At 34.5% G+C, this 144,179-nt stretch overlaps 8 protein-coding genes across 11 annotated transcripts in view; 3 read left to right on the top strand and 5 right to left on the bottom strand.

The window, feature by feature from the left end:
- Window positions 1-1,206: 1,206 nt before the first annotated feature.
- On the bottom strand, window positions 1,207-13,778 carry LOC113501836 (facilitated trehalose transporter Tret1-like). Its single transcript, XM_026883120.1, has 7 exons — window positions 13,647-13,778; window positions 6,828-6,983; window positions 5,935-6,140; window positions 4,704-4,890; window positions 3,605-3,993; window positions 2,423-2,531; window positions 1,207-1,969 (listed from the first exon to the last, which is right to left on the bottom strand). The coding sequence occupies exons 1-7, from the start codon at window positions 13,705-13,707 to the stop codon at window positions 1,668-1,670; spliced, it is 1,410 nt and encodes a 469-aa protein (XP_026738921.1). The 5' UTR covers window positions 13,708-13,778; the 3' UTR covers window positions 1,207-1,667.
- Window positions 13,779-19,254: 5,476 nt separating this feature from the next.
- Window positions 19,255-28,062, top strand: LOC113501684 (myrosinase 1-like). Its single transcript, XM_026882872.1, has 9 exons — window positions 19,255-20,014; window positions 24,146-24,264; window positions 24,536-24,728; window positions 25,053-25,224; window positions 25,456-25,663; window positions 25,798-25,892; window positions 26,015-26,317; window positions 26,651-26,892; window positions 27,704-28,062. The coding sequence occupies exons 1-9, from the start codon at window positions 19,962-19,964 to the stop codon at window positions 27,846-27,848; spliced, it is 1,530 nt and encodes a 509-aa protein (XP_026738673.1). The 5' UTR covers window positions 19,255-19,961; the 3' UTR covers window positions 27,849-28,062.
- A 254-nt stretch (window positions 28,063-28,316) lies between these two features.
- On the bottom strand, window positions 28,317-53,168 carry LOC113501686 (zinc transporter 2-like). Of its 2 annotated transcripts, none has more exons than XM_026882873.1 (10): window positions 52,815-53,168; window positions 36,561-36,727; window positions 35,198-35,302; window positions 34,091-34,211; window positions 33,379-33,558; window positions 32,853-32,946; window positions 32,068-32,220; window positions 31,382-31,513; window positions 30,805-30,913; window positions 28,317-30,454 (listed from the first exon to the last, which is right to left on the bottom strand). In XM_026882873.1, exons 1-10 carry the CDS (start codon window positions 53,075-53,077, stop codon window positions 30,309-30,311), a joined length of 1,470 nt encoding a protein of 489 aa, XP_026738674.1. In that variant the 5' UTR covers window positions 53,078-53,168; the 3' UTR covers window positions 28,317-30,308. The 2 variants fall into 2 exon arrangements, with proteins under 2 accessions (XP_026738674.1, XP_026738675.1); XM_026882874.1 differs by lacking the exon at window positions 52,815-53,168 and adding an exon at window positions 43,971-44,136.
- A 10,430-nt stretch (window positions 53,169-63,598) lies between these two features.
- On the bottom strand, window positions 63,599-65,497 carry LOC113501888. Its single transcript, XM_026883187.1, has one exon. The coding sequence runs from the start codon at window positions 65,359-65,361 to the stop codon at window positions 63,661-63,663; it is 1,701 nt and encodes a 566-aa protein (XP_026738988.1). The 5' UTR covers window positions 65,362-65,497; the 3' UTR covers window positions 63,599-63,660.
- Window positions 65,498-69,724: 4,227 nt separating this feature from the next.
- LOC113502092 lies at window positions 69,725-70,615 on the bottom strand. The gene has a single exon (XM_026883473.1). The coding sequence runs from the start codon at window positions 70,613-70,615 to the stop codon at window positions 69,725-69,727; it is 891 nt and encodes a 296-aa protein (XP_026739274.1).
- Window positions 70,616-106,320: 35,705 nt separating this feature from the next.
- LOC113502226 lies at window positions 106,321-137,257 on the top strand. The gene is made up of 5 exons (XM_026883716.1): window positions 106,321-106,778; window positions 128,290-128,459; window positions 132,183-132,346; window positions 134,663-134,785; window positions 135,686-137,257. Exons 1-5 carry the CDS (start codon window positions 106,336-106,338, stop codon window positions 135,845-135,847), a joined length of 1,062 nt encoding a protein of 353 aa, XP_026739517.1. The 5' UTR covers window positions 106,321-106,335; the 3' UTR covers window positions 135,848-137,257.
- A 977-nt stretch (window positions 137,258-138,234) lies between these two features.
- On the top strand, window positions 138,235-141,568 carry LOC113502225 (adenosine monophosphate-protein transferase Fic). Its single transcript, XM_026883715.1, has 3 exons — window positions 138,235-139,432; window positions 140,126-140,323; window positions 140,581-141,568. The coding sequence occupies exons 1-3, from the start codon at window positions 138,402-138,404 to the stop codon at window positions 140,711-140,713; spliced, it is 1,362 nt and encodes a 453-aa protein (XP_026739516.1). The 5' UTR covers window positions 138,235-138,401; the 3' UTR covers window positions 140,714-141,568.
- A 2,062-nt stretch (window positions 141,569-143,630) lies between these two features.
- The window catches only part of LOC113502178 (kinesin-like protein Klp10A), a 52,211-nt gene continuing 51,662 nt past the window's right edge, over window positions 143,631-144,179 (bottom strand). For all 3 annotated transcript variants that reach the window (XM_026883600.1, XM_026883599.1, XM_026883601.1), the window contains one exon: window positions 143,631-144,179. This exon is cut by the window's right edge and continues 4,117 nt beyond it. The gene's annotated coding sequence lies outside the window, so the exon portion shown is untranslated.

Below are 144,179 nucleotides of genomic sequence, written 5' to 3' on the forward strand. Positions count from 1 at the left end.
CGTCTTTCTTTAATATTTTTGTGTTCAAAAAAGTTATTTTCTATAAATATTTGTCTTCATTGATTCGTTTATGTGTGAAACAAGTGTTTTTCTTATAAATAAGTTAAAAGTATATCGCAATGTAAGTAGGTATTCTGTAATGTGATATTAGGTGTGTATGAACGAATAAAGTTATTTTTTTAATGAATTTCAAGCAGTTTTATTAAATTAAATAAATATTTTGGCAAATAATTGGTATTATCCTTACAAAACATTATCTTAAGGGCTTTTCAATGTTATTTAAAAGCATTTTTACCAATATTTTCTTCTAATTTCAATCGATTTTATTGATCCACATGCGTCTGCAGCTGTCGTTCACCCCTTGCTCTGACAGTACTGTAACCCTAGATAGCTAGAAAATATAGATACTATAAATTATGAATAAAAAAACGAAACAATCCATTAAAGAAAATAGCTCATACAGATCATGTTAATCTGGCACATTATGTCAAAGTGATTAAAACCACACATTAAAATTATTTTTATCCACGGATTTCAAAGATTGTTTTTTTTATTAGGTACCAAAAAATATTTATTCTTTTTTGTTCTTATTTAGGGTATATCTGGAGATAGAAAGTAAAGTGCATCTAATTAAAAAAAACTCATTATGGCATAGATGATACATCCAAGAATCGACCGTATCAAGTGAAGCTTAACCTGTGGGGTGTTGGGGGTGTATAAAACACAAAGAATAAGTAGGTCATTAAATAAAAACTTTATTTGTTCATACACACCTAATATCACATTTTACATAGGTTTTCATTATTAAACCTATCCTTAATAATAACACTTACATTTTGCATTTACTAAAGACAATTATATAAATATTATTATTGTAAAAAATATTACATACAAATATAAAAAAAACCTGGGTCAAATATTTATATAAAATACATTACATACAGAGTAAAATGTAAAAATACAAAAATTAAATATGGCGTGTGTTATATTTGTCTTCAAAATAGTTAATTAAAAATTTAAAAGGTATCTGTTCGTTATTACCATTTAAGTTTAATGGACCCGTATTTTCATTAATAAAAATAAGTTTCGCACATTATTTCTTCAAACATGTCAATAAATAGTAACTTAATTATTTATAAACTATAATAATTTTTAACGTCTATTACTCTCCGTAATAAATAATTCAATACATGCATTTTCAGTTTATGCCTAAATAAATATCAGAAAAATCAGAAGGACATTTGCACGAGTACTGTCGATTGATAACAAGAATAGCATTGCTTAAAAGTCGTAAGCGTCATTCCATCTTTGTTTTTCTCAAGTGGAATGTTGAGTCAAGTAGACATTTAAGAGACATTAGCAAATTATCGTGCTATGATATTACCATATCATACTTTACTATTGAGAGTTGTTATTCTAAGACGCCACTACCAAGTGTTTTAATAAAACATCGTGAGGAAACAAACCCGCAGTATGCATATTGATCAATGCTCAAATCCTAAAACTTCCCGAATGCCTTTGTCCAGCTGTGAGAGGTATATGGTGATATTTTTATTCTTATAATCCAAGAAACGCTTAGCTAGTCCCAATGGCATAAACACGGTTTTTTCTATATGGCGGTTAAAACTACGAGGGAAAACTTATCCTAAGTAAACATAAAACTTCATCTAAACCTTAACATTATCATTCGTACTATTTCTCTTCTTTCCTAGACTATCTTGAATCTCTGAGAAAGTCTTTCCCTTTGTTTCTGGTATACAGAAGTATATAAACAAGGTGTACAGGACGCAGTTCCCGCTGAAGATCCAGTAGGTATTCGCGGGTCCCAGGGCTGAGGTGACGCTGGCGAAGTACTTGGTGATGAGGAACATGCAGATGGATGTCACAGTGATGCCGATGGACATGCCGAAGCCTCGGGAGCGGTCGTCGAACAGCTCAGCGTTCAATACCCAGAGCAAAGAGCCGACACCTGTCAAATACATGGAAAAGTAAGTAGAGAATAATATTATATATGTTTAAGCAACGTTTGGTATGGTCGTAAAAGAGATGTTCTGGATAAGCTATTTTTCTATAAATATTTAAGATGCCGCTGCAGCTTTCTTTAATTTACTGTCTATGCCTGTAAGATTTAATGCTACTTGTTCCTGCTAGTAAACAATTTCTTCTTTTCTTGTTTGTATTTTTCTCCGTCTGCGGCAAACATTGTAGCCACATACGAGATACTTAAACTCAGGAAAAGCATTCGTGGATGACACGAAGGCATGTGGTATGGGGGGATCGAACCCATGACACGTTGCGCACAGTGGGTTTGGCGTGGTGGCCTCAACCACTCGGCTATCCGTGCAGTCATCATCAGAGTTATTGTCCCCTTAACAAACTGGCGTTCTTTGGCAAAGTGCCTGATAAGACAAAAGATGTTTACCTGCACTATAACAGAAGACAACCAAGATGAGCGATATTAATGGCACGTAGTTCATAAAACCAATCAAAACACCGTCGTCTTGAAGTCTGAAAAATGTCCCCAGACCGACCTGAAACATAGAAATAACAGAATTAGTATTTACACTGTGACTGTGTCATTGTAGTGTCTGAAAATTAATGAATTTACTTTTGAGTAACGGTAAAACAATCATAATGCTATCCTGCTCTTCTGAACTAGTTCAAAACGTTTTGATTTAAAATAAACAGTTTAGGAGAATCTAAACATTTGTCTCATACAAGGATCGAATTGACAACACTTCGTGTAAAGTGGCTTTGCAACATCGGATCACAAATAAATCAAATTATGTTTTAAAGACTTTGTCCTCATTAGAGATTCTCCGGAAAGGTATACTTCAAGGTTACCTGACTAACTGAATAAACTTGTCTAAATAATCTTAATCTAGAGATAATCACTATTTAAACACCGTTATAAACAATGTAGGTCAACGTTTCGACTAGTCTTCGTTTGCGTTGTCGCGATGCCCTTAATAAACTACACCCAAGGAACAAAGAAAAACTGTAAACATCAAAAAGCTGGACATGCAGGGTATCAACCAAATCCAGCTTAACATCTGAATAAACAAGTATATTAAAAAGCACAAGTAATAAATACTAACAAATACCTTCTAATGAATAACTCACTAATAGACATTTGTTCTAACCATAAAAGACTGGAGCTAACACGTGAGTCACTCAAAAACATGTTAAACCCTAAAATATGTATATTCTGCGAATTTCATACTTAGTTAATTACTCATAGACCAATAGGCTGTAAAGATACTTAAGGGCTTTAAAACCAATTTTTTGTGTGTACGGAGAACTAATCAACCAAATGGATTATGGACATTTACAAAGCAAATCTCGTTAGGTGACCTCGAAAAATAAACACGAATTAAATTATTCAAAGTTAACGGTTCGCCTAGTGTTACGTCATCACTCCGATGACTACTATTTCCGTCTTGCCACAGGTTCAATCTCCCCATGGATCGTATTTACTGCGACATGAATACATTCTTATTCTAAATCTAGATGCTTTTGAACATATGATTTAAATGTGTATAAAACTCCTTGCGAATCAAGGATGTCTCATTGCAAGAGTGACAAAAGAGTAACGTCTGCTTACCATTCCTATTGCCATTCCAAAAGCTGTTGATACCAGGATAATCTTCCTGCCAAATCGGTCAGTCACCAGCGTAGTACAGATGCTAGCGAACATTTGTATGGACCCAATTACCACTGAGGCAATCTCCGGTCTCACCGACGTCTGAGTGGACTCCAGTATCGTTTGCAAATAAGCGGAGACCGCGTTGAACCCAGAAAACTGAGCTCCAAAACCCAGTATGCAGACCAGAGCTAGGGATTTTCTGAACAATGGGTTCTTCAAAATCTCTATTTTGCTGATGCTACCGTTGTTCTTCTGTGCCGCTATTTCGTACTCTTTCATTTCTTCGTTGGCAACTGACTCTGTTCCTCGTAGGAATGTTAGGACCTTAAGTGCTTCTTCTTTTCGGCCTGGAATCGAAAAATAATTAAAGTGTTTTCAATTTGTTAAATCTTTGGATCCAATTTCGAATGGCATCGTATGGTATGTGCATCTAAATATATAAACACGAGTTTAGCTGCAATACTATTTCATTACATGCGACTGCGTCTATGGTCTTATATCATTTTTCAACCATGTCCCACAGCCACAGTGAATCAAAAATGTATTCCGCGGACAAGAGTGAATGTAAATCATTTATAAGGACTACCCAAGCTCACTCAGTCATTAATTTACAGTTCAACGGATGAATGTTGAGCAATGCTTGCACAATGTACTTTGTAGTACAACAATTGACATCTACCTACGATACGCTACACAGGATGTTGTTAACGCGTGTGATTCAGTAAATTGGTCTGTATTGTCTATAATTGTGATCTGTAAGCTTTATTGCAGTATGTACATCACGAACTAATCGATTTAGATCTCACAAATAAATATTTATAGCATAAAAAACAACAACATGTCTACTATCGGGTTCCTTTTTAAATTTGTCTCATTCATCATCATCATCAGCCTTTAGTAGTCCACTGCTGGACATAGGTCTTCCCCAATTTGTCTCATTGCTATAATAAAATCTATTTCTTTTAATGTATCTACGTGTAAAAGGGTCACAGTTTTATGTGTCGTTGGATCTTCTTTATATCAAACTGTTATAAAAACTCTTTAGTTCAAACCTCACCTCTAGAATACAAGAAGTATGGGCTGTCTGGCAATATAAACAGCGGGACGTAAGTTAATACAGTGATAGTTGTCAGTACTATGTTCAAGGTCGCGTAAGAGACGAAAGGCCCCATTGACAGCATGATGAGTATTCCTGCAGAGCACATGATCTGCAGCATGGTCCCCAAGCTGCCGCGAATATCTTTCTGCAATCAAACAAACATCCATTGCTTACGACTGCTGCAAAGACGGAATAAGCCAGCGCGGGGCCAATTGGGGCCTTAGCTTTGCTTTAGGTTCTCAAATTCTTTTTTTAATTTTGCTGTGCTACCAACTTGTCTGTAGTGCAGGTAGTTCATGAAATTGCACGGAGAGCGCTTAGTAAAAAAAATGTGGTACTACTTTTTATTACGGTACAGGACAGGCGTTGGATCTCGGGGCCCTCTTATTCTCGGTGCCCGTAGCATGTGCTACTATTGGAATTTATTATATATTGATGTTAAAAGGCTATATGCCAACCACTTACTTTAACATAAAATCAAAAGAGGGAAATACCATGTGGTTAATACGGTGCTGGACTGTTGTCTTCTCAGCAGACGGATCAAATCAAACTTACGCATCATCATCAGCAAGAAACAACACTGATTCACAGAACAGGAAAGAGTTAGGTGATTGAATCTATATCCATTTTGCGATAAGAAGCTTCCTTATATGTTTGGGAATGGCATAGCAATATTTTCTATAGAATATACAAATATTGATTGTAGCAACTGTATGTAAACTATATGACGTAAGGAAATGATGATTTGATATTATAACAGTAATTTATAAACAAACATTGCTGATGTCAATTTCTGAAAAACTTTCTTTTTTTGCGGTTCAGAAGCATTCAAGTCCCTCAAAGACTCTCAATCTAGATTCAGCAGTCGGTGATCACATAAACGCTTGTCCCACGCGGGGTTCGAACCCGCTTGCGAACTCACACAGTGGATTTAGCGCTGTAGCCACAACCACTCAGCTATGCGTCGAGTCAAAGTTAAAAGTCTTTGATTTTGTTTTTATATTTGCTTAAGCTCAGCCTAAAAGTTTCGTGTTGCCATCATGTCGCTTACATAACTATTACGCAATAGTGAAAGGTTGTTGAACTCCACCACTACAACGAGAGAGCCTTCTTAGACTTATGAGCCAGCTGATTTGGCAGTAGTTATCGCTAATAGATACGTTAGCTTTAAGGCATAAAGTCCACTTACGCTTGCAACTTCCGAGGAATACATCGGCAGTATGGTGAACGTCGCGACGTCTCCCATACCGAGCAGGGCTCTACCAAGCAGGAGCATCCAAACATCACTGGCATATATAAACATGGAGCAAGCCACTAGCTTTGGCAGAGTGATCAGGATCAGGCTGTACTTCCTCCCCAATCGATCGACTATTAATTGCACAATGCAGATATTGGCTGAAATTGTACAATATTTAATCGTTAAAAAATATATAAATGAGGCATTCAGAATTTAATATTACTTATGGTTTAACATCTGCGTCGATGTTTAAAATGTGTAGATTATGTAATTATGTTGCAATTTTATAAATTTCAACGAAACAAACCGGTTTTCCCGTTGTAACTATTATGCTTAAAATCTGATCTTTTATTATCAAAGATGGTCTTGATTTGGTAAATATTTCCGATATATTAAAGTCTCATTCTTCTAAGAAATGTGTTGACCTAGAAAATAATTTAAACTACCGCTTTATCTACAAAAGAAGACCGCAAAGACTCTCCTTTAATTGATTTCGTTCTGTGAACAAGTTGATGCTTCGTGGGTCGTAGTGTGCTGAATCACTTTTACAATAGGGTATTTGAAAAAAAAAACATGTTTAGTCCCTCAGACAGTTTTCCAAAAATATTGGATAGATATTTTTTATTTGAATTCGTATACAAAAATGAATGTGTGATATCACTCACCTAACGCTTTTTACGACAAAGTGGTTTTACTAGCCCCCACTACTATACATTTCATCATCCAAAGTCCATTTAATTTTTCTTACTTTTTGGAATAAAAAATTTGAGCAAACTGTCCATTTTTATTGGAATAGGCGGCAGTCCTATAGTAAAACTTATGGTAAAGATAAAACCGGTGCTTACTGGCCGTAGAAGTCAACAATCCAATGGAGACAACCCATGATCCCTGGTTCTGAGTGATGGGCTCCGGCAGGACTGTCTGATTGGTGTCGCTCAGCTTCACAAGGACCGGCGATGGCCACCCAAGACCGACACCAGTAGCAACAGCACTGAAGTTTACTGAAACAAAATTTATTTCGTGATGTTATGAATTAACTAGAAGAATAATGGGTAAAAGGGCCCTACATGACGCCTTAATAAGAGCTGGTGGAGTAGCTACAGTCATGGAAGCACGATGGCGTATTGCTTAGGGTACAGGGGAGACTAGACCGACGACCTGGTGAAAGGCGCTGGGTCTAGTTGGATGCAGGTGGCAATGAACCGGTTGCGCTGGAGAACAAATGGAGAGGCCTTTGTCCAGCAGTGGACAACTATAGGCTGAGAGGATGATGATGAGAGGTGACTTCCACTATTTAACTAATCTTTAATGACGATCTTTGATAGAATATTTCAGTTAGGATGAAGTAATCGTGTCACAAGGAACTCTGCTTCACGGATATGGCAAAAAAACGTTGTGGACCCGTTGTCTAAAATATCAGTTGCATATCTCCGTGTACGATCTTAGTAATCTATTTTTAGTAGAGACGGCGAAAAACCCTGTATTTACCGTACATTGGCAAATTACTACAATCATGCCAATTTACCAGTTGAACGTACTTAACTAACATTTGAAGAGACCAACATACCTGTTACTATGTAAGTACATATGTGTCTAAATGTGTTAAAAAAACAACAGAATCTCCTCTCTAAATTAAATGACCTTGACACTTGAAGTTCTTAGAAATTGACATAAAAACCAAGCTAAGTTTATTTATAAAAGTTATAAAATAGTTTTTTTCTTAATATTTAGGAACTAATTTAACATTGTACATGGTTTAGACTTGGGTTGGAATGGAATTTGAATTTTTGATCTTATACACATGAGTTTTACAATATTCGTAATTCCGTTGTTATAGTTCTGTTAACCATGACATTAATTGCAGATCGCTAAAAAACATATATGTTTAAGCATACAAAAACATAATTTATCAATTATTGTGTTATTAGCTGTAAGTCGTGGTTGTAGCATCGTTAGACGTATTTTTAAGATCTGCTGAATGATGGATTTATGGATAAGTACTCGTTTGGTACAACAATTAGCTCATGAGTATTTATAGGGATGGAAACAATTTGCCACCATCGTATCCGCTCATGATCAATGACTCCGGTTGGGTCCGAAACGAGTGCTGAATATACAGAAGTGAAAATCAAAATATTTATTCCTAGATGTTCGAAACCAGGCACTTAAGAAACGTAATATTACATAACTTATGACTAAAGTGCGCGGATCCAAAAAGTCGTTCCCATGGAGATGAACCGGCGAGAAACTCCATACGTTACTCTTAAATCCATTGTGAGATAAAAAAAAAATCGGTACTTATCGACCGATCAATCCACATATTTTATCAATCAAATTCTTTTGCTAGATTCATCCTAGAGTGAGTTATAATTTTTGATCTTACTGTCCTACTGATATCAGATTATATGTAAGTATGTACCTATGACTGGTTTTACTAAGATTTGATTCATCCGCTTATCTCGTTATATCTCTCCAAGACTTTAGTCATCTTTACTAATTTCGTTTATCAATTCAACTCGAGAGAGTAGTCAGGGTGTAAATTATGAATCACTAGAGTGAAATTCAAGTACAGCATTGATAAACAAATGATAAAATGTCAATATTGACGAATTTACCTACTTCGGAACAAAAAGAAGTTATGCGTGTGCGTTATATTTGTTTGTTTGTCATTTTTTTATGATTATTTGCAAAAGAATAAAATTCTTTAAGTAGCTCATACTCGTATGTGTATTTACCTATATGTTAATAAGATTACAAATATTATGAAAGGATTAATAATACTAATAGACACAACTTTTTCTTCCCAGAAGTCCTTAGACAAGGCAGAAGCTGGATTCTTAAGGTTTACCCATAATTTCCGACTTTGCAGTTGTGAGTTTAGAACGCAGTTCCTTTTGTACCTTATTTTATTTTTATTATATTATGGCTTGCGATCGTCTTACCTTTGATGGTACGTTTAACTACAAATTTATATTCTATTGTATTTTATAGTTTGCCGCGGTGGCCTTGCGGGTATATGTATGGATTTCTATGCATGAAGTATATAACCAGACAGGCGTAGCCAGGCCAGTGCAATGTTAATCCAAGGCATCCCTGATAAACGGCCGATAACCTTTTAACCAAAGATTCGAATCTGAAATCGCCAATCTGCAATGAGTTAGCTCATTGGTAGTACTATTCTATATTATGGAAGTGGTGATCAATGCTTTAAAGTTTTCCTTGTGCATCTAGCAGGACGTTTACATAATATGAGCTGGGCCCCAATTCTGCTATTTACAATGGCCAATGAATTAATGAAAATTGGCTTAAAATGACATTTTTTTCTGCAAAATAATTGGAAATTTAGTACGGGACGGTACACCCAAGGTCAATACTTCCAATTATTGTATGTGCAAAATGCTTAAGAGAGAATAGGAATAATTTCAAATTTAATCTATTTGCTATTCATTCATCGACCATTGTTAAATAGCAGAATCGGGGCCCTGGTCAGCCCTGGTGTACTTTTCACTTTTCATACTTGACATTGTAATAAGTACGTTACCGATATTCTTGATACGATGTTGCAAAACCAAACGGAAGGCCCAGGTTTGTTATCTGTGTAGGTATTTGCAGTAGTTTTTGTTCAATATGGATAAGACAAGTATATTGCTCTCTATATAAGTACTAAAAGCCACTTTATTGTTTGTACACATTTTAAATAATTAAACAAATAAACAGATTAGTATTTACTCATGTCTGCTCTTTCTAAGTTTGCCTCGAAGGTATTACTTATTAGGACAGGGTATTCAACCTATTTTATAAGCATTTTTATTACAAGTTTTTATTTCCTTCCACCTTCACCTGTTCATTTTGTTGTAGACAAAGAGAAAGGCATGAGATCTTTGAAATCAAAACTTAGAAGATATGTATTAAAAAACGAAAAATTATAAAAAAGCACCACAATTACACGACACAAGTCACACTCCCATCGAGTTTAGACTCGTTTGATTAATTATTTGTCATGACGGTTAATTCGATCTCAAAAACTAAAAACAAGCCAAAAATTTTACTTTTAAACTAATTATTGTTTCTTCCTCATCCACCTGTCTAAGTTCTATAGATAAATAAACATGCAAAGTATTTGACCAAACCTCAGTCATACTGTAAGTACCGCTTCTGTACGGTAAATGTATGTTTTTTGTGGCAGTTATGTCTCGTCAAAATAACTATAGCATGCGTTTCAATGAGTACTGTGGCTGTCTAAAATATATAACGTTAGTATAAAGTTACTTCTCTTGTGGACCCTCTTTATTAAACTACGCTTTATTAATATGATATAAAGACTTAATATCATTATAACAAAAATTAAATTTGAGAATTCTTGCTTAGTTTTTTAACATATTTTCACATGCCAACGTGAATAAGATATTAAAAAACTAGATATTAAATATTTTTATAAAATACTAGCTGTTGCCCGCGACTTCGTCTCCGTGGGTAGAAGATATAAGTTATGATTTATACCTGCGATGATTTTTTCACATTTTTGATTGTATCTTCGCTCCTATTAGTCGCCTATTAGTCGCAGCGTGATGGTTTATAGCCTTAAGCCTTCCTCAATGAATGGTCTATTCAACACAAAAATATTATTTCAATTTGGACCAGTAGTTCCTGCGATTAGCGCGTTCAAACAAACAAACAAACAAACAAACAAACAAACAAACAGGTACAAAGTTTTGCCACAATTCGTCAAATTTTTGCCTACTTACTGCCTGTCTCGCAAAAAGGAAGTCGCAATTGCTACTTCTCATGGAGTGTCATTATCATTAACTTCGGAGACGTCGACACGGACTAACACACGTGCTGTATCATGATTCAGGTATCACATGTTTTCCTTGTACTTAAAACTAACAGTACCACAAACTATAATATAAATGAAGGCTCAATTTGACCCGATACCTAAGTGCAACTAGTTAGAAATTAGTAAATTTTACAATAGGTATCGGCTTTTTGACATTCAAAGTTGCTTAAGAGTTATTTTAATAAACCCAAGTTTTTATAAACTCACTTTCTTGTTTGTTTGTCGTTCCGGTTGGATTTCTGCAACTAAATTTTGAGGCACTTCACGATACGCTAGCAGACGGAAATTTTCAGGAATCGAAGACCAATCAAAACTAGCTTCGGAAGAAAGCATGCCGAATGAAGATCTTACTAAACCAAAAATAACTTTATTGCCGTTATACTTTTTTACCTAAAAATAACAGTTTCCGATGTATTAAAGATGATATCACTTTTATTGATAACAGATTGTCCTTTTATTCATGTCTAGTCAGTTCATCTCTTCATTGATAAGTTTCTTAGTCAGATTCTTTCCTTATCCTATATCTCATTATGATACGGTTACATATACCTAGACAAAAAAATCATCAAGTTATTGTCAGAGCTCAAAAAAATGGTGACTAATAAGTAAATCAATCCTAGCTAGATTGTAAAAAATGCTACCGAAAGATAATACCCACTTGTTCCTTGTCAATAATTTATAGCTAGCACTTTTTTGGAAAAAAATCTTATTCCGCCTTTCAATAAGTAATGGGACTTACTACTTAGACTTTTGATATTCGCGTCTACTTTGCGATGTTGCCGGTGTAAAATTATCTATATGCAGTGGACTATTTAGGAGACCCGAAAATAAACTTTACATTTGCCGAAATAAAGTTCAAATTGTAAAAAAATGACAAGTAAAGTGATTATGTACTCGCTGCTAGTTTTAGTATTGGGTAAAATTGGAACCCTATTATTTCTGATACACTGCTGTCTGTCCGTCCATCTGTCATCATACTGAATATAATGATGTGACGGCTAGTCAGATGAAATGTTCACGAACATGAATTTATGTATAAACTGTTGGTAAGGTTATTAATTTTGATGGGTAAACATTATTTTTACAAATTATTTTCCTATCGTATTCGTATCACTATAAATTTGTTCCGCACTATATTTTATTATTTCGATAGTCATGTATAAGTTTATAATACACGAATCAAATTGATATGCCTAGTTTATTGTATAGGAGTGTGCAGAATTGTCAAATTAACCGCGAATATGCGTACTGCCGGCGCGCGGCGTGGGCTCAGGTATACCCACATGTGCGTTATTATTAGATTAGAGTTATAACTAAATAATTATTGTAATTAACTAATTGTCTTCAAACGATTTAAGAAATGTTTAAAGACATTGCCATAGACTTTAAAAGATTAGGATGAGATGAGATTAAAAAGCCCTGTTAGTCAAGTATTTTGGATGAAAATATTGGATGCGATTATTTTATTCTATGACGCTAATATGGAGACCCCGGCTAATAACGTCATTTGTCAGTAAAACTACTGATTAGTGACGTCACACGAGATTTTAATTTACTGTATCAAATTATTTTTTTGCTAAAGATATTTTTTGGAAACTGATCTTTAGGATTAATTAGATTTATTAAATTTAAATACCAAATTATATTTTCATAGCAAATACAACAATTAATGACCAATACTCCATTTTATTGGGTAAGTTGTTTAGGTTTGTATGGTCAAGCACAAGTTTAACACAAACACCCATTGAATAAAAGTAATTAAAACCTAAATTACCTACTGCCTAAACAAGTAGCTATTTAATTTCATTTTAGTTGCTTTATATTTTCAAACTGAGTATTAAAGAAAAGTATCGATATGAAGCATCGAGTAGGTACTTATTTACCATTTTAAATATGTAATTGACATCAAATACCAGCTGGTTAATTAACCAAAAATTCAATAGACTTATTGCAATCGAATATGCAAACAGACAAAAATAAGAATTTATAAATTATCAAAGCAGTTCAAAAGTGCCATCATATATCACCAATCAATTAATCATGCTACTATGTCAAAGAAATGAAATACTTCATAGTTTAAAATTATTAATAAAGTAACGAACAATTTTATTTTAACTCAAAAAAATTACATCGATCCTAGATAATCCCTAAGAATAAATTACATGTTTCTCCTCGGTATCGGTACCTTTAATTAATAAATAAATGGAAAAACGATTCACAAATCGATTGTTTGTAAAACCCACTGCCCAACCCACATATATTTTAACCTCCAGTGTACCATTATTGTTTAAACCTTTTTTTAATCCCTTGGGTACCCATTAAATCCAAAATTGTGTCACACTCTTTTGTTTAATAACGCATCTAAGTACTTACGTTCTTTGCCGGTATTTTTCATAGAAATATCTTACATAGTGACGTCCGGCATGTAATATAATTCATTATTATAAAACTGAACCCTCTAACTACCTTTTGTTTATAAGATACGAGTAACAACTTTTTGATATTATTATCGCTTATGAATATTAACAACACACCATAGGCTCCAAAGATGCGTCGTTAACCTTCGAATGAGCCTTGAATTACCATTCCTTTCAATTTTAAACCTTTTTCCTGGCGATTGGATTTTTTTTAGGCTAATAATTGATACAACGAGATTCACATATTAAAATTTCACCCAATCCGTTTCATAAAAAAAATATATTAATTTAGATGTGTTGTGTGTAAGTTTTTTTTTGTGTACTACTTGAGTACACTAACTTAACGATGTTTCCGGTATCGTAAAAAAAACGCTTTCTAATACAACTATTGCATGGCTTCACTCACATACCTATTATCACAACCGCATATTGCCTCAACAGCGGACTGTCGAAAATGTTCAACATGGTCATTGTCACTTCACTGGCAAGTTACTGGCACGTGTGATTGCCGTTCGCAATACGATTGAATGAACCAAACGAGGCTTACAACGTAACCGCGAGTGCCAAACACGTTTGACAAAAGTGGGGGGAAGAAAGATGTTGGCGTCAAACAAATGGATATCGTGACAGTTCAGTTCAGCGGTCATTTCCATAACGTGACAACGTAAAGATTTAATCAATCAATGAGTCTCAATTTTATTAATAGATTGCAGACAGCGATTAATTAGTGTAGGCGCACTAGTTGCGGATTTTCTCATACGAATGTTGTAGATGTGCGATTTCAGATTCGGATTCGGATAAATGAATATACTTACTGTACGGTAGATTTCGGATGATATCTGATAATCCGATTAAAATAGGATCTTTGAGCATGTAATTTGAATGTTTGTGAATCCCCGTGACACAAGGATTAAATTTCTAAGTGCGGGAGTTGTTGTAATAAAAACCTTTCGAATTGGATTACTTTTTTAATCAATTGGAAAATTCAATGTTTGCGCATCTGTCTTAATAACTTTTAAAAAGATTTTTTTAATGCTACCACCATCCGATGTTAATCGAAAAATATCGGCCGCGACAGTTTCGTATATTTTGCGATAGTTTTTGTAACGGAGCTTCATTAGCACACTATTTCGTTTGTCATTGTCCTATTTATCACTGTCTACGATCTGTATAGGTAATTTATTGATATAATCATGTTATTACTTAATCCTAATTGATTTACATCTGATGATAGCAAAACTACAGGTGCTTGATTGATCGAAATCTTTAGATAATTATATCTAAGTGTGTAGGCACTATAACTCGATAATAGTAGTTACATATTCAGTCTTAATAGGTTCTAATAAAGTACCTAATACGTGGAAATATATTTATTGTATGTATTTTGTAATATGTTTTCAGTCTATGCTATCTCCTATATATCTGTTTTAATTGTTTTTGTCACATTATTCTTTCAATACTTGTACACTGTTGCCTATTTTTGTCATTTATCTATCCTTTCGCAGTTCTGCTGGAAGAAAGCAGTACCTTTGAACACCTCTTTCGTATCATGTGTTATTTTAAGATTGTTTTGTGTACATAATCATCATTGGCCCAGCCTTTTCCCAATTATGTTGGGGTCGGCTACCAGTGTAACCGGTTTCAGCTAAGTACCAGTATTTTACAAGGAGCGACTGCCTATCTGACCTCCTCAACCCAGTTACCTGGGCAAGACGATACCCCTTGGTTAGACTGGTTGTCAGACTTTTCAAGCTTCTGACCACCTGTAACGACTGTTAAAGATGTAGGAATAACAGCCGGGACCCACAATGTAACGTGCCTTCCGAAACACGGAGGAACTCGTTATGACAAATATGAGCACCCATATACGGACCAACCGCGTCAAGCGTAGCTTAACCTGAGATCGAATCACTTATGCGATTATAGCTAAGCCACAAGCTCCTCCATTTTTTTGTGTACATAAATGGTAAATAAATAAATATAGGTACTATCTCAATTTGGCAAACTTTTGTTATCTGTCAGAATAAAATGCACTACTACCTACTTACCTAAGTAGTATGAGGTCACAGTAGTTGTGATGAGGGCGTTTTATTCTTAGGGGCTTCGTTTGAGACTCTTAGTTACCGTAGGCATGGACTTGCAGTCAGTGAGTGATGGGTAGCACATCGCCACTCGTCAGACCAGGACCAATCCTATGTTGGGAGGTGTGCTTGTGTTCGGACGCGGGCCTCAAAGAAATGATAGCAAGCTTTGTGGAGACCATTAGGGTCTCCACAAAGCCTGCAAACAACAGGATTTTCCGAAAGGATAACCGTGGCTCCAGTAAACAAAGGCAAAGAAAGGGACATGGGTGGGTTTTACGTTTTAGTTAGTTAAAGGCTAACCTACCTCTTTGGGTTGATCACAAGGAAATGTCCCTTCCACTCATCCAAAAGCGAGTTTCCTGTTTTCTAGGTGGTTCTTTGACATGTTTTGTCAGATTAGTTTTACTCATTTACGCAATTTAAAGTTACATGAAAGGCTCTAATTGCGCTGTCAACAAACTGGTACTAGGTAATATAAATTTGTCACGATTCGAACCATCGGTTGCAAACATAATAACAATCAATTAATTGATTTCTTTATGAAGATACTCCAGTTAAGTAGATAATAGATACCTACTTATTTATATCTTATCTTTCCATCAGATGGTAAATTTACAGAACATACGTATACGTTAATTATGCATTCGCTAGGTACAGGAAAAATATGTAAAAAATACTCATTTCCTTTTTAATGATTTCATTTAATTGACTTGAGTAGATAAAATGTTAGCATCCTTATCCAAGCTAGATCGAATCGAAATTACATTATTGAATTATCACATTTTTAAGTTCGACCGACAAAGTTTTCTTAACTGTTGTTGTGTATGTCAAGGTCCTGAACCTTGTTCAAACCGAGATTCTGAGGTTCAGGGTCAAACCAAGTTGGTTGCTAGCTCTCGAAATCTCTCGAGTGTCTCTGTCCCACTGGCAGTGTTATGAGCTGAGCAAACAATGGTTTAATTTCAACTTTCATCTTCTGCAGCTACTACTTCTCAAACTATGTAGCACATTTTGTTTTTACGATCTTAGTTTTACTTGGCTGGGTCTAAATCCAATACAACCGACATTATTAGCAAACTAATCCTGGATAAATTTGGGGAGACCCTTGCCCAGCAGTGTCCCGGGGTTTATACAAACATTGAAGTCACATCTCTCACGCTCTGTCGGTTTGGTGTGGTGATATTAACCAGTCGGCTATGCGAGTGCTCGATTGATAGTGCAGTACTTCTTGTTTACATTATTTAATAATGATGTGAACAAGAGGTAAATTAAAATACAACAAATGTATGAAGGTAGTCATAGCTTATAAACTACGTTGTAAAATATTGCTTGCATAACGTAAAAATTAACTACTTAGGTATATATCTAGCTGTTGCCCGCGACTTCGTCCGCGTGATTAGAAGATATAAGTTATGATTTAACCTGCCCTGTTTTTCCACATTTTCCATTGTATCTTCGTTCCTATAAGTCGCAGCGTGATGGCATATACTCTAAAACCTTCCTCGATGAATGGTCTATTCAAAACAAAAATATTTTTTAATCAGTAGTTCCTGAGATTAGCTCGTTCAAACAAACAAACAAACTCTTTAGTTTTATATATTAGTATAGATTAACAAGATGTGATTACCATTGTGACTTTGAATTTAAACAAAGTAAAAATAAGTTTGATAGTTGCAAGGCCTTGTATAGAGGCGTTTGGGATCAGGTCTCCTCGCCATAGATTCCGGAAATATCCGAATGCTTCGGAAAAGTAGTCCGATCTAATTTGATGGGAACGAACTCGGGCCACCGAGTTCTATCCGATTCGAAGTTCTATCCTGGCGCGTACGTCAAAAGACACTAACGAAATTTTCATCTTAATAATGTTATCAGTTGTCTACAAGCTTTGCTTAGTTTCAGACTAGATGGCGTTGTGTGAGAGTTGTGGAATATTCATTTATTTACTATGTATGGATTGCCGGGCTTGAATACATAAGTAAAAGCTGCAACAGGTTATGGTACTTTACAGCGTTTGTCCACCGCGGCGGATATAAGGTAACGACAATAAGTATGCGTTACATGCGTGGAATAGCTGCTTGTCGCTAATGTCGTCACTCGACTATTAGCGCCGTATCATCTTGAAGTCGTAGTCGACTGCGGTGGACAAACGCTTATCGACGCTAGAGAGATACCTAAAGGTAGAGAGAGAGCTAAAGTAATAAATATTCATATTACATTTAAATTAGGTTGTTCACTTAAGGAACCTATACTATCTAAATGCGACATAGGATTACACAAATAATCTAACCGAATCACCTACCTAATGCGGGTCGATATGATTTTGTAAGTTGATATATAATATTTATTTATTTTATACAAGTTTTTTTTTAGATTAAGAAAAGACAAGTTCCTAACCAAAAGAAGGCGTTGCGCAGAGTTCTCTTAATAGCATGTTCCCTAAAAGGCGACTCTGTCATACTATCTTGCAATATAAATGACCATTTACACTTTTAGTACCACCGGTCAAATAAGTACCGAAAAAACATTTGCTTTGTAATCGAGTACGCGGAGCGCGAGAGGTTGAGTCTTTGTCTAAAACGCTTTCGTTGATTTGTCGCTTCATTCACCACCTCTTCAAGCCTGCGATATCTACCAAGGGTACGCATCAAGGGCTTTAACACGCTATTGGGAGCTAACCGAAAAACCAGCTATGCTTCAACGGATCGATTAAAATACACACTATTGAATTGTAGGTCGATAAAATATGTAGTAGTTTAAGTTTCGTGCAGGTTTCGTGAGGACACTTTATAATCTATACCTATATTAAAAGGCTGAAGAGATTATTTGTTTTTTTACTTGAACGGGGTAATCTGTGGGGCTGCTGGTCTTAGAAAAACTCTTGTCGGGGTCAGTGTCAGATGATTGATTTATCGCGGATGACGTAGCACGGCGGTTCAGGTTTAGTCAGTAAGAGTCTGACACTATCCATTTCCTCCCCCGAGGGTGTCCATGAGGATTCCCCCGCCTTACCAAAAAAAGGGGCACAATTTCGTTAATACCAATAGACAAAAGTAGCAATGAGAAGTGCTACAAAGACGAGGAGAAATTATCACTTTTGCGCTTGTGCTGCGTCAACTGTTCAAGTATCAAAAAACCATGTATGACGGAATTCTTTTAAAGAGTTAGAATAATAATTTTACAACGATTTAGGCACTTACTCGTATATTACAGAGTAAGTTAAACAATAAAAAAAAACTAAATGATTTCAAAGTAATATTTTCAAGACTTACAGAAAAAAAACCTAGTTCAATCGGTAAACGCAATCATTTAACACAATTTGTATTAAATTGCATAAAATTGATCAAACCGCCATAAAATTAAACTAAATGTAAAACATTTAACAGTCGTTGACTTTATATTATGTACTACTGATACTACAGTTATTGTTTCATGTACAGGCTGTTTTGTTTTTTCGATTATTTAAAAAATACAGTTTGTTTTTTTTTTCATTCAAATTAGGCAAATATTAATTTTCTTTACACATCGAACCTAAAATCATCATTTTTAAATTAGGCTACTCAAACAAGCATTTTTTTTAATGTCAGCATAATGGAATACACAGCTTCGCCTATCTTTCTTTTCGACAGTTCAAATTAAACAGGACTATTTTTTAAGACTGGTTTACAAACTCTTTTTGAACTTGCAAACTACTTACTTACTTGTTATCTAATTAGTAATTACATTGGGTACGTTAGTTTGTATGTTTGTTACATAATATTGTTTAAATTGAGATAATCCTATATTTACCTACTTTAATGTGTTTTAGTGGGTGTGTGGTTCACAGTGTGTTTAAAATCAGGCGCCTGTCAAAAAATATAATTTAATGGACATGTACAATTGACAATTATATTTAAACCTAAGGCAAGCGACTTAATTTCGCAGTGCTCCGATTTCAGTTTCTACATTTCTATTGTTTATAGATTAAGAGCTAGAGTGAATAGGTGCATGAGAAAAGTGAGGGAGAGAGCGAATTCCATAAGTTATTAATTCAATTTCTTCCGTAAGTTATAAATCTAAAATGATGTAATGCAATAAAAAAGAAACACAAAAGTGTTTCGAATTTTATCGAAACAAATCCTCATTAAAAAGTCCGATAATTGTGCATACGGTAGGTATAATTAATTGTTATCGTAAATATAAAATTTTCTTGTAAGATTTAAGTTTGCCATTCGCCAGCTGTAGCTACGTACTTTAATAACAAAAACGGTTTTTACTTAACAGAGTAACTTAAATGGAGTTTTCTGTCGCTTCATATCAATATGAATATCAATTTTGGAGCCGCGCAACTGGAGATATTAATATTAACGTTACAAATGTGTCTAACAAAAGCCTAATTGAAATAGTTTTTGTTTCTTATCACACAAGCCATACATTCGTAATTTTACGATAGGAATTTTTGTCACAATTTGAACTTATTATATCATGGTCACCCCAACTCCGAATAAGGAAATACTAAGCTTAATAAAATATTAATAGGCTAATACGTGCATTTTTGTAACATCCTGTATAAGTTCTGTTTATTATTAGTGCAATGCCAACAGGCTATCTATTAGTGGTGCACATAGTTGCGGGACTCCGGCCGGGGTTCGTGATAACACTATAATGTATCATTATATATATTTCCACTGTTTAATTCACATCATTTTAATATTTCGGTAAGTGTTTATTGAATTTTAATTTGGCAACTTTAAGAATTGATCGGTTGCGCGGAAGTGAAGTGATAATGTTAATTTAAAGATGATTAATTAGATATAGCGGACAAGATGTTAATTTTATACTTATTGGGTAATCTGAGGCCGAAATATTTATTTTATTAATTTTTTATTTTATTAGTTGTAGTAGATGTATATTTAGGTGATCTTTAGTAATAAACAAAGGTGTTTTCTGTTAGACTTATCTCTTCTGTGGCCCTGTAACCTCTAATAGCTGGTAGGCCTCATACTAGATAATGTAGGTTACTAGGTACTACTGAACGTATTGTCCACTCTACTACTCTATACAAGCCCTGGCAGATAGCAAATTTTCGCAGCGATGCTGTCATACAATCGCACAGTGTGTTATGAGACCCATAATTTGGACATGATCGTTTTCGGGCAGAAACCGACAGTCAACATGATTACAAAGGCAAGAGTAGAACTCCTGGGTGATAGTTTTGTTTAGTTTAGGAGATATTTCCTTTTAAAGTTTACGCTTTTTTTTGGCCGAAATTTAGAAATATAATTTTAATAAAAAAAGTATCATAGATACAGAAGATTGTGAAAAGCCTTTTGATAGAGCTATTAAAGCCCATTCACCAAAGGCTTTGGTAATGCTGTACTACTTATGAACATGGAGATATTCATATTTAAAAAAAAAATACATTATTTTTTTTCTACGGAACCCTATTGTATAAGCATCTGATTTTTATATCATTTTGAAGCCCTTTGTATATACTTCTTACACAAAAATAATTACTTGCTTATCTCGTGGGATCTCAGAGATATTTAAGAATAAAAAATTTATTCAGGGTTGTCACAATTATAAGCCGAAAACAAAAGCCGAAAATTCGAACTATTCTAAAAATATTATTTTTTATTTCCTGTTTAACTACCTATCTATGCCCATAGGTATATTACTATATGGATTATATTAATTATTCTACACATTAAGCATAAGTCTCATAAGAGCAACAAATTTTCTCCAAAAAAAATCGAAAATACTATTTCGGTTAAAAAAAGTCTATTTCTTTAAATTATTTTTAGACTAGAATAGAATATCATTTTATTGGACGTAAAATTTTACATAACATATCATAATGTCATAATATTACTCTACCACCGTTTCACAAAGGCCCCGTGATTAAGGAGGAAAGAAATGGCGAAAGAAACTCCTCGAGCATCTTTTCAACTCTTTGCATATATCTAGTACAATTTTACTTATATCTACTACAATTTTTTCGAGCATATCCATTTCATTTTTCCAACAGCCTTAGCTGAGGTGGATAAGAGGTTGGAAAATTAAATTGCTGTCAAATCAAAAGAAAATTCTCAGTTGCAGCACAAAGTCTAGATTTGTGCCAGGTTAGTGGCAATAAACTTAATTACAAGGGACTGATACAGTTCGTTACTTTTTTTGGAAGCACAGGTATCTATGTACTAATTTATTCTTCAAAGATATTATCTTCAGTAGAAAGAACAAGCATACTATCACGCTGCTGTTCTTCACTTTCCTCTTCTGTTACATCATGCTCTGTCAGCGCGGTATTCACTTGGAGGTCATCCACTGACACTGGTTTTAATAAACTTATAACAGTTGGCGGCAATGGTAGCCATTTTGGTCTTTTTTGTTTTTTTGGCTATAAATAATTGGATCCGATGACTCCAAAGCGCGATGGAAAAGGTCGCTCCTGTATGATATTTTCTATGCTTTTTATTGCCTATATTTAATTTAACTTCTTAACGTATTTTGCGAAAAAAATACCTTGGTTTATTTACCAAGATTAATTACGATTTTGTGAGAATGCCACATTTATTTTGGATTTGATTGATAAGACAGATTAAGGGCCGAATTCATTTAATTTTTTTTGACAAAAAAGTTTTGTGATAGCCCTGAAGGCCGAAAATTTCAAATACAACATAAAGATACATAACAGAGAGATCCCACGAGATAAGCAAGTAATTATTTTTGTGTAAGTAGTATATACAAAGGGCTTCAAAATGATATAAAAATCAGATGCTTATACAATAGGGTTCCGTAGAAAAAAAATAATGTATTTTTTTTGAAAAATATGAATATCTCCATGTTCATAAGTAGTACAGCATTACCAAAGCCTTTGGTGAATGGGCTTTAATAGCTCTATCAAAAGGCTTTTCACAATCTTCTGTATCTATGATACTTTTTTTACTAAAATTATATTTCTAAATTTCAGCCAAAAAAAAGCGTAAACTTTAAAAAGAAATATCTCCTAAACTAAACAAAACTATCACCCAGGAGTTCTACTCTTGCCTTTGTAATCATGTTGACTGTCGGTTTCTGCCCGAAAACGATCATGTCCAAATTATGGGTCCCATAACACACTGTGAATCGCGCCGATTAATCTTTTTAAATTATAATGAAGCATTCATATACAAAATTAGGGTGATAATAAAAAAGTACCGAATAACCAAATGAAAAGCTAAATTCCGGACGCCTAGCAATCCTGGTAGCGCGTTGCAAGTAGCGATGGTACCGAAAGATTGCGAATGTATTATTTTTATTAACTGTGAAAATCAAATAAAAATAATATAAAATCAAAATCCATTTATCAAGACAGTCTACTTATTTTGAATGTCAAGTATTCTTTCACATATACAGCTCCCCTTATCGCCCACCCTTCAAGACAGAACACCCTCAAAGGAGTCAAATTGTCTATGAAAATATACCAATGACATTATGATGCCAAAGGTATTGCGAATACCTGTTCTGCACCATTGAGTATAACAATTTAATTTTGTTGTTCATGTTATTTATATATTTCTTCTCGTCAATTGACGCATGACTTTAAAGAATGCATGATATTGGTCAGTTAACTTTGCCTTATCAACATAATATATTTAATTGCGTAGATAGTATTGTGTTTGAAAATATTTACATCGAGAACTTCATGTCTAAATTTTAGTTACTTTATTTTTATTTTACTGTTAAAATGTCATGAGCTTTGCGCTAAAAAGAAGCATATTCGCTGATCGGGGTTCGAACCCGCTACACATCTGCACCATTTAATACTCAATACTCATTACTTTATTGCTTCCATAATGTAGTTACAGGTGGTACCTAATTTTAGGTACATTGATCAATTATGACATTGCGTAAATTCTTGAAATATTTCTCCAAGATACGTACCTTATGACGTTTTTTTTATCAAACAATCTTGATAACATAGTAGTATTTATCTAAATCGGATCCTTTTCATTAATAGCAATGATACAGTAAGATCAGATCTTTAACTACGACATAATGATTAGGTATATCCCAGACGTGATACGATAATGGACTTGGTCACGTGTCACGCGCATGACTGAAGCGTTACTAAAGGCTACTATTTGATTTCTGGATACCTAGAGAATATTGGGACTAAAGGTCAAGGTCAAAGCAAAACTGAAGGGTCACAACACACTGGCTACCGGCCACAAGCACAAAAAGTCGAAGAATGAAAAGTCGAAGTCACAACATCCGTCGAAAAGGATTTCCCACAACTGGTACTTGGAGGGTGATTGAATATTAAGTTCCCGGGAGGAATAACATAGTGAATCTAATCCAATAATATAGGGCGCTAAACAAACGATGAAAGAATCATTCAAATTCGATCCACCCATTTAGACGTCGGTGGCTTATATATTACAGTACTGGCCGTTTCCCGCGACTTTGTCCCCGTGGGTAGAAGATATAAGTTATGATTTAGGTATACCTGCCCGGTTTTTCACATTTTCCATTGTTTCTTAGCTCCTATTAATCGCAGCGTGATGGTTTATAGCCTAAAGCCTTCCTCGATGAATGGTCTATTCAACACAAAAATATTTTTTCAATTTGGACCAGTAGTTCCTGAGATTAACGCGTTCAAACAAACAATAGAAGTATAGATAAGTTCATCAAAAATGCGATATCATAGTTTTTTTTCACTCCCGCTCTAATGAATTTAATCCTTGGGTCGCGGTTGGTTTCGCAAAACTTCAAGTCACATACGCAAAGACACTCATATTTTCTAAGTCCTCTGATCTTTTCATACAATGTGTAGTCCACTCAGAAGCTGTCTTTGTTTTCTGTTCCAGTGTACAAGCAACAGTAAAAGAACGCAATGAATTGGATTCGAAGTTGTGTTTTCACAGTTCCTTCGCGTTCGGTGTAGCTACCGCCTCTTTCCAGATTGAAGGTGCCTGGAATGTATCAGGTTAGTTCAAAATGTTATTATTATTGTGGCTGAAAGAATGGTCGAAGCATGTCAATATCGAGTCGTGTCTGTCTTTCTTCTAGTCCCCGTTTATCGTGTTTTAGTGAGTATAACTTATTTTAGTCATTTTAGTTTTGAGTGCCTAATGTTTCAATCGAGTTTTTCTATATATATTTGTGGCAACAAATATTGGGTAGTAATAGATGATTAAGCTACATTCACATACATTTAAAATTTCTAGTTTCTACTACATGAGTTTCGATCTCAACAGGTAAAGGCGAGAGCATATGGGACAGGTATACTCACGAGCACCCAGAGCGCGTCTTCGACCACAAGAACGCTGACGTGGCTGATGGGTCCTACTACAAGGTGAAGGAAGATGTCCAGCTACTCTCGCAGTTGGGAGTCAACTTCTACCGGTTTTCAATCTCCTGGCCTCGGATACTGCCTGATGGGTTAAGCAAGTAGGTGTTATCTTACGCCCCAAACTGACAAAAAAAATAATGGAGAATTTTCTCGTCTACAAAAAAGTCAAGCAGAAATGAATTGATCAACAAAAGAAGAGTGGTCTTTCATCATAACGCCAAAATGTCTATGACCACAAAATTGGTTGCTTGATTGGAAGTTTCGATCTCCCATCCGTATAATCTTGACCTTGTAGATTCAAATGTGCAACTAAAGTTCTCTCTGCAATGTTAGGTTAACTGTAAGCAATTGTTTTATCATTCTGAATCATAAAATTGTGTAATATACAGTTACTTTTATGTTATACATTTCATAATTCACAGTAATGTAAACGAAGACGGCATACGGTACTACAAGGAGCTGATAGAGGAGTTACGTAAAAACAAGATCACTCCAGTGGCCACCATGTACCACTGGGACCTGCCTCAGAGCCTGCAAGAGCTTGGCGGTTGGACTAACCCTATTATAGCTGATTATTTTGTGGATTACGCACGTGTATGTACCTATTCAATTTATGTTCCTCGTTGTCATTAAATCCTAAATCGATTAACTGTCATACCTACTATAAATTAATGTGCATTTTATTTATGGGTATTGTGATGAATGTAATCCCATCGAAGACAATTAGAACTCTCATTTAGCAAAGAGCGATAAGTATTGTATCATGTGCTATAATAACATATTGCCGAAAACTATGTGTAAATACAATGAGTGATTTGTTCATAGGTACTTTTAGATAACTTCGGAGACACTGTAAAGGTCTGGTTGACGTTCAACGAGCCTCTAACGTTTTGCGAGAATGGCTATGGAGGTGACGACGCTCCAGGCGGCAGGTCCAGCGGGTTCGAGGACTACATGTGTGGGCATAATGTGCTCAGAGCACACGGCATGGTCTACCGCATGTTTGACCAGAAATATCGGAAAATTACCAAAGGTGCCTATGAATGTTTAGACTCAATATCAATCAGATTCACTAGATTAATGTACCATATTTTTATCAATTGCTATCTCAGCTAAGTAATTTAAGGAATTGTGTAAACACATTAATAATGTACCTATTTGTATTAGGTGTCATGGGCATAACAAATGTCTTTCCGTGGATAGAGCCAGCGACGACGTCACGAGAAGACCAAAAGGCCGCTGATGCTGCCAGACAGTTCATGGTGAGTACTAACGAACTGTTCAAGCAGTTTCGGAGCTTCTGCATTGCATTATAAGATTACATGTTTTCAACATTCAGTTCATAGAGGGAAAGACGCTTTGTAAGTACTTGTCTATTTTTCAGTTCGGTTGGTACGCAAATCCAATCTTCTCGCAACAGGGCGACTATCCCCAAGTGATGAGGAAAGCGGTGGACGCCAACTCCAAACGCCAGGGCTTCCCTCGCTCCCGTCTACCGTACTTCACAGCCGAAGAAGTGGAAATGATTCGGGGATCCTTCGACTTCATGGGTCTGAACCATTACACCACTTACTTAGCAGCACCGGGCTCAGGGAAAATCAGTACTAAACCGTCATATCAAGATGATATAAACGCGATAATTACACAAAAGGATGAGTGGCCCAAGTCTAATTCTACGTGGTTAAGGGTAAGAGCAACTATGATATATAAGCACAATGACCATATCTCTATTTTTACGACTCCCAAACTAAGATATTTGATCCTTATATCGCAGGGGTTTTTCAGGCATTCGATTTTCAGACAAATATTTGTCCCACGACTTAAACACGTAGCCACGAGCTCATTTAATGTAGATGCGTAAGATTAATGCTAAGATGACTGCGGATTAGTCCAGGAACGGTATTAAATGTATGATACGAAACGATACAACTCTCCCTCTTATGCAACAGATCTTTGATGATTTTTCGGAATAAACCGGAGCTGCAAAGCCCTCAGTACCTAACTTCTTTGTTCCTTTCAGGTAGTGCCATGGGGCTTCAGGAGATGTTTAAACTGGATTAAGAACGCCTACAACAACCCTAAGATCTTGATCACGGAGAATGGGGTGTCTTTTGAAGCCGGCCTTCACGATACCAAACGTGTGAACTACATCGATGCGTATCTTCGGGCATTACATGCGGCCATCTATAAAGATGGTTGTCATGTTCTGGGGTATACCTACTGGAGCCTGATGGACAACTTTGAATGGATGAGGGGCTACTCGTAAGTGGTATTTTCACTGTCTTTATTGGAAAATATGGATTTTGAAAGAAGAATTTAGTTGTGCTGCAGAGGGACGGAGTGAGGAAGTGAGTGAGGCTTCAGGATTTTATAGTTGAGAATTAATGAAGGCCCACATGGAGGTTCGCCTTGTATTCAAACATGAGTCATTTAATTAATAATGCTTATTCAGACCATGATAAATTCATATTAAATAAATACCATAACAACAGTTGTTGCCCTACGTCACAGACAGACTGCAGATATAGGAATTCTGATAACCATAAAAAGCGAGGATGTGCATCCGTTTACATCTAATAATAGTCAACGTGTGGCTAACCCTTGTGAATATACAGTGACGTAGTGTAAACCATGTGACTTTCATTTGTGTGTCACCAAATTAAATCTGTAACAATAATTAATCGATGTTAATCGCACGCACACATAGCGTCACGCGGACAGATGAGTTTCTTTTCAAATTAGGCTACTAAGTAGCATTTCTGAACGTCAAAGAATCATATGAACAGCACTCCCTATCGTCCATCCTTCACTTCTCCCTTGGTGTTCTGGTTGTGAAGAAGAAACGGCACTACCAACTCCATCCATAGCATAGTACGCTGTCACTTTTTACCATACAATTCAATACAAAATTATTACATATACACATATGTAGATAAATTGATTACCAAGGAAACGCAGAAGACAATATAGAAGGATGATTGTATATGACTAATATAACAAACTTAATAAACTTGAGACCAGGAACAGCAGTCAAAATATGAGTAAAAATTAAAAACATTTTTTTTTATTTCAGGGAACGGTTTGGCTTGTATCAGGTTGATTACGAGTCTCAGAACCTCACGAGAACGCCCCGTCTATCAGCTAAGTACTTCTCAAACGTGGCCAAGACCGGTTGCTTGCCTGACGACTATACTGACTACACTTATAATACTGACTAAAAAGTTTAAAGTCAACTATTCGTCATGATATTATTAGCTTTATCTTGCCCATATCATGTTGTCTCTATCACTTTAAAAGGTTGAATAGAGATAGATAGATTATGAATTTACAGTTGTGTTTCGTTTGTGTATACTGCGGAGTTTGTAATGTTAGTGCTCGATGTTAGTTACATATTAAAAGTATTAAATTGAGGTCATCAAACTCATCATTATAGGTTTGACTCATTATTTTGAAACATTCACTGCCTCGTGCTTAATTTAGACTGAAAGAAAGTATCTTGGTCCTAATAGACCCTCCGCAAAGTTCATGCCTTTTTCCGGCAATCTCTCACAAGTTGCTAGATATTATCAAAACCACGTTTTCTTTGTATTTCTTCTTTAATTTCTCATTCGTAAAATCTTTGCTTGGCGATGCCAAATAAATGTACTACAAACATAAAAAGGAATGGGATTAATACAACTTAAAAATTCATGTCTTCAAATTATTTATTGATCTTTATAATCTATAATGAAATAAGTTAAAACTAATCAACCGTTTACATGATTTCTCTATCATTAAGCTATATTCTACTTAGTTTCTAATAAATATCTCGCTATATACAAATACTATTGAAATTTGTATAATACTAAGAATACAAGGTTTTATAATAAATTCGGATTTTATTCCACGTGTCAGAGTTGAGACACGTTTCATTGACAACACGTTTAATTTTATTTGTATTTGTTTGGTTGACATTAAAATTTACACCGTTTGCAAGCAAAGGAGTACTTCAAAGTTCTTTTGTAATGTATTGGTATTTTTTAGAACGTCCATAATGGCTGATATATAATTCAATTAAAGTCTCACGTTCTTAAACTTAATTTTACAAAGCCTCTAATTGCATTCATTTTGGCCTCTAGATACTTTTTTGACACTAAATTGCATTACTGAACGCACAAATTGACATAGCCATAACATTTTTGAGGGTAAGCTAGAGCTCTAAGGTAAAACAACTATACCGGGATTCATTTTTACAAATTTAATTTAAGTTTTGGAGAACTACTTCACATAGTCTTCATTTTTACGGTATGAAAGCCCTAATATAGCTATCCTTATCTTACATCTTTTCAAAGGGCAGGATAGCAATATCTGCATTCTTATTAGGGCATCATGCGATTATTAGCTTTTTAAACAGTTACCCTGACTGTCCTTGGTCGTTTTGATTTTATAAATATAAGTTTATCATTTAAATAGGACCAGCGCTTCATAACAGCTTTATAGACTAAGTTTTGCATTTTAATTTTACATACTTCCGTTAAAAACTTTGCGTAAACTTATGTTTTACCTAAGGCACAAAAATACCTCTTTTTTAATATTGCATTCTAGTTCGCAAATAAGGCACGTGGAAAGTTAAGGCGACAAAATCGACTTTCAAATCATAAAAACTGACTGATGATAAAATCATTCAGACGCAGTCGGGTAAAGATATGGAGTGTATATGTTACTCATTTCGTATACATTTTCAAAAGACATTTTATTTTTCTGAAGCACAGATTAAATAACAAAATAGGTCTAATTTAGTCCCAAATTTTGTCGTATTTCTTTAAGCTTATATTCTCTACACAAACAAAGAGTAACGGAAACTTCTTGAATTATTTTTTTCGTTGTTTAAATAGTCTGTCTTTTCTTTTATTTAGTCTGTGGTGTTAGCAATCGCACGGTGGTTGTGTTCGAACATTTCTATCTTTAATAAATACTGTCGCACGCATAATGTGCGATGGTTCTTATAACTATAGCTGACTTGTTTAGGTATGGAATATGTGACTTCCCTATATATCCCTATATATTTAAAACATTACGGTTGGCTTAATTAAAGGCACTTTGTGGGAGATTACCTATGCTCGGGATTGTTACGGACAGAGAAGGGGGTATTTCAAAAAATAGCATTCTCCTCTTCGCACAGTTTTTAGCGGTATGCGGAATTAAATGCTAAATAATCAATATGCTATGCGACTGGAAAGTTGCAATAAAGAGGATAGTCACAAAATAGTCATTAAAATACCTAAGCAATGGCTATCAATGGAACATTTTTCAAATACATTTGTTGCGCGACCGGTCGGTATAAAGATATGAGATGGCTTCTAATATGTGTATTTTCACTGGTTGATTATTTAAGGTTTGATATGTCATTGTAATTCTTCACATAGGAAACATTTTGACTCTCTCAGATTTAAAAATTGATTTTAGTGTTTCGCCGGACTAAAAATTTATTCAGGCTACTGTTTTAAGTTACATAAAAATTGACTACAGTATAGTCATAAGGTTTCCACACTATTATATTGACGAGAAACGCAGAAATCACCTCATACTGTTTCAATACAAATTCTTAAAGGCTTTTAAACATAATACACAATACTTCTAAGCCGTTACATTTCCCCACCAGTCGCGCAGTTCGGCATACATTCACAGTTGTCTCCCGATCAGGACTGCGGCATCTTGCACTGGCTGCAGTCCTCCATGCCGTCGCTGAACTCCTCGATCTGAAGCGTCATCTCGAAAAAGTTGTACTTGTCGTGAACTAACCGTGTGGCTTCTTCTAGAACCTTCTGTGGGCTTACGCCGGTTCCTGTAATATTAGGATGAGTGAAAATGATTGATCATTTTGCTTTATTTAAATGGGGTATTTGACAACAAAAAAATTGTTTAGTTCGTTCGACAGATTTAAAAAATATTCGTTACGTATTTTGACTTTTATTTCGTTAACCTTAGTAACGTTTAAATAACCTCATAAAAAATACGTATTTAATATTCTTTGAAAATATGTTTGACGGGCTAAATAGATTTATAATATAGGATTTAGTACCCCATTCGACAAAATCTTTGCTTCAGAATATAGAAAGAAAATTATTATTGCGTAAGATATTGATTGTTACATGTTGTCTTTAGTAACGTGTAGTTAGTTGTATAAGTACTCACGGATAGCAAGATGCGCGGACAAGGCGGTCTTGTCGAGCGACAGCGCCCACATGCGCAGGTTGTGGACGCGGACCACGCCCGGCAGCGACAGGAACGTGTTGGCCACATCCTAATAGAAAATATCGATTAGGTTTATCGATCTAAATCGATTACAAGAGACTAATAGGATGACACTTGAAGAGCAAAAGGTAAGATAGCAACTTCTGAAAAATCTATCATATTGGAATATTTTTACTTTTAATCATCCTTTTTTTCTTTTGATTAATTGATTTTGAACACAAAGATCGAGAGACCGTGGTAGTCACCAGATCAATCTAAAATTCGCTACGTGTCGCAGGATAGAATACTTGCGTAGAACAACCTGTTTCTGGTTGATTAATGTTTAAAACCCCCCAAAATACAAGGATTAAATTACTTAGAGATGGCGGGCGGAAACCGTATTTAAAAAAGAAAGATAACCCAAACTCAGAACAGGCATAAGGTCACCCAAATATTTGTACTTAGTATCAACCCATCGGCCTTAATCAAAACAGCTAAATCTATATATCCATCTGCTTCTTATTTCTAATCAACTGACCTGGAAGTCGATCCCTCGTGGCGATCCCTCCATGAGCACAAGCAGCGTGTCCTTGATGATGTTGAAGGTGGTGATGAGCACCAGCACCGAGAACAGGAACGTGCAGATCGGGTCCACTAGGTTCCAGCTCGGCTGCGGGGTAAACGAATATAAGTCTTAGTTGGTTGACTTAAGGTTGAATAGATATCAACACGGTAAGAGAAGAATAAATCTATATAGTTTGAGAGATGGTGCTTCAAGTGTAGACTAAGAAATTATAAAGATAAGTTCTTTAAGTTTAGGATTGGGGCTCTCCTAATAATATACCACAACTTTCACACAACGCCACCTAGCCTCAAAATAAGTAAATCTTGTACATATTCTGGGTACTAGACAACTGTTAAACATACTTACATATGTCGAAATACATAAATAATATAGATGAATTACACCCAGACTTAGAACAAATGATCTTGCTCATCACACAAGCATTTGTCTTGGGTAGTGACAAATGTTTGTGTGCCCAGTGGTCTGGTGACGTAGTAGTGTAAATTGTAGCAAGGAGTCACGTCACACAAACTCACTTTTTTTTTTGCGCTACACACATTTGGTTATTGATTTTACATCTGCGGCATCCTATATAATTTTTCATTTTAATCTACCAAACGGTCTTGAAAGAAAAGTCTACTAGTCTTTAAAACCAATACCTTGAAGTAAATAACGATGGCGGCGATGAGAACCCCGAAGCTCTGCAGGAAGTCCCCCAACACGTGTATGAAGGCAGCCCTCACGTTAATGTTCTCCGCGTGGTGTTCGTGCGAGTGGGACGTCGAACTCTCTACGTCTGAATCCGAACGCTCCTGGTAATAAAAAAGTATATTTATTGCTTAAGAAATAAGGTACATATTAGTGTGCAAACTACGGTGTTTACGGCTTACAAAGGTAAAGGTAAGTTGATAACGATCGTCAGGCTGGACCGCGAATTAAATATTCTATCTCAAATTGGGAACTACGAAAATGAGTTCTATAACTCATGGTATAGGGTTGAAAACAAAAAAAAATGTACACAACAAACTACAGGCTATGACTGCGTTCATATCTAATTCTGAAAATGTATCTTATGACAAAAGACATAAAGCTAAAATTACTATTCTATTGGCTTTTCTTAGTTTAACGGTCTTCGAGAATAGTTTGGATGAGCGGGAAGTTGAGGTTGAAGTATTGGAATCCTTAGGTTTCTGTTGGGAAAATGTTAGTTTAATAACTCTGAAAATTTACTCTATTGGTTAATAGTTAAGGTTTAAATTAGTATACTTATAGGTTAGGATAACAATACTACTTTGTGAGCTTGAATTTTAATGGTCCTTCTAGGATAAGGCTGGGTTCGTTGTCCTAACTCTTTTTTGGGATAATTAATTCTTTTTTTTAGCTTACTCCTGTCTTGAAGAAAGTTGTTCAAGACATTGAAAGTGTATGAGTGTGTGTGTGTCACCTTGTTGTTGAGCGGCGGGTTGCTGGCGCCGTGCGAGTGCGCGTGGCTGGCGCCGCCGTGGCTGTGGCCGTGCTGGTGCAGCGTCAGGCCCATGCTGGACCATGCCAACAAACATCATCAATATACAACTATCACAAAGTATAGACTTAGTTCGTCTTAGACGAAACTAAGGACTAAATTCTTAGGCATCCGATCCACTTCCGCTTTCTTGAGTTGAAAATAGTAACTTGAAGAAAGCATTGAAGCCCATTAGCTTTTTAAAATAAATTGATCAAGTAAGACAAAAATGAAAGGAGGTCTAAATGGATTTAACTGTATTTGAACAAATCGAATAACATAAAGTTGTATAATCCGTCAGACAGATTTCCAAAAAATATTGAATTCGCATTACAATCAATCTGTCTAACGGACTAAACAGTTTTTTTACTGTCGAAGACCCTATTATACCCCTTAAATAACAATATTGCCATCAACATCAGTTGCAACGTATCCGTAGCAACTTAGACTACAAGTGAGGCATACTCACACGAGGTTAACAGCGACCCCGACGGCGGAGGTGATGAGCATGACGGTGGCGTCGATCTCGAACTGCTTGTAGACGACGCGCTGCACCGCCATGTACACCAGCACGCCCGTCACCACCCAGATCAGCAGCACCGACGACAGCGCGCCGATCACCTCCGCGCGGTACCAGCCGAACGACATGCTGGGGGCCAGAGCGGTGGAATGCTAAATGTGTGGCTAGGGTGGATGGAGGACCACAAGTTTCAGGCAACGCCATCTAGGCCCAAAGTAAGCTGAGCTTGTATTATGAGTAATATATACCATTTGCATGATTTGTTTGGGCATTTGTGTGATTGACGATTGCTTGTCCTGAATCGGGGTGACTTTGTGTCAATCACACAAACAGTTGTCCTCGGTGGGAATCAAACTCTCTGGCATATCACTTACCAGTCAGGGCCACTGACCACTAGACCAACAGGCTAACCAGGTCACCACGTAATTCCATTTAAATTTTTGGTCAGTTATCTCGGTACCTCTGCTGGTAAAGCGACTATCATCTATAGCCAGGAGTCGTAGGTTCAAGTCTTGTCTAAGCTTGGATAATTTGTACATTCTACATAATTATGAATACTGTCCGCTTAGCAACACTTTCGGCGTATTAAAAACATGAAAAATTTGTCAAATAATTCAAGACTTTATCTTGTACATCATAAAGTTGAGTATGCGTTACTTACCGTCTCGTCGCGGGCCTGCTCGCGACCCATAATGAGAACAATGATATCATGAAGCTGGCGAAGTCTGTGAGGAGGTGGGCAGCGTCTGTGGCTATCGCTAAACTGTTTGATAAGTAACCACCTGGAATGGAACAAACGAGTTTCGTTAGTTTTCACCTAGCTACGTAGAAGGAAACAGAACAAAGGGTTAAAAAAGTAAGAACCAGGGTTAAAAAAGTAAAAAAATAGGTAATAAGCAAATTATAGCAGGAGATTAAATTATTTTAAAAATAAAATCCGCTTGTGCGTATGGTGGGCATGTAAATCTGAGAACTTTAAATATTATGGGATTAGAAAGATCAGTAGAGAATGTTTGAAAGCTAGTGACACATAAGATCCACGTCGTAAGCTGACATTGTCTAAGCATTAAATCTTGTTCGATTTGAAATGATCACATGACGGTCATGTTAAGTTAATATTGAGAACAGATTAGAGAATTTATAAAACTACCATCAGACTCAGTTTCAAATCAAAGTTGTTTTTTTAATTGATGACTTGCAATATTTCGTATTACTATTCACGTCATATCATTACATAAAGCCCTTTGGTATTTTAATCAGGTTTTCTGCATGTCGGTAAACAATACAGATATTGGCCACGCGCCATTTTCCATAACCTACATAACGATTACACGCTAGCTTATTTGTAATTCTTATGACGAATAGCAATTACATAAACTATTCTTTTGGATAACGTGGATAGTTGCAATATAACGTTATGATAACAGTTACTACCCACTTGGTTTTTTAAGAAGCGATCTGAAACACAATCATTTGTAAAATGTATGCGATTCTAAATTATCTAGAATACCTATCTAAAGAAGTAACTGGCATTAATAAAAGAGAATTTATTCTATTTTTCAAATTATATCCTTTCAGAGCCTTTTGCCTCAATTTTAAGCCGAAAAAATTGCCTTAATCTGTCTACCGATTAACTTAAAAAGCAAATTAGTGTGTCAGAAATGTTAACATAAGCATTGTGCGACGTTAACATACGCATAACAATGCAATGTGATAACTTTCATATAATTTAAGATGTCAAAAAATTGTATCACAAAGTTCTACTCACCAACAATTTCACCAATCATAAATACGACACATAATATACTGGCTATAATCAACTTTCTACGCGCCCGTTTGTCTATTTCTTCATTTCTTGATCTGTGACAATGCCCTGAAAAAAAAAAGAATAAGAAATTAATTTCAAATTAACAATGGAGTTATTCTTAAATAAGGTTTGATGTGTCGTCAAGAAAAATGAGAATGTTCCGAAGGTGGATGTAGGGTAAGGTAATACCGAAGCTTTAAGGAACATTATAGGTGTGAAAACGAGATGCCATCCTGCGATGTGTACGCATATAAAAATAATCATTTAAATCGGTCCAGCTGTCACAGAGGAGTATATTTACATTATAGAATATCGAGTCCATCAATTTATTTCCAAGAATACTTATCCGAATCCGATCATTTTCGGGTATCATTTAGTCTAAAAATTAGCCCTCTCGGTTTGGGACCCAAACAACTATCTATCCCGATAAATACTTGCTACGGAAAAAATGCTGTAGAAATTGAAACTCATATCCAATGCCAGAGTACAATACGACAACACTTATAAACACAGTCAAACGACATAATGCGCTTGACGTCATACGACATGACCTTCACAGAAATTACTAAATAAAATTGTCGGATTCAGGAGTCTAATAGCGGACATCACGTACACTATAGAATAGGAAGTGATAGACTGAGAAATAGAACTTGTAAATCTGTAGTGTCCGTCAGACAATTTCTAAAAACTCTTGGATATTTACTTTTCCTTTTATATCGAATAAAAACGAAGGGGATACAGTGATTTCAAATCGCGTGTGACGTCACTTACCAATACGCTTTTTATTAGCCAGTGATGTTACTAGCCCGCCCCTAACGTAAATTTCTGCTTTTAATGTTCTTAAAAGCAGTTCTTTTTGTATTAATAAATACCCAATTGAACCTCTTACCCCTTAAGCAAAGATTACCATGTTACCCGAAGGTCACAGGAGCAGTCATTTAAAGTTATCCAAATTTTGTGGGACCCCCATGGGGAGTAAAACAATATCCCTCCACATGGTGCGAAAACTGATACGAATATGTGCCAGTCTGACCTCTAGAAATGCGCAAAGCCTAATGAAGTGAACGTAATAGGTAAGACGATAGGCTGAAATATCTTTAGGAAAAAAATCGGTTCTTGTGACCTTAAGAAATTATTTGTCTAAATTAGGGGTAATGAAGGTCACCTTTTTTATAATGCATTTTAAAGTTCTTATAAACCAGGCGAGCAGAAGATGCGTGCACCCTAGAGCTTTATAATCCGACTTTAGAGTATCTAACTTAAATATTCATTCTGAACCAAGCGACCCAAATCGCGCGCATAAGCTACTTAGTCTAGAACTTACTTTCAACTTCAGATATGCTTCCATTGCGCCTTTCTCCGTCGTCTCCATCGGTGTTAGTTTCTATGACGGCGCAACACCCTGTAGACGGGTTCCCATGCACGCAGAATATGACGCGCCGACCCCGCGCCGGACTGTCCGTGCCGTACGATACCTTGCCTTCCTTGTATCTGGAAATTGATGAAATACAGAAATTAACATGAAATATTATTGGACAAACCTTTTCCATTTTGTTCGGGTAAGGGAGTTAGCAAACATATGACAGAAGTACATGTAAAGAAGAACTATACCAAAACGTGACTGTCCAAAAAGGTTGGAGATAACGAGAAGTAAGCGTAAACACGTGTTTCTTCAATAAATACAATATGAGGATTTGTTCTAGTTAAACTTGCTTGGTCAAGATTGTCTATTAACGTTTAAAGTAGCATGTTTTAAATAATAAATAACTCTCAATTGAATTAGATGCAAGGACTAAGGGTCAATTGCTCAAAGGTTAGAAACTAACTTATTAAGGGGACAGAAACGAAATATAGCGTGCGTTGATTATATCTTCATATGGGTACTGAGTTACTGACGTCATTCAACATTCAAGTTATTAAGTTGCTGTTACCAACCATAGCTATACCTTACGTTTCTCGAGAATATAACATAAGTGTCATATGAACAAACGCACAAACTCAAAACAGTTTGATTTGCGGAACTAACTTCTGTCACCTGACATCTGACATATAGCCATTTAGATGCAATCGGCGACTAACGTGGACCAAGTGGAAGAGAAATTTTACAACAGATTATGGACCAGACATGAAATCATGCCTACATCTTCATGTATGTTTCAAAGACTACACCAACGCACTCGAGCTATTAAATTCAGACTCGTTTTATCATTTTCGAAGTGGATAATAGCACGTCGGCGTCGCCTGGTTAGTCAAGGACTAAGTTCAAATCGAAATCGTTATTCGTTACTTCCAAATAATGTAGTTGGTAAATAAAACAATGTTTGCGCGATACCGTTTCATGAATTCCGCGTAGGAGTTAACACGTGTAGGCGTGTCAATTTGCATCAAATACTGTTCTAGTCAAAGTCTATTGTTATAGCACTTCTACATCTACCCATCATTTCGGGGAATATTGCCCACACCTTCGCTTTAACTTTGATACTGTAATAGACCGTATGATGAGGTAAGAAGGTCTATTTCAGATACTCTGTCACTATTGTGATTCCACCATATTTACATAACCAATCATGTTTTCACAAACAAGCCAATCATCCTGTTTTGCTGCAGTAATCGGTGAGTTAAACTACATAATGTTATCACTATTAAATAGCTATCTTTTGTTCGAGACTCTGTTAACATGGTTTGGTAACATCCCGAATTGCGAAATGTTTTCCGGAAAATATTTATAGGGTATTGAGGGCTTGGCAACCGAATTCTCTACCTGTGCGATAGATTATTCTGTGTTACACTTCATAGTTAGTCACGTTGATATCTTACTTAATAAAGAGATTGACGCGTATAGCCAGGAGTCGCAGGTTCGAGTCCTCTCAGATGTTTGATATTTTTATCGTATTATTTGTATATAATTGCAAATACTATCCGATTCGCGCTTTTTGCTTATTAAAAGTAAAAAGATAGTATTGTTATTTATGATAAGAATTTTTTCTACGGTTAGCGGTAAACATTGTAGTTTATTTTTCAAGTAGAAACAGTAGTAATTTTATAATAAACGCTGGCTTTTCCACGGCTTTCAGAGTAGGTAGCAATCATAAGATCTGTGACAAACAAAATAAATATTCCATCACAGTAGGCTGCATGCCAATCAGCACCTTAGTATCACTCCCAGTTTCAACAATATCTAGCCCAAACAAGTCATCAGGTAACTTCTTTATTTGTAACAGAAACAACAGACACATCTATTGCTTGTAAAATATCTTCATACATAAAAATGGCGTCAAAGTTGCGACACTGAAGATTTAGTACAATTAGTAGGATAAGATACAGATAAGCTACGGTAAAACAAATCGGTTAGATGACAAATAATTTTGTGGGTACCATAAAATTTACTTGTCACTCGAAAAGAAATCATAACATGAAAGAATAGGCAACATAAATACATGAAAATTTAAAAACACGGTTCTTAGTAAACAACGGGCAGGCAGACAGACCTCAGAAATAGGGTTACGTTTTTACCATTTCTTCCTATTTTACAAACAGAGATATAGATACGAAATGACTCAAATGAAGTCAAAATGTTCCTCGTGTGAATGCAGCTACCGCAAAATATTTTACAAAATTGGTATCAGTAGTTTTAAAGCCACAACCATCAAACTGTGGTTCACGTTAAGCGGAAGCAATATATCGCGAAATGATTGCAAGTTTTATTTGATATTATTGCACAAATATTTATATAGTCGTTTTACGTTCGACAGAGGGCGTGTGGGGATCAAAAAGTACATCTTACCATCCTCATCCTAACATTTTCCTAACTATTTCGGGTCGCCTTCCAGACTAACCGTAAGCAGATAAACACCAGTCTACAATAAAAAACAACTGCCTATCTGACCTCCCCTCAACCTAGTTAGTTGGACAACACGACACTCCTTAGTGAGATTGGCTGTCAGACTTTTTAGCTTCTGGCTACCAGTAATATTTGTCAAAGACGTATGAATATCAGTCGGGACCCACTATCTAACGTGCCTTCCGAACACGCTATGACAAAGATGCTCCCCCATCCACGGACCGACCGTATCAAATGTAGCTTAACCTGTGATCGATCAATCAATGCAGTTATAGCTTAGCCACGGGTTACTTTTTTCCTGCTGTTTATCTTCTAGAAAACATCAAACCGAACACTGAAGATTCAAAATAAACTTTATTTGTAATCCTTATTACTGTTAGAAATATGAAACAGTTTCTGACAGTGTTAACGCTTATGGTACTAGTCCGATTTGTATAGGAACAAGATGGAACCATGTGGAGTCAACTTATTCAAAGGTTATTGACCCGTAACGCAGCGACACTTGTGACATACGACGTTAATTGGCGGTGCTTAGAGATTCCACCGCACATTCATAGGTGAGATGGCTATCTACATAGGCTTGGTTTAAGAGTGCTCTTGATCTAATCGAGGTTACACTTCAGAAAACAATTGATAATTGTTTGCAAGAACGGTTTAAACCTCGGTTTCAGTCCAATGACTTTGCGCGAAGAAAAATAATAAATTATACTGACTTATTTAATTACGGTAGAAATTAGCTGTAGGTTCATCAGATTTTGGATACCCATATGATAAATGGGTTTGCTCACGAGTATTCATCGGTATGGATTCAAGTGCCGACCCTGCGTTCGCGTCAGCTCATGATTTAGGACTCCGATTGGGTCAGAAAATAGTCGAGCTATCCCGAAAAATAAACGTGAAAAAACCGACATTAAATAAATAATTAACAATCCGTCTTATGTTATTGTAATAACTCACTAATACTACACTGATGTGTGTAAAGATAAATACATACTATATCAATGTAATACGATATATTTACATGCAAACATGTGTTATCGCAGGTAGGTAGCAATATATATTATGTACTAAATATATTATAAACAATAAACCTTATCGTTGGCTAATAACATTATCATGAGATTACACAAGCCTTTTGAAGTTCATTTGTGTTAGTTGCGACTTGTTAGGATTTTTGGATTTGTCTGTCAAAAGTTGAAGTTTATAGAGTTTTATTTACACTTCTATGCGTATACCAGATTCTCATGTAGGGATTAAGAATAAACTCCGAAGAAGGATAGATTTTTATTATATTTTAATTTATTCTTCGAATTTTACAGCGCAGTCATGTCATTCTAAAAGATTTGATTGTAAATGATTTAAATCAGGGTTAAAAAAAATGACGTTAATAATTTAAGTCGATAACTTTAATGTATATCTATTTACATCCCTACTAATACTATAAATGCGAAAGTAACTCTGTCTGTCTGTCTGTTACGCTTTCACGTCTGAACCACTGAACTGATTTTAATGAAATTTGGTACAGAGATAGAGTTGACTTTGAGAAAGAACCTACCTAGGATAGTTTTTATCCCGGACTTTTAAAGATTTCTCTTGCAAACGCGATATAACCGATATCGACGCGGGCGAAGCCGCGGGCGAAAAGCTAGTAACTTACAGGCCGTAATCAGCACAAAAAAGATCGATAGGAACTGGGTCTCCTAGAATTACAGCGAATTAAATTGCCTTCGATCATTGGAGCTACTTCTGACAACAGGTAACTACCCTATTAAGTATTTCTTTACTCTTTCATGAAACGTCCTATGGGACATTAACTTGTCTATGTGCCATACTCTTTCGACCCACGTCATCAGGGGACTTTGCCTTCTTACTCCTTCTTTTTTTTTATTCTAGTTACGCAATAAGACCTGTCGTCTAATATGACATCATTACAATAGTGTTATTCTTGTGACCCATTTCCTCGTATATTAACGACTTTGTATTCAATAGATAAGTTGATAATTCTGTTTTCTTTACTTTTCTGATGTTTTATTGCGCGCGTGTATTTACTTAGACGCATGAATGTCAGTGAATCTAATGATATGTCATATATAAATATAGTAAACGATGTGTGAATGAGTTTGTTATAGTTTTGATAATATCGTTACGAATTGTTTGTGCGTAATTGTAAATACCGGGTGAAGCGGAGTGAATATAATATGTAGAGACATTTTCGAGGTAGATTGAGACATAGTTTTCTACAGTTTTGGACGATTAACGAAAAAAAAAAAAATACAATAAAGAAAAAAAAATATTCAAGCAGTTTTTGTACAAAAAAAAATCTATTCACCTGTTTACGGTACTTAGGTATTTAGTTTGTATGCCGAAGGCGACATTATGTACTAGGGAGTGCCCTAGCTGTAAGGTTGCTTAGCTGGAGAAGGAACCAGATGATGATGCACGATTTGGGTAAAGGTTACATCCAGCAATGTATGGACAATGCTGTTGGAGAGGGTAAATTGATTGATTAAGACTGGTACCCTTTTAAGTGTAAAAAGTCGAGCAAAAAGAGGTTGAAATCGCGGCAATACATAAACCACTAAAAATAGCTAATCCATACATAAGATTCTCAGCGACATTTCTTATCAACCTGATTGGTTGTATTCCATATATTTATCAGCTTATCATAATCGCAGCTAATGTAAGTTATCATAAGTTACAAGTTAAGAGCTCGGGTTTAACGACCTATTTGGACCCACTTACGACCTTGTTGAGGGCAAAAGAGGGACACGGGGAAAACGTTTCCTTCACGTGATAAATTAGTAGTAGTATCTTGTAGTAAATGTGTATTGATTTATACTTAATACGATTTTGTTATTTTTGTTTGTACCTAATAAGAATGAGCTAATATGTATTACCTACATAATAATCGAACTCGATGGCTTTTCACATTCTTATTTGCTTTATTTGTCAATTTTTTGTAACGATATATATTTAGGATACATGAAACAAATAATTGTTGTTATATCTCTTCTCACATCCACTGACAAATGGAGAAGGCAACCATCGTAAGGAAATCTGGATTCCAACTGTTGAAATCAGAAAACTCGAACCCGCAAAGAGCTAGCGTGCTGAAACCTAAAATCTTTCCTATTCAGGAAAAGGCCGCTTCTTTGTACTGGGGCATATAATTATATTATGCTGCTTTTATTACTTGTTTTAATGTTATGTGAAGAAAAACCACACAGAAATAAGTTTTTTTCCTTAGCAAATAAATTAACACCTGACCTTAGTCTAAAGCATAAATATGTCAAAAACATGTTGATAACAAATTGTTTTATCTGGTTGGATTAGTCCGTCTATTAATATGAATTAACATTAGCATGGTCATCAATCAATTGACTAACACGCTTACGTACTAGTTTACCACGTAAACTATCGACATGTGTAGTATTTGCATTAATAATAATAATAATTTATAGTCATGTAAATAATACATGGCATGTGTAGAATTGCATATGAAAGTAGTTGTCCACTGTACAGTAAGACGAATCATAAATATGAATTACTAGCTGTTTCCCGCGACTTCGTCCCCGTGGGTAGAAGATATAAGTTGTGATTTATACCTGCCCTGTATTTTTCACATTTTCCATTGTATCTTCGCTCCTATTAGTCGCAGCGTGATGGTTTATAGCCTAAAGTCTTCCTCGATGAATGGTTTATTCAACACAAAAGATTTTTTCAATTTGGACCAGTAGTTCCTGAGATTAGCGCGTTCAAACAAACAAACAAACTCTTCAGCTTTATATATTAGTATAGAAGTATAGATTAAAATCCATTCAGGTCCTCCCAATACCTAACTCGTTTAAGAGATAGATGTGAGAAGCGACAGTTAAATCTACGCTACAGATTTACAGTTTTTACTCATAAAATTGAACTTAAGTAAAATATTGCTTACGTCCAATAAAGAGAAAATAAATCTTAACTAAACGTAACTTTCGTGAGAATGATTCATTCTGCGTATTTTTTGGGATCTCCCAACTAAGTTCAGACTCGACCGGAGTCGTTAATCATGAGCTGAAACGACGGTTGAGTAAATTCGGCTAACTTGTCACAAAAAGTTGTCAGAATAGGTTTTTTTTTCCACTAGGAGCATTTATTTACTTTATTGCAACATGTAAAATATGGTATACAACGATTTATAATCCAAAATCAGAAAATTAAGGAGCAAGAATTGTAAATACATATTACATACACCACGGAATGTAAACAATATTAGCGATACGGGGTTATTCGAGGTCAAAACTCATTGAATAACTACAAATATTGTATTAGTCGACCCAATTGTATTGTAGTACAAATATTTGTTTTGTCCTTAGATAATTGTGCCAAGTCCATTGTTTTAGCGAGAAATTTGTTTATAAGCCGATAACTTTCTATCAGTTACACATTTATCAAGTAACAAAGTCACAGTTTTATGGTACTCAATAAAACAATACCGGCTGAATCAAATTTAGTATTTTGTATAGGTGAAGTCGGTATGCAAAGCAGATCGAAAGAATATTGTAGATCCAATTACAATCGCACTGCACATTTCTTGAAATCATCATTCAAATGAATACGAAATAAAATGTCTTGTAAGACAAGGAAAACAATAGAATACATTATTTTAATATCCCTCAATAATATGTGTACTGAAGCAAACTTTGTAAGGTACATGAATTCTTAATCGTAATGAAATACAAGTCAATTAAAACTACAACCTTTTCAAATACTGAACATGTCATGGCCATACATAAAACGCGCGTGCAATATAGCTCTCGCATTACACATTTTGTGTATCGAATCATCGAATCATTACCAAGACAAACAGTTATAACGCAAACTATTAACAAAACATCAAAACGGACTTACAAAAGAGGTTTCGAGTCCATTTTCCAACAATTACACTAGAACCACTGGCACAAAACACACGAAAATAAAAAATAAAATACAAATTGAATCCGTGAACGTCAATCTGACATATTAGCACCGTAACTGAATGAGTACTAATTTGAATCTAATAGCTTCATTACTATCGCGTGTTATCTCGAGACATCGAATGAACTACCACTCCCTGCACAAATGTAGGTAGATAACTGCACCGACTACCCACTGATAGTGTTACCGAAGGAGTCTTATGTCAATATTGTCATAGATTTATTTATTTTTTTAATAGATAGGGCAAGGTTTTTTTTTGTAGATGAAGTGATACGTTAAACTTTTTAGTTTTGAACCTCTTGGTTGTTATTGGAGGTAAAATGGTTCGAATCGAAGATTGAGCGAAACGGGACAGAAAAGTCTACAGATCTACAGGAAACCTTCGGTCCATCAGCGGGCCACAACGTTTTATGTGTTTACCCGTTTACCAGAAATGACATTATTTTGAGATTTTGTTTTTTTATTATTTAAAACGTGGCAAGCTACAAACAGATTCCAGATAATTTTACACAGTCTTATGTCTGTAGGTTTAAGAATCAAGATATAGTTAATGATTGATTTGCACGCATCCATAGAATGCATTACAATTCCATAATAATGTATTTTTGAAGAACAACTCATAGCTAATAACCCTAATTTTATTATCCGTTTTTATTTTATAGCTTCAACATATTTTTCAACTTTAAGGAACAATTTGCAAACCTTACGCTAAAAGGACTAAAATTAATATGGGTTAAAGTGTTCCATTTCAGCAAAGCGGTCCTCATTTAGAAAGGCTTTTAAAAAACAATTAATGTCTAAGCGAAAATAATCTTCTAGAAATATAACCGAGAGGACATTCAAATATCAAAAGAGTAATTTACAAACACCAAGCTTCCCAAATGATAAAATTTCCGGTATGATATCGAAATCAAATAAAATCCAGACGCTGCCTATACTGTGTGCTTACAATGTTGCTATCTCGCTATCTAATCGGGTGGATGTTCAGCGGATTATACAAATAATTGACGATTATAATTATCTACCGGTTGTTAAATACCACTTCGTACAGGTTGTAAAGGGTATCAGTTATATTTGAGTATTAGTTATGGTAAATTTGCCGCCTGGACTACCGCCACGTAATAACGTAGTATTATGGTAGTCTCGGAAGTCTGGTACTTAAGTCCTAGAGCACTTCAAGGCGTAAAATTACTTTAAGGACTGGAGGAAGCCATCGGCTCTGGATCATAGAGCTAGGATTTCGTTTAAGTAATAACAGTCGCCATGATCGAATATAATCCACTTACTACCATGAAACTGAAAGCTATTATTTATTGTACAGAATTGTTATATGTATATAGTATTAATAATATTATTTAATTTATTTAATATAGAAATGTAAAAAGAAGAAAGATAGGCCTAAAAATCAGTACCTAAAAAGAAGAGATAGCGCCTTTTAATACTAGAATTAATGATTCGGATACTAAGACAAAGTGCTATTTTAATTGAATAGGCGTAATCAATGCCTTACTGCAAGGGGGCCAAAATAGTTAAAAATATTTGATCATCGTTAATCCATACATTACGTAGGGGCTCAGGTCAGTGCCATTTTTAGGCAAAAAACTAGTGACATAATAAAAGGAAACCTTAGCACATTTTTTTGAAACGACAAACGTTATCAACAGGACTTCAGATGATGATAGACCACTCTTTACTATAGCCCATACATAAAAAAAACACACTTTAGGTATATACATTGAAATATTACTAACAAAAGTAAAATTACAGCACAACATTGCAAACCTTCGAAAAATATTCGTCAAATTGGAACATTCTACAGACGAACTCTCCAAACATGTAAATTATACAAACACAGAAGATATGTTAATATATCGTGTTTACTATACAATATATCAAGTGGAAATATGTTCATTCAAGTACAGAGTTCTCATTGCGGCAGCTCAGGCACTTAATTACTGGGCTGTTGACATTACTACCGAGTGCTGCGAGTGATCATTTAAGTGTCTCTTGACGACCTCGTTTGATCTAGACTTCTAGACTAAATTGTAAATAGCAGAGGCCTTTATACGCTGGTTTTCATTGGAAAATTATGATAAGGTGCGCAAATAGGAACTGGTACTTCAAGGTTTACATTATAACCGCCATTAGTTTTGTTATTCGTAAATAAACGTCGCTCCCTAAATGTGTCGTTGAATTTAACAATTAAGGAAGCTAAGCGACACGTTACTTAAATATAATGAAAATGCGAGATGCCTAAATGTGCTGAGAATTGCAGACAGCACGAAATTACTACACAGCCTTATTGGTAACAATTAATTCTTACATACTAAACAGTCATCTAGTGTGTGCTGAAGTTGACTCAAGTGTTTGGAGAGAATATGACAAACACTAGAACAATACGGCGGGGATACACAAGAATTAAAAGAAAACAATAAAGTAGCATAAAAATTAAAACGTTCAACGAACAGTTTCGGCCTGAATCATTTACAATGGACATAATAGATACAGAACCAAATAATAAGCGTGGATAATGGGCCTCTAAAATTTCCGTACATGTTTATTGCAAACCGTTTGTGAAATTCCACGTTCGAAAACATACAATGGAGACGCGTAGTAGACTTTATAGAATCGATCTTGGGCATTGATGATAGAGATAGTTGCTTCATGAAAACCAATTCGTAAAACAAAATTAATTAGGGAACTTGATCTGACCTAGGTCCCAATTCCGCTATCATATCCCCTATTTATAACAAACATTTTGCCAAGACAAAATTTTAAAATTCAGATAGGGTCGAAACAGTCATTGTCAATACAATGAATATCCAAACTTTTAATTAAAAATGCTTAGAAAAACACGAAAAGTGTCGAAAAATAATGCAATTTCCATTAATTCATCCGCATCTGTAAATAGCGCGCTAATTATTAAAAAAAATCATACATATCTAAAGGCTCATTTCCTTCCACATTAAATTTCTCGATAACAATACCAAAATTGAAAACGAGAGAGGAATGTAAGTTACAGAATTACAGAAAATTATTGCAACTCATTGATCAACGTGCAATTTTACGACTTCCTTAACTTCTACTCAAAACCTAACTGAAAACCCATCACAAATTCGTAAAGCATTACAGAAATTACATTACTTTACTGGCTATTAAATAAACAAACGTGCAGCATAGTATCGATATTTACGACAATCGAGCATTGCGGTTTAAGAAAACCACGCGAGTTCTGATAACGGTATCATTCACGGCTCATACACAAGTAAAATGAACAGTGTAATGTACTTCCGACGTTAAACTTTCTAACTGGAAACACTATTACACTTTATATAGCTTCCTGTGGGTTTTTGATGGAGAGGAAGAATTTATCGATACGTAATATGTCATCAGGTAAGCGGAATCGAGTGGGTAAATGATGCGAAAATATGTAGGTAATAACCTTCACTACTACTTCAAGAACTTGATGATCCTATACTTCGGTATATTGTGAAAGAAAATTATTAACGCGACACAGATCTGTACCTGATTTATTGCATTCGTTTTATTAAAAAAAAAACTGAAATATTGTCGTTAAAAATTCGATTTTGGCCTCGAAAAGCTAAACATACAAGACTTCTTCAATAAGGCCAAATAATCGCATATTTAAAGGCAAAAATTGTACCAAAGCGCTTTTTTAAGGTCCAAGTCAAAATAAACATTCAAAACAATTATGATACTACAATAATTTTATTACATTTTCTTTTTGATTGATCGTGACCTCGTCAGACTTGCTTTGTTACCATTTTGTTTGCTGCGTGACAGCTGTATAGAGAATCAACAGATTCAAGTACAGACGCAACATTAGCATGAGAAATACACGTCAACGTCAATCTTAAGTAACACATGTTAGTATGTAAGGTTTGTTAATGACGCACGTTTTAATATGGGTCAAGACTACTTTAGTACCCCTATGAAGCAAATGGTTATACACTTTTAGGCAGTCAATACTCCACCTCTTGAAAGCCTGGTTTTCCGTAAGTCTACTTATTCATATTAAAGTATCTTGACCAAAAAATTAAGATCCATTTATCCAATGCAAGCGGTAATTTAAAAAAAAGAAATGTATCGACACCCCGTATCGTACACCCTACATTGTTTTGGCAGCAATTATCCTTATTAATACGGACACGAAATTATTCCAAAAAATTCAGGATTTCCTTACTAAGTACCTACACATAAAACTTGTTTTGAAGAACCTCTAAGAAAATGGAAATATGTATGTCACGAGGCTGTCTAGAGCCGCATGTGCGCGATGACAATTATTTCCGTCCACCGCAAGTCCGCAACGATGATAAATCAAATCTAATACGAGACGCTGCCTCTATAACTATGACATTGGCACAAGGTCTTCATGATAAAACTTATAGTAAAGAAAATCCGGCTTGGCTTTGCTACCCCAAAATAAAACCTATTGAAGAAGACCGCTATCTTCCAGCTCCGCTGTCAGATCTTGGCCCCAATTCCACTATTTACAATGGCCGATGAATCAATGGAAATTGAATTTAAATGACACTATTCGTCTTCTTTTAACCATTTGACCCTGCTCCAAGTCATAAATATTGCATTATCACGGGAAGCTCACTTTCCTGGTTTTAACTTGCAAGGTTTGGGGTTACAGGTTAAGAAATGGGTGAAAGTTTGTAATAGAATAGGTTTTACAATGTCACAGGTACCTTACAGGTATTCTTCTGAATTGGATAAGAATGGCATTCTTTATCATTATAGCACTGACCTTATCCCATAATTATCACAAGTGCCGTGAGTGCCGTGTAGATGATGCGGATACAATAAAGATCACTTGTATTGTACTCCGTGAGAATAACTAAAACCATGTTGCATACAAATTACACTTATAACTCCACTGAGCCACTTTAATATCTGTGGTCCTATCCTATTCTATGATCTTTTATAACAGGACTTATGGAAAACGGGACCACTTTTGTCAATAAAATCAGTTCTTATTTATGAACTTTATCCAGCTTTAAGGTCCAAGAAGATGTGAATACATATTCGGAAAAGGTACTTCCAGTAACGTTTATGATTCATCTACGAAATACTTCCTAAGGATACGATCAATTTCCATGTATTGAACATTGCCCAGTCGCCTGAAAGCAAATCAATAATCCATCCGTCGCGTATTGGATAATATCAATATTATTCTTCAATAACATAATATTAGGGACTAAATACGTCAATATTATGAATATTATTTGAGGTTAATTAACTAAAGATTTTATGACATATAATCTATAATCAAACAAAATATATAATCGCGAGTGAACCCATATGTAGGGGACAAATTTATGTCCGGGTCGAATGTATTGAAACCATGATGTCTCGGTTGTTTTAATTCAAAATGTGTAAATCCTAATAAAAAATTTAAACGATAGCAGTTTCAAATTCTGAACTTTATTCGTATAAGATTAAAATCCGGCAAAGAATCACTATTTAAAATGCGAATAAAAGATTCCAAGAATTAGGTATCTCACAAACTTCCTCAATATCAGCTTCTTATTTTTTTAAAGACGATTCCCGCAATATAGTATCCTTGTGACGCGGGGTTTTCAGTTTTATTCAAGTCACATGGACAAAGACACCCAGACTCATGAACGGCATTCGTAGATCACACAATTGCTTTTCCTACGAGGGGATCGAACCCGCACGCGAACGAGTACAGTCGGTTTGGCGTCGTGACCTCTACCACACAGCTAGCTATCCAGGGCAGTGTTAAATACGGGCTTGCAGAATTCAAATCAGACTCGTCAGATTCAAAACGTGCAGAGTAAAACGTGTCAAGTTTATTAGATAAGGTATTGACGCAGTGACGTCAAGGTGTGAATATTGTGAATGACGGCCGTATCAACGCTAGGACGATAGAATACAGGACGCATCTGCTACTGCATGGCAACGACTTCATTAAACGAATCAAAGACTAACTGAATGATTTTCTTACGTCCAACATTATTTAGGTGCTAGCAATTTTCAGCATGTTCTTATCTCGGTAAAAAGTATTCGGGCGATTCGAGTTAAATAATTATTTCTAATAACTAATTATTTCCGTTTTTAAACCAAATAAGAGACAAAAGTCTTCAAAACGAGATATCATAAAATGAGAAATAACAATCCTCAATCACGAAACTCATAATTACGTTTCTAACCTCATAATTACGTATTTATTGAAGCCGAAGTACCACAGGATAATACAATAATATTAAGTACGTAAACGAAAAAAGAAAGAACTCATCACGCCGCCTTGCCCTCGGCGTAGGTCAAACTAATCAAGAAGATAATTACAATTATAAAATCTTCCTTATGTTTCTCGATTCCATTTACCTGGGAAATGTAAGGCATCGAGCGTGTGCGTGTTTGTTTGTTAATAAAGTCCCTGCAAATGGCAATCACTATAGTAAACATTCTGAATCAAATTGTGTAGTACATTGTTTACAAGCATGCAATGTTTGACTTGCTGTTAGATGCAACAAGATGCTTTTGAATCAATATGATGTTAGTAAATAGATGTGGTATTGTTCTCATATTAAGGTACTTCTCTCATACATGATATGAGACAGTCTGATCACCTAAATACACAACAAAATTTATTAATTAGTAATGAATTTCCATAATAAAATAATTAAATTAATGTTCTGGGCAAACAGTCACATGAATAGTTTTACATTTCAAGAGTTATCACAAATACATAATGTGCACTTTATTATTATACCATTTGACCTAAATTGTTCTAACTACATTTCATTTGTAATTCGAAAAACTAGGTCAGATAAGCATAGAATCTATTATATTTCACTGAAAATAGAATTCACACCTTGTAAGATAATGAAGTAAATAAATAAGTTAAGGAAGGACATTTCCTTACAGAATTAATTGAAAATAGTAAATAAAAAAAACCTTCCTACTATACTTAATTCAATTAAAAATAGAGCAATGTCAAGAAGTATGTAAATTTTCAATTTGTGGTAAAATTGTTAATAAAGCACTCATTTTAACATTTTGTAAATGGAAATTGAAATAGAATAAAAATATTGAACAATCTAATATAAATTCATTTTTTCTACTAATACTCCATTATTAAATTAAATATTTCATAATAATATAGACTGTTTACTTTTTTTTTAATAGGTTGCATCAATATTATTACAAGTTCTTATCTAAGAATGCATTTTGACTGATATATACTACAAGTGAAGGCCTAAATAAAGGTCATACCGCTACAATAACACTTGTATGATAAGACAAGTTATTGTTTTTGTTTAATTATAATTAATTGATAATCAATTTAATTGTATTTGAATTGATTATATTCTAGTGATACAGTTGACAATATCAGGGAATTCTTTTTTAAGTGTTTTGGTCTAGAAAGTAAAGAACCCTAATGTTAGTTACAATTTTGATAATTCTGCTAATTATTATTTATTTATTTTCAGTATTTGCCACATTTAGTTGAATGAGTTTTTGGAACCCGCTTTCTGTATCTAATTTTATTCATTCAATTTTACATTTGTTGAACTGGAAAGTGTAACTTAAGATTTTAATTGCCCTACAAAAAAATACATAATTAAACACTTTTAGTATAATTACAGAAACAAACATTGCCTCAACCATTTATATGATACTTACTGTGCAAATTCTTGTTTGCCTACTGGATGCCTACCATAATAATAATAGAAGGAACAATACGGGGCAGAGCGGAAAACTCCAAGAAATACTTTTTTGCTAGGTGGCAGGACAGTTATGGCAAAAAAAAATATTCAAGCTAAGAAGCATAGTAAGAAAATATTATTGAACTTTAACTATGGACTATCTTGAAAACCTTTCTATTAATATAACATAACTGACTTTAACTGAGAGCATGACTGATACACAACTGATGAATTATGAAATTAGTTCAAATAATTCATCTACCTACATTTTAGAAGTTAAACTTCTGGAGCAGTTGTGTGCTTATTTTTTAGACTAAGCTTTATTAGATATTAGTACCTTTTTTATTTTCTTAATGATAATTGTTTTGTTAGACTGTTAAACCACTGCAAATACAGTGATAAGAAACCTAGATTTGTGATTAAATTACTCAGTTTTTTTCAAATTGTGATATTATGACAGATTACATATATCCATAGAGAATTAATAGATGTTTTTCACAAGTGTACTAGATGAAAATAAATTTAGTTTAATTGATCATTGTTTTCGACTATGTTCAATAAATGTTCATATAATAGTTTTTGCTAATGAAAAATAATTAAAAACTGAATCCTAATGAAAAGAACTCTCAACCTATAATTTATTTTTTCTTCAGTAGGTGCTTTGAAGTATTGAAATGATAAATATAATTTTTTTAATCGCTGGTTACGTCTTAATTACATTCATTGCACTTAACTCACTTTTATTATATATAACATTATTCATTATTCATATAACATTAAAAAATGTAATTTACTCTAATATATAGTTTTAAAAATGAAAATATTAGTTTAGTTTAATTTATTGCAATCAATTAATATTAAATCAAAGATTATCATAAACAGGCAAAGTATCTTAATTTTCAGTAACTATAATCGCTGAATAGATATATCAATACGTTGGCTCCTTTCTGTACCTACATTTAGTCAGCTAGAAAATACATAATAAATACGAACGTCAAATGAAAACTGAGGTCACGACTCACGGAGGTGATACGAAGCCCTATTTTACGCTACATTTATTTGTAAACATTAAACTTACCCGTTCATGGTGTGTGTGTCTTGCTCCGTTATTCTGTTGCCAACTAAACAGCCAGGGGTCTCAGACTTTTCTGAAACATGATGGTCTTCAACATCTTCCAGTATCGCCGCTCGATCCGCATTCGTTTTATTTAACTTATCACTAGACAAACTTTTCGATCTGTACCTCCCGTTTATTGGCGCCAAACTTTTATCAGTAAATGCACTTAAACTATTCAATTTCGTATCATTAGGATATTTATCGCTAATTATATTAGATGACATTTCGTATCTATTTAAACTATGCGCGCACGTCAACGGTAATAACGCTGGATGTCAATCTCAGCTGCGGCGCGACAAGACTGACGTTCCGCGAAGTAAACCTAACGTTTTGCCGGACAAAACAAACGAATGCGACCCACTTCGAGAGAGCGGCGCGGTGAATGGCATTCAAAACTGCGAGAGGAATATTTGATTTGGTCGAGTTATAGCAACAGATCCGCAATGTGAAAAAAACTTTTTGTTTCAATGTCGGAATCGGAACGTAAACCGGGGTGAAGGCGAATGTACTATTGTGCGACGCTCCAGTCACCGGAGCTCATCTTGAACAATATCAACAATAGATAAATACTAAGTAGATAGGAAGTTAAATCAATAAGAAAGAAAGAAGGAAGACTTTTTATTTTACAATAATAATAGACTATTTAAGTATTTTCCTTCCCGTTTTGATTGCCTTGACGGATTCTAAGAAACTAAACGTGGAATTATTTCTGTAAGTATATGATAGAATAGCTGACAATAGTTTACGATTGAGTTTTTTATTCTTATTACCTATATCAAGAGTTCTGAAATATAGTGAACATTTAATTCCAACAGAAAATTTATAATAATGTAGGTAGATCAACTACGTTCCTTTTAAAAGATTTTACTTGATTTAAGCAAGTAAAAAGAAAAGTAATAACGAAAGAAAGGTACCTGTTATCTTGTCCTTGACTAATTTTATGAAAACACCTAAATACATACATACGAATTGATTCTTCTAGAATTTAGAACTAAATTAATACTACGCTATTTAGAACGATTTTTTTCTATAAGCTTCAGACCATAGATATGTTTGCCTCCGTAAAGACTATTATTGCGATATTTATTTTTAAATGCCCGGCAGTGATATTGAAATTACGTCTCTCTGAATTGAAATGCTGTAACACGTTGTTCCGAGGCTGGACACTTGACCTCGCCAGTACCTACGTGTCCTGGTTTCAAACACTATTCGTCACCTAGTAACTTCCACTAGATTGTTTCTTTTAAGAAAATACATAGATTTACCAACTATTTCGATAGATTTATGAACAATTTGACAACTCTAAGTATATTCCATAGTTCTTTAATATAAAATATAACCGTTATAGACTCATATTAGTACATTAAATTTTGAGTCTAAAATTTGCTGACATCAGATAGATTTTGCTATACATCAAACAGTTTTTACCCGTCAGATTCAGGAGAGAGGCTTAACTGGTTTGACATTTTCCATAGGTTTTCTGGTTAGAGTGGTAATCAAAATTTTTCGGCCCTACGTTACCTGCTTCGATCAGTTTGTATTAAAATAAATACAGCTTACTCAAACTGCGAGAAGAGTTGAAGAAACCTTTGAAGGCTTCTAAGAAAAAAGGTTGAATATACTCATAGGTTGACTGACATATGAATTGTTCTGATGTAATTGTTATATTATTCTTGTGTTGACACTATGATTATTTTTATCTGTCAAGAATAGGCTTGAAGTGGTATTAAGGGGATGCACCCAGTTTAAATTTAAATTTATTACTTTTTTATCTGTATAAATACTTTATTTCAACTTGAAACTCATTCAGACATTCAGAGAAAGATCATTAATCAAAACGCATGCTCACTTGTTAGTTGGTGATTTTATATTCTTTGTTTAACTTGAAAGAGCCATATTGGTACCTAAGTGAACCATAAAACTTATTACGTAACTATGTATAAAAAATCAAATAAGATACAACTTCATGCTGTCATTGGAAGCAGTGAAATTTCATAGGAAGTTAACTGGTGGCACACTGGTCGAAACATCATCATCTCAGCCTATTGCCATCCACTGCTGAACGTAGGCCTCCCCCAAAAAGCGCCAACCATCCCGGTCCTGGGCAGCCGGCATCCATCCGCTGCCAGCCACCTTCTTCAAATGAACATAATAATTATTCCAAATTCCCAATCAATATGGCCTTACCTGCAATAGCCCAACATTGTTCTTCTTATTTCAAATAGTTTATACATGTGGAACCTTCCATCAGAGTTTTTTAGATTAATAGGTGTGCTGGTTTCCCCACGATTCTTTCCTTCACTTTTTTAAGCAATTTTTTTTGTTTTTTGCATATGACTTGGAGAAGGCACTAGTGTGTGCCGGGATTCGAAAATTATTATTGATTCTATTTTATTCTATAAACTATAGACACCTGACCAATTAAAAAAATGCGTCTTTCAGAAATATAAGGTGAGGCGTTCAAAATGTGTTTGCATTTCCATTCGTTTTCCTAGGGTTTGATCATCTCTCTTTATATCACCAACGAGTAATTATGTAGTCATTAAACATACTGGGATGGGTTGGCAACAGACATGACGATTGAATCATAATAGTTTTATCACAAACAAATGACAGTCATTGGTACTTTTGTAGTAATTGTACTAGCCTCTGTTATTAAAAGAAGATTACACTGTTCCCCATAAGCTGGTTCATTACTACGTATACAGTTATAGTTCGCAAGCATTTATTTCTAGAAAGAGAAAAACAACGAAATTCGCTTGGGTCAAGTCTGGCGATCCATCCGATCAATCGTAGTAGTAGAAGTAGTAGAAGAGAACCCAAATGAGCATTGGTTGGTGTGTTCCCTATTCTCTTATCGCTAAAATTATAGCCCAACCAGCAAACAATACCTATGTAAATAATTATTGATAGGCACGTTAATCATGACGCAGTAGAAACGTATTGCATATTAACTGCAAGTCATTAAAAGAAGCATAAGTATTCGAACAGATAACACTTTGAAATCAACTACTTAATCTCTATTAATTGAAAAATGGATTTAGACTTTTTCTGAGTCACGCAAGCACTTCATTGAAGATTGTACTACATCGTCATCCTGCTAGTACGACGTCTTTCGTAGATGAATTTATCACTATAACTTTTGTTCAGGAGCCAGTGTTAACATAAAACATTCAGTTTTAGAAAACACAGTCGTACCTAATAAAATTCATGAAAACATAATACAAAAACGTCGCGTGTTATCCTACAATAAAACGTTAAAATAATGTAATAAAATCTGTTATAACTATACGATTTCTATTTTGACACTTAATAATAACAATTGTGGAGTTTTGGAAGGCATATCGAATGTTTACATTTCCCACACAATTCCCTCGTATGCATTTGTTATGTTAGGAATTTATATCGGCTCGCATGGTGAGGTGACCTGTACTGTCTAAAGATATCAATATTATTTACATGAATGTGTTATATTCTCTGCCCGCATGTATGTCGGTTATCTATGGATAAAATAAGGCTAAGTTTCTACCAGACGTGTTCGAAGAATCATAGCGCGAGATGTGTTTGTAAAGAACTAATAGAATCGCTTTATATACCTCGCCTCGGTCAGAGCAGTTCTGGTGGAAACGGCTCTGCAGAGTTAGGTTTTTGCGCACACAATACAAGCGAAGGACTTCTTGTGGGGGATCTGGATTGCGAGGATGGCGACATAACCAGCCATTCCAAAGCTTCGCAATGCATCTTAGCATTTCATAGTAATGCCCATTTTCAGTTTCGGCACATATATCTTTGTACAACAGATTTTCCTCGCATACCCTTGGTAGAAGTTAAAATTAAGTGCTCCTTAGATGTACAGTTTAAAGAAACATCAATGGTCTATCCGTTGACACACTAGATACATTTACCATTATGCAGTAAAATAATAAACTTTTTTTGAAAAAGTAAGGCTTTGACAGATGTAACCCTCAGGGAATATTTAGAAATAAAATCAAACAGACCTTGACACTGTCGTGTTCATCTTATAGAGTGACTGGCTCTTCTAGGTATTTAAATGGGGCTGACAAGTGTTAATTTTTAATGTAAAAATTGTGGAGACATCTATTCACAGACTGTTTAAAAACAAACAATGTCTGTAATGGAGATGACATTAGGTAGATCTATTTTGGGATTTCAACATGTCAATATAGTTTTGTCTATAAGTTATGACGCAGAAACGTAGAAGTCTTAGTTTGGGTATCAATCAACATGTTTCTATATTTGTCATTTCATTATCACAGGCATTGTTTCTATTCAGTTTCTAAAGAATTTTCTATGAGCTCAAATATTTGTTACGAGACGTTAATTAAGTTGTTTTTCGGTGCGTACATTTTAATGGTCTTTGATGAGTTTAAGCTGTGGCTGACATAGATAAGACAAATAAAGATCGGCCTTTTATCTTAGTTTTAGTTGATTGGCGACCACAAATTGTTTCAGCAAAAACCACGGTCGGAACCAAGGTAACCTTTTTACTTGTTTTAAAACTGTTTTTGTAGTAATTGTGATACGTAAATGTTTATCTCTAAATTTAGTACGATGTCGAATTAATTGAAATCATTACGTTTGATGCTATCGTTGTGTATAGGTACAATACGTTTCAAATCTATTGAGATCAAGTTGATACTCTGGAATACGACAGTAGCGCCATTTGTGTAGTGGAACGACCTGGAACTACGTATGATCCACAATTGACTACGTTGATATCACTGGATTGCTCTTGGTTTGGTTCTATAATGCAATTTAAGGGCCGAATCGAGAACCTAATAAATTTCGAAGCAAAATGAAAAATAGAAGCAAATCGGTTTCGGTTCGGCCCACAGCTATCTGATTTCAATTCAGTAATGATCTCGTGAGATTCCGAATACTACTAACACCATACAGTATCTTAAATAATGAATTATCAACATGAAAATTACACTCGATTCTCTCACGGCAGTGAAGACCTTTTGTTGAACAGAACCTCATAATAATTATTATGTTAGTTTTGATAACGTTTGCATCAGTTCTTACATTCCGATTTTTTTTTTACATAAGAGGGCTTCTGGTCTGGCAATTACTTCGGAAAGCATATTTTGACAATTGTGAAACCCAGAAAATAAAGTTGCACTGTTGCATTTTGTATTTACTGAAAAAATCGTCCCGCTCACAATCGACATCTCTTTTGTAAATACTGAAATCTACTGCCAATAAAAACAGTTCCATTAAAACTCTACTTAGGTACTATCCAGAACCTTCCATTTTAGATTACTCCATAATAAAAATCTGTTTAGGACAAACGAGGTCTCTATCAATGACTTTAACCTTTTCCTCCTCAACCATGCTCTTTTCAGGGTGGTCCATGGTTTTCCTCATAGAATTAACACATGATTCAATATCGAAACGTGATTGAAAATGTTATTAGATGTCTTGAAATAATATTTTATGTATAATCATAATTTAGGCGGAGTTCTTTTGTCAAATATATCAAAACACAATTTGAATAGTAGTCCTTAATGTAAAAGGCGGATGTTATTAAGTTTTAGCTTTCATAATGATAAGATGATTAATTTTAATGTTGTTATAGGAACTTACTTCCTCCCTATGCTTTGGTCTATTGAAGAGGCTCTATTAACACGTGCGTGTTATTGGCTCAATGATGTAGACCGGTGAAGAGGTATCAGACTTCGCCCAGTAGACTTACAGTGGCATGATTAAACTGTTACTCTTCAACTCGATACGAGAGCTAATACGTGCAGTGACACGAGTTGGAACTACGCTCGATCAGCAGCTTACGAAGCTGATAACATTAGAACGCGTAGCGATCTTAATTTGGTTCGATAATATCACTTTTAAATAGAAAAGGATCAAATTCAAATAAAAAACCAAAACAGTTTCGAGGTTTCGATTATTATTGCATAGGAGTTGACAACTTTCTGAAAGAAGAAACAGAAAATTAGGTACTGCAAAAAAATATGCGAAATTGTCATCTGCCGGCTAAAGAATATGATTTTTTGGAAAGATGTATCTACATGAGTATATTTACAACATCACTGTAATCTATTAAAACATGTTCTATAAGCGTTGTAAATAGTATCGAAGTATCCTATGCAGCTCATCAGGCAGCTCGCACTCCGACCTTGTTAGGAAATCAGTGTAGTCACGTGCACGACACATCTCCGACCTTTATATGAGGCGCACGTCCTCAAAACAGTTCATACTTAAGTAGGCCCACTAACTAGATCACACAGAAGGGATACAAACTGTTAAAACGATAGTTTTTAGACATATAAGTCAAAACTAGGCGATGTTCATAGAAAAAAGGTCGTATGACTACTTGCACGTACTCAAACGCTACTTGTGATTCTGGGTTTCTTTTTTGATGTGACTTATCAATTCCTAACCAGAAAATCATTAAAAAATGTTGGACAAAATTCGGCTCATTTCCCAAAAAAAACTGTAAAACTTACAATATCTCAATTTACCACGAAATCAGCAAAAAAACGTTACACGTGAGCCTATGCTTAAAAAATATTGTCAAACAAAGAAGACAAACGTCTTAAATGTGGACATTCTCATCTCGTTGTGTGATGGTATTGGACACGCTCGAGCCGCACTCGTTAGCAATTATCAGAAACAATTGAATAATAGCCTCAAAACTCTATTATCACTGTCATTCTGGTGTCACTCACGTGGAGTTCAAGACGATATTCAATTTGTATGAGGATAAATGGACGAAGGAGAACGTTTTGCTAACTATTTGGTTCAATAGTAGCGAAAGCCTGAAAGTTACCTACTAATAATTCATCAGGCAATTCAGCACATATTCCATTGAACAACTTGCGTGTACCTTAATAGTTTATTTTGGACCAAATAATGATTCACTAGAAGTAAAATATTGGGAAACGAGGAAAATAGTTTGGATGGTGCATTATTGCGGCGTACTCTTCAACATCTGCAAAGCCTTATCCTCCACTGAGTATGACTACAACGATTGTTTTCACGTCCAAGCCTCCCATCTCCCTAATACATCACTTATTACGCAACGCTAAGTCAAAATGTTATCATTCCACGCAGTTGTTGACTGTTATACATACATCTGGTATTGTTGTCATCGGCGCCCACACATCGCAGTTTCCCTGAAGCGTAGCATGACACTAAGTCTTTCGACGAAGTTGCGTGTGGAATACACGTAAACAGAATTTTATTGAACGAAGAAACACAAGTCTTCTTATTTTCGTTGTTACTTATATGTCTACATATGTTTATATCAGAATTTTCTTATTGTCATCGCAGGTTGGGTCTTATCTTCTAATATATATAATACCCGTGTCACGATGTTAGTTACTGTACTCCTTCGAAATGGCTTTACCAAATTTTATGTTGTCCACCCTTAATACTTTGTCTCCACTTGGTCATCGACTGTAAGGCGGTACGTAGTTCGCTGGGACAGCTAGTCTAGTCTAAAAGTAAAAGAAAACCATTACTTTAACTTCCATGATACTCCCCTACATTTTCGAATGATTTCATGTATTTGCAGTGTAGAGCTGATTTTTATTCATAAACTTTCTATAGTCGTGTGCCTCAAGACCCAAAGGTCAAAAACTTAGATCAGTTTCTAGCCTTAAAATTAACATAAAAACGAAAAACATCTCTATTCAATTACTCACATATTACCTCATAGCCAATTAACTTACTATTCATTACCTATACAAGCAATAAACTCGCAAATAGAATACATACACGGTCAGTAGCTAGCTTCCGTAATGTTACAGGAAAGAACGGCTGGTCATAGTCATAGTCAGGTCGTGTGAAGCCCATGAACTCTTGAAGGTTCAAACCTTGATAACAGATGTAATAGATAAGGATGATGTCGACATCAATTAAACAATTGAATCTAGAATTAGTCACAGCAAAAGACTCTTGCCTTTGGACTGTTACGATACCATAACGGCCAGTTTTAGAATAAGTCCCAGTAAGAATGTCATTGAGACTTAAATTATAATAATGAAAAATCCTATCGATTTTACAAAAGGTATATTTTGAGTTATCATAAATTTGGAGTAAAGCGAGTTTGCAACTTTCAGGATTTCCGTGACGTTTTTCTATATTCACTTATGTGTCGATATAACACGAAAAATGAATACTACGGAAACTTCAAACAAAAAAATTTATATTGTTGGGGGCGGAGATAGATCCTACAAATCACTATCGTAACAAAAGTCAGGATTACTTAATAACGTGGTGTATTCTTAAAATTTCTAATTTTTCATGCAATTCTTCATTTTTTCTTTCATAAATATCTAGGTACCTTATCTTGACAATAACAATTTATACAACAAAAATAATTAGCGACATCGGTCCAGCCATTCAAGCGTCATACCGTGACCAAGGGAAATAGGGAATCACTTTTATATATATATAGATTCTTAAATTTGAACCTAAAAAAACCCATGCGTCAACTCCATCAAGTTCTCCACGCCCCACGCATTCGCACGCACGAGGTACAGGCACGCTGGATACGTCATAAATCGTTATACAATATATCTATTTGGTCGCAGCGACTGGAAAGTGCTTGCATAACCTAGGTCAGTATGTCTAATTATTATGCCAGCCTATTGTGACTTGCGTGACTTCGACCTACTGTTACAATTATACTTACATGATGGAATGTCGCTATATAATTAAGACTGCTTTGGGAAGAAATAGAGAGTTATGATTGGTTGTAAACAAGCTTAAAACGATGCCAAAGTTTTCTGAAATTGCATTTGTTTTGTTAAGTTGTAGTGTTTCTATGTAAGAAGAATAAAACTTTTCTTTTTTTCTTTCTATCAATAGATAAGTTATTTTGTTTTTATTATTTAAATCTTATCAAAATAGGTTCAGCGGTTTTCGTCATTATCCCCATTAGAAAGACAGCTTAATTTTACTTGTCAGTATTGATTACGTCACTGAGCACGCATTTACGGATACGCGTGTTGATTATTCGTGGAACGAGTCTGTTATGTTATGTTACGTCTGACAGTATCATGCAAGCGTTCGTACCTTGATCATTTTTGAACTAAGACAGTATAAAGGTCTTGGTTAAATAAATGATAATGTACTGGCAAGGTTTGCTGTGGTTTAATTTTCAGACAGTTCCTACATAAAATTAAAGTAATTCAAATCGTGTCAATTATTAAAGGAATCCTAAAGGTTTTTTTAAGATCAACTACATATTTTGATGTATAAACAGTTGTGATTCTGATTATGGCTGGGAAGAAGAAGAAGCGCAGAAAAACTTATAATAGTATGTGGTCTTAATACTGGTTTGACTCAATATCCATAACGTTTCATCTTATTGTAGGTATACGTCAGCTGTCCGGCAAAATAATTCAAAGAATAAATAAACATAGAAGATATAACAAAAAAAAACAGAACACAAGAAACATTTCTACGTAAGATAAAAACTGTTACAATTAGAAACCGCCAGAGCATGATAAATAAAAACAATAGTTCTCACTTCCTGTTCCGATACGCCATTTTGTGGTTTTTCTCGGAAGTGTTTCCGGTATTTAAAGGTTGACGACTAATTGAAAATGAATAGTAAATAAATACGTTTTAGTACCTACTTGTATAATAGTCATTTTTTTACTTAATATTTAGTGTCGAATAGTGATAGATACTTATTATTTTGATGAAATAGATAGTATGTATTTGTAAGATAATAAAAAAGACAACTATATTTAAAGTATACGAAACTACATAAACTATGCTATCAGTTGCAGCCGAAATGATAAGATTTATATTAGAAGGCGTTAGCGTTTCACTGCAGTTCAAAGGATTTCTTCCGCGTGTATTTGTCTTTGTATTCTGCATTTTAAATAATTTACTAAGATTTTCAAGTTTTTTCCAATATTTTTTACATAAATTGATATTGTATTACGTTCAAATAAATGTTTCTAATATCTTTTGGCTTTCAAATGAGCGACAACAACAATTTTATTGATTTACTTTACAAACGCCTTTAAAAATAAAGATAGCAAAACTCAACTCAACCACTTCTAAATCTTCTTCACCAAGGCGCAGTTTAATTAATGGTTTTTTTACTAAGTGACCTTTTTTACACATAGAAAAGATTCTAATGATTATGTTAAAAATGTGTGTTTATAAAAATAATAACAGGACAAATTATAACAAAACGCCTGTCATTTCAGTTATAGCAAAAGTATCAACTAGTGGATTGATAAGACTAAAAATACACTATTAAGTATTTTAATTAACAATAAAAGAATATTATCAAGCTTTACGTCATGACCTGGGAATCGAAGCAAAATTTTTAGTTAGCTGGCCTTTGAAATGTTACCTAATTCTTAATCTACCATCAATAAATTCCTCGTGCAACGTTAACGAATCTCACAAATACATGATAAGCGTACGTAAGAATTCAATGACACAAAAAATGGTTGTTAGTGAGTCATGGTACAATCTAATGTACTTGACCTGATTGTCTGGCCATGCCCTTGTTGCTACAGCGTGGAGGTCGCCCTACTCAGTCTCATACAGTCCACAGGTAAACGGGACGCGGCTGGCATACGTAAAATGTCCTTAAAGTACCTACTAATTAAGGTAGTAAGGTTTGTAGGTGTATTTTTGTTATTTTTATAACACCGTTCTATAAGTACTTCATAAACTATAAAAGTAAATCAATATAATATCACAAAGAAATTGTTGTAATTTAAAAGAAACAATGTAATCGAAAAAAACCTTTATTGAAATACAAATCTAAAACACTAAACACTACATAAAACATCCTTCATTTACGCATATAAGAGTGAATCAGCTTAATGCCAATTAATAGCGCAGCGGAGTACACTGTTAACTTGATGCCAGATATCACATTGAACTGAGACATCCATCTTTTGACCGGGCTGCCGCTGAGGAACGTTGGCCAGTCACTCACGATGATGTCTTCGTACGACTGAGCCTGAGGACGCAAGCAGCCTAGCAGATGCAAGTACGCAGTGTGGCCAGCCTCCAAAGCAGCGGCCACGTCCCCGTCAGCAAAAATATCAAGCGCTCCCCATTCTAAAAACTTTGGGCTCCCTTCATTAGTCAATTTCCGCAAAGCTACATAATCCCCACACCGCGGAATGTAAATATCCGCTATGGGGGTTTCTTTGTAACTCACGGGAGTAGCCGCCTCCTCTCCGAATAATTTGACCAGCTGCTCCAAGACTGCTTCCTTAGAATCTGTACCATCGTCCCTCACCATGAGGTACCCAATCAAACCTGCGTACTTTTCTAAGCTGCCTGTTGATGACATTCTCGGTTTCTCCATAGCCCAAATGATTGGTCCGCGCATGCTGAATATATCGCCACTATACCCTTGTTTGGTCCAAAAGTTTCTTGCATACTGCACATTAAACTTCTTCCCTCGTCCCGGTATCATACCTTTGGCTAAACCTGCCTTGTCATCAGATAACAACTGATCCTCAACTTGAATGTTGTGTAACTGATCTGGTTTTAAGGCCATCGCAAGCAAATTACAAATGTAAGTAGTCTCACCTTTTATCGTTTCTAAGATGACCTGTTCAGAATATGTGCGGATCTCTTTAATGGATATTGATTTCAATGTGATGTCAGCAACGCTTTGCTGAAGTTTGTTTGACAAACGTTTTCGGCAATGTCCAAGAAGCTTTTCTCGGAACCTTGTATTTAACCCTCCGAGGTGGTTCGTGGCACTACTTGTTCTGTAACACTGGTGCAGATAAAACAGAAGAGAAACACTATTAGCGGGGGCTCCACACACAAGTCTGACTGTGGTCCTCATAATTTCTCTAGAAGTTGAGAATAAAAGAGTTTCACAAATGTTTTTTTCCATGGTAGTCTGATCGTAGTACAACAGAATCTTTCGTTCACTCGCCCAATTTATCATATTAGTTTGAAACAATTCTCTCATACTTTTATCCAAGAATGTTTGGTATTGATTCAGTTCGAATTTTTCCAAAAAGTTTAGATACTCGAAATCATGAAAATCATTTTCGAATTCTACAGTATTACCATCACCATATTGAAAAACTTTTTGTAAGGGAAGTTTTTCTTCCAACTCTTGGTCTTCGTTAACCTCGTCAGCCACTATTGGCATCGTTAGATGTATTTGGGCAACTGATTGCCTTCCAGGGTTAATTATGGCATCAGGTAAAGGCACCCTTAACTCTTTCGCATACTGCACCAGATAAAACCGGGCTACGTTGTCTAAGATTTCTCTCGCTGTGTGGTCATATTTAGGCATTCTCCTAGGTGACATGTTAGGGTCATCCTTGTCTTGAAAGGCGACGTTACATTTAGTGTCAACTATTTTATTTCCACCGAGGTCTAGGACCATGATGTCCATGGTGTCTCCGAACTTCCTCTTCAGTTTGTGAGCCGCCACAATACCGGGGAGCGTACATCCTAGTACGATGACGTCTGCCTTGATACTATTTTTATCGGACTTACTAGGTTTCTTAACCATAGGTTTTTATTTTAATTTAATTTATAAAAAAATATTTGTTACTGACAGTGACAGTATGCGCTGACACATAAATTTATTTATGTGCGTAGAGTAAGTAGTATCTAGTAGCTATGGAAATGGAATTCAAATGAACTTTTGAGGTTGGGGCCTCTGTGGACAATTTCTTTAAAATAACACGAACAGAGTTGGTTAAAATAATTCTCTAAAATTATATTTTATACGAATATCAAATTCATTTCCATGGCATCCACGAGTCCAGGGTAAAAATTAAAATAAATTTTACATTTCTTATAGGTCTACCATCCGGCAGCATACTACTTAATTCTATTTAGCCGATATTTAATGAGGGATTATTCTTATTGAAACACCGGTGATGGCGAATCAATTAATTTAGTTCGAAATCCATGACTTTTTATGGGTCAATGACTATTTGTCTATCTGTACACAAAGCTGCGATCTCTCAGAATGGTACTGGATTAGATGAGGCGATTATAGGTTCAATAGGTTGCCCTTTTGAGGGTCCAGTAGGTGAAAGGTTAAAGGTACTCTGTTGCTGAGGGTCCACCGTCTGTCTATCCGTTCGTCACCAGGCTGTATCTTAGGTATGGTGATTAATAGAACGTTGATACGAATTGAAGTTATAACAACAAACAAAGATTGTTATAATAATAAAAAAATAAAAAATGTTTATTTTTCTCATTATCACATAATGTTACAGTACTTATTTTGTGTACTAAAATAGAGACTGGTGTCTGTGATAGGTAAGACCTGTGTTACAGATCACCAGGCTACCCTCCGAGGAGACAATGTCGTTTATTCCTACGTCTTATTAATTATTAAACAAAATGTGAAATAGCCTAATTTATAACTTATTATGAGATCAACAATTTAAACATAAACTTAAAATTAAACTCTATATAAAGTTATAGTAGAATTATAATAAAATTAAAGTATAAAAGTAATTTATATGGACGAATAACTGGAAGTTTCAATTGGTTTGTGTGTGTGTGTGTGTGTGTGTGTGTGTGTGTGTGTGTGTGTGTGTATATGACTGTGTGAATGCGTGAGTTTCCGCGTGATTGTGAGTGTAATGTTGTGGGTGTTGGTACAAGTTGTTCCTTATTTTTATTATTTTTTCTTACTCTTAGTTAATAGGTTTTAACAATTGCTCAGTGGTATTATAGTCTAATTCATGCAGCCAAGAACTTACTCTTTCTTTACATTTCGCCCTTGTAAGTGGATAAATTTGTAAATCTTTATTTATTTTATTGTATAAGTACGGACCCAGAAACATGTAGAAGTTTTGTGAGAGACTATTGTTGCAACGCATTCTTTCACAAACCGTAGAGTTTATTCTTTTAGTTGACATTTGTTTTTTATCAAATTGAATTTCAGAATGTTGCTTGAGAATTGTGGCCAAAATAAATATTTGACGCACTGTTAGAATTTTTAGGTTTTGGTATAAGTCATGAGTTGGGTACCGAATAGGTAAAAATTGGCTTACCTTGAGGATGGCTCTTTGAGCCCGCTCAAGGTTAATCATAAAAGATTTTGCAGCACCACCCCAAGAAGTTATGCAATACGCCAATAGTGACTGGCATAGCGCAAGATAGACTGATTTAATGATCATCTGATCAGCTACATGGCGTAGTGCCTTAAAAATATATATGAGTTTACGCGTTCTACCAATTAACGCTTCTAAATGTGGTTGGAAAGAAAGTTTCTCATCTATAATGATACCTAGATATTTTATTGAACTTGTCTTCGTTAATTTAGGGCAGCTACATGAGGTAGTGGTAGATAGTAAGCGGCAAGAGTGCGCTATGATATGGAGATCAGGATGATTAAGGTTTTTATTGCTGTAAGTAATAAATTTTGTTTTAAAGTTAAAATGTTTTCTTTTAGCCAATGTGTCACTTGGTTGAATCCTATTTGGGCCAACTGACTGACCTCTTCCCATGTATTAGCATGGAAGAGCAGGGCAGTGTCATCAGCGAAAGAGATAAGTTTACCATTTTTGATGTTTATTTGACATAGTTCGTTTATGTAAACTAGAAATAGGGTAGGGCCGAGGATACTGCCCTGCGGTACGCCATATTCAACCGGTAGCTCGTCACTCGTCCAATCACCCACCCTAACAACCTGTCTTCTTCCCTGAAGGTAGTCCTTAAAAAGTTTCAGTGGAAGGCCTCTGACGCCGAGACTTTCGAGTTTACATAATAAATTAGGTACCAATACGGTGTCGAAGGCTTTAGCTAAATTTAAAAATATTGTAATGACTTTTTGTTTATTGTCTAAGTTTGTAGCAATAAAATCAGTTAGTTGATGTACAGCCTCCGACGTCGACCGACCTACGCGGAATCCAAATTGTGTCGATGATAACAAATTGTTTTTTTCTAAGAAGTCTACAAGTCTGGAGTTCATAATTCGTTCTAATACCTTTGATAATGTTGGAAGAATAGCTATAGGACGATAGTTATTTACACATGACCTATCTCCGTTTTTAAATACCGGCGTAATTCTGGCTTTTTTAAAATCTTTCGGAAAGACTCCCGTAGAAAGAGACAGGTTGCAAATATAAGTTAGTGGTGGTGTGATTATCTCTATGTATTTTTTAAGAATGTAATCTGAAATGCTATCTAAACCTACAGCACATTTATTTTTTAAGTTTTGTATTAGTAGTTTAATTTCCTGTTCGGTTGCAGGCAGAAGTACTATTGATTTACTAAATGAGTTGATTGGTTTTGAGGTGTTAGGACGGCAATCGTGTTTCTCGGCCAATTTTTTTCCTATGCTTGCAAAGAACGTGTTTATATTGTTAACAGAGGTCTTGGGGTCATTTTTAGAAAGAAGCTGAGATGAGTTATCGTTTGATTTTTTAGTGTATGTTATTGTTTTGATAGCATCCCAAAGTTGTTTGTTATTTCGTCCTGCTGTCTTAATTAAATCGCGTTCATAATTTAATTTAACATTTTTAAGAACATTATTACAGAATAATTTGTAACGTCTATATGTAGTCTGCGCTACATCACAGTCCGGTGTTTTCTTAGCCTTAATATATAATTTATCTCGGTTTCGCATACATCTTAATAATCCGGGTGTAATCCATGGTTTTATTATTATTTTTCGTCTATTTGTAGTTATAGTTTTTGTGTTATGGGCTATGGCTTGGGAAATGGAATTTATAAATAAGTCTGTGGCTACGTTTACATCAGTAATATTAAATAATGGCTTAAAATCAATTTTCGATATACTGTCGTTTAGCCCGTCTATGTTGACTCGCTGTTGTGTCCTAATATTTTGAGTTTTTACTTTAGCTTCTAAGAACAATAGTACACAGTTATGATCTGTAATAGTTGTTTGAGCAACAAAACAATGAGCGGGTAATTTAGTCTTTAGCATTACGTGATCTAGGGAAGTCTTACTGTGAGTAGGGAGTATATGTGCTGGCAATAAACCGTGAGATGACATTAAATTAAGATATGAATGTGATCTCTGATCTTGTGTACCAAAAGCAATATCGATATTTATATCACCAGTTACAATTATATTTTTGACAGATGCGTTATTTTGAATGCATTCATCAAGCGTGTTTAAAAAATTGTCTATGTTTTTGTAACTGGGAGGACGATAAATAGCAATTATTAATGTATCTTGATTTAATTTAAGTAGCAGGCAATTTGCATCTAATACCTCTGGCTCTGATGTTATGAAGTTAAGATTATTTTTATAAAATATCACTACACCTTCATTTTGAGTCTTGTTTTTGGTCGTAGCAAAAGAATCATAACCTTGCATGGTAACCTTGTATGGAATGATAGAGTTATTGTTTAGCCAACATTCTGTAAGGATAATAATATCCCAGTGAGTTTTAGATCTCACTAATAATGTTTGAAAATTATCGAGATTACGGTTTATACTGCGTATGTTTTGTACGATAATCTTGAGGGGTTTTGACATTTTTCGGGCCAGTGAGGGGCAATCATCAATTTCACATATTCCGGAGCGCGCGACTGACACCGAGTCTAAGTCGTTATTCAAGTTAAGTGTAAAGTTATCCATATTTTTTTGCGATAATGACCAATATGCGCTTATTTTTGCAAATGTACCTTTTCAAATAGAGCTTCCTCACAATAAAATGTTTTGATGAGTAAGAAGTAGTGAATATTTGTGTTTTTATTATATATGTGTGTGTATATGTGTGTGTATATGTGTTTGTAAATGTGTTATAAAAGTGTTTAGTAGTAAGAATCAGTTGTGTATTAATTAAAAATAGATAGTCTAAAGTAATAATAAAAAATAATGCAAAATCAAAATTTAACGCAAGTAATATAAACATATTAAAAAGCAAACTTATGTATAGTCAAATTTGTGTTTTCAAACCATGAAAATCTTGTTCTTCACTAATACGGATAATTAAAGCTCCTTGTTTCTTGCGCATAAAAATCTTTCCGCTTGCTGTCCAACAATATTTATAGTCGTTAGTCTTCGCAAAGTCGCGTGCCAGGAAAAATAGTCTCCGACTTTTTGCAGTAAGGTTTTCTGACACATAAATATTCTTTGAAGGTCCAGCTATTCTTAAGTGCGAGGTGTTGAGCTTGTTATCTATGTGCTGATTGTTAAATTTTTTACAGTGTTCTAGAGTTTCCTCCTTCATAATAGTAGTAGTAAAATCAACAATAATGGGTTTGTTTTCGGGTGTCTTACTATTTATTCTAAATATGTCTTTTATGTCGTTTTTTTGTATAGGTAGGTTTATAGTATTCCCAATGTTTTGAATAAGTGTAATGAGGTCTTGTTTGGACTCCGAGGTTTTAGGCGGGATATTCTTTATTTCTATGCTGGTCTGTTTCTGACCCTTTTCTAAAGTGTCAATCTTTGTTTCCAGGGTTTTAATATACTCTATGCTATTTTTTCTATCATTCTCCAAACTCTCAAATTTCTTCTTGAGGTCAATGTACTCATTCGACAGGTGTTCTACGGTGTCAACAATTCCTTCATTTTGTCTCCGAATGTCATTTATAGAGTTTTGCAGGGCGTCGAGTTTATTATTTTGTTCAATTTTAAATTCAGTTACAATTTTTCTTAATTCTGCAAGTGAATTCATGAACTCCTCATCACTACCTCGCTTTCGCGATCGACTTCGGGTAGTTATCTTAGGTTCATTACCGGTTTCTGAATCATTCTTCATAGTAGAGGTCTTGTTGTTAGTTTTGGTGTTCGGGGAAGCAGGTGGCGTTCTATTAAGCGGCATGATATTATTATTCTCGAACAATAATTTCAATTTCAACAATTTTTTGGATTTTTTTGTGTATTTTTTGACTCAAAGTCCTTTAAATTCCAAATAACATTCAAAAAGAATTCGTGATCAATGCTGAATCCGAACTCGGGACCTTGAGGGAACATAAATTTAATGCAAGCGTTATTGCCACTTAGCTGCGAGCTATATGAAAAAATTTACGAAATAGTACTTCAGGTTAATATTTTCTTGTTATAGCTTTTGAAAGAGCCAATAGCAGAGTTGACCTTGAGTGACACTCAACGCGGCTCTCGCGACACTCGCGACTCACTGCACAATTTTTTACAAAATGGCGATTTAAAGTTTTTGTTTTGTATCACTTTTTTTATGAACTGGTTTGTATTTATATCACTGAGTTAAGTTATATATCACTAAAGTTGTTATCACTATGTATATTGTTATTTTACTATTTATTTATTTGTTTTATTTCATAAAACTATTTATTTTGTTTTTTTTTACGCGGAGAGTTAAAAAACGCGTGCACTCGCGACGGCGTCTCGACGGGGGGGGTTATGTCTTGATCATGTCTACGTTCTGACTGAGGCAAAATTTCTTCAACGTTTTGTGCATGCTTTACGATCTGTTTTATGTTTCCTTGGATTTAATGCTTATCAATGTTTTTCTACTTAATCTCTTGAGTATTCTTATTATGGCTTCAGTTGTTAGTCAGATCTATAAAACTTCCTAATGCAAGATACTTTACAATGACAATTTTCTACTTTACTTTCGCTTATTTGCGTGATTTCATCGGTAAAGCCAATATGTTTATCGTCCAAACTGAGTAACTGTTCAGAGATAAGATATTGATGACTGTGCATCGTGATGCGTTTTATTATAGAACACCAATTTGTGAATGGCGCTGTTTTGCTGACGCGTGGGTTTTCTCTAGCAAAGGCACTTAGCGAAAGTAGAACTTTGTGCGAATCTGAGTCTGGGCTTTTATCTGTATTTTTTTGACCTTAGAAATGTGTGACTTGCTGTAAATTACGAAGTTTTCCTATGACTGTTAAAATTAATATTCGTATTTATTTTATGACTTGTGTAGCACTTCATTGCTACCAACGTAATTGATTGAAATAAACTTATATTCGAGTCCAGCAAGTAAATAGCTTTGTTACCTTTAGTAATTCAGATTTTATAGTAACTAACCTTACATCTGAAAATGCAGTTGCTAGCTGGTGTAATGATAAATTTTATTGGGTAATAAACTTTGAAATTACTTTACTACGGCTTTATACGACACTCGCCTTGTATACACCAACCTGTATTTCTCAATATTTAATTAATATTAATACAGCCTATTTGAATGCGTAATTTAAATTTATTTTATAGTTTACGTTTATCTAGGTTTCACCCGTGTTTCAGACGAGGCGTGCTGTTACAAAGCATGCCTTTATTTTTGTGTTAACACAAAAATAATTTCATTGAAACTGGAACTGAATGTATTTAGCTTTATAGTATTCATATGAATACTATAGACTACAGACGTTCCACTGCTTTTTATAGGTCTCCTTCCGTGTATTAAACTTTCAAAAACCACATGTCCACGTGTGGCAGCCAAGGTGGCAGCTCACTGCGTGAGTGATTTCGTTACGTTTTTTATATACTTTTCGTCATGATGCATAGACGACTTTACCAGGGTCATTCTAAAACGTACTTTGGAAATTCAGAATGACTTGATGACATCATGACTGTTATAATTTTACCGACGTATTTATGACTAGAATAATGATGTTATATTTATTGCACACATTTTGTAATTCCAAATCAGAATAACATTATTATAAATCAAAATTACATTCAACAAATCATGATACAGTTTTGCCTTTCAAGTAGAAGAAGATATTCCAAAAAGAAAATAGAAATTGAGGTCACCAATGAAGCGTGATGAGTCGCAGGTTCGATCCCCGCGTAGCACAAGCATTGTAGGTCAGGAGTGATCTACGAATACTTGTCCTGGGCTATGATAGCTGAGATACAGCCTAGTGACAGACGGATGGACCCATAATCTTAATAATACGATTCGAATCTCCCTTTTGGGTACGGAAAAGCAAATAAATTGAAAAAGCGAAACTCTAGTATTAATCAGACGAGATTCAATTAATATTCAACACCTTATCTCGTACGCTAACACATAAAATATTTGCACTAAATACCAGTACCGATTCTGAAAACTCTGACGTCATTAGACCCTTCAATTGCATGTGACAGAACGGGCGCAAGGTTCCAAGAGGCCAAATAAATGACAGCTGATTGTGTGCACAATACTCAAATGAATTTATCTTGATAGGGTTGACTTGGCACTGCCCAGCAGCAGTTTATTAGAACACTGTATTTGCAAGAGTTGTATCGTCAAACGGCTTGGGGACATTTTAAAGGTTATTTTGTCCCTTAATTCCACTTTATAGGGAGAGAGCCAGACACTTATGATTGCCTTTTAACTGCAGTCAGTTAAGATGTAATCTCTCATGTTTGTGAATACGGAGGTCATTTTTCAGGAATACACAGGCAGGCATTCATTGAAAAAATCATCAAATTATCTTAAACTGCACCCATGTAATGTTTAAAATGCTAATGGGCATTTTCCTTATAATGCGTAAGCTACTATCTCGAGAATTTGCGAGGGTGACATTTTGCGAAAGAGATATTTTTCACCCGTTTGACACGCTACAACTCATTCGTTCTCATTTGTTACAAAGTATTTTGCTGCTATTTATTTAATAAAATAATATACTTACTCTATCCTTTTCAGGAGTTTCTTTTACCTTATGTATTTATATATGAGTGCAGTTTAAGATTGCTTAACTTGAATATAATCAACTATTATTGAAACTTCTCAATGGACTGCTTTTGCATCAATTATTCTTCTTGCTTTAAGATTCTCAACAGAAACAGCCCATTTCTTACATAAAATACCATCACTTTACAATGTAAATTAAATTAACCTTGTATTTATTTACTGCCGTGGAATAGTTACCTACTATTTGACGCGGTGGCACTAAAACAATTACGGCTTTATTAAAATATACGAGCTAACTAGAAACTAATTATCATATCCTCTACCATCTTAAATCGAGACTATTGTAGTTGTGCAAATAGATGTGATGCCGTGTGCCATGTGTTGCTGTGATGTTGTGATGCCACTCTACACCCTGTAGAGCGCAGTACCTTTTTATACCTGGAAAATCTTACTGTAAATGCTGACAGGTCCTCTGTTTATAAGTGAGTGAAAAGGCCAAGTGATCTCTGTTCATTCATGGTCTATGATAAGCTTACATTATCTAGCAGTGAAACAGTATTTTCCATCACCGCTCCTAGATACCTTAACCTGTATTGAATACGTTTTGTAAGTAGTAAAAATATAAGCTATATTCAGATAAATGCATAGATTATACGCTTCTAAAACTTTTCAATTATCTAGCTGACGTACTAAATAGGTTTGTGATAACCAGCTGTAATCCCCATTTAAACGAAACCGTTTCTATCTAGCGACAATTATAGAAAACCATTTCAACATTATCAGTGCCACAGAAATCTTTATAGTTTTTTCACAAGGATTCAAACTGATGATCTTTTGCGTTTAACGTGTTCTTCTACATAATTAACTAATCAAACCGATGCATTAATATATTCTACGATTAACCGTTAAAAGCTATGTATATTCTAACAGGCACATAGATCTATCACTACCATATGAATGAATATTATTGCGATTGTTAAAGAGAGACCACGCTATATCCTGTTTAGAGTGCTGTCTTGCCTCCACATCTGTAACAGTAGTACTTTGAAAGGTCGTGGTACGGCCTCCTCTTGTATTTATAAGACTATTTAAGACGTAAGTCTGTAATTAGTAACTTAGATAAATGCACTTTACTAAATGGAATAAATTAACATTTCATTCTGATATTTTAGAATCGGACATGTGGTAGTTAAATATTAACTAGTTTCTATCTGCAAATCTAATCTAAAATAATAATAATTTTACGTTTATAAAGCGAAGTCTTGTGACGAAATGGGAATAGAATGAAAACGTCACCGCTCTTAACAACAAAGATATAGAGAATTCAACTTTTAATTTTTAATTCGTTTATAGGCTACATTCAATTAGTCGGTCACTAACCCACAACGCGCGATGCAAGCGAGCCTCGCATTGGTCAGGATGACTGAAACTTAAGGTCCAAACACTTCGAGGCATTTCTGACTTTAAGTTTTCAATTGTTCTCTGATTTTGAAAAGAACTTCTACCCATTAGGTTAAGTAATTTAAAAAGGTAATCACTCTCACTCTTTAAACAAAAAGATGTTAAATAAATAAACTGATGAATTTCAGTCGTCTATTTATATTGGTAATCTTCATAGTTTGTTTAAATTGCTATTCAGACGCGTTTTTGAGCAGAGTTTGTTGACAAAAACACACACCAAAACTGTTTACTTATTACGACACTCTTATCTAAGGAAGTCTTGGTAAAAGGTATTAATTCATTTCCTAGTCCAAAGATACTAGTTCAATACTATCATGCAGTGACTCACTACTCCATACAAAGGTCCCCCCACTGACCCCGTGACCTTTGACATTATCACGCGCTCGTCACTTGTCAGGTGAGATAATAATAATCACTTCATTATATTATCTTTACGTATGAAGGGTAAACAGATATTATTTCTTTGTGTGGAAAAGAGATAGGTATATGGCTGGTTGTATATAAAAGAGATATATTTCAATCTTCATAATTATCTGGGAAATTGATCGGAGAATTCAGTTGGGCTGGGCAGCGTTTAGCAAACTTCGTCGAGTCTTTTCTTCGCCTATACCGCAATGCCTGAAGACGAAAGCATACAACCAGTGCGTCCTACCTGTTATGACTTACGGTGCCGAAACGTGGACATTAACGGTTGGACTAGTCCACAAATTTAAAGTTGCACAGCGGGCTATGGAGCGAGCTATGCTTGGAGTCTCTTTGAAGGATAAAATTCGAAATGAGGTCATCCGACAAAGAACCAAGGTAACCGACATAGCTCGTAGAATTAGCTTGCTGAAGTGGCAATGGGCTGGCCATGTCTGTCGAAGGACCGATAGCCGTTGGAGCAGACGAGTCCTAGAATGGAGACCGCGGATCGGCAACCGTAAGGTAGGACGCCCGCCCGCCAGGTGGACCGATGACCTGAGAAAGGTCGCTGGAGGGGACTGGATGCGGAAGGCGGAGGACCGGGTGTTGTGGCGTAAATTGGGAGAGGCCTATGTCCAGCAGTGGACTATGATTGGCTGATTGATTGATTGATTGATTGAATTATCTGATTGAGTGGCGTATTACGAAATGTGTTTTACAATGACATAATTTTTGCAAGTTGATAATCTTTAGAAAATGAATAAGAGATAAAACGTGACTAATACCTGTTCGTCTGTAATTCATTTCGACGCCAATTATTCTTAAAACAATTACAGTTCCAAATAAAATAAAATACGTAGACTGTGAGTAATTCGACTACAAAGAAACAACACACCCGTATTCCCACAAAACAATCGAACCTATTAAAGATACTAGCTGTTGCCCGCGACTTCGTCCGCGTGGTTAGAAGAAATTGCGACTATAACTTGAGATTTAAACTATCCTATCTCTCAAGTTGGATCAAACTGCACATGGTGTGCGAATTTTATTATAATCGGTTAAGTGGTTCAGGAGTCCATTGAGGACAAACATTATGACACGAGATTTATATATATTAAGATTTATGACTTAAACGACCCAATTTAATTATACATTCAAACAGACATCTGACATAGCAACAAAGTAATACCAAACCAAAAACGTTCAAATATCAAACAGTTAATAATTAGTTATTCTTATCTAATTAAGAGAAGTAATTAGCAGTTAAGTTAAGATAACTGTTGTGTTAGTGTGGTGTGATAGCGTAGCCTTAACTCCCGGTGGAATAGGAGCCGGCGCTAACCGAGCGACATGCGCTCGCGCACGTACGCCACCCTCGGTGCGCGTGCGCGCTATCAGACGATACGAGAACTTGGACGTTGGAAAGTTGCCTGTCTTATAGTCGTATCTTGTCAACCTCCATCAAATGCTGGTATTGTTTTTTTAAATGGAAATTGGAACTGAAGAATACAGATAGTTCTAAAGTCGCAAATTATAATTAAGTTATAAAAACCAAGGAGACAGAAAATGAAAACAAACATTATGGATAGAACAAACCCTTTTGCTATACGGTGATTGAAGTCTTGGCATGTAGGCACACCCTTGCAAAGTACAGTGCATTCTAGCCTTATAGATAATAAAATAGAAACCTGATTGATGTCCATAAGCATAAGATTGGTTACTAGGAACTATATAGTTTTATGTAAAAAAAAACAGAGTAGGAGCATATTTTAGTTTCAAAACATATTTACAGTTCAAATCTTATCATTTTGACTGGACTATTAGATTGTAGAAATATGCAATTCAGATTTCAGAGATATATTTGTCATGATGCAGATTCATGTGCTCGATAAAGTAAGCGTGCGAGCACGCCTGCCGATACCGATTAATGAATGAAAATTCTATTAAAATTACACTATACTCAGACTCCTATACATTTTGCTTTTTATTAATTGGAAATTCAGTTCGGGGTGGAATACTTACGGTCAATGCAATGGTGAGCTTTGTGCCCTAGAATAAAAAAATATACAGTTTATGCTTACTGTGAAAAACATTACCTTTTATGACTAAGTTTCAAATTAGGAAGATTCATTGAATTCATTAGTTGACCTTCGTCCGCTGACTATGCTTGGTGTGAACGCAGCCTAACAATATTTTTGTTGATTGTCAAAAATATTCATATCACCATGAAAAAACATTCGTTTTACAATCTTATCTTTCCAAAATGTGAATAAACAAACCTGACTAGATTGATACCTGGTAGATAATTTAAATAAATAAATCATAATGACCATACAATTTCAAAAACAGGTATCATATCTTTTGACTTAATCCAAAATAACAATATCTATGCGGCAATGTGTCCGTCAATCTAAACTGAACTACTATTGAATAAGGACTGAACATTTTCAACCCTAAATTCAATTTACAGCAATTGCTAATTCATATTAGTACCAAAAATTTAAACTTATTTGTAACTAATCTACCTATAATTCACAAAAATATACCTCGTTCACTTTCACAAATCAACCTTGCAAAATATCGTATCGTATCAAACAATGGAGACGTACTTTTATCTCGCATACAATGTGAAATGAGCGCGTTCCCATTCTAGTCTGGCCGGACGACTCGATTAGTCGGCAATTCGCAATAAAATTTGCGATTACAACGCTTGCGTATCGAATGAAGGCTTATATTCCTGTTGTATAAAAATGTACGTTAGCAACAAACTTTACGTGACTGCACGCTCTTTGAAAAGACTTCAACGCGTTTTGTATTAATGTTGAAATTACATGTAAATGATTCTTTTATGACTAGCCGTGTAATAGGAGTCTGTATTGCCGTCTTTGTCTGTTGCGTTGTATGAGAGAAGTACAGAACTAGTTTTTTCATGTATATTGATTTGAATTGAATGTTTAGTATAATTGAATTGTCTTAATGGCGTGTTTTCAATGTTTATTTATTGAATAAAAGTCACTTCAAGGAGTTATGAATGTAATGGAAATAAAATGTAAGTGTCAGTTTCTTCAGTTTCCAATACGTTATTACATTCAGATTGCTTATACGAGTATTTTAAAATTAAAATATGTAAGTACAATTAAGATATTCGTCTTAACAAATTCTTCGGTTGATGAAAATCAATTGACAGTATATGTTATTTTATGTCTTCTTAATATTATTAAAAATTCACCTTCGTAGCTCGTACGTAAATGGCAAAGCTTTTTACTTAATTAGATGAATCGTTAATGAAGTTTATTGAGGATTTGCATTCTGTCCAGGTACCTATTAAAATAGGATTGAGTACTAGTCAAGGCGAGTAAACATAGTTTATTATCAAAATGATATGATAGTCTACGCTACAAAAAACATATCGTTTTGATAATCCTTACACACGTTTGCTTATAAATAAAATAAATTCAGGTAATTTCTGAGATCTACTAGATGGGCAGTAATAGCTAAAAATCTGAAAAATAATATTAGAAACCAACAAATATTTATTATTGGTGGTCTATTTGTAAGATAGACTTTTAGTTATCATAGTCCGGTAATGCAGACAATGGCTCAGACTCCCTCCTATATTAAAACTCTTTTGTAATTATTGCATAGTCTACAGACCATCTTTGCCCTGATCTAGATGTTAGACACTATGTATTGAAAACAAATCCTTGTGCCATAACTTATATTGTCTGCAGTGATGTGCTCAAAATTTCAGGAGGATCTCAAATAAAAGAAATAAACAAGCAATATACTGCAAAAGAGCTCTAAATAATAAACCCACATAATTTTGTTAATTCCTCCCGTAGGTAATCAAAAACTTGAATGATAACAGTGACATTGACACACCGCCACACTGTTATGTTATGCTGTCATCGTCAAGGAAGAATTCAAAGACAGCATAAAATCATACTGCTGTTCTTGAATACGGGCGTATAGTAACTAGTGTTGTAATCCTGCTATCTATTGCATCATATCGTATCGCTTCTATTACCGCACGCGCCTAATACAGTATATAGGCCAGTGTGTCAGACAATTTACAATCTGGTTAATAATGTTGGATATTTAACTATCTTCATATCGTATATTATTATGGCTATTTTAATGTCTAATAATAATTTTATTAGTAGTAGGTAGATACATTTGTGAAACCTTTTATCGACAAGATTAAGTTTGAAGTGAGTGTGTAATCTCATAATTTAAGGTCAATGTGAATAGAAGACGCTGTTTCTTTTTGTAATGATTTTAATTTTTCATATACCTCAAAGAATATTTAAAGCAGCGAAAGTGCAGGAAAAAATATAAGATTTAAAAGCTTTGATTGTGATTTCGATCTTTTTTCTGCAATTTTTTTCCATATAACTTACACAATTTCTGTACACGGGATCGTAGGCAAATAAATCAAAAATTAAACCCGTCATTTCATATTCAATCTGGTTGCACTCTTTATTCAACGTGAAGTGACATGCAATCAGTCTTATCACCAGACATCTCCTATCTATCTGTGAAATCGATAAGAGTTCACAGAACACATTAATCTCAACTCAATCCATGCATACATTGATACATTCGACTATTAGTTTACTCCTTACAAGGTTGCAAACTCTACCACCACCCATTACAGCAAGACTATTTCAGTAATGTAAGAAAGAGATGCCGCTCTACGTGTAATGCACAGTCTTGCTTCCACATCAACGATACTACAACTTTAATAGTTAGTAGATTTCTTGTACTCATTTGTAAAACAAATGCCGAGTATTGCTTGCAAATAATACTGACAGATAGGACAGTTTAATTTCAAGATCCAGGAAAGCGATCGCTTGGATAGCCTTATAAACCGTTCTGTAATAAGACCTCCTTTTTAAATCATTTTCTTTAATAACAAGGTGACAATTTCACGCCTATTAATCGTTTAAATGGTTTAAGGTGAGAGTGTCTGTTGTCGCCTGGGAAAATGTAGAGTTCAGACAGGTTTTTTTTTGTTACTCTATGGCTGAGTATAGTGTTAGAGTATTAAAATCCTATATTCTTACTGTAACACGATTAAATGAAATAAAATTACCCACAACAAACTTTTAATCCATAAATGTAAGTTTTTAACCGACTTCAAAATGACGTAGTTTCTCAATCTGGCAGATTTTAACGACGCTAAGTCTAATCAGGAAAATACAGTTAGAGCTGACTTCAATCAGTACCTAGCGAATTTGACAATATCGTTTGTCATTCAGTTTATTTTCGCTTGTAAGAGAAGATTTTTTGAAGGCAGGTTTACATTTCTTCCTATAAAAGAATTTCATCACTCACACCAAGCGAGACATTTACATATATTCTACGAATGACACAAAAATAAATGCTGTATAATTTTAATTCTTATAAACATTACCTTTACCCTGAATTCGATCCGTTACCTTAGTGTAACCGCGATAGCTATCAACTGTATAATTTACATAAAACCATAGCATAGAATAGGCATGCAGTCAATAAAAAGTCATATATCTACAAGCAAAGAAATAATGCAATCATGGCATTACAGTAACGGATTTCAATCTGAGAAATCTCCCACCAGTCTGCTTCGTAACATAATTCCAAATTGCAATTACAACGGCACATTATATACATATAGGTACATAGATACGATATAATAATGATAGCTCAATTGATTCCATTGTAAAAACAATTGTCAAGTGCGATCGATCAAACGATATTCAGATGTCCATTTTTTAGACTTGACATTGACTATGCAAGATAGAGTGTGCACCAAGACTCATTGTTATTTTAAAAGTGTCTGATGAACAGTCTACTTGAAAATCATTATTTTCGATTTTGCGAAGACGTACACTTATACAAAGAGACCTACATTTACACTACAAATTACATTTGAATTAATATGGAACAAATACACAATTATTTAATTGGTACTGGTGCATGGTTCTCTCTTTTTGTCCCATAATTGAATAAAAATAAAACTGTATTAATGCTGTAAAAAGATATCCTAGTTATTGTTTGACAGAAATATAATCATATCAAAAACAAAACAAACAAAGATAGCATTACAGTCAAGAAACAGATCATTGCACAGCATCCGTGACGTCACAATCACGTCAAAGTCACATGCATACAGAGTGTAGAGATTAATCTGAATCTCCGATAGCATTGTGCATGAAATAACACTATTATTGTAAAGTACTGCGCGCTATCGTTTTGTTATAAAGGGCTGTTCCACGTGTAATGCCACATGATTTGATTATATGGTGATGGAAACATTCCTAGGGCATATGAAGCTTGTATGAAGGATTGTAACTCATTGCCAATTACCATACACCGATACAAAAACGCGGATGATGTAGCACGCCGGTTCAGGTTAATTCAGTAAGAGTCTGACACTACCCGTGTCCAAGAGGAACCCATTGCCTTTCCAAACCAAAAAATAAGTGTTAGAAAAAATTATTAATAAGATTTTCTCATGCAGGGTCTCATTTTATGTACGAACTTAGTCGAAAGCTTACGTTTTGGTCAAAAAATCTGCTCCTGATTGTGTACACCTTCAGCTTATATTGTAAATCTAAGGCCATCATATTTAAGCAGAAAAACACAACTTATCATGATGTTGTTTCATACAATAAAACTGGAAGAATCCTTTTTCTAATTCTTCTTTTTTTCTTAATTTATGAATAAAATTATTATTATTATTTTATTTTTTTTTAATTAAATTATTAATTAGCATAAATAAACAAAAATTAGTACCGTTTAAACCGGATATTGGATTTTTACAGTGAGCCGACAAAGTGGAGAAAATCAAGCCTTTTTTCCATGAATGTTATTTTGAGCACAATGCCTATAAAATGGACATCTGTCCAAAAAGTCACTTGTACTCTATTTGGATTTTGTCTTATTTGTGTAAGTTAATATCAAATTGACCATTACCAGTTATCAGTCCACTATTAAAACAAATGGTTGCCATGTTGATCAGTTCCCGTCCGTAAACAATACAACATTGTTTGGTCTTGTGTCGTAAGAATGGTCGAAAGAATTCCTTTTCAAGCGTAAATATAAACTCATTGGTGACTGAATGCGCTTGTGAAGTGGTGTACGTGATCGTATTCATGGCGGCACTTGCTCTTGAAGTGGATTAAGAAATGGAGATGTATGAAATCTAACACAGAATTTTTGAGAGATAGTGCGAAACGAGGAATAGGTTTTAAGGTGCAAGCAATGTAGAATAGCTGTGGATCAAAAGAGGATATACATTTGAGGAGTTATCACCAATTTTAGGACTAAACCTCAATGATATTATTTTAACGATAAAAACATACAATTGACTTTAAATAAAAAACTACTGAGCCAAGCTTATTTTATGGGACCAAGTAACACAAACTCGCGGTAAATTAAAAATAATGAAAAAAAATGGTTTATCCAGTCTGAAGTTCTGAGGTTCTTGATAAACAAAAAAAGGGGAGTTCTCAATTCTTTCTTTTCGAAGTCGGTTGAAAAGTTGTCATCAATAACCGTTTTCTTTCCATCTTACTTTTCTTGGTAACACAAATACATCCAAAACAATCTCACCATTTGACGCAAGGTGAAGTGAAACTAGAACAACAAATACAACAAACAATCGTGTGTTTATCAGATATCTTCTAGAACACCTAGATTGCTAACACCGACGTCAGATAAACACATGACGCAAAATTCAAGAGATTGTGAGAGCGATCTGGTGCAAACAGAGATTTATGACTGCAGTGCGCAACCACAATGGGAATATTTGTGGTTTCCGGGAAAAACATACTATTTATAAGAAAGTACGTCGACCATAATTATCCTTATATCCTTTTTTATTGGTGTTTGTTAATTTCTATTAAAGACCATCACAGCCACCAGCAAAAGCGCATGAGAAACTCAATTTAATTCATATTGAATTTCTCAGGCACCTTTGCTGGTGGCTCTATTATAAGATGCCGAGATTATTTTTCCTTATCTTTAACCTAATGTACTTTGAGTTTACAGGTCATGAAGGAAATTTAGGTCAGTTTCAGTCTGTGATCAAGGCCAGGCCAAACAGGAAGGGTAGTCAATCCATTATTCATCACAACCACATTGCTAAATTACTGAAATTTCCTGTAAACCTACACAGTTATTAGAATTTTGACGAATGATGTAATTTAAAACATATCGGTATCTGTCATTGCTTTCAGATTCATGATATATGAGTGATTTTGCTTGAAATGCAATGCATCAAACCTGTCATCAAATAAACAAAACATACATGATGACTGTGTTTGCAAAGCGAAAAACTATGTTGTCTGAAAATACAAAATATATTATCTCTACACTTTTTTTTTTGCTCTTCAAGTAAAATAGATGTAGGTACTTAATCGTGTTGTCAGTCTACGTCCTGAACCACTATATTGACGTTTATGTAAGATAAAAAAGCGACAAAAAGCGGTTTAATGACTTACTTAAAGATACGAGGAGAAGAACGTCAAGATACATCTCAAACCAACGCAGGTGCAGACGAAGTTAGTGACGTAAACAGGCGTAATAGCTTGCTTCACAACGAGCATTTGTGAGATCCACAAATTTTTGTTCTGTTGTCGTGCATATGACTTGAATGTCTGTAAAACATCCCGCTACGGAAGGATTAAATTATTTAGCGAGAATAATTTTTATTTCTTCATGTATTTTTGCTTTAAAAAGAAACATTTGATCGTTTCCATATAGAGAAATGGTATTTAATTTATAACAAGGCTTTTCTAATCAATATTGATCATAGTACCTTTGGATGATGCCTAGACATCATCACACATACCTACACTCTACAGCCGCTCAGACAGGATCTAAATGCTGCGTCTATCAGATCACTACGATTGTTTATTTTGAAGGTCTACAAACCATAATATTGCTAGGTCAGTTTCCAGCCGTGGGAATGATGTTAAATGATACAATGGCGTGTTTGATACTAATGTTGCTAAAATGATGATTGTATCTTCAAAACTATAGTCTAGTACATGAAGTATTTAGCTTAGGAAATAATACCTCTTTGATTGGTGGGCAATTGAGAATGCTAGATTCGAATTTATTATTTAATCTGCCTTTTTAAGGTTTAGGGTAGGTGTAAGGGGCTTGACAATATTGATACACAGATTTTTAAGCGCATACAATTTGACTTAATCCGATTTTTTTTCGCCGGTAGCAATTCAATATTTCAGAGTCGTTTCCTAAGCCGTAAGTCGGTATACAAGATCAATTTGTAACATATCAACGCAAGCTTATAATAAACATTAAAATATTACTTCGATCCAAAATCTCACCCAGTTTCCGCGTTCCAACTTAATTGCCAAGAAAAATAGCCGACAATTTTTCGTTGGAATAAATACGGTACTATTTTATTTGGGCTTGACATACATTATACATACATTTTCTGATATAAGTTATTGATGAGTGAGATTTAAAAAGAAATGGTGCCGTAATTAAGGGGTTTGTCGGCATAAATATTGATGTTATCAAGCAAGGAGTATTTAATGCGATCTTTTAATGTAATGCTCAAGAACACCTTGTACTGAGTTCTTTATAAGGTGCTTTTTCTTGGAACGGAGTGCATCAAGTGCTGCGTCAGTTGGTATTTCTGGGTGGGCGATGTAAATATTATGAATGCCCTTGACTCTGTGGAGTGCTAAATTTCTGGACATTCCTAATCTTTCTTTACATTAATTTTGATGCGGGTACTGAAAGAATATTGTCTCACTGGTTAACATCGAGCCTGTGCTAGATGTTTTCATTTGCTATAATGGTTGATCCAGGTTTGCAGGAGTTATAATGATATGCTTAAGTGTCACGAGAAATAAACAAAAATATGGCAACTTTCAGAATTTGTTTTTTTGTAAATATGTAGATTATAAACTCTTGGGCATTATGGATGTTTTTTTTTAATTTTCCTTTCAATTCTGAAACATATTTCTGATGGAAAGATTCAAGGGTTTTTCATGACCACACCAATTGACTTTGACTTTGACCATAATCCTATGACTAACATTAATCTCAATCCATCCGCTAGTCATAACAATCATACTCTCCCCAGTTCGGTTTACATCGCCAGTTAAGATCAAATGACATACTACGATCCGGGAAGACTCCCATTACTATGATGCAAAACGAATTTCATAGCAAAACATCTTAAATCCAAAACACGAGAACCGAAAACCAATCTTTAGGTCGTTAAAATAGAGTTGATTTTTCCTCGACGAGTTAGGTGATTTAGGATTATAGTGAGATTAAACAGTTTTGATATTTGCACTGGGTGCAGCGACCTCAGTTGATCACGTAGGCAGCGCGTTGACTCAGAAGCAAATAGTCGCATCTTTTTTGCGAATGGAGGTCGGATTGCGAGAAATATTTTAAGAACGCTTTGTAGGCCAATAGATGCTGATCACATGAGCATACATGAATAATAGCGTGTTACATGTATGGTTAGTACGTACTGAACAACAGAGGTGATTATGCTTGCCAAATATTAGTCGGGTTTGTTGGTTTAGTATTCGGTTCTGAGATAACAGTAGCATTTGTAACTGGATATTAGTTTTCCTGTTCGTTTCATTACCTAATTAAGACTTTAGCAAAAAAAATATTTATTATAAGGGTATCGGGTAAGCGACAATTTTTTTGTTTACTGTAGCTTTGAATTATCCGGTATCCGTAATTTAACTTAATATATGTATATTCGTACTGAAGCTGAAATTAATGTATCGTAAAATTAACATAGGTAGTAATTAATTTGGACAAAGTTCCCGATATAAATGACTACACTTTCATATGAATACTCTTTCGATAGTATTCGTGCTAGCCTCACACTTCAATTATTCGCCAACGCAACGATTTGTTTCCTGGTAAGGATTTCATGCAACCTTCGTAAATACATCGAATTTAGTACAAACCTAACCTCAAAATTAAAAAGCTTATTTGTTTAACTGTCAATTTGTTGAAGGCAATTCCAAGGTTCATTGCAATGGATTTACGGCAGTTTGATTTTTAAATTTACTCACGAATACCAACTTTATTTGTTTATGACACATTGGTGAATCAGTGTGTATTATTAAAGCTGTTTATTTTCAATTCAGTAACGCCTAGATTTACTGTAAAACGTTTTCTGGGAAGCTTGATTGCATTTGTGCATTATTGTTGAAATACGTGAACAGGAAAAATATTTGTCATTAGGTATGTTCTGTAACACGTAAAAACACTGTGTATGTTTTGGCAAAGGCAATCTCAAGACGGAAAGTGGAGCCCAGGCTCTATTTAGGAGCCCTTGATCTTAGCATCCTGGTAACCTAAGCTTACCTATCCTTCTTACTTTACGTTTCTTTAATAATGTACACTTTTTACGTAGAGTTACTAACTCTAGTTACAATATTTTCCAGCAGGATTTTCCGAAAGGGTTATTGCGGTCCCGATACACACAGGGAAGAAGAAGCCAATATGAATATAAAGTTGAAGCTATTGTTTTGTTTTGAATATTTTTATAAAATCTATTAAAAACGGCAATATAATCATGTTTGACATGGGAGTAATAAATATTTATTTTATTCTGTTGTTCGACAGACGGCGAAATCTTAGTAATAGTGTCCCTTTAAAAGCTTGTATCAAATGGAATCACTATATCGCCATGAACTTCAGACTCATTCCTCATTAACATAACTTTAGATTATCACTAAGATATCCATTTTTTCAGTAAATTTCTTATCAGTGCTTACTTCAATTAAGAAATCACAATTCTTTGATAAATGCATTGATAATGTCAGAAATCCAAGTCATTGTATACATATGTATGTCGTTCACTAAAATTACGCCACAGTTGTACATTAGACCCAAACCATGAACTTTGGACGCACACATAACGAGGAATGATTGACAATCATATCTTATCTGTACGTACTTACTTAAATATTCGTTATTTTTCTTATCATACGACATATGGGATAAACAATATTAATCATCAGTCTTCGAATTATCACAAGTATCACAACACAAACAAAAAATAACAGTGACTAAGAAACGAGCGAGTTGTAAATCTGTTAATCCGTTAAGGAAAAATACATGAAATTCAGTTTGGTGAGTAAATCGTCGAAACTAATTCTAATTCACTTGGCTACAATGGCTGGACTGGCGGGGTGAGACAAGGACCTTGCATTTTTTTTCACTAAAAGATTTCAGCTTTCATATGATTTATTGAACAGTCTTCATTTGTTAAAGATGTTTTAATTTCAAAACAAACATTTGTGACAAATTCGGAAGTAGTTATCTCTCTACCAACCCCGCCATCACTATTTAGCGAGGTTTACCAGTACACAGTGCGAATGCGCCCTATCATTTTACCTACCCATGTTTCTTTATAACCTTTCATATAAAACAATGGAATTGAGAAAATGCTTTATTGTCGATCGTAATTTGCAGACATTTTCCATTTAGTATCAATGTCGTGAGATGATATTAAGTCACCGAACTCGGCTGATAAAGTCTTATTGTTTTTTTTATTGAATTCGTTACCGTTGTCATGAGTGTGAGATTGAATATAACTTTTTATATGAAAAATCAAATTTATACTATAGTAATAGAAACATGCATACAATTTCAATCTCAATATGTTTTTTTTAACTTCATTTATAATCTTAAACTGAACAAAGGAAAATACATTTTTATTGTTGTATAGTCTTATAATGAACGCTAACAGAGGGTTTACTTATGTAGGTAATCATAACTTAATTAAGAAATTTGATTTCGCCCATGTAGAAATTAAGTCCACATCAAAATTAAATGATTACTAAAAACCTGAAGCAAACTGTTGTAAAAATTCCTGTATTTCCTGTTTGGTGGTGAAGGACAGCCAATAATCTGAGTATCCCAATTCCCTGTTATTTGGAATTCTTGGAAATGAAAAATCTATTCAATTTTGCGATCCTTTTTCTCTTCCTGCTACAAACCAGGAGGTGTTTTTGTTTTTTCACACCCAAAGGTTAAGACCAGTTCTTTTTTAAGATGATGTGTCATTGTTGCTATGGCAACGGTTGTTACAGTCATGCTTTTCATTCGTTTATTTGCACGAATCCCTTAGAATCAAGAGCCAGGCTCACATTTTACCGGTTTTTATAACTTCAGTAGTTTCAACACAACAAACTACTCTAGACATGGAGTTCAGTGTTGTTTTAAAACACAATGACAACTTAGTATAACTCTACATGAACAATACAGCCGCATATTTTTACACGAAATAAGTTAGAACGGTAACTGGTAAACGGGTAAATTTAACTTTCGTATCTATATCTATACTCTATACTAATATATAACGCTGAAGAGTTTGTTTGTTTGTTTGTTTGAACGCGCTAATCTCAGGAACTACTGGTCCAAATTGTAAAATTCTTTTTGTGTTGAATAGACCTTTCATCGAGGAAGGCTTTAGGCTATAAACTGTCACGCTGCGACTAATAGGAGCTAAGATATAATGGAAAGTGTGAAAAAGAAACCGGGCAGGTATACCTAAATCATAACTTATATCTTCTACCCACGGGGACGAAGTCGCGGGCAACAGCTAGTTATTATATAAGATGAGAGTTTTTAGCTTTAAGGTTTCTGATTACATATTTTCCAATTTGTCTTTCTAATAGCACGATCATTTATTTCTTTCTCCACAGTTTTCCTCATAACTTCACTTTTCTTTTACATAATAAACTATCTTAGAAACAAGGAAGTGTAAAAGATCATGTAAGATTTCCTCAAGTTATCTATAATTTCATTTTAAAAGCAGACATCTATTGTTGGCGCCTAGATAACTAATGATGTACATAGTAATACACTATCAGTAAAATAAAGTGTATTTATTATGATAACACACTATCAAATGTGTTTAATTCGTCAAACTAATTATAAACGCTTTTCGATAGCGGACATTATAGGTTGCTAGGCAATCATAATTAACAACCCAAAGCTGGGCATTCTTAAAAGCAACAATGTATTTTGGACTTTCCATTTTACGTCTTAAAGTTTAATTTCTAAAAAACACCTACAAACTAGCTTTATGCTAGGTGACTTACTCACTTGCTACGTCATCAATATGTAACTATATCTCTGTTATTACGTCAATACGAACTGAGATGAAAGCTGAGAAGACTCGGACATCACCAGAACCATATAGGTAATCGATTGTTTAAACAACTGCAAGAACTACATGCCTATATTTAAGATTCATGACGCAAATTGACTAAATAATGCAATGTAACTACTACATCATACTGCATTATGCAACTACTAATCAATTTCTAAAATATTACGGGAGAAACTCTCAAATAAAACTCCTCAACCATTAAACTTTAAGTGCAAACTAAAACAATAAAATATCGAAACACGCATAGGTGTGATGTGTTACCGTTTACCGTATGTACAATAAAGCGCAGAGTTTATTAAAACAGCCAGTTTATAGCCATTGTGAAGACTTGAATGCCACCTCGTGATCTGCTCACATGACTGGCAAGACGTGACCGACGGACAGAAATAATTGTTTATATATAGATACTTTTATAAATGGACCGGCCGGGTGAGTGATGACCTTTCCCTTTCCGTGCGTGATGCAAGGTGGGCTGTGTTTGGTTGTGGGCCACACGTACGCTAGGGAGCGGTGATTCCAAAAAGTCACCTTCAACTGAATCCTAAACATGGATCATCCATTAAGGAATAGCAATGTCAATCAAAATATTAATAGACCTAAGTTCTTCTTAAGAATATTTTTGAAAATTATACATAGATTTAATGTACTCGTCCAATCCTATCTCAATTGAAATTACAAAGTCCTCGGAACAAAGAAATAGTTAAAAGAAAAAAAAAACAAACTTCGACAATTAATCTTCGCTCTTTCGTCAGTAACCTCAGACAAATAAAACACCATTCACCTCAATGTCTTTGAGTCACATCAAGTAACTATTACAGCCATAAACGCAGATGCTCTAGACTCATTACTAAAACTAAAATATTAATACAAACATGAAACCGTCGCGGTGTGATTACAAGACATGCACATTAATAATCATATAAACTAGTCGTTTCTCAGGATGTACGAATAAGGAACATAGCGTGACACAACATCTGTCTGGAATCAAACCTGAGGATCTTACTACTATACCTTATAAGAGAAGGCAGGTGTCGCTGAGGAAGCGGGATAGCGTGCTATAGTTCACAGAGCGCTGTCCCCCTTCCACAATGAGAGACATAGATAGTTATGTGGTTTTGTTTTACATCGTAATTTTATTAGGTAATTAACAAGCGGAACTGCAGTTTGCAATAAAGATTGTTTATTAGACGTTCACTTATTATAAAACAAATTTACAAGTTATAAAAATAAATATACTTCAATATATAAGCCGTCGTTAAATCTCATTAGTATATTGTTTAATTTTATGTCTGAGTACAAAATGGAAAATAGAGTCGCACACACGCCGCTATTGGCGACTAACTCAAGGACGTTTCTTGAAAAACAATGGTGCAAAAAAACGGTCAACATTTCCGTAATTAAAGAAAAACATATTAAAAAAGAAGATCCCTTTGAATTTTTAATCGTACCAAGCTTTACTTTACTTCGATATAGATTTTTATTAATAGCTTAGTTGCTAAATTATTGTACAGTTGATGCCTGCTTTTTCTATTCAGTAAAGAAACAGACACAATGTATGAAATATCGAGTGTTAAAGATCTGCATCTAAAACGCCCTATACGTTCTATCTAACACGATATCCTGACATTGGCCTTAACCGACATTCATTAGAGAGGATGTAATTACTCGTAAGATATGTTTAACATAACTTTAGACGTGTAAGCGTAAATCGTTTAAATTGTACTGCTGCAGGAATTTAGGCCGCTGCCGTCTTTCGCATTGCGTCAACGCGTTGAGAACAGATTGCGGAGAATCCTATTCAATTATACTTGATATAAATGTAGTATTATATTGTAAGCTTTTTATTATGTAGTATAAATCGTACTTTATGCGAACGTCGTTATCTTTTGTCGTCAATTCGTCATAAACTGAAAGATTGCGTCACTAACTGTAAATTGATTTAGGAATCAAGTGTTCGTATCTTCTCACTGCCGTTAGATACCGTCTTCTAGGACATGATATATTTTTACTCGTCAACCATTTACTGGCCATTTTTTTTTAAAGTGGACCTAACTCGATATGTTAAATAAGAAACAGTCTTCAATTAATAAGTATGTAGTAGTAATGAGTGACATTGAAAAAATATCGACAAAACGCAACTTTTCAAGATGACTTCCTAAAAAGTTACAAAATAAAACCTTTTAAGATTTATCCTATTTGTCTCTACTCTCCTCTTGACAGCGACTGAGTCAATATGTCTCTTAAGAGGGACTTTAAACTAAGTGTGAATAATAAGTCCTAACTAATTAGGTATAGATAAAGATAACAATTACCTAGATAATGAACTTATTCGCGATATCTACCAATGCTATAATAAGGAGGTGTGTTTTTTCGAATACAAGTGCCTTATCAGTGATTACGTAATCTTTGCTGGTGGCATTTTAACAGTCATAATAAATAGGTATGTTAATAAATAACGTTATCAGCTGAGGTTATCACTAATTACATAATGGCCTAGATAACAAATTCTTGGTTGCTTAGCAACGAAACGAAGTCTTCAAATCAGAGTCTTCTCCAAAAAAAATGGAGACAGTTTTAGGCAAAACGAAAAAAAGACATTTGGGATTTATACTTAAAAAATGCAACTCCTGCAAGCCCGATACTTACGCGTGAGTAAGCCGTAGCCTTTTTTTAAGTAAATAGGAAAGAAAGTACCTATAATCGTAATAGTAAATGTTTTCACTTTTTTTATTTAAATAAAGCAACGCATGTATCCAATATTCGGCGCCCCCAGTCTTTTCTTTCCTTTACAGGCGAATATAGAAAGACAATATTGTAAGAGATATTATGTTGGTGCACTGCCAATCGGCTTCGTCACGCTTCTTAAACAGCAAGGAGTTCTAACTGTTTGGCACTGTTAAAAAAAATAGAAGGATTTGTTTTTGAAAAATCCACGTTTAAACCATTTGTTATCTCATAACTGAGACAGCAACAAGTGGCGCTTTACTGCCGCTTAGACACAACAACTTCCTTTAAAGATAATGATGGCCATGGGATGTCTGACTTAAACCAGGAAATGGCACAGTTTAAAGTGTTCCGGAATTAAATATAGAAAAAATCAAACTGGATTAGGATCGGTCAATTTGTTAAAACAAACTAATATAAAAAAGAATAAAAAATGAAAATAAATGGTGGTGGTGATTGATAATTCTGTTTTAAAGAAATTGTAATGACAGATTTGTGGCGGGAACCATTAAAAAAAACATTGTACCTAAGTACCGTAATTGCGATAGGCCAACAACCGTACATAATCTTTAAACATTTGACAAGTATATAAATATTTGTATTCAATGTAAAATCCTTCACAAGGTCATTGCCAAGACAATGAGGAAGCTATTAACTTCAAAATTATTTCCACTTTGTCAATTTATTAGCCTTTTAACTTCAAGAGTTATAACTACTCAAATAGTAATTATTAATTATCGTAACAAAGTAAACGATGATTAGTATTTCCGATTTTGTTTTGTTTTTGTCTTAGGAAATAATACAATATATAAACCGATTAAGTACCTACGAGTTTGTTTGTTTCGATTTTTTGCGTTTGTATGGATTAGCGAACTCTTAAAAGCTGTGTTCGTTAATTTTTCGATAGCTGTACATCAGAAGTCTTACGAGTCCGATGTCCTAAAAAGGCTTTATTTTTCTTAATTATCATTTGAAAACTAAAGAACCCTAACTAAAATAGTCTTAACTAAGTATAAGTGTAAAATAAGGAAGTAAGAAGTAAGTTTTTCGGCCGACGTTTTAACAGATATAGAGTGTCGGTATCTTTGCTTATAGACAGAAAGTTAAAATGGCTGAACAGATTTGAAGAAAATGTTCATATGCATTTTGGTGGCACCCTTTATTGTTTAGATACACAAATCAAAAAGCAAAAAAAAAATGATAGGCGATATCATCTGGGATGAGCATAAATTTGTTATTATAAGTGTAAACTTATAATACTTTGGCATGTAACAATATCATTATGATAGCTGTATTAATTCACCTCAAATATACACAACATTGTAAACATGTGACGGAAATATGCAAAGGCGTTCAAATGCTTGTGTTTGCGTACGACAGGCGCTTCGCATATATTTGCACTACACGTCAGAGATGCCGTGACGTAAGATGTGACGATCGTTTGAAGAATCTACTTTCTTTTGTTTGGGATCTACTTTGAACCAACATACTTGTGTATTGTAATGCACTAATGTATTTTAATATCATGAATTATGTTTCAGTCGAAGTTCTGCCTGGTTATATGGACCAATCGTATATATTATGTATCGCTTGAAGGCCTACAACTGCCTCTTAAAGTAAGCTTGCTGAAAATATACGTAAAGATGTGCATCTAAAAAATCATACCTACTTTAAAAGGTGGTCCCTCTAGATTGTTAACATAGAAAGTTTTCAACTCAGAGTTTTTAAGATTTTATCGTAGAAAGGGTCTTGAGAAGTGCAATCACATGCACAGACTTACAGCAGACAAGTGTTAAAAAGGGGGGGGGAATATTAACCAGCTTAGATGGACAGCTTGATCGTTTCCTAAGAGCACTTGTTTTTCTTTGTAGGATTCCCGCATTAAGGAATTTTTACAAAGATTTAAGTCACACGCACAAAGACAGGCAGACTCACAACAAGCATTCGTAGTTCACACAAACGTTTGTCCTACGTGGGGATCGAAACCGCGATACATTCCTCCAAGTGGGTTCTCTGCAGTACAGCACGCTGTTACCCATTAAAAATCAAATCAACTTATCTTTTAATCTTCAACATAACTTCAACCACGACTTTAAATACCTCACGTGAAAGCTATCTTAAAGACTCTCAGTACTTCCTTCCATAAAAATATTGTCGTACTTAAGGTCTACGTTAATAAAGATTACTTATTACTCACTTCTAATCTTACAGTAATTAACATCACTTAACTTTCTTTTACAATTGAAGCTGAGTGTTGATAAGACAGACTGAGATAACGTAAATATAAAATAAAATTACAACATATATTTTTAAAATATTGGTGGTTTATCGTTAACAGATAACGAGTAAAGCAGCGGCATAGTATTAGTGTTATTGAATAGTTTTATGCGTACGTGCGTTAGGACTGTCTGTCAAAATGTGTGGAAACATACTGCGGTATACTTGGTTGGGAGACGTCGACGTTAAAAGTTTTTTGGTACTCTAGAATTTTTAAACCTATTGATCGGCATGGATGACATTCCATCTAATAATTGACCTATAATTACTGATATTGTAAATGTGAAAGTAATTTTGTCTATCTCTTACGCTTTCACTAATAAAACACTCGAACGAGTTTCATAAAATGTAATATGAATATAGCTTAAAAGTAAGGATAGAGGATTAGATACTTTTCTTTTACAAAAATATTTAAGATGAATGTTTGAAATAACGTAATTTCCACGGGAACTCTATCATATTTATTTTAAAGTGGCAATTATTTTTGGACTTATTACGTCGTTGCCCTAGTTATTTTAATACACTGCTTCTTACAGCACAATGCGGAAAAGCTCAAAATAATGCACTATTTGTCTGCACAGATAGCCGAGTGGTAAAGGTTACGCAAATCACACTGAGCTCGACGTGTCACGGGTTCAATCCCCGCGTAGGACAAGCGTTTGTGCTTGTTTGGGTGTCTTTGTGCATCTTCCTCCCCAAGTTTTTGAACCTCACCGCGACACAAGGGTTAAAATCCTTACTAAGGGTAAATAGAGTTAATAGAGAGTCCTTTTTTTAATGAACCACAGTCAAGTACTTCAGAATCAGAACATGTTGACGATTAATACTTAATTAAATTATATTTTCCCGAAATTACGTAATTAATTTATGAAACAACAATTCCATTGAATTTAACTGATACGTCTGAACCACAAACACATGATTACCCAAATTAGTATTTCTGTTTATTTTCCTGCAGATGCACACCGAATTTACATAACAAGCATTACGTACACCAGACCTGGCTTTGACCTATAATTTAGTTTACACACGTTTGTGTATAACAAATCAAATTTTATAGTAAACACGTGTAAGGCTACGGACAATTTGAGGGTACAGGTTTGATTTATAATTTCATTCTGTTCAAGTTTGCAGGGCAAGTCGGTTCTCGCGGTTAATGTAGCTTCTTGAAATCCTTTCTTTCCAATATTATAAATTAATGTTTTTTCTTCATAACGATTTTCATCGGGAGGCAGTTAAGCTGTGAGGAATTTAATGTTTCTCTCTTGGGTTGGTTTCCACAAATATTCAAGCCACGGACTCAGAGCAAGCATTCGTGGATCACACAAATGCTGCGAGTATTGAACCCTCATATGAGCATATTGGGTGTTGCAAGATGATTACATGCTTGCTCGATATTTTTTTAAAGCTAAGCATAGGGATGTGTTGTAGATGACGTAATTTCTAAGTTATGCAAACAAAGAAAGCGCAAATAAAATCTCTAAAAGAAAAAGTGCACTATCTATAAATTCCTTTCTTTCAACTCTTAAAGCAATGGAACAATGCTTAAATATTTGTATTGTGTTCACAAACTAGTATTATTAGAACAACCCTTTTAAACATAAAAAGTATTTAAAACCAGAACTGTTTTATCGCTAAAAGCATTTTTGACGCACCTTCTATAAAAAAATAAACTGATTATACACCGTGATTTTTAGTTGTCTTACAAAAGCAGCCCAGTTCATGTATCCAATGACTAGAACACGTTCATGATAAAAAAATAGGTATTTATGAGATTTGAAAAAAAAAATGCAATTTTTATTCAATATTATGATGCAATTCGTAGTTTTTTAGAAACACAGCTCTGTTGCGAGCGCGGTCCGAGCCTTGTAACAATGGTGAAGGGCGCGAGCGGGGGCGTTGTCATCATTTTTAAGAGTATATTTCAGATTTCTCTTGTTTAATTTTCTTCGAATTTATTATCTTACAACTTATGTAAATAACTTTATATTCTATTTTACGAAAACTTAAAATGTATCTTAATTAAATATCCTTTATCGTAAACAAGCACAACAGGAAAACACTAATCATCACTTAACCACCGTGATTGGCGCCAACGAACATTTTTGACGATAAAATCATTATCACGAGGAGGCAAAGTTCAGGACCAAACAAATTTTTGACGGAACTTACAACAGACCTCATGACATCAAAATGCTATCTGACACATTTCCTGTAGTTCCTTATTAGTTATAATTATTTTTAACGAGACTCCACAGAAAGGGGTAAGGATTCATCTGGAAGAAACGTAAAAAATTGTACCTCTTTCCGATGTTTTGATAATATTATGACTATCAAAATCGAAATGCTTTTATGAGTAGTACCTACGCCTAAAATAGACAATAAATGCGCTTAAAGTAAGTTTCCAAATCAAATAAAAAATCATAGAAGTTTGTCCAGAATTCAATGCGCATAAACCCAGCAAATTTTTGTCAAATCCCAATAAAAATAACCACAAAAATTTAGAAAATATAAACACAAATCAACTCTTCATCTTCAGCATTCCCGCCTGCACAACTCTACCGTATATTTCTGAACGTTCCTCTGACCATATACAGCCTTCATTAGAAGTGCTCCACTGACCTCAATCTGTATCCTCGATAGGATTTTGTAAATCTGAGACCTGGGTATGTGCACGCAGCTCGCCGCACCCGTCAATGTTAAAGTATTATCATAGTACCATTAATTGGTATTTCATCAGTTAATAAGTCAGACATTTTGGTGAAAATGTTGTTTTGTGAAAGCATTTTACCGTACCAAGTAACATCGATTTTTGAAAAAGGTTGTCCTGACCACCTAGATAAGTGATTTTTGTAAAATCCGAAGTAAATAATACTCATTCACGTGATTTTTTGAAAATATTTTTTTCCAAACAATTGAGAAATTGCTAACAAAGTTCATTTAAGCGTGGCGTAACGATGCCCAAAATTTCACATGTATAAAGGATAGGAAAACCTTTGGTTTTTGGTGACTCATAATACGTTCTAGACAATATACTAACACATAATATTTAAAAAAAAAACAATACGACATTAAAACTTTATTTGCAATGCTTTCCTAGTAATCGTTTTTGACACAAGAAAAAAAGGCTTTAAAGAAAAATGAATCACGATTAACTTATTAGTAAATAGTCGACGAACAAATCTTTTTCGTCCCTCTCACGCTTATTTCATGCCAGCAGGCACGTCCACTGCACAAGATAATATCGATGCACAAACAACATTACTAAATAACTTCGTAGAAATTCTGTCATTTTTTTTATATTTCTTGCTATACTTGATGTAATCGGGGACGCACCTATATTTATTCACAGAAAAATAATAACGCATCGGTTAGGTGGATGAGTGCACGAGATAAATAATTACTATCTTTAAAACCCATTAAGAAATGATGAACTAATTTGAAACTAGTACAAAAATGATTATAGTAAAGTTGGCATTAATAGAATGATAGCAATGAAAGTTTACTACTCATTTTTTAAAAATAAATAATGGTATGTTCTCTATTCACAGTACTTGCATAAATAACAAGCATATTTTGTGAGCTGGCAATCTAAAATATGATTCACGCATCATGACTTAGGCTGAAATAAGTATCTTACACAAACATCTGAGTCTAGAAATTGTTAAATGAAATCAAACCACATGTCAGATCATCCTATAAACTTACTATACAAAATAATGCAAACCCTGAAGCACAAAAAAAACAAAAAGATACATTCCTCGAAAATCGTGCGGTAAGTCAAGAAAATAAGATCTATCAAAACAACAACTTTTAGCAGCCGATCAGCTGATCACATAACTCGTGATTCTTTTACAGTTTGCACAGTTACAATTTGTGTTGTTATTTTTGGCATCGGATATACGAAGCACAAGATATTAAAGGCCCATTAAGACGACGCGAGAAAAATCGTATGCTTTGTAATTCATAACGGGGCCACGCCGCTCTGGTAACAAAAATTATACATCATAGCCGGCAATGTATCACAATAAGCACGGTACGCACTATGTAGTAATAATCTGTTTGTCTGTCTGGCCGTTAGAGGTCAAGTACGTGATAACGGATTCTTGTCGTACGCAGACTTGTAATTTACTCATTGTTTTGTGACAAGTTTCAATCAAAAATAAATTGTGGAGCATTCAATAAAACAATGTAGCGATTTGACAGCATTTCAAGTAGGTTTAAACGAGCAGAAAGAAATTGAATCCTTGTGTCGCGAAGGCTCTCACACATATTTAAGACGAACAGACTCAGATTCGAACCCAGTCAAGTCAGTAAAATCAGTTTAACAGTATTTGCAAGCAAGAAGATAGACAGTTGTGAAAGAGAGACGTCACTCTACAGCCCTCAGGACTCCTCTGAGATCTTTTATTCGTTTATTTTAAGGAAAGTCAACTCAGAAATTTAACTAACCTCAAAAAATCTCTTAGTCGATAACCAAAATACCCACCTCGCACTAAACGCCTATCTTCGGTGTGGTGCTACGTGATGTCTACAGCAAAAAGTACAAAAGGAGATCCCATGCGGACGTTCATGACAAATGACGTCATTACTCGTGTCCCCATAAAACGTTTTAAACGAGTCCACGTTTAACTTTTATTGCTTTTAAACTTAACTTTTTACTACAAATACAATGTATTTACAAACAGATGATTTGGTTTCTGAATAAACAACTTTAAGATTTCTCCTAAAGTGCTTAAAGCGGTAGTTAGTTATTCTTCTAAAGTGATGTTTGTCTCTAATATGCTATAAAAAGGTTACTATGTAGAAGTCATTATTTCAACATTGCAGGCATTGGCTGTTGATATTCGTTTATTTCAACCTTCGAGCAGATACACGTGTATGCGGCATCGCCTCACAGACTAAGTTTTATAAAATCTGTATCTACTCATGATCGCAATAAATATTTGAAGTTTGACTATATCACCTTTGCTGTCCCTTTTGTCCATTGATATATTAAGGGTTTTTTAATATATCAATACCTTTGTCATAACAACTGCACTGTGTGATCTGATTTTAAACGCTACAGACGCTCTTGCCGACTACTCTTGACGCTTTATTTAAGACGCAAAATTTTCGTATATATTTATTTTGTTATCAACTCGATAAGCTTCTGGTTATCAAGTAAAAAAAGCAATAAAAATGGACGAGTTTTTTATAAAAATATAATGGCATTTAATATTTCAGAAAATGTGGTCCCTATAAAGCTTTGACAAGTCTTCAAAGTTAAAAGCTTGATATGAATCAAGACCAGGGGAAAGTACCTCATAATGGAATTCCCGACAACTAAGTTTATATGCATATAACTAACATAACAAAGAAATTATAAGGTTTTTTTTAATACTAGTCTAATTATTTTTAATTAATTTCCATACTGTTTTGTTCCTTCTTATCTTTTCATCTAATTACACTGGATTTAGACCAGTATTCCATGTTTTGTAAGGTTGATTATAAATACCAAACAAACTTTAGTAACAACTACCGAAAATCCTCAAATAAATTAAGAAAATAATAACAAGAACTGATTACGAGTATTACTGACAGTCAATTCATTTAATTTACGAAATAAGCCGATTAGCTGTTGATCTTAGTTCAAGAGAATATGCTGATAAATGGGTTTATAGTATTATTATGTTAATAACGTCTGGGGGCCTACCGCCACGGCTTAAATTAATATTTTTTCGGATACTTAAAAGAGATGCAGAACTATGCCATGTATAGCGCTGTCACTTCCACAACCATAATTTTATTACTTTGAGACTTGTTGGTAGATCCTTCGATCCTTCATATAAGGATATTTTTATCCTGCTGAGAGGATTAAGGCAGATACGTTATTAAAGTCTGTGGTTTTAACACAATCAAGACCAAATATCAGTAATTTTAGCGAGAATAAAACAGGTTGCAGAATTCCTACTACCATCTTTTGAAGTAGGTCGGTTCCCTATGTGAAAGAGGGACAGCGCATTACATGCCGTATAGCGGTATCCCGCTTCCACCCATTCCTTAGGCTTGCAAAGAGGTGATGGTAGGCACCTAGTGGTACTTTATTTTGTTTTGTATTCGATTTTATTGATCTCAATCGATCCTTCTCTGGTATTAATAGGAATAACGAAGATTTCAATTAACTGAAATGTCAAGCTTCGATTCGAAATAAAAGTAATTGTTCCGTAATTCCTTGGAATGCCGGATGCAATATGCATGTTGAGATGGTGGTTCAACAGCATTTTCTGCGCCCTAATGGAACGTGAACAGTACCTGCCTTTTAAGTGATAGCAGATCCTCATTTGAGTAAGCAGTTATCTGGGCAACGACACTAATGCCTGAATACGCAGTTACTAACTACGTACCCATTATTTGGTAAGGCGGCGAAATCCTCAGGGGGGAAGCGGGTTGTGCCAATGTATTCGTAACAGCACAGCAATTCCTTCCCATTTGGCAAAAATTAAATATTTAAAACCTTTTAAAACTTTTTACCTTTATTTTTTCCTTTGTCAGTCATACAAGAATCAATATTCTAAATTGATAGGAGGATTCCACAATCATTTACGTCATTGGCAAATACACACTAAATCTATGACCACAAGATTACCCTACATTCGACTAAGAAGTCATGACGTCATCATTTTATGAATTGTTTCGTAGAAAACCTATCGATAAATTACCGTGCATTACGATGATGCATTATCTGGAAAAAAGTTCGGACGGAGTACTTCCCAATAAAATTGAGTTAAAAATACTGGTATTTCCTATGATGAAATTCAAGAAATTCAATATTAAAAACTAAAACCGAAAACTAAAGTATTGTTACGGACATTACATTTTTCTGTTGGTTATTTTAAGTTAAGATATTTTTAAATTACTACAGTCTTTATTTACCAAGAAAGCATAAAATCAATAAACACAGTGTACCAGTTGCCTGAAATGAGGCTTTTCCAAACCGGACTCTTAATAAGGAATAGGCCACATGACATCCACAAATTCTTAAAGTAATATTATAGGCTCCCAGGTGGTGAAGTTTATTTGAGTACTGACGCTTTATATGATGTGAGGTCATAGCGCTGTACTTGACTATGTTTTTATACTTTGCACGTAATGTAAGCATTGTGGAAAGAATGACACAGCGTTAGCGAGAAACTAACAATTAAATGATAAATCAGTTTTGATTGCTACGTATTTATTGGAAACTACATGTAGCTTTCGTCAAGCTTTTAAACATTATCGTTCATTGTTTAAGAAATTTTTTATTTTAACTTCATTTTATACATCAGGAATTCGGAATGTTTTCTAACTATAATTGGTAATGAGACGGCGTTGAAAAATGTAAAGTTGCAGATAATCTCTAAGCCCAGATATTCTTTTCAGGAATGAGCGTAACGGAGTAAAATATTGTATATCGACTTTTTAAACGGTATCTGCATTTCGTCTAAATGCAGCCTTTCACTGCTTAACTGAACTTATTGGCGACTCTTTATAAGCTTACAGCCAGAGAGTATATTTACTTCATATTTTTGAATGATAATAATAAAATTAAAAAAATATTTCTGGATGATTAAAAGTGGGAACTGACAGTATATAGACTCTTAGGTATGTGGAGAAAATGCTAAGTTCCCGTGTTAGAATCATAGTTTACAAATTCATCTTGTTACTCAGATGCCAAAATGCCAATTGCCAATTGTATCTATAAGTATAGACGAAACCCGCCAACATGAACAGATTTATATATCTAGAATAGATTAGAAGCCTCTATCTGTGATTCATCTTCAAATTGATCAAAAACACTAATCCCAATTTTTATTTATCAACTGATGATAGTGATGTCTCATCACTATGACGAATTCGGGTTTGATTTTCTGATACTAATAAATTAAAAACGGCAATCGGCATCTTAAATTAAACGGCAATTTATTATTTTACACAATATATAAAAAATACCGCATAACTAGCACGAAGTTAGACGAAAATTGAATGCCAAACAATTATGGGACTTTATTTTCATACTATTAAAGTATCTATGTTTTTGAGTTTTGCACTTCATTCTACGTCGGCCTATGCGTCACTCATTAAATTTCGCCTTAAATAGTATCATGCAGTCTCTATCATCGTAAAGTGCTGTAAAGAGTCGAAAAGACAGCATGGATGTTCACCACAGATCTCACAACCGACCGTGTGTGTGAGCGAATTTGAAGTCAAGATGTGGAAAAGTTATAGGTACCAAAATTTCCTGGTGTTTCCTGCATCGGTTTTGGGGACATAGTCTCACACCAAAAAAAAACAAAATTCAAGTTCAGGAAACTAAGTAACACTTTTTGAATGTCAAATTACAATGGACGGCACCCAGATTCGCCCACCCTTAGGCCTTAGGCCATGCAAGCCCACAAGTATAGTATACCCACGGTTAGAAGATTTTTCAACATTAAAGTCAGAATCGAAGGTGGTCGATATTTGGATATTGAAATGGATATTGGTCATTGATCTCAGAGCAACTTACTCGCAAACCCACGTGATCTAATCTCGACTTTATCGCTTTTAGTAAAGTCAGGGTGATATCTAAAACCGGTAACAATAGATTTGTATCACAATTGATATACGATAATAATAGAGCAATAAGATACAAGAGAGATAGTATGAATTTATTTTTACAAATAACCGATGGTTACGCCCTGTTTCGGAATAAAAAATGAACTAAGTAATGATCCAATGGGAGTAAGAACCAGAGAAACAGTTATGTACAAACAAGTTGACATTTTAAGAGAAGAAGTTTACAAACTCTTATAGTCACATCCAGAAAACCTTAAGTTTCTGAAAAACATCTGCGCTCTATCTATTCTGCTGTTATTCCTACATCTTTGACAGTCGTTACAGGTAGTCAGAAGCTTGAAAAAGTCTGACAAAAGGTTGAGGAGGTCAGATAGGCAGTCGTTCCTAGTAAAACACTGGTACTTAGCTGAAACCGGTTAGACTGGAAGCCGAACCCAACATAGTTGGGAAAAGGCTAGGCCAATGATGATCTGCGCTCTACCTATCAAGAATTTAGACAAATGCGGTAATAACCACTTCACTATTCATATAGTACTTCAATAAATCAGTTGCTTTTGAGGAAACCATAGAACACGGCACCCGGCACAACTCATCTCTTAACTTAAAGCTGTCAATTTTGATATTTAACCTTGATTTCGTACTACGCGTAAAATTAACATGGTTGTCACTGCGGCAGTGACTCGTTCTTTTGAAACTAATCTTGATAAATAAAATAGAAATAGATAAAACCTCAACAATCAAAAACATGGGCGGGTACTTCAAGAGCATCGCCGATTTGACAGTAACACACAGCAACGAATTTTCCTTTCAATCAATAGATAGCTAGTTCGTCATACCCTAAGCGGGATACCTTTAGAGGCTTGAGAAAGTTTTCAAGATCTCATTTAAACCGATACTCATATGTATAACGATACTAACTACACAAATTGCAATAAAATACGTAAATCAGTCAACAAGACGTGATAGTCTTGTGAACGCAAAGAGGAAAATGGAAATTTTGATGAATTTGTTCACCATATACTGTCATATGAACAGTGGAAAATTAAGAATAATAGTAAAAGAAGGACAGTATAAAAGGGATTGGCTTGCTGGAAAGCGATAAAATATGGAGCTTGTGGGTTATCTTTATGAAAAGAATCGAGAAAAGGTATGTGGGTAACAAACGATGTGAAGATAACTTATTCCCACAAAAGTGGTCATAGTACTACGATCACATGAGCAGTACAAATCACAACTGTAGTTATCAGATCCAGAAGACATTATATAGTGTAGAATAGTATGACAGCTCCGCTACACTAAAATCTCTTTAACTGCCGACGCAAAAGGGTGTTATAAGTTTGACGTGTCTATCCGTCTGTCTATAGCATAGCTTCCGAACAGATTGAGCAATTCCAATTTAGTTTATTTTTTATCAAGTGTGAATTATGTGCGAGTGTTGTTTTTGATAAAAATCGGTCATTTAAAAGTTGTGGGAGAGTTTCAGAGTTTTTAAAATGTGTCTTCTTGATGATTCTTTCTTTCTTTACATACTTTCCTTTTCCTTTAGTTATAAATATAACAGTCATTCCTCGAAGTCATAAACAACAATATTATTCTGCTTTATGTTTATTTTTCCACTTCACAAACAATGAATCGATTGCATTATGAAATGTTTGAGAAATAAAGAGAAATGTCGTAACTGATTAAATAGTGGGTTATTTATTATAATTGATAGTGATCGGGGATTAACATTGATTATTGTAATACTTGTACATAATATGAAAGTTATTAACTCGAGACGATCAAACATACCTAATTGTCTAAATAGTGTTTGTTAAGAAGCCTTCGACCGAACTGTCAAACGAGTAAACCACTAGACCAAAGATAGACCACTACTAGAAAAAAAACATCAGTTGAACAAACGTCGAAATACGGTACACATTTCAATAATATTGTTTTAACAACAAAAACCAACAACCAAATTTAATTAAAAAGCTGCTTAGCTAAACTAGATGTTTTTTTTTACTTGACCAAATCTCAGCTATTTCACGGTAAATGAAAAATCATTCATCTATTAATTATAGTCCGAAGCTCTGAGGTAACAAATAAAAAAATACAGAAAAATAGGAATACGAAACTCCTTCTTTTCGAAGTCGGTTAAAAAAAATCGTATATCAAAAATGTTTTAATCAAACCAAAAACTGTGATGAAAAATATAAAAGTATCTTAAAACTTCAAACTCTACATTTATTTCTGTAAATGCATGTAAAAGACATATGACAGTCGCCAGTACATTACATTTTAATGGTGTTATTAAACCACAAACATTCCTGTTCAAAGTCCGTTCTATGTACGGGCACACCTACCGTACTATAATACGCTTGCTCTTAGCACAATTGCACCTATCCTTTGTCAGTGCCTAAGTGTTAACAACACGTGGGCAAGCAGTAACCAAATATATGTAAGCCTGTGTTAGCTGATAAATATGGGTTTCAAGGATGCTCTCAGACTTCTTGGGTGATTTTTAATCGCATTATTATAAAAAGGGAAAGCTATGGGAATGACAATCCTTTACGACATCTTGTCAGTTCAATTCCTTTTAGCAATTTGTCAGCTTTCGTCTTCGGAGTTGTAATCAGAACCTGGTTTTTGAGGACTATGATCGACTATAATTTGTAACGTTCACGTTCAACGACCGTCAGCCCCGCGTATTATAGTACAGGCCATAAGCTTCATGCAACTTAAAAAATTAATAACTAACAATATTCTTTTCCACCGATATAATATGTTTACACCATTCCTATTAGATCCTTAATCTATTTAAAAAACAAATGACTCGTGTTTTTACTCAGAATGTGGAGTTATCAGTGTGAAGAAAAACAGTGTTGTAATTTTCCCATAAACGTACTATTGTAATGTAACGAGTAAATTACAAAGTCCAATGTAAATTGTAGCTTAATATGTAGTAGATGCGACTTTTCCTCCCATTTTACAAATGAGTTATGAGAAAAGACTAGACTATTGTTACGTTATGTCATTGGTTATGGATAATTCCGAAGTATTAATCTTACCAACTATTTCTTTTATAACATTAAGCATCTTTGAGTGACTGTTATTCTGTATAAGTTTCAGTTAAAAGGTAGCTTCTTTTAGTGTCTAAATGATTTAAATGAAATGCAAATAAATAAAATTGAAAAGACATAAAATCAGTGACAACTAACATTTTTTATGCAATTTCATATCGACTCTTTTTATGACTTTCTTATCAGTAATTTGTATAAGCAATTATTCACAATATTTTATTGTTTATATTAACATAAATTAACACCGTAAATGGGTATAATCCGCTCGGCGATAGGTGTTCAATTAAATCAATTTCGCGTTATCAGGGGCGCCCGCGCTCGCGGTGCACACCTCCTCGCGTCACAGTGGTGGGGATACGATTTCGTCGACTTATACACTCGACGTGCGCTCGCGCCGGTCAAACGATCAGTGGACGTTGAGCGTGATATTTTGTTCAGAAAGATGTGTAATATGTGTACCCGTGATGTGATCGACGCGCCCCCGGTGGCGCCGGCGCCGATGCCGAAGACCTCTCGGGCCCTCGAGAGGATGAAGAAGAAGCACAACATCGTCACGGACCCCCACAGCATGGAGAAGCAGCGGGAGGTGGAGTACCAGCCCGACCTGCTGGCGGTCTCCACCAAGTACTCCAAGGTCGCCTACGACCTCTTCAAGCAGGGCCTGGTCCGCCTGCAGGAGACGAAGGCATACGTGTGAGTACGGACTTTCTTTTTCCGCGTTTGTACGAATTTCTAGTTTAAACAACTTTTTCGTAAGTAAAAGTGTAAATACTCCAGTTACCACGCTGTACGGAACTGCAGCTGCTAGAGATTCCTCTGGATATTGTTTGACGTCCGTCTGAAATATGGTTACGTGTGATTTTCGATTGTCGTGTCTTACGTGCGATAGCGAGTGTCGATACAATTTTCCGAGCGTGAAATATATTTTTTTCATTCTTCCGAATTGGTTTCAAATGTTTTGTCGAATAACTCGATGTATTTTGCAAATTGTCTTGGAACTTCAACGTGGAATAACAGTCTTTCGATGAAAAGTTTTTGTTTAACATTTAGTTCATAATAAGCACAAAAAAAACAATTGAAAGATGTATTCAATTATTCATACACAATACATTTTTCCACAATTCAAGACCACGATTGTTACATACATAGGTACGTGTTAGCAATAGATAAAACTGTCACTCATACGAAAGTCTCGACACTATCGTTGACACTTGATACAAAGGATTTCAGATCTGTCTCAGCATGATAGATAACTTCAGATCATTGGTACAGCCTTTGTCTTAATAATACAGCTTTAAACTCTACACTACTGGTTAGTAACAAAATAGTTACTCACCTTTTAAGAGGCATACTGCTTATTTCATTGAAATACAAATACTTCCATATAACCAGAAACTGTTGAAACTCTTCTTTTCTGAATTCTTAACTTGCTTGTAGTTTATTTTTTTATTTAAATATCTTCATTTTTTTATTTTTCATACTAAACATCACATAGTATGCATTTCAGCGAAAAACCTAGGACTTGGAAAAATATCACTAATATGGTTTGCCATCGTAGTTTCATAACGAATTGTAGCGATTAGTATCTAGCCATAAATTATCGTTATATTATCAATATTCACGTGTCGCCTATGAAAACAATAAAAAGTACCGCAACGCATTCTAATTAAGCTTAATGCGAAACAAGCTGGTATAAAGAAACAAAAAAGAAAATTCGATTTTATTTTTAAGTTTTTGTTTATTGCAACCTTTTTGGTGATTGCAAATTGTCATAAAGGTTTTAAAATAAAAGTTGAATCATAATATTAGACTGCTGTGATCAATACCCTATTTTTATGGAAAAAATGAATTCAATACTTGGATAATTCGAGAAAAAAGCATCTTAACTTTCGTAAATCCCTAGACATTATCTCAGTGCGTATTTGTCACGATACTGATCATTGTTTCAGATGACACGTACAATGATAAATTACTGATAAAACTAAACGAACGTCATCTGATGTTATCACAGTATTTTTGTCTCTACATCAATGTTCCAAGATTTCATCTTAAAGCCTTTAAGAACGGTAAAAGAAAATCTCTAATTGCAGTAGTTTTAACTTGTTAATGACGATCTCTATATTATACGTAAATCATCTGTGCTAATAAATGAATCACTTTTGGAATATATTATTTTACGAAACTTAATACTTATGTCCTATTTCTAATTAAGTCTTTCTTTTATCCAAATCACGTGTTAACCACTAACACGTTCGATTCCTATTTCGTCAAGTTTAACTTCATTTCTCAGTATATATCTCATATTCTGCTAAGCAAAAACCAACATTTCGACGTTCGTTTTTTATTTTTGCAACAGTATGGCTGCACAGATGTTAGTTTTTTAATATGGCGTTTAGTTTACAAATATACACACACATTTCCATTTTCATTAGTTATTTATAATCTCAAAACCTTAAATAATTGGTACTAGAACGGATCTAGATGTCTGTCCGAGGCCGTGTCTGTCTGTATGTCACGGATATTTAGTAGCCATTCTATTAGAAAGCTAACGAAATAGATAAATACAATGTTGCAAGTATTAAATTACATTGTTGCAACATTGTGATGACATGCTGTCATGTGCATTGCAGGGTGGAACGCAAGGGTCAAGTCATATAACAAGCGTCTTTTGTTTTTTTTTATATATACGTATAATATGTAAAATTGTCGAGTTTGTAGCGCCTTTTCTTCTTGCTAAAGGATTTAGGAAGCGGTATAGGATGGCCGATACGGTATTCTGTGCAATGTCACTGATGTTCAAAAAGTCTGTGGTCTTAATAGGTTTTGTTCTGATCACCACACTAAATTTTGCTTTAAGTTTTAAGGAAAGTTGTCTGTGCCAAAAAATAGGATATTGACAGATTGTTATTATGACGTACCTAATCTAATTAACGAAAATTTATTTTGAAGAATATAATTTAACATTAAAAAATAAATAGATATAAAAGATTTTAGAATAAAATAAATAAATACCTGCCTTGTATAAAATTGTACGAAGTTATATGAACGCAATTAGTATAACTTGTGACCTTCAACTTCATTAGCGATTTAAAAATAAAATGGCGACAAATTAGCCATTCATTTTATAAATAGCACAAAGATAAGCGGATATAGTGAAACAATACCCAGGAAATTGTGTCCACGTAATGGAAAATACTGGAGATGTAAAATATGTTAGAAGATCACCATCTATTATAAATTAATGTGATTTCAAAGCTTACTCACCTATTCAAGCCTATTTACTTTTCACTTATACCGTTTCATATACCTATAATTCTTTTTCTTCCCATTCAGAGATTAATTTTCATTATTTTGACATAATAATAAGATTTAACTTTTAATAAAATTTAAGATACTTATCTAATATTGCTTGCCCAGGAAATGGAGACAAGAAAACGTAGCGATCTAAGCAAAACTTATTTAATAAAATAAACTAAATTATTTTAATACATATTTTCTTACTTTACAGAATAGGTTTCTCTCGAACCTTGTACAATTTATGTAGGAATGTTAACTGATGCAATAGTTAAAAGGAGTTCTTCACTTTCAATGAGCTGTTAAATAATGTTATTGGTAGGTGTTATCGAGGGCATATGAATTCTAGTCAATTTATCAATGTTGGTCATCGTATTGGTGTTTTATGTGGGTCAGTAGTTAAAACTTATTGTAATTTGATCTTATTGTCTTCTTGACTTTGTTCTAGAAAGATTCTTATATTTGTGAAATGAAACGAAATTTTACAGAAATGTTTCAAAGATTAATAAAAAGAAAGTTAATATAGTATAGTTTTGATCACAGAGAATAGTATTTTTTTAAGATTTTCTTGTTTTTAAGTCCCGTTCTTAACTTATCTTATTTACAAAGTTTATTATTAAAACTCATGAAAAACAACTCTTGTTTGTCATAAAATAGACAGTTACATAGATTATTGGCGATACTATCTTGTCGTTGATAAGCATATAAACAGATGTTCTGGATGGAAAATATTTTTGAAATTACGGTTACATAGCGAAACTGAGCGCTTGTAACTAGGTGAGTAAATGTCGTGATGAAACAATATGCAGGAAAATAGCGACGTTCCGGTTTATTTATAAATACACGGAAGTTGCATTTGCTTTGCTACTGGTTAACAAGGATTAAGGAAGCATTCTTCTTAAAAATAAATTAGTACCCGACGGCGACGGCTTTTGCAGACAAATTTTAATATATATATTTTTGTACCAAAGACTTCCGTTTGACAGCGTCTTGGCACTTGAAAAGTAAAAAGTATCTGTATAAAGAAGATCGAAAACCTTAAAATCACAAATCTCAGTCGAACAGCACTAAAACTATTTCTATTAAATCATTTATTGATTAATAGGATGACAAAATGACTTCAGAAATTCCTCGTCACAAATACATGTGTCAACTTTTTTTTTATAAAATGACATAATTATTAATTAGTATGACATAACACACTGATAAAGCTGGAAACTCTACCGAATTTATTTTTGGAAATGACACTTAAACAAGTCACTATGAATGGCCTATCACTTGCCAATCAGTGGCACATGATCATTGATAATGACATTATGAAACCAAAACTACTCGTTCTGACATGACACTGATAAAAAAACGTGTTCTATAAACTGCCAAGACAAACAGTAAATTATCTAGTTACATTACTGGTCTAGTTTTTTTTTTGTAACAAAAAACAAACAAAGTATGTTTTCAGTTCACTGTTTTTCGGAAGTCGCGTTCTCTATTTTTTTTTTTTTTTTACTTCGTTCTCTATTACATGGTGAAAATTGTTTCGATTTTCCGAGCACAAAAGTTCATTGACTTTTCCTTTGAATGTTAGTATGATTCTGAGAGTCTGTAATCTTAGAAAAAGACTTTCAATATGGCCACCGACTATAGACTAGATCGACCTTCTTTCACCAATGCAAAAGGCCTTCATTACACGAACAAAAATCAATTTACAAAGAAGATTTCTAACGCTCCCTATGCTGTATTCTCTTCAGCCTATGCAAGCAGCAAGCATGTTTAATTTTAGCTAAGAATATTCAGACAAACCGCATAGCAACAACTCTCAAATTTAACAGCAGAATTAAATTCGCACGAATTGTCGGATTTGAATCGCGTCTCCTTTACAACATTGAGACAGATATACAAGACGTCTACTATCAACTCATAAAGAGTTTCGGTCGCAGTTGTACAAGCGAGACAGAGTACTCACAATGTATAGCGGTATCTCGCTTCCACAACGACGAGTTTTTCTTCAAGAGCTGGTGTTAGACTGCCAGCTCTCAAAACATAGCATACGTGCACTGAAAACGTGTCGACAGGCACGTAACACTGTCCACAGCTCTGTTTATAACCCTTCTGATCATGTTATTGTAGTCTGCAAACTGAAGCTGAAAGAAATACATTCAAAAATCACCTTTATAATATTCGCATAAGATTGAATTGGAACGCATAGTTGGTTTGGTATCGGTCATTGAATAGGGGCTCGTGCCTTCTGTTCTCACGCTATTAACAATAGGAAATAGAATAATAGAGTATTTCAGGCATCGAACGATCACTTCACGTGACCTGAACGAGATGTACGATGTACAAACCTCTCAATAAATTATACCGTATATCGACATCCTAAAATTATAACTTCCTAGTCTTCAACAACAAATAAAAAAAATCAGGAAGTTTAAAAAATAAACATCTTCAAATAAAGTTCAAACGTTCTTAAAAAATATTTTTTTAATGATTGACATAAAGTGTCAACTACGAACTGGCATTAGCGCAAAATAAATGAAGCCATTAAAATTGGGCAACGGGTAAGTAGTCAAAAACATACTGTATTCGTCTTCAAATAAGATATATTTTAGGTTTGTAAGATCCATGAGTGCGTATGGAGGTGGTCATTGCACTGATAAAGTAAATATTATGTCAAAGGTTACGTCACAAGGTGCTAGTGATGTAACCTGTCGGTACAACAGCATATTGTTGACTTAAATGATTCATTAACACCGGTCAGCTGTTTTTTGTCTAAGACACATAATTTTATTTTTATAACTTTTTGAAACGTAATCTTTATTCAGTATATTGCTTTGTTCATTGTGGTTGTTTATTTTTTAATACCGATGATGAGTATTTCTAACTGTTACTAAATTAAATAGTAGCCTTTTTGCATGGCTTCACAATGTCACTCATTTTTTTTTTAACTCGTGCTTTCCTAGTTCTGTAAATATTTCACAATATTTTCTTTTTATTGCAATCTACATCATATGACAGATGTTTTCTTGTTGATCAATGAAAAATAGATTAGACAAGACATGACACTTTTTTGAGATTTATTGCATAACGTATATTATTGGCTGTACAATGTTATCGATGACTTTAATCTAATTGAGTATTACAGTCTGCACTTCTGATTGCCGATAAAATATTTCAAATTATTTAATGTTTGGCTGTTGATAATATTGTCAATGCATGGTAGTACGATCTTATTTTAAAGAACCTAAGAGAAATTTGTAAGTATTAGCCTTCTCATATACACAAAATTCTTTTCATAATTCTTTTAATACACTTAACGAAATTAGAAACAATTCTACTTCGCCTCATCTCAGTAACTTAATAAACATTTTCTTTCATCTACGCAAAAACGTCAAAGTTTGACGCACATCTTATGAAAATAAGCTTAAAACCATTTATCTTATAACAAACAAGTCCACGTAAATATTATTCGCAATAATAATTATTAACTTTATAACTTTCTACATATACTCTATCACCCACTTTAAATGTATATTCTTCTCTTTTTAGATCGTATTTTTTTTTATTATAGTTGTGAGACTTTATTGTATTTTCAAATGCTAGTTCTCTGTCTTCCTTGAGATCTTCTACTATGCATCTTTTTTTTAATTCCAGTGGCAAAATATCCATTTTCTCTCCTTCTAAAAGATATTTTGGGGCAAACTTAATAATAATAATAATTCTAATGGAAATATTGCGGAGGAAAATTTTAAACTTTTATCTAGACCAACTGTGGAGGTACATGATAACGGTGTACGCGGAAAAAGATTCCTATGTTGAAACAATTGACAACTTTTATCCGTGGATTGAGAGATTGACTTCCTAGTGGGTTAGTAGTGGGTTTACTGAAAGACCTTTTCAAATCAATACTAATAAGTATATCTACGCAAAATTCTCACAGCATGTTATTATTTTCGAGCTTAATCGTTAGACCTATTATCTTTAATTAGTGCAATACAGACTTAAACTTTTGTTAGTGCTAAATAAGTCTTCAGTAAAACGTTAACATTTACCCTGACAATTAAAACTTTCCAGCATATTTAAGTTCTAGAAACATCGTGATCGCTGCACTTTTTGCATCGATTCGCAACAGTTTTCGCATCACGTATTATGCTAACGGCTTATCAACTATTGTGATTCGACCTCAAACCAAAGTCAAATCATGGAGGTTGTCTACCAACTCTAATTTGAGATACAATGCTAATCTTGTGATATTTGCTAATGGCCTTACAATAAGGCTATATTGCGCCATGTATCGTCTAACTAGCTATTGATTGGATAGTAACGAGATTAGTTGCTTCTTCCGAGTTTTTGCTTCGTAATGTATTTGTAGAGTTATTTAAGTAGAGTCTGAAATCATTCCATAAAAGAGAATCGAATCGAGTTGGGCGGTTATTGGATTTGTCTGCAACAAATGATAGTGAGAAAATTTAATTGATCCTGAAGGAAAGAACTGAGAGGCACTGCTTTTATAAGGATGCTAAAATCTTTTAGCTTTAGTTGGACAACAAACATTGTAAGGAATCAGTATCACGTATTTTCTTCATTTCTTCACTGCCTTGCTCTTCTTTTATTGATACCTACGTATAAAACGAGAAATTTCCTTCATATTTGTCACAATTCAATTGTTTCTTTTTGATCGAAAACGAATGCTGTAATTTAGACTGTGGATGATAGTTTTATCGTCCAATCACAATTACATAACTATCGATAAGACAATGGGTTTTTACGAAACAATACACGTTTTACATTGTCTATATTATTCGAGAAAAAATTTGACTGATTGAACGATCAATATATTACTAATACTAATTGGACATATACCGTAACATTTCAGTTATACGTCAGTGATTAATGAAATAACCTCTTTGTTCAATTTTAACGAATTTAATATTAAATGATGTAACGGTTTACTCACGCGTATTTATCGGGGGTGCCCGACTAGTTTTGGACCCAACGGGAGTCCTTAATCATGAGCTGACGCGGCGGGATCGCGACTAATATTTAATGTTATTATTTTTACATGAGAACGAATATTCGTGAAATATATCGTCAACCTCTGATGCCTGATAAGTTCTGTGATCTGGTAGCACGGAAACAGTATAAACACGCATACCAAGAGTGATTGGACTCTTATCGCTGACTTTTATAGGAAAAGTTAAAATCATTTTGGCGTTTTTTTTTCATATGATCTTTTGAACACTTGAAACATGATACATACATGTCGTTTGAAAGAACTTTAAAAGTATTTTCTTTTCGTAATTTTTTGTGACTGAATGCGCTTTCCCTTGCTTCGCTTCGCTTCTTTTGCCCTTATTAACCGAATATAATCAATCAACGAGTGTTTAATATAGTTTTTATGAAGATAAGAAGCAATCAGTCATTGTCTTTACTCTAAATCACTTACCGATAATAGCCGAAGTACATATAATAATGAAGTCCACAACTAATACAAAATGGTGTAACAGTTGCTGTTGCCGACAGTTACGTTTTTTTTGTATACTGTATTTAGGAATTTCTAATATAGAAACTGCAACTTGTCTAATACATTCAAATCACACGCAAAAGACGCTCAGATGCTAAGGATTTATCACACAAATGCTTGTCCTACGCAGGGATCGAACCCGCGACACGTCATGCTCTGTCGTTTTGTCCTGGTAACTTGTAACACTCGGCAAAAAGCCCACAGACTTTTGTTGAAAATATACTTTCACTCTTACTATTGAAATGTTTGAAGGACAAATGACGAAAGCTTATATCTTAAAGATAATTCTATAAATACACGAAGTCGATATATCTACTGTGATTGCACTATAAAACTTGGCAACAGTCACCAAAGTTCACTCACACGATTGTTTATCAATGCAACGGATTTATATTAGTTTTTGTTTTCAATAAATATAGCTTGTTACTATCAATTGACAGAATTAAAATCGTTGACTATGTTACCGACATTAAATTAGAGAAAAGAAAATGAAGGAAAAATATTTATTTTTGTTACAAGTTTCAATGCTACGTCGCGCGTCGTAAAATTTTGGTTATTTTAAAACAAATAAAGCTTTGCAATGATCTAAAATTAAATGCACAAGATGATATCAACAAAATATTCTGTGCAGTGAAATTTATGTATGCGAAAAAAATAGGTCATTTCCACACTCAATGACGTACCTAAATTAAAATATTTTCACTAGTTTCTAATGCTATGAATATGTATTGAAGTCTTCTTTAATATGCATAGAGTGGAGCAAAACCTCATTTCACCTTCGGAGTTCTAATTAAATTCTAATCAGAGTCAATCACGGCCATCATTAATCATAATCATTTGTATGGAGCATTTGTAAAAACTTGACCCTTCTCTCATGAATGGCCTTTGCATATTTTAAGTAGGAGTAACTATAAAAGTATACTTCATGCCCTAAATTTACATTTTAATTCTATCACGAAAGTCTCTGCTAATAATTACAGGAACCCGTCAATCATAAAAGATCAACTATCTGAGAAAATACCAGCAACACAAAAATACTTCTTATGAAATAACCTAGAATCTCAGGCATCAGGAAAACTTCAAATATTTCGTGACCTTATAGAACTTATAATGAATTTAAGTTGGTCTATATCAATAGTACAAAACTCCTTTTATAATGTATATTTTTATGAACTGTATCCGGATATTATCTTTAGCGTAAACAGCCGGATATAAACTATCGGACGTACGCATCAAAGCATAGAAAAAAAAACGATTAAAACATTTTTAACCTTAAATAACAACATTTTATAAATAGAACTAACCACGAACATTTTTTAATTATCTACCATAGATAAAGTAGACTTGTATCCAACATTTTCTGTCTGGTTTGAGTAGACAGCAAATGTCTGTCGTTCAAATGTCTATAGCCGACATTTTTCACATATCTTCTGCGATAAACCTCCATGAATTGCTAGATATATGCAATACGAGATAGCAATAATAACTCGTAAATATTTATCAATACAATTAAATAAGTAATTGTTTGTAATTTGAATACGAAATATCTGTGAACGGAACTACTGCCCACTCGCGGTAGTTGGCTCAAGAATACCTACGTTGCATATGTATATTTTATACCTAGCTATGTGTATTTATCATTGTTTCAGGGATGTGTGTATTTTCAACAGAAAGTTACGTAATTTTTTTACTCATAATCACAAAATATAAAGCAAGATTTCGTTAATTCGATACAAAACGCCTTTAGAGTAGATGAAGACCAAACAAAATCGTGCCACGATGAGACGTAAAACAATAAAAGAGTTTTCGCCAATATTTCACACGATTTTTTTGTTATGAAACATTTATTATCGAACTGGCAGCACGTTTCAAACAACCCGATGAATTACCGATTTAAACAATATAACTGTTTGATAACAAGGTTCGCACCTGAGACGCGAAGTCTAGTCGTGTGGTACTGGTACTGCCAAGGACATTGCAATTATTGAACACAGGGTACTAAATTCCAGGAAATCCTGTAACGATAAAGAGGACTTTCGTCTTATGAATCTTTGCTCTTTGTGCAAGGCCAGCATTCAATGAAATTTAAAAATACAGCGGATCATCGCAAAACACGATAGACATTGCGAAAATCGTTTTGCAAGAAACTTAGGTTCTTCAAAAGACCTAGACAAAAGATGTTCTGCATAAAACGGAATAAATGAAAGATCCATTACACGCAAAGGTATCTAATAGCTACGAAGATGCATTGCCATTTACTATTCAATTATTCAAGAAGTTACACGCACCTCTGGGTTAAGACTTATTTATTACTGCTTTAAATCATTCTTTAGTAATTTGAAACAGAGGTAACGAGATACATACAACACCATGATAAATGAGATCTTCTAGCTCTCTTCTTTACAAATTAAATGTTGAGAATTTTGTAATATTCGTACTTATCTTCATCTTTTTTTAGCTATAGGCTACAGTCTGATGCTTAGGCTACAGTAGACGTTCTCCGAAAAAAAAGGTTAACACAACAGATTCATTAAAAACAATAATCTTCGTATTAACAACAGTGCGACAGAAGTTCCTGCGACGAAACACATACCCAACCTCGTGTTTTCGAATTATAAAGTAATCCGAACTATAAAGATAATGATGTCTACATCGATACTAATTGATTCGTATCGATAAGGAATAACGACGCCTCCTCTGTCTATCAGTAACGAGATAGAAGGACAACCACATGTAAAGCCATGTGAGACAATCACGCCGTCCGAAAGTTCGTCGACATAACACTTGTAAATCGATTACGCATTTATAAACTCACTCATAACAGATTTGGAAGATAAAAGTAAATCGATTAATTTTAGTAATCTACGAAATCGATTGGACATGTCTGCGTGATTCATTAAGGGTGTACGTCAATGGAATGTAGCAATTTTTATATAATGCGGAAAAGTGTGGAGTAAATACGTTATGGTACGCAACTCGAGTCTCTGATCAGTATCTATTAGGTTTTAACAAGTAACTTACATCGAACTTGAAAATTTTATCATTGGCTTCTACTCGATAACCGTTGTATTCAGCCCTGTTGGGCAGACTGGTATCTAAAAGGAACCTTACAGCATTCTCAATTGTTATAAGTCAAAGGAAAGAGTCCATAACCTTCTTTTCAAAAACATCAACCTCTTTTCGACTAAGTCATATCAAACATTTCAAAGTACAATTATTATTATGATGCCACGAAAGATCACTACTACGTATCGATAATCGATTATAGTAATCAGGCGGTCTCCTCGGAGACAGTCACGTTGCAACAAGCGTGTAAACACACGAACACACCAATTTAGTTTACACCTCGTTGATAAGATAGTTGGGGATTTTATGCATCTCCATTTATTGATTTGACGTGCCTAAGAATAGACAGCGATTGTCAATTGTTTGTCTTCTTAAAATGGAACACCAATGCAGCTGCAAACGAATTGTTTTTACAGCCAGATCTTGTAGCCATGTTTAGAAATCGTATGTTTTTATTTTAGAATATTTTTAAGTACTTCTCATAATGCTATGCTGCTACCTGGTCAGTAGGAAACCTTCATCTCTCTTCGTTATCAAGAAGGTTAGTCACAACCATTCAACACCTGATGTTATCTTCTACAGTGATAACATTTGAGTCACCGTTTATGATTGTCCGGTCATAAGCCTTCAAAGTACTTCAAACTAATTCAAAGCTTTTATGAGACAATGAGAGGTTAACTATCATCGTCATGCGCAAACCACTTGTGCCTATGCACAAGTGGTTTGCGCATGACCGTCACCTGACCGTCACCTCTATAGGTGACGGTCAGAACAATATATCAAATACGTTGTAGCAAATTGTTAGGCATCCCTGACATCTCGCTAGTACAATTTAAAACGAGGTCGCATTTAGCAGCAATGTACGGCAGAAGATTCGAGAACAATTATTTTAAGAAACTAATTTTATTTTAAATCTCTGTACTGGATATTTTCGTTTACGTCAAATCATTTTATACGTACAGCACCGTTTATATAATTCGCTTCGAAATTCATTTGATACATTTAAAGGGGGATTTTGTTTTATTTTTTTGCCGAATTGCAATTTAGAATTATTACAAACATAAATTGACGCCAAACTCTTTTGTCAGCTTGATAGGTGATAGCTGGTTTTTACTAATCACAATTTTCTGATTTTTATTGTTTGGCTGCTTTCTTTCTCTTTAATTGCGAGTACGCAATATAATTTCTTTTGTTAAAATTCACATTCTCATTTTGAATTAGTCACACAATTTTACAAATTATCTTGTCTGACATTATCAGACAAGTTCTTCAGGTGTGGTCAAATGCTGAAATATTCAATGAAGCTGTAATTCCAAAGTATTTATAAAAGAACGCGAAAGCCATTCAGAATCAGATATCGTATGCCATAAGAAACGTGCATTCAGAATCACATACATTATCGAGAAAAAATAAAGTAATAATTTGCAGTTTGCGCAACTCTTGATTACAGGCCACATTCAATACGAGTTATTTTTATCAGGAACGCATTTTCTCTGCAGCCTGCATAAGAACTCGTCTTTTCCGATATTTTAAGAGACGGTGACAGAAAGGCGGCGCCATTTCTGCGGACAAACCGCATTCATTGACTTGCGTTTCTTACGTTTCATTACACGGTAAATTTGGTATAAGAGAATCAAAATTAAATATAAATACAATGGGAACACAATTACAAGAATTTTGAAGCTACAATACTACTACTTGAATTCTCGTTTCTTATCACAAAAACTGCAAACTACAGGCTAGCATTATCGATAAACAAGAAAGGAAATTTCCCAGCAAATTGGCATGTCTATCGCCCCATTGGTTCTCCTAACAAAATAATAACACTGAAATGTGTCCGACTGGATTCCACACATAAATTAAAGTCTCGTTGTTCAGATATTTATAGCTTTTTAACGCGATCGGAAATGCGTATTACTACTAATTGTCTGGCGTTTCATAACGCTGTGTGTGTAAAACATCACTCTGGTGTCGTACTAAATGAGTTATTAGCTGTAATTACTAGTTGTAATCGCTAATGTATAGTCAATTGACTGAAACGCTACTGAGTATTAATGTAGTAGAAGTAGGTTCCGATAATAGTGCTGCTAACACCGGTTAGGAACGCAACCGCGTGTGATACATCACAGAGATTCAGTTACTATGATCGATTCGCGCACGCGACTGACGTGACGGCCTATATTTTTTTCATGGGTGTATCCGAACGGATTTAAATGGCATTCGAAAAATGAAATATCGATTCTTGTCTTTTTATTCATTTTTTAGCCACCTGGCGCGAATTACTGTGCAGACTACTATAGTCGTTCTGCAGTTACAATAAGAGCTATAATTCAATACAAGCAATAAGTAACATTTCACATTTGCGTGTAATTAAAAATTGACAGCGGCGCCTTGTAAGACTATCCGTGTGAGGTCAAAAGTATTTTTTACGAAGCTGCTCCAGACAGATCAGCTTACATTTTCCCTATATTAAAATTCAAGTCACACCTGAAATAACACCCAATGATGTTTTAAGAGCAGACAGTATTTATTGTTACTTATTTCAATTTGTTTAACTGACAAATATGTACGTTCCAGTTTTTGCATAAAACAAAACCAGGTAGCTGGACTGAGATAGAGCAAAATTCATTAATTTAACCTTTACATAAAACCATATAAGTTATGTCACAATAAAAATATGGATACTTAACCTCAAAATAGGTGAATCACTTCTAGTTAATGAATGACAACAAGTGACGTCATACAAGTGTCACTTCACTCTCGACTTGACATAATGACGGAGAAGTCAATATACGACGCTACTTCAATATTTGCATAGTTGTATGTCCACTTGAAGGTGTGTGTCGCCTAGTAACAGGATGTTAAACGATATGTTTATCGGCCATTAACCATAATTGAATTTACCTGCAATGATTATTACTACTGTTTGCTCTAATTGGATAGATATATATTTTTAGACTTGGCAACTGATTTATGAGATAATGTCTATGCCTATACATATGCTCATATTTTCAATTTTCTGGAACTTTTGTACGAAGAAATGTAACGTTCACAAGCCAAAGTTTACTTACATAAATCGTGATTATCTACTCTATATTCAAATATATCGTGGCGCTAAGCATTCAGAATAAAACTTAAACATTTCACTTTCAGAGCTATAAAATTAAACTGTACTCAATGACTTAAAATTAAAACAAAGATTCGACAATAGATTTAGAAATTGCAATGCTTCGCAACAATTACCTAGTTTCAGCAAAAAGATCATGAATACGTCTTAAGATTAATTCAAAATAAAGTCAACAAAAAGGATATAAACAACTAAATTTAAATATCAATCATAAGCTTGAAATCAGACAGAAAAAAAAATCTATAAATGTTTCCAGCCGATGTGACCTTTGAAAGTCGCTCACTCACGACGCGACATCGCGAACGAGTTACGATTGTCTGACGTAGCGTCGACGTCAGCCGTGTCGATGTCGTCGTAACAAGGTCATGTGGTACAGACCACGTTATTTGAACCATCAGGCCAACTGCGATTACCTTTGCCTACTGAAAACTATTAAAAAGTTACATAGAATTTAGTTTATTCTTAAACGTGTTTCGTTCGATCTCCAAAAACATAGAAGCAAAGCAGCTTGATCTAGTTTGAATAACATTCGAATGTTCCCGCTAATCTATTTAAAAAGTCGGACAGACAAAGTCCACAGTACTGCTATCTTCACACATCGTATGGGTTGCTTTCGTTTTGCTCCAGTTTTTTTCTTTACCTTTTTTATCGATAATATCGTCAACCAGAACCGGATCAGAGTTACTGTTCGCGTAACAGTACAATAAATTACTTAGGTACTTACCAGTTTATCAAAGAATAATAAATAATAAATTTATACGAATTCATGGAATACAATTTGTAAACAGCTAGTTCACGGAAACTAAGCTTCCGAATCACGAACATCCGACATAATATATTATAGTATTATTTCAACGGTGAAATTATTATGCGATTTACAACTTTATCTCAAAATAAACATCGAGATTAACAACCATTCTAGGAATAAGTATTTATAAATCTAAATCTAATAAAAATAGAACGCCGTGTTGCCAATAAATTTTTAATTAGCGATGGCAAGTTAGCATCTACGTCCGGTGTAGCTAGAGCATAAAATATTTTCCAATCTCAGTCAGCTAAGCGCCGGTAATTGATTAACCGGTAACATCCAACAGGAGATACATATATCATTACATATTTAATAGCTGTGGTTAGTTTATTAATAACTGTGTGTTAGCGTGTCTAACTTTATTGCAAATAGTTATTTACAATAAGCCTGACGCCATGGTCCTCTGATGCACGTGTATGTGGGTTTTATGCTACCTAAAAAAACCAATGAATGAATTGGTAGCAAAGCAGATGACAGACGTTTAATATCTATCACGGCACTGGCTGAAAACAATCATAAAAAAACATAAGAAATACCCCAAAAAAGTAATGGTTTTTTTTAAATGCACATGCCTGCTTTATCTGTAATCGGCCAAATATTCACCAAACCGGAATCGCAAATCGATAACAGAATAAGAAGCCAATACTTGTACCTTTGCCATTGTTCAACTGTACCTAACTAAAAAGCCAAGATCTTAAGCACGAATAGATTTAATCGTTAAATACCTACGTTTAAAGGTTTAATAACCTTCTCTCTCGAAAGCTCGCATTGTAAATGAGAAACCATAATTCCTTTATACAGCGTTACAAATGCAACAATAAAATCGAAATAGCAACTAGAAAATACAGACTCATTCATAGACAATTTAAAAGGCACTTGCTTTCATGACTGGTGCATAAAATGAAGAATAAAGACGTATACTGTTTTATTTTTAATCACCGTGTCTCCCTTGCTTAATAAATTGTTAATGACGCATAAATACTTAATGCTGCAGACACAATTTGACAGCATGAGTTCTGCTTTTCTAGCCACTCTAAATAGAAGTCTGAAATGATAAGTCATGTATTTTAATAATACGTTTATTCCTTGTATCTATTTTCTGAAAGGTATACCGTCATTATGAGATTGTAGATGAGAATGCTACGCCGCGCCGTATGCCTAATTATCAATGACTAGCTGTAGCCCGCGACTTCGTCCGCGTGGTTAGAAGATACAACTTATGATTTATACCTGCCCTGTTTTTTTCAATTGTCCATTGTATCTTCGCTCCTATTAGTCGCAGCGTGATAATATATAGCCTAAAATCTTCCTCGATGAATGGTCTATTCAATATAAATAATAAACAAAATATTTTTTTCAATTTGAACCATTTGAACCACCAGTAGTTCCTGAGATTAGCGCGTTCAAACAAACAACTCTTCAGCTTTATATACATATTAGTATAGACTTTATATATTAGAATAGATTATTGAGTCATTACTACAAAGCCTAAGCGATAATTATCTCAAAAGGATCTGAGAAAAAAACATACATTCACGATAATCTAATAGAAATCTTACAATCTAATTTCAAAGACGCGATGCAAGAATTTTCAGGCCTTAATTCGTTGTTTTGTACGTATCGGCGTTTATCTAGAAATTTAATTGATTATACCTATTTCCGTTAATAACGGAGCTGTCCACATAAAGGTACCACAGATAAGATAATATTTTAGACTCAATCTGTGGAAATCCAATTTGTATGTAATGAATTCGGTTTTTCACAGATACATGTAGACAAGATAATCATTTAATAGCATTTAATTTTCCAGTCACGTTAAATTTCTCTAAAAAAAGATTGAATATTTAGAATTCATCAATGAATTGCTGTTCCACGGCCATTAACTTCTCAATAAAGACTTTAGCTCACTGACTAGTAAAAAACAAATTAAAAATTCATGCGAGTAACATTAATTTATACTTTCCGTTCGGTCGTCGTCCGCATTCACAAGTTCAAGTTCAGAATTGCATTTTAAATCGATTCAATGTGAAACAAACAGAATTGCATACAAAAAGCCATTTTGTTTTGAAAGATGGCCGGTGAGTGTTCGGTTTTCGAATGTGTTTTTTTGTTTTGCATTTTAAAAGGCTTGACCGCAACTTTATTTTCATATGGGCCGTATAAATGTAACGTTATTGTTCTTCTTGCGATGAGTTTTATTGGCCTCACGCATTTTACTTTAAATGTTGATGCACAAATATGAATTCTAGAAAGAGTGATCTTTTAAGTCATGTAATATCTGATCTTATTGGGCATCTAATCTTGTAACAATACTTTATACAATATGCATATAGATAACCAGGAAACCTAAATTGATCCGATTATATCAATAATTCATTTTTATTCCACTTAATAAAAATGTCCGCATTAGTATCGTTATGCTTTATGTAATCTTAGAAAATCGTAACACTAAAATAAATTATTATCTGCTAGATGCTTTGTCAATGTCCAGATACTTATTATCAAATGTTACACTGCATTTATTTTAAATACGTAGACAACAAAGTGAAATGTATTTTCAGATAACATAAAAATCAGGAAAATGCTCTATAATCTGAACGCAAATAAGGCGTAATCACCTGCCGCGCAAATACTCTTGCTTATGTTCCATCTTTTTCGTTTTTTTTTTGTTGCTTCAGATTTACACGATTGTCGTAAACAGGCATGACTTGTGTACCTGTCAATTGATAACCATCGGTCGCACGCACTTACGCTTTGATCTTATCGTGCCGACATGATAATAACATAATTATTTCTAAACATAAATATGCAATGTAGATAATTTTTAAGTGCAAAATACGACTTTCACACATTGTCGTTGAAAGTTAAACTGGCACTTAGTGAACATTATCAGCATTAGAAAGAAAGCAAATAGTCTAATTTAATTTTAACTTTCGAAAAAGTAATTAATTGGTTGTACGAAAGTTCATAAAACTGATTTGAATATCAACAGCTGTGACAAGCATTTCAAATTAAATTTCGAATGCAAAACAAACTGGAACAAAAAAAATATGATTGAGCTATGGCCTGTCAACTTTTTACTAATCCTTCGAATGTGTGTTTTCGCGCCATAATTAATGTCACTCAATAACACTAGTCACTAACCTCGAATTATCTTAATTTATTCGGATGGCACAAATCAATTGACTTCATAGAAAGTAGAGTCGGCTAATTAAAATATACGCGCGTGATTTGAGGCACGTCGGCAACCGTTATTGTCGAATCGATAAGAGATATTAGCAATACACGTCACTCAGACGAACTGATTAAGTTGCGTAAATAACGCCGTTGAGCTCGAAATAAAAGGTCATTTTCTTCGATTGTATTTCTTTTTTCGTTCAATTCCTTTCGTTCAGTGTTTTCTGTACAGGATAAAACATGATGCATGCGGAAATTGTTCTTGTTTGTATTTTGCCTCTTAACGGAATCGAAAAGAAAGAAAGTATGTGTCAGTAGTAGTTTTTAAAATGTAATATTTAAGAGAGCGAAGCGTTGAACACTAGGTTCTGTGTGATGCTTTGTAAGACATTTGTCAAAATAATAATTCCACCTTTTAAAGCCGTTTTTAAATGTTAAAAATACATTTCGGTAAAGTTATTTTAAAAGCACTTACAAACACAAACAATTATTTACTTTCTTACGCATTCGGGTAAAAATATCCGAGTCGCGAAAACTCGTGACGTGGCATAACGCCAAAATAGTATTTTCTGCACCTTCACATCAAAAACGTTTATTTTTCACCTAAAATATCGATGTTTATCTTATCAAAGCGAATTTAAAATAAACAAACAATAATTTCTTGGTAATTTGTTTATATTTTTATTATCTGTTAAAATATAGGCCATAGATATTTTCCAGCCAATGATAATTTATTCAATCAAAATCAAAAGTTTTTATTTCAAGTAGGCCGTTTTCCAGGCACTTTCAAAACGTTAAGGTGATGGCTCTAGTTGCGCTATGCAATAATTTTCAAGTCCTGAAATTTTGCTGGAATTAAGTAATTTTCGAGTAAAATTTTAGGTATGGAAGGATTTTATGTTTCGCTTGAAACATTATTGTCACTAATTAAATCCATAAACTATTATACTGGTTGCAGCTGGTGTCACGCTAACGAAGTCATAAATTCCACCTACTTTCTACTGTCTTTAACAAGTTAGAAAACTACTACAACCAAGTACCAAGTTATCGTTATCAAAACCCGTATTTTTCTTCTCAGTTTTACTAAGGTATTTCCATGGATTATGTTAATAAAACATTCGATTATTGCAGTGCATTTACACAAAATCCCATAATCCTTTTACTACTTCGATAAATTCGTTCAGATTTATTATTTGCATTCGTATTGTGTTTGTCCATAATCAATTTATTATTTGTTGTAATGATCACACGCATCTCTCGTCTGGTTATCACGATCTCTTGTGTGATCTAAATTTAAATTGTCGCAGAAAAATTAATCATTGATTAATCTATTTATGGCCAGTCTTATCTCTTACCTAACCTACTTTTTATTTTATGGTTCAAGTATTCAGTTATCGATATAACCTTGTGGTTATGTCATTCTTAGAAAACCCTCCTTTGTTGGTCTTGGAACACAAAATGACTTGATGTATATCAGTACCGTAAAAATATTAGCCATATTTTATCAGATAAGTCCGCTACATTTCGTGAAGGAAAAAAAGTGGTTGGATTTAAATACTTACACTAAAATATGTAATTTATATCAGAGTAAATCTGGACCAACTGTCTCTTTCAATGGTATCCATTAAATAAAAGCTTTTAAAAGGTTAACGTAAGTTATCCAAAATTGAAAGTCGAATAAACTTTGCGCAGCAGCCAATAGCCATGAAAAAAGGTTTTATCCATGACTTTGTTAAGTTTATTTTTATTTGATTGTTCGACACCATATCTTTAACATGAGTAATTTGAATTAAGAATATTTTATTTATTAATTGTTAATGGTATCTATGAAATTAAACACACGAGGCTAAATGAATACCGTGTTTATAAAACCAACATGGCAATTTACCAATTTTCTCGCATCAGCGTACAGCTAATTAAATTTTCATGCGTTTATTGTTCTGATAGGCTAGCGCCAAAATCGATTAACTTCGGTAACCTCACGAGCATATTGCCTTTGATAAAAAACACGACACGTGGAACTTAATTAATCATATTTTTTCTTAACATTTTTAATAGACATGTTTAGAACGTAATAATAACTTAAGAACCAAATTGATGGGCAATATTAACAGAAGAATAATCATAGATTAACACAGCCCAATGAATCCAGGGAACCTTGAGTGTACCGTACTGAATTCCCAATTATTGTGTAGAAAAATGCTTAAGAAAATTAATTTTCAAAACGTACTATACTTATCGAAAATCTTCGCCGTTACCAAATGTAGAGTTCCGATAAACGCACACTAATTATGAAATTTTATCTGTGGCGATTGTTTGTCCTAACGAACTAAGTTCGCGGACTCTATTCTGTACAGATAGCACAGGTTGTAAACAATATGATTGATATTATTGTCTTGTGAAGCGATATCGGGGATTGTCTGTTATCATTTGTTTTAATCGTCTGATTACGCGATGCGGCAAAACTTTACTAGCCATTGTTTCTAAGGAACAGCTCATACTTAGATTTAGGGTATTTTTATTTCCTCTAAAGGGAGGTTAAGCTATCGTTATCCCTTATAGCTCTAGGTGATAAGATCTAAGGGACAAGTTCCTTACTCTATTTATGTCTAAAACAAAACAGGCCTTCTTCACAAGCATAATTTGCTATAATCATTTCTACGAAAAGAAGGCATTCAACTGTTATTATTTTAATTCCTTAAAAAAGGTTTGTAATTAGTTCATAAATAATGTATCGATAGTTTTCGTGCCAGTTAGCTAATAATCACCTTGGACTAGGAAAGTTGCGGTTTTATTAGATTCCTATTGCACAGTTAACGCTCATTTGCTGTAAGTAGTATTCAACTTTTTATCAGTCTAGGCGTGGCAAAGGTTAAGCAACATTATGTAAAAAGGAGAGATAATTGTTACTAAGAAGTTTTGATAATGCAGAGTATTTATTAATGGATGCGATTAAAACTAAGGTACCTCCGTTCTAAATTTCAAAGAAAACCTTTGTCCACTCTTAATGCTTTAGAATCTAAACAGAACTTTAAAAAAGAACAGAGCTACGTAAGTTTGTAGGTTGGCCCGTTTGTTCCCCCCTTTATGACCCCACATTTTCACTAATCCAACTGCATACTGCCACATTACCAATATTATTTCGCAGCCATTGATTCCACGAATAACCCTAATTACACCAAACTTATGATCTATTTTCCCTTGTCCACAGCATTGTAACCCGCACCTCGCAGCCACTGCACGTGGCCCTCGCCCTGGTGGTGCTGTTCGCCTGGCTCAGCCGGCCCGGCGCCAGCTCCAACCTTCGCGGATGGAGAGCACTATACGTCGCAGCCGTCGCCACGCATTTAGGAGCACAAGTCTGGATGACCCTTGTTTCTGGTAAGTTTCTTTTTTTAATTAGTAGATTAAAAAAGTTAGTTTCGAATGCAGAGTATTGTATGTGTGTATGTGTTGCCACTTGAATAAATATAATCCTACAAATAATACAATACTATGAATATGTGATAATTCGTCACAGATTTATATAGATTGACGTAATTTTCAGATGAAATATTTACCGCCTTATATTCTTGATGAAACAATTGTTAGCAATTTGAAGGTGTACTCTCAAAGTAGCCTCTACCACAGACATAATAATAAAAGTCGTTTTTTTCGCTAAACCACGTGAAATACTAGCACGTGAGAAATTCTCACGTGGATATGATGTTGAAAATGGTTTCAAATTTTAAATTGTGAACACAATAACATATTGAAAAGTTTTTATGTTTATCAAATTATATAAAGGACCCATAAATTTGAACTATAATAACGTTTTGGATCATAACGATGAAGTAATAGCTACCTTAGCTAATGATTGATTGTGTTAACGTCACTACGGCATCATATCCATATCTAATGAATACAAAAAAGCGTACCAACGTAAGTATAGACAGAGGTTAGTATTTTTAGATTTCTAAAAATATGTCATTATTCATTATTTATTATTACATACTCAAAGAGATAACACTGCCAAGAAACGTCTTTAAAATTAGCGTTTAGGTCTCGTACGTTCACTAGACTTCTGACTGAAAAAACGATTTTTTTTAAATCTCTCAGTGAGCAACTCATTCCAATTTTTTTCACAACAAGATTAATCTTACGTCATACTTTCTTTTATTTCAAAATCAGAATCCCGAAACTCGTTTCAAATTTCGAAGAATTATATTACATCGAGCATGCGCATTACGTACGTGCAGGACTGGGAACCCATTAAAAATTGCAAACTTGTCGTTGAGAAACACCAGTTTAAAAAATAATCGAATGGTATTTGAAGAAGGCGGAACACTAATTGTTTGAAACTTGAAAGAGGTTTTAATTGGAAAGGATGACTGCATGTATTGTATTTGCTATATGTTTAATGTTAAGTGCAGTAAAACAGTAGGTTATATTATATAGAAGGAATGTGACGACGGTATTAATTAATGCTAGGTATAGATCAAAGGCTATTAAAAGATAACATACATTATTGTATTATCGTTTAACTAAAACGCTAAACATAACACAAAAGTAGAGTCAGAAATATTTTTGTGTAAAAACAAATAAAAATATACAATTTGTCACTCATTGACAATTAACGCTATAGGGTTTCATAAGAGTTTGTTTCATAACAAATTCGTGCGTACAAATAACAGACAGTTACGCATTCCCGCCAAATCAAAATGGCGTACTTCAGTTGCCTCTGACGTGCGGCCATATTGCACGTGGTGACTGAATGTGCGTAACGGATTGTTGCATCTTTACCATTGTTGTTATTCTTTTGTTTTATTTAAACAACAGCTCGATTTATCAATGTTCAATCAAATGCAAGTCAGGATTCCTTTGACTTTTTATCATTTTTATAAAATCATTTGCACATGTCCGTACACGCTTGGATTTTAATCGACTTACAGTAGATATTAATTATTATTTTGGGTCGTTTTAGTTACACGCTCAAGGATACTAACGAAAGATGCTTTTAATAATCCACCTTCAAGAGTCATTACATATAAAGGTGGCAAGAAGGACAAATATAAATATAATGATGTAATACTTCACAGAATGTAATTTAAATTATTTGAAGCGTATAATTGTATTAGGATCCTTTTTTATTATAGTAATTGCATTGGTGTTATTTTCTAATTATGATAATTGCAAGGTATGTCTATCCTTGGATAATTTATATAATCAAATAATAATGGGAATACTGGCACGTATAGCAGTCGGCATTGGCATGGGAATGGAAGAGTGAGCGATGTTTTTTTTATTTTACACCTGTCTATTGCATTCCTTCAAACAGCTTCGACCAGTATTTACAACACAAGCCTGTTCTTGGTAGGTTCGTTTACAAAAAATAAAACTAAGTCAAAATACTGATTATTTTGAAAATTCGTTTTGAAATACATCAGAACCCGACTGCGACTATCTTAATTTAACAGGTGGGAGGTTTGCATCTTCGACTGTACGTTTCATTACTTTTAAGGTACTGTTTAGCATTTTAATGGCTCAAATATGGGAATCTTAACTGGCCAAAATATTTTGAATAGGATATAGAGCTCTACACACAGTTTTTAAGGTTTAAAATGACTTGTTTTATAACTTTTGTTCATTAACTTTGTTTGGACACGCGAAACTTACCTTAAGGAATAACACAATCAATAATTACGTAAGTAATTTGTGTAATGAGAACTCTTTGGAGATCGCACGGTATGGCTGCAGGCAATTTTGTTAAAACAGTCCCGCCCTTGTCCATACTTTAAATCGTCTTTTATACTGACACAAACTTGTTAATGATTGTATTTCAGATAAGAAATTCGAAGTATTTTCAGAATCGTGTTCTGAGGTTTCTTTAATAAGTTCTTTGACAAAAAAAAACAAATGTGGAATTATGGACGCTTACCGTTGCCCAATAATGCCTCGAGTTAACGACTTGTTCGTGTCACTGCAAAGTATAAATATGCATGTTGTAAATATATATTTTACTACATTTAACAAGGTGTAAACCATATATATAAAATGCATTCATATTTTCTTTATATTCGCAATAATGGCAATATTTCTTATATGTGGATAAGTCCGGAATACATTTAAAATAGCGTCATTATTTAATGGAAATGGCTTAGTGAAAAATGTATTTAATCAACGCGAAAGTTTGTTGAAACGGACAATCATTCGCGTTATTACTCAGTTAATCGTATCACTTATCATATTATTCCAAACAGTTATAGAGCTAGGTATAAAACAAACTAAATAAAGTATTAAATGATAAAGTCAACATCCTCGTTCATCCAATTTAAACCGGATTACAATCGGCCGAACATTTTGCGGGGATTTGACAGCTCACCGCGTTCCGGGTTACATTGATTTGACCTTTAGCATGACATCGCTGTGTTCCTGACTATCATTGTTATTAATGGTCAGTAAAAGTAGATATATTACGACATAAATAACTGAAGATAAAACATTTATTCACATATACAGACTTTACTTTAAAGTTATAGTAGTCACCCAGCTAAAAGCATTGATTTTTATGTAAATTGTAAAAGGCTCTTTTTTACAAAACTTAATATTTACAAATGAAAGTGTTTGACGCATTTGTTTGATGTCAAACAATTTGTGTTTACGGGTTGCTAATGTAAAAGGCAACCAGTGCACCTTTACACAATGATGAGGCCGGGAGCGTCAACCTTACTCAGGGTCATGGGAACACATGAGTCCCGAATGGGGACCAATACTTTGTATTTGAGAATCGGACAGAAATGTACTTATAAGTCCAAGGTTTACACATTTGTGACTCATTTCCATTGCTTATCAAAATATATTTACATAATTTAACAGTAACGCGATTTTTTGTCGGTAATTTATAGTATTGACGAAGAATGATGAATGTATCGGAATGCATAATTAAAGTGCTTGTTTGTAACAATTATTTCTACAAACACATGTTGAAACACTGTCTTACATAGGTACTTGAGCGAATTTTACCAATACATGCTTACAGTAAGGTAAATTTATGAAAATTTCTCGCTCTCACCACTCTATCTCTTTCTAGTCAAGCTTAACTAACATATAGTTTCTATTGTCCAGGTATCGTCCTCTACTTCAACCTGCCGCGGCACGAGTTCGGGCGCGTGCAGACCGTGCTGTTCCCCGTCTACTACGCATTTAACTCCGTCGTCAGCCTCCTGGCGCTGCTCGCCTACTACAGGACGCAGTGCCTCACACAGTTCGAGAACACTTCTTGGATACAGGTCAGTAGCTATCATATATCGAATTGTGAGGAATTAAAACCTCTTTGAAGAAGAAAGATGGCGTCTCGATTCCAAAACTGTAATAATCCTGCTTCAATAGATGGAGGTTGACCTCCTACGAGATCATCAAACAATATATCTTTTAGGTTATGATGCCTCCAGACCATATATCAAAGAGGACGTTATGTCATATGACCGTTACTCTGTTATTTATGTGACATTTCGAATTTCAAATGCAAGGTTCAGTACGTACCATAAATAATGTAGAGCACAGACCATTTAAACCTGACATGGTCGGAAGTAAATCACACAATTGAGTACGTTCAAAAGGCCACAGTTCTGTAATAAAATTGCCAGATAATGTATAATATGCTAATGTACATAATGCATGATTGCATGCATATTATACGGCGCCAGCATATTAAGTGCATGCTCGAATAATTGTCATTGACACTAATTGAATCGGTGTGGTCTTAAAGTTAGCATTGAAATTTAAATTTTGCCTTTTAACATTATGTTTTTTGTTTATGAACGATGTGTCGCGAAATAAAAACTGGATTTTATAGCATCACTTAAAAAAAGTAACCCTTTCAAATTAGGTCTCAGAATTTGGATGACCGGCGGCAAGTTTCCGTAGCCTTTCGCAAAATAATCCTTTAAACTACAAACGCATTTAATAGTGATGAACTTAGATTTAGCCACAATAAACGTGAAACATATCGATTCACCCTTGAAAAGTAGTCTACAAAGGCAATCGCTCAAAAACATCGTCAATTTCTATTATTCTCCCAACCTTTTTTATATTAATCGATATTCAATGTTCCAAGACGTAAACTCTACTTAAGTAGCCGTTGTTTCACTAGCAATAAACCTGCAGAATTCATTCCCCATTTGCAATAACAATCAAGTTTATAACGCATTTAATTACTGCGATACTGAAATGTTCCATTGGGCTAAGACCTACCATCACGAATTACAGTAAAATTATTGGATTTGTGGAAGGGAGACGGCACTCTACGTCATATAACCCCTTCTCACTCTTTCACACCTTCCACCAATAATATTGATTTATGACGTGGTGTCCTCAGATGAATCTAAATATATATCTGAGACGGAATATGACCCTCTATCTTAAAAGGAGTCTTTGCACATTGTTACTATCTATTAACAGGATTTATTGGGGTTTCAATTGGAAATAACGACGTTAGATAACACCTCATTTAATTTATTTGACTTCGCTTTTGACCTGTCTTTTACAAGGTTTTCGAAAGAATAGAATTACTGACCACTTTTTTCATAATAGAAGGGGTGGAAACTCAAGGCTATTTATTCCTAGAGTATTCAATAAATGGTGCTTTTTCATTCGCAATATTATGTGCAATGCATACGCTTACCTTACAAATACTTCGTTTAACATCTGTTGTACCAAGTTTAATTACTTGCCTGAATGAATTTGATTAATGATCTTCAGAGACTCGGCAGTTCAGTAATGAAAGAACGTAAATTAATGCTAAAGTCAACATTGAGTTCAATTACAGAGTAAAAATTAAGTGCTAATAAATTAAATGTTTAAGATAAAGTACAATGTTCGGAAATGTCAAGGTGACTTAATTAAGTAATTATTACCTACTTATATGTATTTGTAAAGCATGACCTTAAAAATAATCTTCATTTCCGAATTGAATGCATTCTAATCACAAAAAAAATGACGGAATCATATATTAGGTGCTATTTATTCATCAATGCTTAATGGCAATGTAATAAAGCTTACAAATCGAAATGAAATATTGCAAATACATCCTTTTAGTATTTAGATTTTTTTAATAATAAATTATTAGAATGTAAATATAATAATAGCCGAATGCATAAAGTCCTTCATCCATTGTGATAGTAAAAGTTTCTAGAAACTTTTTAAAATGTAATTAGTTGTAAAATGTACGTTCAGTAAATACAAGGTTATTTGGCAAGAGGTCGGATTAACTTTGACAGGATAAAAAGATCAATTAACTTTATCCGAATAGGAACCGGATGTATGGAAACAAATAAGTTTCAATTAAATGTTAACGTGACAAGATAGGTCAGCTTTTGCTGTTTTATTGTTATTGCGAACTTCTGGAAGTTATTCACAAATTACGTGTCAAGTACTACGCACTATCTAGATACATTTTAGCAACTAAGCATGATCCTTTTGAAATGTGAACAGTCAAGCTTACAGATTGCTTCAAAAACACTTTCTCAATATACCAAATGACCTACAAACTCTTGAATTTTCTTCTTTAACATCATTATAATAAGAATTTATTTGCATTGTTACAGCTAGCGCTGCTGCTAGCCGTGTTCAGTATAGAGGCGTACGTGCGCCTGCGCCTCGTGCGCCCCATGCTGCGCGCCAAGCACGTCAAGACGCAGATGGAAGAAGCTGCTGGTGGTGGACAAGAAGTAAGGATACCTCCCACTTAATAATTATTTATAACCCTCATCTAGAACTATGAAACATCTATTAATCAGTTGGCAAAATAGACAAGTTAGTTCTTTACAAGAGAAGAGCGGATCGAGGCATTTAAAATGGATGGTAGATAGTATAGATACCATCCTCTTCAACAAGACATTTGAGCGATTAGATCAAATGTAACTTGTCTATAGGTATCTGAGTATAAGGTCATGACTATTGTAACTACATAATTGTATTAAATACATTCAGATGTACTTAGTTATAAAATGCACCTTTTTGGGTGAAGGTACACTTTAGTTTTACAATATTCTCAGTCAATAGTGAGCTCTTGCTTTCAACGTCAACACCAATTACTATAATATCTAGACGTCACAGCTCATATGAGGCAATAACCGATCAAATAACGTAATCTCATTAATCGAACTATTTGCTTAAGCCCGCACTCTGCCATTACGAAGAATCGTATAATATTTAGAAAACAATTCACTTTACGTCGGCACCTGACAGTGATTCACCGGTCACTTGGTAACACGACAGATAAGTGAAAATTACACGTGTTTAATGCAACAGACATTATTTCGTAACTCGTTATTTATGTGAGAAATTGCAAAACAAGTTAAGCAAGATACAAAAATAAATTTTTGATTGAAAGCTCGCGAACTTGTAACACGATAAGGCGGGAAAACGAATGTGCAAAGGTTCGGTTTTAAAAAATTATAACAGCTATTTATTTTTTTATGTAAATGCAACTTTTTCTTCAATTATATTAAATGTGCGGCCTGATATTGTCATTATCGTAATGAGAGGCTTTATTATAGGATTATATTTCTGTCGGAATGTGGTACAGAAGTAACATAATTATTAATTTGTGCGTTCGTTTGTTCCAGGTCGGTCGCCTAGTGCTAGGCGAGCTCGCACACTGTCCCCGCTACCTGCGCGTCCTGAAGACTTTCCGCGCTTACCACTCCAGCATAGCGATGGGCACCATGATAGCTCTCGGCTGCTCATTATACTCGACTATGATCATAGTCGACTCCATGTGCCGTTAGTCGACCAAGCACAACACTACGTGGACCGTATCTTGTTCATAAAATTTCCGTTGGCATGCTGTGTAAATTTATCGGAAATCAATTTGAAACATCTTGTAATTTAGCTTTTTAGGGTTTTCCATTAAATTCTCTAAAGCTAACCCATTGTATGATTAATGTTTTCAGTCTGAATGTTACTCTACAACTGTTTTTTTTTTTGCAATATAAACAAGGAAATTGATATTCAATAACTTTTTCACTAATCGCAAATATAATAGCAATTAAATTGAACTGTAATGTTTAGTTATAAGGCAAAATAAGTTGAAAAAAGTTTACATAGCATGATACCACCGATAAAATTTAAGGGTCGATTTCATAAATGCATAACTATCATAGTTCCAAATCAGGCTGTGAAGTCTGTTTTTCATTATCTACGATTTTAAGAAAAAATATAGTATTAATTCGCAATGAATAAGTCGACTCGACAAGGACAGGGTGTGTGGCGCTGGTCGCGAGTGTTTCCCGAGGGAAACGTGGAGAATTATTGTTCCAAATTATTGTAATGTTTAGAGATGGTGGCAAAAGCGACTAAACACGACGATTTTAGTGTTAAGTAATTAACAATTTTGTTTGAGGTGATGATTAGATGAAATTTAACAAGATAGATGATTTAACGCGTACTTGCCAGCCACTAACAGTAACGGCGCTGTAACAATACTACTAATCTTGCCAATCACTTGTCGTGGTCATCGCGACCGGCCTCCGGAGGCAGCGGGCCCAACACTAGCTGCTTGATTCTATTGAAACTCATGTTGTATGCTCTCTAATTTCCTGCAATACTGCCATAGTATAGCACTTAGCCTAGTAATAAGTTATATACTCTCGCCAAAGCATTTTGTCGCACAGTAATCGTAAAGAAATGCTCCTAAACGCAGGAAGTTACGAGCGCGCAACTCTTACGACGCTTACGGCGTAGTGACTCTGAAGGTATCTTTTGAAATTGCCATTAGCGAATTGATGGTCGCTGAAGTTTTATTGTTGTGATGACTCGATTGTCTAGTCAGCAACAGACGCCGCGGTCGGCAAATCTCGAATTAATTAGATCGCGCGTTTACGGAACCCGATATTAAAAGTCTTGCATTTAAACATCGATGTATTGAAACGTTTAAATGATTACTTTTAACCGTCAAGCAGCTTGTGCCGTATTGGCAGAGGGTTTGTTTAGCTAATTATAAGTTATATAATGATACAATTACTAAGCTTAGTTAGTTAATAAATTTATTTAATCAATTAATGTGAAATACATGTTAGTGATTACTGTTTACTTATTATTCGTAAATGATCTGAGTGTCTACGTGGGATTATTATTTATTTGAAGTGAGAGAACGAAGAAAGTATTAAAAATTTGAAAATAAACAATTATTATGAAAATTTTGTGTTATTCATTTTGTGTTCACCTAAAACAGAAACAACAAAAGTATTTGCTTATTCTCATTCTTAAGACGAGCATAAATGTAATGCTTTATTATCTTATCACATTTCGGTGTGGTTTATACACCGGACACCTCCGTCAGTGTCACCAACCTTCTTTGAGCATATCTCTAAGCATTTGAGAGGTGATCGATCACTCTCTACTGATTGACTGTAGACAGTTGCCTACTGTAATAGATCTAAGTAGCTATCAGATGTCAGATAAGTCAGCGATTACCGTAAAATAACGAGCAAATATCACTTCTTATCGTACTGTACCTACTGTGAACATAATCTCATCTCTTCAGTGGCGCTATTGCCAAGTACCTATTAGCTAGAGCGCCACTAAATCGTTTCCCCTCCTGGAGTTGATGATCTATTAATTATTATAATGGCCGCTGGCCATTGACGAGTCACAGGATTCAGGGATGACCAAGGACAGTTTAGGCTATTGATATTGCAAAGCTCGTTATCTCTGCATAAGGGATGCACCAGGTAGAATAATGTATCAGCAGAGGGTGATTTGGGGTTTACATTTTGATAATAATGGCTTGAGGTGCTGACAGAAACGGTAGGGATAGCTGTTATGGGGCTACACTGTTGCTCCAAAGGCAAATGTGCAATCTAGCCCCAAGAATATAAATAGAATATGTTACTCTTAATGTAATATCGTTAACCGAAACTTTTCGAAACGAAGATATTATTTTACTTACATAACCGTAACTGAATACAAAATCGAAGAATTCCGAAAGATTTTCTAGAATTCAAAATATGAAATTTTATGTAGCCTGTGAACATGAAATGATGATGAACATGAAAAACTCTAGCTCAAAATATTATGACATTAGACATTATGTTGTAAATCGTTTTACCTGCTGTACCTGCATATAACGAAACGCTTCTGTCAAAAGAATGTTTACTTTTTCGATGACAGGTGACTTTGACGTCTGCAAATTGAATATGTCAAATTGTTAATAATGACCTTACGTGGTTTTTTGTTATTAGAGTTTAGAAATATTATTGCAATACACGATGAAATCTAAAACATCCGCAGTCAGTACAGAGATTTTATCGCGAAACATACGCGCGAGTGATCGACGCAATCATGTTGCTTATAGGTAGGGCTAGCGAAACTGAAAACATGAAGTGTGGTTTTAAATGGAAAATTAACTCAAAAATGATTGTAGATAGATGTAAAACTGTGCTAATATTATCGAGCGTTGTGTGCACCCTTGCGGTTGTGATATCTCTGCACAAATTGTTAAATTACGAAGAAAAATTTACAAAGCCATTTGCGCCCATACCAGATGGATTATACGGTAACTATTTGGAACCTATTTCGGAAGATAATCCTAGTCCAGTGCCACAGAGAGCTGTTGACAAAACCAGAGATGCAGAGGCTGTAGTTTCTTTAAATGCTGCTTTAGAAATGAAGAAGTTTGGCAAAGCAGATAAAGCATTGAAACTATTTCAACACGCTTTTGCCTTGTCACCAAAACACGCTGACATACTGAACCACTATGGTGAGTTTTTGGAAGATACAAAAAAAGATGTAGTGAAAGCTGACCAGCTGTATACATTAGCTTTAACAAATTACCCTGATCATACTGGAGCGCTCATGAACAGGCAACGCACTGCCAGCATTGTAGAAAATTTAGATAGAGAAATGTTAAGAAAAATAGATGAAAAACGGGATGCACTGTCATCTATACCTGAAAGTAATTCAGCTTTACGGAGAGCCAAGAAAGAGGCATATTTCCAGCACATTTACCACACAGTAGCCATTGAAGGTAACACTATGACCTTACAACAGACAAGGAGTGTGTTGGAAACCAGGATAGCAGTGTCTGGGAAGAGTATAGATGAACACAATGAAATCTTGGGTCTGGATGCCGCCATGAAGTATATAAACTCTACATTATTGTACCGCCTAAGAGACATAACCATGGGAGATATATTAGAGATACATAAACGAGTGCTGGGTCATGTTGACCCTATAGAGGGGGGTCAGTTCCGCAGGACACAGGTGTATGTTGGGGGCCACATACCCCCTGGGCCCTCAGAAATACAGAGGCTCATGACTCAGTTCCTGGAGTGGCTGAATTCTGAAGATGCCTTAGATCTACATCCTGTAAGGTATTATACAAATATTGTTATTTGATTGCATACAAATAAGTAACAGAATGAATCATTATTTAGACTTTTACTATGAAATTATCATAATATTTACATTTTAGACATTTCTCTTCTAGTATTGTTGACGCTTGCTGGACATTACAAGGCATATTGATGCACCATACTTCTTCATGTGGCACTGCATGTATTTTCCTCATGTACTTAATTATTTACTGTTGAACAAATCAGTTATAATTCGTTAACATTACTAATTTTACAGTATTTGACTTTTAAAAGTTAACATAATGATATAGAAAAATCTCGGCGTAAATATTAGAAATCGTATGAAGTCAGTTAAAATGTAGTAACATAGAAAATCTTCCTCTATCTGATATATTATCATACCGCGACACACGACAACCGCCCCTGTGGGCGGATCTATGAACACATATACAAGCCAAAACAAAATCATTTTCAGCCATAACTCAGTAATACACTTAACTAAGTGGCAGTCTAAGAGTATTTGTCAATTACAAACACAGCATAAGACCTAAGGGCATCATTCTGCTGTGACTTGTGTGCGTCGTTAATAAATTAAATACAGCTGTTCAAAATTAAATAAGGTGAAACAGTTGAAGCATTCTCACATGTAACTTTATGGTTTGCTACAAAAAGGAAAAGAATAAGGTCTAACATTCCATCAACATTTTCCAGATACGCAGCGTTAGCGCATTACAAGTTGGTCCACATCCATCCGTTCATCGACGGTAACGGGCGCACGTCGCGGCTGCTGATGAACCTGCTGCTCATGCAGGCCGGCTACCCGCCCGTCATCATCGCGAAACAGCACCGGCATCTGTATTACCAACACCTGCAGACCGCCAATGAGGGCGATGTTAGACCTTTTGTTAGGTAAGTCACTGTTAAAACCGTGATTTTATAAAGAAGTATTTTAACATATTATGTTAACACAGTAATTATATTTGCAAGTAAAAAGAAGATCTTGAAAATTAATAATTATCATTGTCAATTTTTGGCTGTATGCGATCTTTTCTTACCTATCTCGCAATGTTCGGCTAAATAAAAAAAAAGCTATTTGAAAAAAATACACTAGATTTCATCCAAAAACTCTGAAGATAATATTTATAATATATTGTTTCTCATTGCAGATTCATCGGGCAATGTACAGAGCGCACATTAAACTTGTACCTGTGGGCAACCAGCGAGTATTCCCACATGGTGCCCGCGATCGGTGACCCTCACATATTGACAGGCGAGGGCTTCGACGACGACATGCTGTGAACTTGACCCTGCCAACAAAGCCAAGGTCGGAAGTCAAATGTTTAGTAAAGGCGCTCATAATGTCCAGTATTGCCACTTCTCTGGTCTACTGTACGTACGTCTTGATTGATGCATATAATGCACGTGATAAAATTGTGAATCGTGCTAGCATATTTTTTTCGAGAAATGTCTTATGTATTTAACTATAGTTTTCTTGTAGCCATTTTTAGATTTAAACAAGTTAAGTGGGGATTTGATGGAAATTATTTATTTATTTGAAAGCTTAAAGCTGACGTGCGCGAGTAATTTATTATGTTTTTTTTGTTGTTGCATATAATTGTTGATAGCATAATAGACTTGGATATTTTTTCTCCTACTAACTACCTGCCTCTTGTTTGAAACTCGTGACCGTTAACATCGTAGCAATGAGCACGAGACCTACTGATATAAAAACTGAAGGTTGGCACAAATCTCTGTCAACAGTCAAAGATGTACACCTAAATCTATTAAACACAGTATAATCGGACTACTACCCGTTAGGATCGTTCTTATCGAAAACCGTGTTTAGTTACAGTATACGTACGTATTAAATAACGTTATCGGGCTTTGGCATCACGTAGTATTAATGCACCAAGACGTGATGTCACAACTTATGCAACGAGCGTCATGTGTATGTACATAACAACGCCTTAGAAATTGGACACGGATTACCCATAACAAGAAATCAGTATTTTCGTGTTTTAAATATTTGTATTTATTGTTCCGTTTGACATTGTCGAGTTGTGTAGAAAACAGTACTTAACTGTGGTTTCTTAGGTTTACGCGAATGTTAGACATTGAAATGAAACAACTGTTACGAATTTTATCGCGGTTTAATTTGATATCCCCTACCTACTTGGGACCCAATACTAAGTAAACTCAAGGCCAAACCCAAGAGCAGCGCTGCAAGACATCAAGACACAGTGAGCTCATACTGCGTAGGTCGGACCACAAATAATTAATTAAAATATGAAGGTAGAACGAGCAAAATCTTCTGTCAAAACGAACACCATCTCAGTCTGCCCGTGACCATGATACCTGCAAAGGTGTCGAAACGTCGGGAACTAAAATCTAAAATTAAACCGCGATAAAATCCGTAAAAGTAGTTTCACTTCAGTACTTAACTTTTCAATGTAAATAATATTTTCCGGTGCATTTGTAAATATGTTTGATAATAGAATTACTTTCTTTCACCTTGTTGCCTGCTGGCAGGCATGCTAAATCAGCCCAAGAACCATTGAGCATTAATTTACAACAATGGATGTTCCTTTATCTTTGTTAGTTGTATCTGTGTAATAGTGGTTTTTAATAAACTAGCCAATTATTATTTCATTTTGTATAAAGCCGCACTGTTTCGGAATATACACTGTGATATATTATAATGTTATTTTTCGCGCTACTATTTGTTATTTTTAAAGCTTACTGACAAAAATTATAGACTAAAACCAGTTTAGTGCTGCAATCATAATATAGTGTACCAGTTTTACAAATATTATTTTGTATTTGACTACTTACGAACTTTACCACTTTTAAACATAAAATATATGTGCTCAATATACGGCGCTATGACCTACATCATACTCTCTGCACTAAATTAACTAACCAAAGAAATAATTAGAATATAGAATAGTTATTCCGGTAATCTTAACAGAATGCATTTTAATTTGACTAATCGGTTCTAGGTACTATAATGTAAATATATTTATTTCTGTTTTACAAAGTTTTACAAACAGGTATAGAAAAATGTAATAGGCATAATTATGATAAAAATATATTTTTACAACATCTAATTAACTGTGTGAATGTTAACATGATAAATAATTTCGCCTGCTATGTGTTCCCTAACAAATCTGAAATTCAACAAAATGAAATTATATAGATAATTGTAAATACTGAAACTTAAATTATTGATTGATTCGACATCACTAAAGGTGCTGTGATATTTGATAAATTATTAAGTAGATATTTATTTATGTCTAGCTTAGGTATGCACAAATTTTCAGGTATGGAAATAATATTGTTATTGTTTTGTAGAATAACGGTTAACGTTCATAACTTGTTGTGTTTTATTGTATTTGAGATAGAATGTGATACGGAAGTATCTACATTCTATTTCGGCGGGAAAATCACTGATAATAATTAGGTAACCGTTACGTAGTACTTCCTTTCCTAGCTGTAAGAAGTCGCGCAATCAATTTGATTCTGTCATTTACCCGTTCTTAATTATGATGTAATTTTTTATTACAAAAATGTTAAATTATAATTAATGAGTCTGTTGAGTGCGTGGCTTTTCGATAAAAATTACGTCACACAAGGCGTGTTGCATTGCCATTTTAATTTCAAAAATTAATTGTGTATTTTCTTATTTAGCTTTAAATATACTTCAATTGGTCAAAGTGTTTACTTTATAAGTATTTGTAGCTTGTTATTGATGTGCAAATTATTACTTATATTTCCACCTTTTTTATTCATAAAGTTGTAACTGGTTTACTTATTGGGTAAGTACTATCATATACAATGCATGAAATCAATTGTAACCACACGATGGGCTATATGGAGCTGTATAACTTCGCTGGCCAAGTTGCCGTAATGTACCTTTATGTAGAGATACCTGTTTTGATGTACTTAGACTAGTTTGTGTTGTCTTCCAGTATTTACATGCGACTATTTATTTGCATTTCCATGATACCAGTACAAACTTGCTCTAATATAAAGCTAAGTACTTTGAATGTTTTGTTTTTATTTAATCATTTTATTACACCTTATTCTCCAGTTTTCATTACCTTGCTACTCGGGCTGACAGCATTCCTAGATTTTAGATAAATCTTTGATTACATTTTTACATGAATAGTAAGAATTGGCAGAGGCAAACAAATTTACGAAATAAAACAATAAAACATCAAGTCAATTTTGATTAATTTATTATAATGTGCGATGTTAAAATAAAGTTTATAATAAAGCATTTAACTAGACAACTACAGCGGGAATGCGCCGCACCAGCATTCAACACTTGTTCATTTATTCAAACGCTTCTATACAAAAACTAATTCATTCCAACGCGGTTACAATCTCGATAATATTACAATTATTAAAAAAAACGTATAATAATTATAGTAAGAGAGATTTTGTTCAGTACGATCAAACATCGGCGCAGCAGCCGCTCTGATACAGAGGGCCGATTCGTTTTGTTTTATTTATTAATAAGCGCTATCTAATAATGTTGTAAGCTACAGTATACATAGTCACCTCGGAACGGGTCGATGTAGCGTCGTGCGGGACCGTGGGCACAGATACACTCGCATATTCACACAACACAAGCAATACTGACTATGGAGTCCAAATGTCACCAACAATTTACAAAGGTTTACTTTTAAGTGAGCTTATAACACGAAACAATTTTCTAAGGTAAATGTAACTAGCTCATGTCGACATAACTGTTCACTATATT

The sequence above is a fragment of the Trichoplusia ni genome, chromosome 16, assembly GCF_003590095.1.
Source record: "Trichoplusia ni isolate ovarian cell line Hi5 chromosome 16, tn1, whole genome shotgun sequence".
Taxonomy (NCBI): domain Eukaryota; kingdom Metazoa; phylum Arthropoda; class Insecta; order Lepidoptera; family Noctuidae; genus Trichoplusia; species Trichoplusia ni.

Coding starts and splice junctions, on each gene's coding strand:
- LOC113502226 (XM_026883716.1), top strand. CDS start 106,336: ATGGGTATAATCCGCTCGGCGATAGGTGTTCAATTAAATCAATTTCGC. Junction 132,347..134,662: donor AGAACACTTCTTGGATACAG/GTCAGTAGCTAT, acceptor GCATTGTTACAG/CTAGCGCTGCTGCTAGCCGT. Junction 134,786..135,685: donor CTGCTGGTGGTGGACAAGAA/GTAAGGATACCT, acceptor CGTTTGTTCCAG/GTCGGTCGCCTAGTGCTAGG.
- LOC113501686 (XM_026882873.1), bottom strand. CDS start 53,077: ATGTCATCTAATATAATTAGCGATAAATATCCTAATGATACGAAATTG. Junction 34,212..35,197: donor TATGATTGGTGAAATTGTTG/GTGAGTAGAACT, acceptor GTTCCATTCCAG/GTGGTTACTTATCAAACAGT. Junction 31,514..32,067: donor CCATCGTTATTTACTTCAAG/GTATTGGTTTTA, acceptor TTTACCCCGCAG/CCGAGCTGGAACCTAGTGGA.
- LOC113502225 (XM_026883715.1), top strand. CDS start 138,402: ATGTTGCTTATAGGTAGGGCTAGCGAAACTGAAAACATGAAGTGTGGT. Junction 139,433..140,125: donor TTAGATCTACATCCTGTAAG/GTATTATACAAA, acceptor AACATTTTCCAG/ATACGCAGCGTTAGCGCATT. Junction 140,324..140,580: donor GATGTTAGACCTTTTGTTAG/GTAAGTCACTGT, acceptor TTCTCATTGCAG/ATTCATCGGGCAATGTACAG.
- LOC113502092 (XM_026883473.1), bottom strand. CDS start 70,615: ATGCCGCTTAATAGAACGCCACCTGCTTCCCCGAACACCAAAACTAAC.
- LOC113501888 (XM_026883187.1), bottom strand. CDS start 65,361: ATGGTTAAGAAACCTAGTAAGTCCGATAAAAATAGTATCAAGGCAGAC.
- LOC113501836 (XM_026883120.1), bottom strand. CDS start 13,707: ATGACCATGTTGAACATTTTCGACAGTCCGCTGTTGAGGCAATATGCG. Junction 6,984..13,646: donor ATATGCGGTTGTGATAATAG/GTATGTGAGTGA, acceptor ATTTTGTTTCAG/TAAACTTCAGTGCTGTTGCT. Junction 1,970..2,422: donor TGTCTTCTGTTATAGTGCAG/GTAAACATCTTT, acceptor TGTATTTGACAG/GTGTCGGCTCTTTGCTCTGG.
- LOC113501684 (XM_026882872.1), top strand. CDS start 19,962: ATGTATCATTATATATATTTCCACTGTTTAATTCACATCATTTTAATA. Junction 25,225..25,455: donor ATTTTGTGGATTACGCACGT/GTATGTACCTAT, acceptor ATTTGTTCATAG/GTACTTTTAGATAACTTCGG. Junction 25,664..25,797: donor ATATCGGAAAATTACCAAAG/GTGCCTATGAAT, acceptor TATTTGTATTAG/GTGTCATGGGCATAACAAAT.